Source organism: Echeneis naucrates, chromosome 10 (assembly GCF_900963305.1).
Source record: "Echeneis naucrates chromosome 10, fEcheNa1.1, whole genome shotgun sequence".
In the NCBI taxonomy this organism is placed as follows: domain Eukaryota; kingdom Metazoa; phylum Chordata; class Actinopteri; order Carangiformes; family Echeneidae; genus Echeneis; species Echeneis naucrates.
In genome coordinates, this window is record NC_042520.1 from 6,771,377 (window position 1) to 6,887,239 (window position 115,863).

Sequence of the window (115,863 nt, forward strand, 5' to 3'; positions counted from 1 at the left end):
TGAAGGAATGAATATACTTCCTGCAGTTCTTCACGTTATGTTTTAGATAATAAATAACTAATGACAATCTCACAAACTGCCAGGGGCCTTCAATTATTGGGCTTCTGGTGCATTTTATTAGAGCATGACTAGATCCCAGACTTGGTCCTAGTGTCCAGGGGGGACAGTATGTTTTAAATTAGCTGAGGACATGAAATAATCATTGGCAGTTGTTTTAATACAGACTTGAGCAGAAGCTTTTAGGCTGTCAGGCTTATGATCCCGTCAAAGGAAGCAGCGTTGGCCCAAAGCTCCTCGTAACAGGTTGCATGTGTGTGGTGGAGACCAGCTCTACCAAAAAAATGATCTTCTCCAATTTATTCATTTCTTATCAGTAACTTTTAGAAGCCTGAAAAAAGAAAAACAACCCACTAGCTCTATTCCACTGAAATAGTTCCACAGTTACGAGGTTTATAAACCCGTTTTCAGCTTCATCCTTTCTCAAATTTCTGCCACTCAAATCATTTCTGACGTCACTTCTGATGTCATCACATTTCGTGTGGATGATCTCTGAAGTTGCGCTGCGTTTTTACACAACTCTGGCATCCAGCAAAAAAAAGAAGAAAGGTAAATGAGCAGGACGTTACAATGAGGGCTTTAATCAAAAGCACAGGCTTCTATTTATTGACCATTGCACACACATGAACAGGTCAGAGTATAGTTACACAGATGTAAACAGGCAGTACCTGCAACAGGAGAAAAGAGGAAACACAACGTCTCCCCCTTTCTCACGTGCGTACATTCGCACCAACACACGCACACAATCTCTCTCTCACACACACTTTCATCTTCATCGCAAACAGGTTTGTTAATAAGGGTCTCATTTAAGCACATCAACACACAGTATCAACACACACGCACACTCTCACACACACAGAGTATAAAGATAGAGTGGACCGTCTGAAAACACAGAGCACAGCAGGCCTCTTTGGTCAGCTACTTTAGACAAGATTTCCAACGGTCAAAGCCTTTCACAGGTCAGCACTCAGGACAGACAGAGAAAAACGTACTGGCAGAGCAGTAGGCAAATACCGAAACCTATAGGAGCGTTTGCAGATTTCACATTGTTTTTATGTGTCAGCCAAAAAACAATGGCACATAAATTCTGCTTGTGTACATTTTCAAACCCGCCCACCTCACCGCACTGCAGCGCAACCCCTGAAAGAGTTCAACATCAGTCGAGGATGAATGATTCATGCTCTTTTGAGGACATGGCGAAGGCGTTTAAAGAGCAAGGTGATGCAAACATACATACTAAGTACCTGTTAAATATTGAGATGGAAACAGTATGAAAGGTCTGCCACTGCAATGTGGAAGTAAATCTTTACAAAGTAACACCAATGAATCTAATGTCTAATGACACTGATCATTTTCCCGCAACCTTACAAAACGCACACTAAATAATGACAAAGCTGCTGATAGAGAAAACAAACAAATCATCGCAATAAAAGAAAAATATTCTCAAAAGGAGGAGTGCAAGTAATTCCATTTTTTTTTTTTTTTTTTAATCACTTCATCATTGCCCTTCATCAAAATCATATGCAATAATAACACAAATGAAAAGTGTAAAATGGTGGAAAGAATAAATCATTTCCTGGATAATGTTTCGTCAAGAGGCAAGCCTGATTATATATACATATATATATATATATATATATATATATATATATATATATATATATATATATATATATATATATATATATATATATAAAAAAAAGAAGTCAACACTTTCAATAAAAAGTTCCTGCACAGCAGAAGATAACTGTGTACGGAAAAGCAATATCTTAAATTCTGCCCTTCCTTTCGCCTCAGTATCATCCCCAACACAAACACACAACTAGCTTTCCTTCCCGATTCATTTCTCTCCCTCTTTTCTTTAGCACCATCCTCTTGCATCCTTTTCTCATGTACCCACAAAACCGTTGTCGCGGAGTGTTTCCTGGATTCTGTTCACGTCAACACTGCGTTGCCACGGTGACACCCTATCAACACTTCCTGTTAGACCCCCCCCACACACACTAACAGCTGCTATACTCCACATCAGGAGGAGACCAAAACATTTCATTCTTCTTGTGCGCACACACACACACACAAGAATAGCTTTCAGTATTGAATAGACTGAAAAACAAGTTAAATGTCATAGATCCATTTTCATTGTACATATTTTTATGATGTCAACCCCCCAATCTTAAAGAAGAGTAGAAGAAAAACATTTAGCAAATAAACAACCATCGTTGTTCTAGTCAGACAATCCTCATAATGATGAACTGCCACAGTGTCAACATAATTTAAAAAAACATAAATTTCTTCACGTTTTACATCATTGCAAAACAAATACCTTTGGGTTAACATCCGTTGAGCAAAATAAACCCAAGATATTTGGGTTGGCTGTTCACTATTGTTGGACAATTATTTGCCCAAAATTCAGCTGACGGATTAAACAGTGATGACAGTAATATATTGATTGCAGCCCAAATAAATTCAGCCACGGACATAAATCTCTGGTTTGAAAACCTTATGCACACAAACATACCTATGTGCTTACCAATAACATGGTACTATGTTTCTCAAGTGTCAAATCCACGCTGAGCTCTTTTTTCAGATTCATTTCATCAGAAAATTGGATTACAAGTCTCAACAACAATGCAGCAGTTGTGATAGAAAATGTGTGCAGAAAACTAGATGAGTATGAAAACTATGTTTTAGTTACCTAAGCTCTGTTGCAAAAAAAATGAAAAAAGGAAGAATATAAAACACTTTGAGGTCATCTGCATTTAGTTTTCACAGAATGTCAAAATGCAGGACAGATATGGCACTAAGCTTTCTACATTTGGATCTCGCTTTCAGAACAACAGCCCTTCATTCAGCCGGAGCGACATCAGCATCTAAAATAAGGTGTAAAGTCCTTCTCTATGTCACAGTCAAAGGTCGTTTGGAGAGATCCACAACTTTCACTGCCAAGTCACAACGCATCTGTGGCATTAAATTTTCTCACACTATTTACAGTCGAATAACACAAACCGACAGCTCCATCGCCCACTGAGTATATTGCTACCTTATTGACGGAGGTGTCTGTTTTGTTTTGGGGGTTTTTTTGTTTTGTTTTTTTGTTTTTCTTTTCTTTTCTTTTTTTTTTTAAACAAAGGAAAACTACAACTGCATGACAGCCCAGCCTCAACCAGTTCTGTTGCCCAGAGCTTATTCAGTCTGGGTCGCCAGGCTTAAAACTACAATTCCCAGGCACTTGATTGTAACCGAATGTACAGTAAAGTCGTCCACTGGGTCAGCATGTCTCTGGTGCACAGAGAGAAGGCAGCAACATTCAAGGACAGACCCAAAATCCCATAAAGCCCTCAACCTCCCATACACAGAAAACAACAAGCATCCTCAGCATGCATATCAAAGTTATAGTACTCTTGTGATATATTCTACAAATTAGCACGTGGTCGTTACTTGCATCTATACACTAACGCATGCTGCTATACCTCTGTGTAATGCTACAGTAAGGGGACTGGCAAACAAACAAAAAGCAAACTAAGAGGAACTGACATTCAAATCAATGCCGGGAAAAAAAAAAAAAAACCCTCTGCAAATAAATAACACTATCTTACAGTTTTGGCAGATGGCAGAAAGGTGTGAAAATGAGCAGAATGAGAATGAGGTAGAGACAGTGATTTGCTTGTAGAGGAAATTGGAAAATGTTATTGTGAGAAAATGTGTGGAGACACAAAAATCAAGAGGAAATGAGGTAAGGTGCGAGAGCAAAAGAGAATTAAGTGGAGGTATGAGAGAAGGAGCGACAGGTACAGGTCTTTTGCTCGATGGCTCGGGTCAGTATGAGTTGGACGGTTGTCTGGGTCTGCACCAAAAGACTATTTTCACATCCGCAGGTTGTGGTGGGGGTCTGTGAAGGGCGGCTCTGAGTCATCCATGGGCAGCACCAGACGAGTGCCCCTCATCACCAGCTCATTATCACCATAAGTTAGCTCTCTGTCCAAGTCATCAGAGGCGGCGCCAGCAAAGGCTGAACCGCCACTGGTGTGGGCACCCGAGGCATCTGTGCTGACTGTAACATCACCATAGGTCAGGTTGATATCGCCATCTGTCAGGATGAAGTCAGAGTCGTCATCCTTCAACTGGCATTCATTCTGGGGGGAGAGGAGGAAACGGCGTGGTCATCAAAGACACCAAGCTAAAGGAGACCACTGTTACTTGTTGCCATTAAAAGGTCAAATTATTGGCTTATGGTTTTTATATTCTCCACATCTGCTTTGTTAAAAAAAAAATAATAAAAGCCTTTCGAGTTCAGCCTCTGTGCTCCATGATTCATGGATTAATACGGGATAAAAACTGGAAACAAACAAACGAAAAAAAAAAAAAAAACCCCAACTAAAATCGAACACAGTTTAGTCAGAAAATAGCTCCTGTATGAACCAGTGTCTGACCTCATATGCCTGAGGGCTGGTGAGGAAACGGGCAAGGGGGCCACAGCAGGGAGGCAATGTTGTTGTGAGAGGGGGGCCGCTGTGAGTCAGGATGGGCTTCAGGTAGCTGGAGGGGAGTTTAAGTCAAGGAGAGTTTACAGACAAAACATGGCCTGTGTGTGCTTGGACACAACAATCAAACAAAAAACACATACGATCCCCCATATGGAGTCATTCTTCAAACGTAAACAAGCTTAACAAAAAAATCTGAAGGAATTCCATTTAGAAATCATATCAATGCAAATAGACTAAACACAATGACCTTTATATTACACCACAAACTCAAGAAATAATTTGTCTTCCAGTCTGCACATATCACTCCCTCTGCTGTCTGGCTCTGTGCACTACATTAGTCACCAGCGATTTACAGATCGCAGATCTGTAAATATAAACTTATCAAAAGTGTCAAAGTGCTGACAGGAAGTCGTAGGTTTATTTCTACAATTCAATAAAGTATTACTGCATTAGCAATTTTTCATACACTCATTCAGGATAATCATTCTATTCTCTTTGTTACAGTATGTTGTACCTTAATGTTGATTTACAGTCTCTAGATTTTCTTGCTAATTAATTTTCAACTTAATTCTTTCTAATATTCTTCAAAGGCTTTTAGAGGACAGAGAAAACATGTTGCTGTCATTTGTTGCTGAAGGATACTTGTGGTCAAAGTTGTACCAAATTCTGAATAGCCATGCACTTTCCTGTTTGGTGCTCCTTCTCTCTGGTCCTTCAGTGAAGCTCATCTAAACAAAAAAAAAAAAAAAAAATTGCAGATGATGTTCTTAGCGGGGTTCTTTTGGGTCATACATAATTACAGCATTGATAATAAATCTTTAATTCACAAGTGGCACACTCACAGAGTTATCTTGATCAGAGTCCACACCCACTCTGCAAAAAATAAAGGCATCAGTCAACAGCTTGCAGAAGCAGAACCATCCTGAGAAACTTGATGACCATGTTTAACAGCTCTCAGAGCAGCATTAATCAGAGAATTCGTAATGCTGAATTGGAGTTTTGAGCTGATAGGAATGACCTAAACAGAAGCCACAAGGTATAGAATGTAAAATTTATGCAACTTTCAAATCCATTGTGATCCAGAGAAGGATCTGAACTGGCGGGGGAGGGTCGTACCGTATGCGCTGGCAGGACAGCATCTGGGTAGTGCCGCCTCCGCAAATCCAAACAGTGAAGAAGACCACGAGCAAAGTGGTGGAAAACATCATCTGACGGGCGTATGTGGCTGTGTCCCTGATGGACAGGGCAAAGGTCATCGCACCTCGCAGTCCTAAGGAGCACAGCATGAAGAATGAACTAAACAAACAAACACATCAGGTGAAGGGTTCAGGGCATGGAACCGTATTATATGTAGTCTTCTTCTAAATCACATCATGTAGATTTGACCACTAACCTGCAAACATCATCATGTGCTGAAAGTTGGATCTGATCTTATTTCGTCTCCCCAGATTAAGAAGGAATGACAGAGGGTAGATGTTAGCAGCTCTTCCCAGGAACACTGCCAGCTGGGTGGGAAAAGGGTTAAGAAAAGGACAAAGAAACTAAACAGAGAGCAGGCTAACCCTCCTCTGCCTGGGCCCAGGTTGGTAACTCACGTGAGTGAACACTGTGAACACGCTATCAGGCTGTGTGAAGACAATACAGCTTTCACTGCGAAAGATACAAAAGCTCCAACGATGAACATTGGATTAAAGACGTGGTTCTGGAAGGTGAACAGGGTCAGCCCCATGTAGGAAAAAATGAAGTTCTCTGCCAGGAAATTCAGCAGTTCAAACAGCTGCAAGGCAAACAACATCAGCTGCTTTAGAGGACAGCAGTCAGCATGGAAATATAGCAGCAAATGCCTTGCATTGCACCTTTAAATGAACTTATTCCATTTGAGAGTTATTTTGAGAAAAATATGTGAAAGAAAAAAAAATTGGATTCTCTTTTCTATTTCACTCAAACATTTTTCCATGAGGCAAACCTGACCTGTTTGGTCCTGTCTTGGGACTCGGGGGACAGGTTGTTGTAGGTGTAGTGGGCCTGAGTGATCCCACAGAACAACACTGCGACCACGCCTGCAGGAGGAACAGAAACACAAAGAGAGCAGCGTTAAAGGAGGAGGATAACAAAACATGGGCTATTAATAATAAAGCTTATTTTCTCTTCCATAAAACGTCAAGTGTTGTTGCTGGTTGACATGTAGGAGGGCCAGTCACTGAATCATATTTGCAATTAATTAGCAGTGTAAATATTTGAATACATTTGCATGTGTGTTACCTGTGAACCCACACGCCTCGGCTAAAAGGAACGTGCTCCATGACATGAGAAAGAACAGAGCCGTCTCCAACAGCTGGAAATCCCTCAGCTTGGTGAACTTAGTCACGTACAGACAGTTAAGGAGTTTAGAGAAACATTGAGACACAGCCAAAGGAATTAAAATGAAACTATACACGTTATTCAGTGATAATATCAAAGACATCCATCCATCCATCCATCTTCTACTGCTCCAGCAGTCGCGGTGGTGCTGGAGCCAATCCCAGGTCAATATCAAGGAAATATTTTTCTTAAAATAAGCTCAAAAATCATTTCATTTTGTTATAAATATACACATAGCAAAGAAAAAGTCCTAAAAATATTTCGTCTTCATTTTTTTCCACTTTTACAAATAGTTTTACAAATGACAAGGTCATGCCACTCATCGTCTGGATTGTTCAAAGTATTCTTTGCAGTGTATTATTTTAAACAAACCAGGTTCTGAAGTCTGTAATTATTTAGACCTGAGGAAACAATTTAACATTATTCGGTGACCCTGCTTTTTAAACTGCTGGATGGATTTTAATAATAAAATGCTTTGAAATCGTCAGAAGGATATGAGAGCAGTGACGACTCCAGTGGCCACTCCCAGAGCAAAAGAGCCGCTGAACACGCCAAGAAAAATGCCAAAAGACTTAAGCATTGCCATGACCTCAAAGGTGTGGCTGTTGTCTCCTTCTGGCTGGTATGCCACTATAGACCTGGCATAAAACAAAACAAAAACATTAAATGATGACTAAACAAAGTGCAAAGAAGGCACATTTATACTAGATTATTATAATTATTAATTTGGATAATAAAAAACAATGACTAATAGAACAGCCCGTTAAGATGACGTTGAAAGCTGTATGCAAATGTCATAAGAAATGCTCTGCAGCCGAGGACTACACTGTCTTTGTCCAGGATACATTTTTGAAAGCACTTCAGGTTTGCTTCTGTTGTTTATCTAGGCTTCACAGATTAAAAACTCACAAATGTAACCTGAGATGTTTGAGATAAAGAGAAAAGGAGAGCAATGGTTCAAACAAATGAGTTTCCATTTCGTTTTTATCTTCAGTGTTAGCACTCAAGTTACAACAAAGGCCCGTCTGCTGAAGTTGTGTGTGTGAAGTAGTGTTTGAAATACTGTACACATGTTACGGTTCATATTGACACACGTTCCAACAGATCCTGAGCAGGGCCGAGATAATGCACGACTAAAAACTGCAAAATGTTATGTCATAGTTTCTCCTGTGCAAGTATGTGAAGAAAGGACGTCCGTAAAGCTTTTGCTCTTTTCTTAGTCTGAATAAAGAATTTGCTTTGAAAATCATGCGAACAGAAAAATTCCAGTAACTTTTATGACAAGCCCACCGGCACAGAAGTTGTGTCACAGCGACACAGGCACAATGTATTAGGTTCTTCCTTTAAAGACGGAAAATGGCACTTAATACATCAACTTTGTGCCACCTGGTATTTATGTGTCAACAATGAACTCCCAGTGAAGTCAGACACACAAGAGCAGGACCATAGCATTCATCAAACTTGGGTCAAATAGCTTTTATAAATAATTTAGTTTCTTGGTTTTAAAATGCAGCCTGGGGTGAAAGGGATTTTAATCGCAGCAGGATAGTTCCCACCACGAGAAACCAATTACAAAATGTTTAACACTTTGCTGAGGCGGTTTTGTGACAAAGTTCATTTAAAGTGGCAAACCTAATTTCCAAATAATAATTTCATATACTACTTGAACCAAGTCTGATATAAGATTTATTCACCCTCACTGCTGTCGACCCCCGCACTCACAAAACAAATCACCAGGCATTTTGTCCATAATTTCTCGGCTTTGTGCCCTCTCCTTGACTTTTGAATATGCAGTATCTCCAAATATAATGGGACTGTGCTCTTGGCTGACTCAAAAAGTCAAAAACGGCTAACCCCCTCACTGCCCCCCCCCCCTTAAAAAGCAAAAATTAATGAATAAACAATGCCCAGCATCTCTAGTCGAATAAGCCATATTATAATAACAAATGGCCAGTGATTTGTCATGTTGCTCCCACGGCACTGCAAAGGCACACAATGTCATGCTCTATTTAGTCCACCCGTTCGATGGGCTACTCAGGGTCTCTCCGCAGGGTCGGACACCTCCACTGTGTCTGCTATTATAATTAACAATTCTGTGGAAATAATGACAGTTCCGTGCAGAACAGAAGAAAAATTAATAAATTAGGTTAGAGAACACCTTATGTTTAACATGAAGTTAATCAGAGGCTTGTATTACGTTAGTTAAAGGTCACTGATCGTTCAATATAAACGAAAGAAAAAAAAAAAAACAAAACATATATGACTCATGCTACCTCCATTTATATCAAAAAAACAGCAGCTAAGCGGCCCTGTAAACATTCAAGACATTGACGTTAAGATATCGCTGCAAGCTACAGGTTTGTGTGTGATGTCAAAAAGGCAGACAACTTACGAGGACAGAACCACAGCCACAGCATCGTTGAGAACACTCTCGCCAAACAGCAGCGCGTACAGGTCCACGTCGACCTGCAGCTCGTTGAAGATAGCCAGGACCGTCACTGGCAAACAAAAGAGACACACACCAAATTGTTCTCCATATTACAACTGACCCAAATTATGAAGTCACCAAGAAAAACTGTCATAGGCGTCAAGAACTTCAGGAGCTGTGTTCCTGGTCTCATCATTTGGTTTCATTATTTAAAGCACCTGCACCGTTTCATGTATGAAAAATGCTGAATAAATAAAGCTTATTACTAATATTAAATAAAGATATGTAAACTATTAAGAGATTAGTAGCCAAGAAATTAAAATACTTTTTTTAACCAAAAGAAAAGATTTTATAAAAAATCAGTGGTGCAATTCACATATTTTATTCCACTTGTATAAGCTGTGGACAGATTGACTTCATTTTTTTTTTTTTTTTTTAAAGCAAACACTGACAAATCTTTGGTTTTGTGATGACTTGCTTCTGTTTATGTTCTTTTTGCAAGAGCTTAAATGGATTGAAGGTATAATTAGCAAATAGGAAAAAACTTGCATATGTACCAGGGTCTGTGGCAGAGACAATGGCTCCAAAGAACAGACAGTCAGTGAAGAAGAAGTCTCCATCCAGCTGTCCCACCTGCTTCATTAGCATCACACAGCCGTACATCAGCAGCCTGATGGAGGAACAGCATCATCGAATTTATGGACATATAGACACTAAGACATACTGACATTAGTATAAAACAGGATGGAAATTCTGCTCTGGCCTGTTAAAATGTGGAGATGCTCATGTGCAATCAGGAGAGTTTGTCTTTTCTTTTTGTTAAATGAATATTCTTACCCGATAATGAAACAGGAAATAACTGTCCCCAGAAAGGCATAAGCCAGGATGGAGCCCATGTTACGGAAAAAGTGTCTCTGAAAGACAAGGTAATTAAACACATTGTCACTCATCTACGTGCTGAAGTCATTTATTTTTATGACTTCAACTTCTCGGTCTGTTTAGATTAGATTGGAATGAATAAGGGGATTTTTGCATTTAATTTCAGTAGAGCTGAACAGTTAAAAATACTCACTTTGTAATTAATGAGCAAAGATTCTTTGTAAGGCAGAAGAAGAAACTGTGTCTGAAACATAAATACAACCGTACCCTTTTTAAACTGTAGCCAGCGTGGAAGATGATAGGTGGTAGAAGAATATTGAAGAAAACTTCAGGGTCAAAGGTCACCTGAGTCACAAAGACAAAAATAAACACACATACCCCATTATTCAAAAATATCAATGAAAAAAATACTTTCACACACAGCAGACACTTCTAGGCTGCTGCATTATGGGATAAGTTAATTATTATAATGACAGATCTGGGACAGCATAAATTACTTTCCAAGACTATCAGTAAAAAGACACAATGGGACAAACAGTCATCTTAAATCGCAGATAGCGCTAAAAACATTGGAGCCACTATAATTTTTTAAGAGGTGTATCTAAAACAACACTGTGTCAAAATGTGTCTGCATGTGGTTTTGATTGACACATCTGGGATAATTTGTTCCACATTTGGTGACATCAAGCAGCCACAACATTATGACCACCTACTTAATATTTGGCGACCAAACCAGCTTTGACCAGTCAAGTCTTCAACCTTAATGGACCGCTGATGGTGAGTTGTGCCCTCTGGCACCACAACGTTACCAGGAGACCCTTTAAGTTCAGTACATTGAGAATTGGGGCCTCTCTGGATTGGACTTGTTTGCCCAGCACGACCAACAGATGCTGGACTAGATTGCGATCTGGGGAATTAGGGGGCCAGGTCTAGTCCCTATTCATTGTTAGTCTGCAAGAACATTTAAGAAGCTGGTACATAAAGTAGCTTCCACATCAATGGCAGGGGCCAAAGGATCCCAGCAGAACATTGCCAAAAACATCACACTGTCTCCATCAGCTTCAACGCTGTGTTAAAACATGTCTGTGTGCCATAGGACCTTAACACACCTTAACCTGGCCTTCTCCCATAATCTGTGATCCAGCTTTGATTCTCCAAACCAATTGTGTACTTTGAGGACTTTCTTTTCAAACTTTTTTTTTTTTTTTTTTTAGCAATTTCAGTTGCTCATCTGTTGGACATCACGGGTCAACCTTGGCTGCTCTGGCACCGGTCCATGTCCACTTTTAGTAGGTACTGACCACTGTAGTCTTCTGGCCATCACAATTTCACCCCCGCCGAAGCCTTTTCCTGCATCCAACACATCAATCCTAAGGACACAATTTGCAGCCCAATATATTCCACCCACTCTGCCATGGCTGCCAAATAATCAGTGTTCTTCACTTCGCCTGCTCGTGGTCATACATGTTGTAGCTGACTGGTGTAGAGGACTTCCTAATATTTTAATACTATACTTTAATACACTCAGTACAGCTTCCTGTGATTATATGTTAAACTTCTGCATGACAATGAAATGACCATTTGTACCTTTCGGAGCATCTCATTATCTTGCACGTTGTTCACCGCATTGGCACTGATCTCTCCTTTCAGAGTGTATTCGTAATATTTCCCACTGACGTTGACCAGCAGAGTGGCAGGACTGGCGTTAACATAGCAGTTCAGCGTGACGTTGCTGATGTCCCGAGGAACATGGATGCCGTAGCGTAAGACCACACCAACAAGTAAGCCTGGGGAAAGAGTTACACAAGAAACAAAATCAAGGACATAGACGGGCGAGTGAGTTAACGTCAGGTGATTTTGGTTGAAATACAAAAGCTCACTGTTAACAACAACACCTTAATTTCCTTGTGGATGAATGAGAAAGTCCCTTTTTCTACAGAAGTGAAAACCAATACCTTCGTGGGTAGACAATGTACTGAGGTTGAAACAACCATTGTTGGTTAGTGAAACTTGTTATTGTTGGAACAAAATATGTCATCATTACACTGCAGCTGCATGATCTGATTCTCTTCTGTTCAGAATATTATTTTTGATCATGGCTGAGAAGAATATTGGCAAATCTCCAATTTGTTCAGTTAAAGGTTGGAAGCAAAGACCGATGAAATGAAAGTGAGCTGCACTGATGGTAGAAATAATGAAAACTTTGACTGAAGCAAAAGTAAAAATATCAGTGTCAAAATTTTCAAGCGGCTGCAAGTAAGAGTCATGCAATCAAAAGCTGAAGTGAAAGTGAAAGTACTCACTATGTACAATGACACATTTATAGAATAACAAATATTACCTTATTGGAAAATAATGTCTATATCAGTGAAATTGTTAACAAGCAGTTACAAGTGTTCAATTTAAATTATCATATATATATATATATATATATATATATATATATATATATATATATATATATATATATAAATACTTCTTAGCAGCTTGTGAATTTCCCACTGGGAAAAAAAGAAGTCTTGTTTATAGCAACTATAATAGTTGTGCATTTTTTTAAATACAAATTTCCATTGCCAATAGTTCTATTGCTGTGAATATGGAAGCAAATAAACGCAGGAGAGTAAATAAAGTGCATAATTATCCCTGAACGTGCAGAGTAGCCTGAAACTACTGCAGTAATGCAATCGTTGACTATCAATCATAAACAGGACCATGTGAGTAAATGTACTTTAACCACCACCTGTGAGTGCAGTCTGTCATGTCAGGTGCAGAACAGGTTTGGGTCAGAGTGACTGCTTGACTTCATGCCTGATATCAATCACACTCATTCTTGGTTTTTTCACAGCAGATTATCGAGAAGTAACACATTTGATCTTGGCTTTTTCGTCCTGCAGCTGTTCCTCTCGGGATGTTTGTCCGCAGTGTCATTTTTAATCACACAGCAGGGTGCAGGTGATGTGTTAGTGTGGCCACATACGAACATCTCCCTGCAGCAGTCTGACGTGCAAATGCATTCAAACGTGGCACATTTTAGTCACCCGGTCGTTTCAAATCTCTTTCCTCACCGTAAATCATGGCCAGCCCGGTCTCGTGCAGAAACCTGAACCGCCGGTGTTTGAACAGCCAGATGGTGAGGATGGTGAGGGTGAGGAGCAGGATGAAGATGAGCAGGTCGGCGCTGTCCTGCCGGTGACTCTCCTCGGCCCTTTTCTCCGTAACGATGTTCTGCATGGCACTGTCCTCCTCCTTAGACGAGGATGCTCGGCACACACAGACGCCCACAGACAGGCTCACCAGCAGCGGCAGCCACAGCGTCCTCGTCGCCCTCCAGGCGCCGCCGACAGTCACTTTAAGCCTCATCTCGGCTTCTCCGCGGCCAAAACGATGCTACGCCGTCGCGGTTAAAAGCAAACTTTGGGCAAATATCATGCACCAGCTGGCTGGAGGAGCAGGCAGCAGAAAGACGACAGCAACGGAGATGTCGATTCCGCCCCGGAAGTGAAAACTGCATTTTCCAGAAAGTGCACTTTTTCATTTCAGGCAGCATAGCAGAATGATTTTAGTTGAAATCGATTATATATGAATAAAGTGAATATTAAAGCAATCTTTGTAGTTTATATTTCCCGTAAATGAACACAGATATGGATTTTATCCGTCATCTGGAATATTTTCCACCGTTAAAGAGACTAGTTTTAACGTATGGCTCTTACTTTGAAATCTCCGTTTTAAAACATCCTTAGCAGGAAGTGAGTTTAAAAAAACAACATTTATTTTTCCGTTAAATGCGCTTTTGTTCTGTTTTAAATTAAACGTCTCTTTGTGTATTGTGACTATACGAAAACGTCCAGGTTGAATTTTTATGCTCGTCAAAATAAATGACGCCCGTGTGACAAATTTCAAGATGGAAAATCTCGCGATAGAAAATGAAAGACCGGAATTAATGTGGCGTTCACGTCTAATGGAAATTATTTTTTTAAGCATGCTATATTACATATTAAATACTGTTTCACCTGAATTTGTGGGTGAAGTAGTTATGATTAATATATATTTTTAAATTAATTTATATCAAACTATTTATTCAATCCATACACAGTGTTTTCCTGAGGTGTAGTTGTTTTTTTCGAGGAGGACTTGAATGGTGCAGGAGTGAACAGTGAAAGCGCCGCTCCGTCGGGACTGTGTGTTTCCTGAACAGCTAAGCTATTTAGGCTCTATATCACAACTATAGCATTCATTCTTGCCGTTATTTTTGCCTTTTTTAATTGTTATTTAAACATATACACACATATGTGAGGTCTTGTGATCCAATCTAACGAAGATGACATCGAAGATCAAAGGTGCGTTGCCGTAATTTAACCCATCTGCTAAGCTAACGGTGGTTGGTTAGCCCTCTCGTTTGTAAACACGCCGTCACTGCCGATGCGATTGTCTCCAAATCAATCTATAATGGAAAAAATAAAAACTAATAATCAACTTCAAGTGAACCTAAGTATCTAAAACTCAACGTTTGAAGTCTGCAAAATAACGCGAAAACAGCGTTATCGTTATGGTAGCGATAACTAACTGTACATTGTGACCTCTGCATATAATTTGATACAACTTTCTGGTTTATAGCGGGAATACAGATGTTATGACTCGTAGGGAAAACATCTGGAGAAGGAATCTGTCATGCACACCAAACAAGAAGAGTCAACGCAGTTGCATGCACAACAGAAAGATTTGACGCAATACAGGAAGGACAAATTTAAAACGGGTTCAAATTCAAAATCTTAAATGTAATATTTGGAATCAAAAGTTATGGAAGTATTTATAGATAAAGTTAGATTTTGAGAAAAGTGTATTCTTTAATTTTGCTGCAGCTCAAAACGTCATTTACATGTTTTCCCTTTGGATGATTAAAAGGGGTTTCAGACATTATATGAGATTTGATCTGATTGTGAGACGATCGCTCTAAAAGACCATACCATAAAAATTACTTAAAAAAAATTATTAAGCTCATGGATGAATCAAGAGACATTGAAGAGTATAACTCAGTAGTGTTGGCCGCTTGTTTAGATTTGAGTTTTAGAAACACTGCAGTTCAGCAGCAGTCAAACCATTTGACCACTTTGTCCACACTGTTTGGTTTGTAGTGGGGAAGGTCGGCTCCAAGAGTAAGGAGGATGCTCCGTATGAGCTGGAAAGCCAGTTCATCCTGAGACTACCTTCGGTAAGACTTATTCTGAAACCAGTTACTGGTGTGGCATTCATTTTAAACATTTGCTGAACATTCAGCTTGTTTTGTTTCAGGAGTATGCGTCCACAGTAAGAAGGATTGCCCAGTCAAGCAGTATGAACATGAAAGACAGACTCACCATCGAGTTGCACCGTAAGATGAATTAATAGTTGTCATAGTGTTGACTTATTAATCAAGTTATTTTCTTAAAGACCTTTTTTTTTTTTATATGACAAACACATATTTTTTAGTATAAATTATTAGCGTCTACAGTTTGTGTCAGGGATGGAATTGCTTTTTTAGAGATTTTATTTTTATTATATGTTTTGTTGGCATATATAACTAAGCACAACTGTCAAAAATGAAAGATTTATTACATGCCCTAGTTACTACATACAAAATCATACAAATCTTGCCTAATGCATGTTTGAAAAATGTGTTTTTCACCTGTTTATTGTTTCTAATGAAACTGGCATGTGTCTGAATGGCAGTGGTTTCTGTAAGCTCATTCCCAACACCTCATTATAATCAACCATGTCTTTCATATTTTTTGTAGCTGATGGTCGTCATGGCATTGTGAGAGTAGACCGTGTTCCTTTGGCCTGCAAACTGGTGGATCTCCCCTGCATGATTGAGTCTTTGAAAACTGTGGACAAGAAGACATTTTACAAAACTGCTGATGTCTGCCAGGTAAACAAATACAGTAGCATGAAATTGGATGTCTGGCAAAGGATGTTAAATTTAATGCATAAGTAAAACATGCTGTAGCACTTTAGCATTAAGTCTAAAGTGTGATATTCAAACTAAAATTGGATTCATATTTATCATTTTTGGATGCTGATTAAAAATATTCTTAGTAAAAAATGTTCATATTATTAAACCATACACTTTTTGCATGCGTGTTTTAGATGCTGGTTTGTACACTAGATGGAGACCTCTACCCTCCTCTAGAGGAGCCAACCGGCACTGACCCTAAGAGCAAGAAAAAGGACAAAGACAAGGACAAAAAATTCATTTGGAACCATGGCAGTAAGTACACAAAACATCCACACTCACCTTTAATACATCAGCATTCAAAGCACATTGTTTGCCCTCCACAGCTTATTGAGCCAATTTGACTTCACCAACTCTTTTGTTTTGTTCTCCAGTCACCTGCCCTCTGAAGAACACACGCAAGAGAAGATTTCGGAAGACTGCAAAAAAAAAGGTTTTGGCATTTCCATTTCCCCTTCAGCCTTCCAATTTCCCTCCCTCCCCCTTCCCCATCTGTCTCTTCAGCATCTCATCTTATGATGCATCACTTACCAGAGCTTTCTTTCAACAAGACGTACACGTTTCATTGAATAGAAATTTTTAGTGAAACTGCAAACTAACATTTACATATAAATAAAGCCTTTCAATCTCAGTTTGCCCAAAGGCATGCAAAAAAGCAATTTCACTATTGCTTTGATCAACGTGAAAGCAAGTATGCTTGAGCCCTACACGTCTGCTCCATCTTTTGTCTTTTGAATAAATCTTCCTGAAGGTGCAGAACTGAGCCATATTGATTTGGCCTCTTCTGTTTGTAATCGCTAATGTACGTCCTGGCATCCAGCCAGCTGCTACCGATGTGTTTCTGTGTGCGCGCGTGTGTGTGTGTGTGTGTGTGTGTATGCCTTGCATGTTGCGAGACACAGAGGGAGGGAGCAACAGAGATGCGACTAACACCACATGTAACCCAATCATTCTCTCTCCCTCCCTCTGCCTCTCCCCCTCTCACAGTACATTGAGTCTCCTGATGTGGAAAAGGAGGTGAAGAGATTGCTGAGCACAGATGCTGATGCTGTCAGTGTCCGTATCCTCCTCGACTCCTGCAGATATTCTGCTGTGTAACCTTGTGTTTGTAAGAGAGCAAAACAATGGTGGTAAATTAATGCAAAAATACCACTGGTTCAGGAAAGGAGTGTGCATAATTTGGGCTCAGCTGGAAGTTATTTGTGAGTCTAACCATTAGCCATGAACTTTTTTCATGGAGCATCAAATAGTTCTTGCTGTGCTGCCCTTTTGGAACGAGCACGGCCTCTCTTCTATCGAAATGGGTTGATGCAAGGGCCAAGGAGGCATCCTTCCTGCCACCTGGCTCACCTCACTGGACTGTATCAAATGGTTTTGTGATAGAGATGCACTTTGCAAGGAGACACTTAGTGCTCTAATGTAACTCTAAACTTGCCTGACAGAATAAGAGCACAGCAGGGAAGCTGTGAGTGGCTGTTTGCTGTGTGATAATTGAGATGGACAGTTAATTATCATTGCTTAGTTGGTTAGAGTGAAGCTAGATTCTAATTATAGTTTGCGAGTTTGCATGCAGCATCAGACAAACATATGACCCCCTAATGAATGGTAAAGTCAGGGCTGTTCCTGTGGTGTATCATCTGTTTTTGTCCCTTCAAATCTAGCACAAACAAGAGTTTTGGAAGATGATGAGTTATTTAGTGCAGAAATCTGAAGGCAGAACGGGATCTACATATTCTCTGTTGACCTTGACCCATGATGCTCAGGGTGGGAAGTAATAGCTGAAGATGAGTCCAAGGAAGCAGACCAGAATGGCTCTCTGGCCAACCTGGACTCCTCGCCTGGCACCTCAGGACACAAGATGGGTCATGGGTCTTCTGGTAAGCGATCAATGTTTTTAATAGTAAATCAAGATAAAAAAAACAAAAAACGTGTTGTGCTGGTCACTTCACTCAGTTAAAGCAGTAAAATATGGGTGTGCGTTACCATCTCAAACGTAGCAGTAAACACACAAAGCAAATAAAGCATCTAGTATTTTTTAGGTCCATATCAATGTTGGAGGCAAAGAATTACACATCAGTCAAAATATTTACAGAAGGAGGTTTCAAATCTATCAGAAGATCTGACCTGGATATGGACTGAATGGGACATATCACCTTATTGATAATAAGATAATATTAGCTGATTTATAGATCAATAAGTTTGAAGGTCAGTTGTGGCGCAGCTGTAGTGTTGTTCTGAAAGGGATGCTTCTGTGTCCCTGTAAATTATATCATGGCATGTAACTGTTCAAAGAACCCACATTTGTGTTCTCAATTCTCACTCTTTCTATCATTCTGTCCATACTAAAAAAAAATTAAACCACTAGTCCAACGTGATGAACTGCGGGAGATCTTCAACGACATCAGCAGCTCCAGTGAGGATGAGGAGGACGAAGGAGAACGACATGAGGACGAGGACCTGAATATCATGGACACAGAGGATGATCTGGTGCAACAGCTGCAAGACAAACTCAATGAGTCTGATTCCACACAGCATGAAAGTGACAGAAACTCCCAGATAGGTGAGAGGATAACAGGACTTCTGCACAGATGTATAGAACTGTATAAAATCAGTTTTTCATTCGTGCATCTTCGTATAATTGTGGCGAATGGCAGCAGAAATGGGAAGCATTCAGAAACTCCTACAAAAATGATCTTTTGAATATCTGACCTGTGGTCAGGATGTCACAGAGCACTCGAATAGTCAGAAACACCTCAAACTTAATCAGAGCACCTTAAAGACAGATCTCCACATCTGAACAGCGAATTCAGGCTGAATCAGTTTCAGTTGTTAACTAAACTTTGTCATCATGTAGTCAAACTAATAATGTTATTGCTGTTGTTGGGGAATAGTAACAGCTGGCATTTGTTGACCACCAGGTTTCTGTTAGGATGACATCCCTGCGCACATCTGCCGTAAATGTTAGCATTTACACGCATCCAAGTCAAGCTGGTGTGTGTGTATGTGTGAACCTAGGCAGTTGAAATAAGTGCAGCAGTAGAATTAACTAATCATTCATGTTGTGCTAGCAACTTGCATATACACTTCAGTGGGAGCACAAATTCTTCCAGCTGACGTATTAAGCTTACAGTCTTTAATTTTTTAAATGTAATAGCCGTCGCCAACAAATTAGCTAGCTGATCTCAGAACAGACTTAAAGATCAGAGACAGTGATGGCATGAAGTGAAATGAAATTCTACTCAGACTTGTCAGAGCAGAGGTCAAAAATAACTTTGCAAGGTGTCCAGATGTCTAATCAGAGCTGAGTTTTCTAGGTCACACATCACATACCTTCACTTAAACACACATGCTGCGCCCCTACCCACAGAGACACACACTGATGCTCTCGGCTCTCTGTCTCAACTAGCCAGTCTGACAGGTTTGTGGCTCAGCATGCAGCTCAGACAGCTGTCCAGCCTGACAGCTCAATGCCTCCTTATCTACATACATGAAGCTGTCAGTCAGCAACTATATTGGTCTGCTTCACTGTATCAGTGCAGCAGAGCATTTTCTGGTGTGTCTGGCTGTGCAAGCGTCTGGCACCTGTGCATAGTTGGAATAAATGTCTCTTCGGGGACTCATCCCAGCCTGATTTTTGCATATTAGATGGGATGTATCACAGGGTTGAGAGCCAGATGGGGGTGAGGCAGAAGAGGTTCTAAATTAGTCCAGAAAATAGTGATGCCACAGGTTGCAGTGAGGCACTATTACTTTGGCTGGATGTAATGAAATCCCACCATGAAGCCCAGAGCAGACTGATTTAGTTGTGGTGCTTTGTAGTTTAGTGCTTTGTGCTGCTGGTTCACGTCCTTTTAAACAGATTTCTTGTTACCATTAACTGCAGTTTGTCAAACTGAAATGGTTGTATCCTTGTGGTTCAGTAAACTAATGTGCGTATTCGTCTGACTTTATGAGTGCAGCGTCACTCTGGAAGTATGCCACATCCTCCCTCTCAAGCTGTTTCTGTCTAGTCTGCACTGCACAAGAATACAGAGTCATTAATGGTGTGTTGTTTTTTTTTTTATGCCAGTAACATGTGATCATCCTGCTGTTTTCTGTAGTTATGGACTATCAGGTGCAGATCAACAGCATCAAAGCCAAACTCCAGGACATGCGTGCCCGGAAGAAACAGCAAGAGGAGCTTATCATGAAAGTAGAAAACCAGGCCCTCAAAGTAAGCCGTGAATACAAACACAGACTTTTGTTTACACTCATTCAGAAACTAGGTCTGCATGTACAGAAACATTAACAAGAACATGCAGATGAGCTTGGAGGCAGAAGTCATCATGCATTTCTCTCAACACTGATGTGAGTACAGAAAAAAAAAAGATAATTATTCACTGTGTTAGAGGCCATTATCCTGTTTTGTTTTGTTTTGTTTTGGTCATCTTAAAACATTGAAATACAATGAAAATTCATCGTGCTAAACAGTCTTTAGTAGAATCTTTTTTTAACGAGCACAATATCAGCAGACATGACCCTTTTGTGGTGCCATTTCTCTCATTGCTCTCATTGCTGGTGTTTTGGGGCCATCAAAGCCGAATCTCCAGCAGTTATTATCACAGTCACTGTAAAAAGGTCACCGTCTCTGACTGGCATTGTAAGTGGCCTTTCAGTCAGAGAGGAGAGTGACGCAAGCCACCCAGGCACACGCATATTTAGAGCCACAGTCTAATGAGGCTCAGCATGTCGACTCAAACGAATCTTGTTTGTTGCTCACAGAACCGTTTCCAGGCCTTGCTGGATGAGATTATTCAGCAGGAGGAGCGCGAGATGGAACAGGTATGAACGCTTTCATATAAGTTGAGGATGAGTGCTTGAATTTGCCTTCAATGAAAGTCAAACACTGCGTCCACCGTGCTTGTGCTTGGTGTCCCTCTTAAATTCGCCTGTGTTCTTGTCTAAGAGCAAAATTCAAATTGAATCACGTTCATTAAAATTTCTCTGCGTCTCCCAGTAGCCTGCTGTCCCTTTTGTTAGGTCTTGTCTTGTGTGTTGTTGTTTGTGTTGACAAATTAAAGCAGCAAATTGGTGTGAAAAGACCTGTTAATCATCATCCGCTTACCTTCCAATAAAACCCTGGGGCTCTCCGGCATCAATCACACCTTCTTATTTTCTGCCCCGACAGCTGGCCTCCCTGCAGGAGCAGCTGGACTCTCTGATCGAAAAGTGACCACCAGGGGGCAGCCTCACGCCATTATCTGCTACACACACACACACACTAACCATGATTGAGAGGGAGAGAGGAGACTTCATCATGAGAGGACAACTTGCTGTGTCATTTGTCTCAGTTTGTCATTTTAAACAAAATATAGGGAGATTTTTTGTGAAGAGGTTGGTTAGGCTGACAGAATCAGTTTTTACCTTATCTTGAGCAGCAGTCTTGTTTTGCGTTTCATCCTGAAGCGACTTTTACTTCACCTAAATGTATTTGTGTTCCATTGACTGTATGAATAATAAACTGCATTGATACACAAACAATACAAAAAAACTGTCATTCTTTGTTATATGTGAGCAAACGTTCACACCTGTGGGTAATTTGTACATGGTCTTTAAGGTGGGTGACACTTCATGGATCATATGATTAATAAATAAAAATAAGGCATATTAATAATTGGCTGAATTAGTTCCACTTAACACTGGAAATATTTGCTGACCTCATGTGGTTTAATCACCTAGCTGCTGCCTTATACCCCGCTCCAGGCTCCTACAGTACCCTGTGGCATCACTGCTAACCGAAGTGACGCACTCAACATATGTGCTCAAAGGTGAAACAAGCTTAAAATGTTTGACTGAGCAGCCAAGCACAGAGTGGTGTTAAATTACTCACTGAGTATCTAAATGTGACTCCAGCTGTAAGGGCTGCTTTCTGTCCACTCTGCTGCACAGACTCACAATGACCACAAAGCTGTATCACTAAATCACCATGACGTCATCAGATGACTCTCCCTCCAGAATGATCTTTACCTTGTTTGAGAGAGATCTGGGTGTTTCTCTTCCTCGGGAGTCTGGTGGTCATCCACGCCACTTCTGCTCCTTGCTGCAGGCAGCGCTGCACCAATCACAGAGGTAGGCGAGGGATTAGCCTCTCAGATTAAAGTAGCTATCTCCAAACCCTGCCTAATCCTGCCATCTGTCAGAGAGCAGCTAACCAGCCAAGACACTCACCACAGGCTAATTAGAAAACCAGAAGAATACAGACATACAGGAAAAAAATAAATTCTGCAACACACACACACACACACACACACACATTTCTGTCCGGTACTGGTAAAGAGACACAATGGAGGAGACCTACCTTCTCAACCATCCTGGGGTGAAGAAGAAGATTCTGGCTGGAGGCACAGGACCACTGCCACACTTTCCACCTGGGACAAAGGTAGTTAAAGTCATGATAAAGCTGATTACCTGAGTGGTAGCAGTCCCAAAATGAATATATAACACAATTCCTTCCATAATTGCTATTGTGATGTAATTAATGGTCCACGGCAAAATGTTTACTTTCAGGTGTGTTGCATTGCCCACTTCAATTAGATTCTGTTGAATTATTTATGAAGTGAGGAAATTTATTCTGTATCTGGCTCTTTCACACAAAGCAAACATTTTGTCAACCAAATTGCAGCATGTTTTTTGGCACGGCGTCTGGCACAGTGAGTCTGTTCATCCACTGATCTGCTTGTTGCCAACTTTTTCCCTCTCACATCCAGCCATGTGGCACCGAGCCTGCACACTGTGACAAACATTTTCTGTGACCATGCCAGCAATTTCCATTTACCTGTTTGTCTTTATTACACTCTCTGTGTTAGTGTGTGTGTGACTCCTCCAGGGAGGTGATTCCTTTAACTCACACAGTTAGCAGATCATTCAGTCCATCACACGCAGAAAGAGAAAGCACAGCATGAAATCCAGCATGTCTGTATTTTGTAAATATATTGTGATAGAATTCAGATTGAAAAAAAAATGTCTATAATAGTGAATAATGATATGGCAACAGCATAAAAGGAAAAGTTGTCAAGCTTAAAAAAAAAAAAAAATCACGAAATTGTCAACAGCATGCTGTCAAAGTTAAATATTCCCATATTCATACACCTACATATCCGATAAAACACATAAATAAATGAATAATATTACAATAAATTACCAAGGTATGTACCTGAAGAAATGATATTTGACAATGCATATTCTGCTTGTCATATAGCTGTGTTTTTGAGAAACCTCTAAAATCACGTCGGAGTTTTGTGCTTAAAAGGTTTTTCAAGTTCACTACCAGAGGAAAAAATAAAAAAAAGTACATTTGCAATAGACGGGCGTACAACAAACAGACAGACAAGCAGAATAAGTGAAAAACAAACAGCAAAGAATTCATTGAAAATTAATCAGTAGATGAAAAAAAAACAACAAAAAAGAAGCATAATACAAACAAACAGCTGAGGCTCAAAGACAGGCTGAGGGAGTTAAACTCCAGGAAGGGAATCCAAGTATCTTTACGTTTCTTGATGGAGCCACTTTCAGGTTACGGAGGACTTCTTGGACCTGGAGTCTAAGATGAGGAAACCTACTGCGATGGACAGAATTATAAGACTAAAATGCATTTCTTTTGATTAGGCTCTACAGCTAGGAGGGTGTTGGCCATGGTATGAGATTTATTTATCTACTTTTAGAAAAATCACGACTCCTGTCTCTAAATCTTTCTGTCCCAGCTGGTCTTCCACTTCCAGACTCTGTTGGACAACTTTGAGCGGACTGTCATCGATGACAGCCGACTGGCCGGAAGGCCAGCCGAGATCTTTGTGGGAAAGATGTTCAAGATGGAAGTCTGGGAGACCCTTCTGACATCCATGAGGGTCGGAGAAGTGGCTGAGTTCTGGTGTGATGCCACTGTGAGCTGAACTACAGACTACACACACACACACACTTACAGATAGGACCTTAAGAGAAGTCCTAATGCGGGTTCATGGGTGAGGAGGAGAAGCGTTATGTGCTCATTACGATGCACACAAATCAACCTTCTGCAGTCTCCTTCATGCTCAGTATTACAAATACAAACAGAAATCTTTTTGTGCAAATTTGAGTGTTTTTCCTTCTGGGGAAAATGTAATTTGCAAGTGAAATTGTGGATACTCTTGCATTTTTTCTTCTAGAACTGATTGGCACAGACTGGCAGCACCAGGGGGTTGCTGTGACTAAGTGCTTCTACGTTTTCCAGCAGACGCTTCCTTTATGTTTCTGTATTCATTTTGCAGCACACAGGTTTGTACCCGATTGTGTCCAAAGGAATGAGGCTGATTGCACAAGGGAAGGACCCTCTAGAGGGCCAGAGACACATGTGTGGCATGGGGAACCTGTTCCACTATCACTCCACTGGATTCCCAGAGCTGGATGAGCTAATGAGAACTCCTCAGCCACTGATATTTATCATGGAACTGTTGCAGGTGAGAACCGGAAGAAAATCCTTGTATGTTCAGCTTGATGGTATGAGGACAAGGCTGTTATCTGTCCCCCAGATACGAAAGACTTCTTCACCTGATTTTCTGCAATCCTATCACAAAAGTGACAAAACTCAAATTCCTCTGGTCCACTCAGCTTTGAAATGTAATATTATCCATCACAAGCATGAAGCGCAGCAAGGGGTCGTTCAGCGGGCGCAGTAAATCAACATCCTTCCCGCTTCAGATAGTCTCACAAAAGCTGACACTGCTCACTGTTGACTGTACTTTAAGTTCCCACTTAAATAAAAGTATAAAAAAATACTCAACTGAAAGTAGCTACATGAACTATATGACTCTATACAATCCTGCATAATTACATTGTGTGATTGTGTGCATCTGAGACACCTATAATAATTAAAACCTGCAACTATGCAAATGAATATTTTGTGTGGGTATTAGATGATCATAATACTTGAGAAAATGTACTAGAGTTCCTTTCCAGCCCTGTGGTTGAAGCTCCCACTTGTTCCTCTGCCTGTTTTTTTTTTTTTCCTCCTCCTAAATGATTTTTTTTTTGTTCTGTTATGCTCTCGTCTTGCGCCTGCTGCTTCCAGGTCGGCGACCCGCTGTCCTACCACAGAGAGTCCTGGATGATGGAAAAGGATGAGAAGCTGCAGATGGTGCCAGTTCTCCACATGCAGGGCAATGCGCTGGTCAAGCAGAGGCAATTCAGAGAGGCTGCGAGCAAGTACAAAGAAGCTGTCCTACTGCTGAAAACAGTCCAGTCGAGAGTGAGCAAATGATGAGGAAAGAAAGGCTGAATGGAGGGAGAAGATGACTGTTGTGCAGTCATGAATTTCGACATTTTCTCAGAATTATAAGGGTTTTTGGGCCATGCAGCTCCTACTCTTTACCAGCGGGAGAGCTCTGTTCTCCTGCTTTGCTCTGCTTCACTGTGTCCTTGATTACAGGCAAGAGAGTGGGAGGGATGGTAAAAGAAACATCCTGTCTAGGATAAGAGGGCGGTGTAAAGATGGAGGAATAGTGCAGGGAGAACAAGTCACATATACAGTTTTTGAAAAGACGCTCGATCCTTCTGTATGTGAGAGGGATTTTTGGCAGCTTTCAAAGTACTCTGAAGTTTGATGTGGAGGCTCACAGATAGCTGGCTTGTGAGTGAACAGCGAGTAATGCTCTGTTTTTGTCAGGGAGTAGTTCAACAGAAATTATGGAAATGTGTGGATCACGTTCTTGCTCTTCTCTGCTTGTGCGTGTTTAGGAGATGCCAGGAGATGTAGACTATGTTAACTTGGGTCGAATGATAATCCCACTGGAGCTGAACTACTGCCAATGCATGTTGGAGCTGGAGGAGTATTATGAGGTGATAGAGCATACCAACGACCTGCTTGACAAACACAAAGGTAAAGTCACGCTGGAGTAATATTTGGAGGCTTTTTCGGAAATCTAATCAATCATAGTTTTTTACTTCGTGTCGGAGACATTTGATCCGATTTCCCAGGAGAACAAGCGTTGCCTAGCTTCACATTCATCCAGTGGCATCACCCTGACAAACTCCTGACCTGAGCAGCTTTACATGAGCCAACGGGGGCTATCCTTTGCTCAAAGTCTTGTTCCTCAAATAAGATCTAAACCTGCAAAAATGGCAAGAGAGATGATAGTGTCCGATGGTTATAATGTGCTGAATCCATTGGTTTGCATTTGCATAAAAAGTGAAAGAGAATGCAGAAGAGTGCGGTTCCATCAAAAATGCTTCCTAACACTCGAACTTCCAAGTAAAATCAGATTCAGACCAAACATACCTGTTCAAAATTTTCATTGTACTGATTTCTATGTCACGCTGTCTACAGTATGTAAGTAAAAAGTTTCATTTGTAACTGGGTTAAAGGAAAACTTTGACATTTTTGGAAAATTCAAATTAAATTTTTTGCCAAGAGGTAGCTAACAACATTAATAGAGCTCTCGTGTGTGTCCATTAAATATTAAGCATAAGCCAGGAGATGCATACCTTAACTTGGCACGAGCACTGCAAGCAAGAGGAAATTGCAAGCACAACTCTTTTACAATATTATTTTCCCGATTTTCCAGCATCTTGAAAGCTTTACAGGGCTGGCCTGTCTTGTCGTTAAGCTGAGCTAACTTTTAAGTGCTGTTCACATGTATCATCAAGAGCGGACGCAGCGGAAAATAGTTTTACCCAAAAACACAACTTGTGATTTTCACAAATTGCTGTCTGAAATAAAGATATACTGCTTTCGCGTTAATAGAGGCAGGGATGTATCTGCTACAGAAGGACGATGCCAGGGTGAGTGTCCCCCATTTGGGTTCACACCTAATGCTAAATTAAGGTCACTGACTCCAGGCTGTAGATAGCTACTATTAAATCTGTCTGTTGAATATGGAGAGAGAAGCAGGACTCAGCTTCAGCAGAAAAACACAGCTCATATCTTTTACATAAACGAGGCCAACCATATGCTGACTTTAAAGACAGATGTAAAAGTCATAAAACTTTCAATTTTAACAGGGAAGAAAATAACAGTGCCTCCCAAAATGTTCATCCATCCATTGTGAAGAAGTACATGAAAAGCTGCTCGGTAGTGAATAAAATAAACGCCCGTACTGAGCTGCATCCGCCACTGGATGTATATATACACTGTGCCAAACAGTAATTTCAAACTGTTGTAACAGGCTGTCGTGTCAGAGTTTATTGCGGTGGCAATCCAGGCAGAGTGTGCCGAGAACTAGCTTTACTGCAGGTTTTACGGTTGGAGCAGCCCTGGGAATTGTACTGTCATACACATGGCTACTCATATAATCCTCGGGGAGCTCACATGTTGGCACAGGCTCCACTTCAGATCCCTGTGAATTATGCCCCTTACCCAGAGACAGTTCCCTCAGCCTGTATTAGCCTTTGTGTGGCAGGAGGAGGCAGTGTGTTAGTCGAGAATGTGTGCGCCTATGTGACATGTGTGGTCCAGCTTATGTGGCAGGAAAGGGGGGAAGTGTGCGAACTGTCTTGTGATTTAGTGTGAGAGTGGCATGCTATTGTGGAAATGGGCCGAAGTTTCTGAGCGCCACTGGCCAGTATGAGCTTTTGTCACTGCGGCTGCAGCTCTCTGCGGGAGCCTTTTGCCACACCAGCATCTCAAAACTGTTTCTTCTTTCAGTCAGTGTTATTGCCATATCCTTGTCCTTGATTTAGTTACATTTCCTCTCGTTTCAAACTTTTGTCTCCCTTTCCTCTCTATTTTTCTTTTATTTGTCTCCTTGTTGTTATTTCTCTTGTCATCGCCATTATGTTGTTTCAGTTCAAGTCAGGCACACTGCCACCGTTTTATCCCTTCAACCCAGTTAGAAAAGCACCCAGTGATGGCTCACTGCAGTTCTCTGCACTTGCCAGAGGCCATAAAGAAATCTGTTTAAATGTTAGATGAATACAGATTTTGCGTAGAGGGAAATTCAATGCAGAGGATTGGTGGGTATCTAAAACAAGGATACTGGCCTCTTCTGCTGAACCAGAGGCATCGCAGTGTGTGGGAGCATGTTTGATACTGTTTGCCCATCCAAGTTTAAAATAACGTTTGGTCCCCGAAACGTCAGCCGGCAGTTGTTAACTTAGCGTCGTACCAAAATTGGAAACCAGAAAACAAACACAGCCCTGTCAAAAGACATCAAAATTGACCAACCAGCATCTCTGATCACATGTTGTGTCACATTTATTTAATCTGTATCAAAACCAAAGTGTAAAAATCACAGTTACATGCTTTAAAGGGGCTTATGTGGTGGGCTGTTTCCTGGACAGGCTCAGTAATTGCCCATAAAATGTTTTGTTTTTGTTTTGGTTTAGCACTCAAACTAAAAAAAAAAAAAAAAAAAAAAAAAAAAAAAAGATGCTAAGAAGGGTAATTATTGCATTTTGAAGATGCTGTGCAAATTTTGTGTCAAGCAGAGCCAGGCTGCTTCCCTACTTCCAGCAGTTTTGCTAAGTTAAGCAGATCGGCAGCTGGCTGTAGCATCATGTGTAACAGACTGGCATGAACGTGGCATCAATCTTCTCATCTAAGAATGCATACATCTCAAAATTGATCATTTGCTTTGCAGCATGAAATTTTTCGCTGAGGCGAGAGATGTGTAGCAGTGCTTACGGGAAATACACACACCAACTGACACCTAGGTTTATTATTGGAGGTGTCTTGGTGAGAATTCTGTTGTTTTCCTGATTTTTAGCCTCATGTTTGTGTTGGTTTTGTCGCTTTGTACCTCAGACTGTGTGAAGGGCTACTACAAGAGAGCCAAGGCTCATGCTGCCGTGTGGAATGAAAAGGAGGCTCGGAGAGACTTCAACATGGTGGCCAACCTCGACATCACTCTGGCTTCTCTGGTGCACAGAGAAATAAAGGCCCTGTCGGAGCGCATGAAGGTGAAGTACTGGGAGGAGAGGGAAAAATACTGGAATGTGCTGGAGACAAAGGAGAACAGTGAAGAAAAAGAAGAAGAAGAAGATGATGAGAAGGAAGACGGGAAAAAACCAGAAGGTAGTGAAAGTGTGACCAGAGAGAGTGAAAACGAAGTTGAGAAGGAACAACGTGAGGGAGAATCTCAATCTGAAGACAAACGTGGAGCAGATAAAAAGGGCAGAGTAACGGCCAAAGCAGCAGGTAACAAAGATGAAGCAGCGTCTTCTGGGATTGGTCCAAATGCTGCTGATGAAATGGAGGGGAAGGACTGGCAGCAGATGTTACGACTGGTTATGCTGCTGCAGAACGAAGGAAACTTCCTCATTAAAGAGAAACAGTTTGAAAAGGCCTCTTTTAAGTTTGAGGAGGCCCTAGGATACGTGGACTTCCTTCAAAACAAGGTGAGTGAAATGAGTAACAAAGTGGATTTTTTTGTGAAAGCACACAATGTGTTGTATTTCCAGAAAATAGACATGTGAAAGAAAACCTGCCAAAAATTTGTCTTTCAACAGGATTTGTCGCACGTAAACTATCGTCAACTGTCATCGTTGCTTCTTCTTTTTCTTTTTTTTTTTCCAAATGGCAGCTGTTGCATTGTAGGTATGCTGGCAAAGGGAAGTGCTAAAAATAAGAGCTCTCCTCGGAGATACTACTGACAGCTCTTGCTTTTTCGCCTCCTTAAATTTTCTCTCTACTGCCACACCTCCCTGTCTAACCTCTTCATACCTTTCACACAAAACAAACTCCTTTCTGTCAACCCAACCCTCTTCCATCTTTACCTCATATTTCTCAGCCCTTACTCCCTCACTCTGTCTCCGCCATCAGTCACCGCCGCCTCACGCACATCTTGTCCTCTCTGTGGACTTGGCAGGTAGATCAACAGGGAGACGACTGGGACTCGCTGGAGAAAGTGCGTCTTCCGCTGACCCTCAACCTCAGCCAGTGCATGCTGGAGCTGGGGCAGCACCGGCAAGTGGTGGAGCTAATGAACGAGCTGCTGAAGAAGCACAGAGGTAATTTATGCAAGAATAAAACTGAATAGTTTTATCGGCCGTTCATACACTTTGACCGCTCCAGGCAGCTTTGTACAGAAATGAAGAGCGCACATTAAAAAAAGACAAAAATCACAGGAATAACAAATAACAATAATAACAGGAGGAAACCAAGCTGCAGTGACAGCGTGTGAATATAACTTGGGCAGTCATATTACACTTTGAAAATACGTTTGAGTTAGGGCAGGAAGTAATTTTATAAATGTATGGAAATATCTACATCAGTATGTAAAAACATGCTCGAGTTCAGTTTTTTTGCGTTACTCACCTCACTCAAGATCTCCTGCTGGTACAAATGCCTGGCCCTCAGCAAATGTCTGCCTTCACACTGCAACAAGCCTTGATCTCTGTGTTTACCATGGAAAGAAGAAACCAAACATTCACAACCACATTGCTCAGTCTCTTTCGTTCCCCCGGCACTCACTCACGGACATCACAGTCAAAAATGAATTCACTGTTTTCTTTTTGTTTCTGCAAAGACTGAATTATTTATAGTTGAGGCTGATGTGAAATGGTTGTTCTTATGCTTTACTTTTCATTTACTTCTCTTTTCCAAACTTTTCCATTCACTTTGTCTGTCTCCTTTCTCACCACTGGTGCTCCGAATGATCATTTCACTCCACCTCTGGCATTTTTTTTTTACTTTTCGTTTCATTGGTTTCCTGCGTTATCCTTGGGGACCTCATATTGTTTCATACAGGCTTTACATGTCAATATTTACTGTCAAACTTTCTTTCCTTGTACTGTGTAGGTAACTTTAAAGCTGTTTACCAGCGGGCCCAAGCACATGCTGCATTGTGCAATGAGGATGAAGCCAGAAGGGACTTTGCAAGTGTGGAGAAGTTGGACCCAAAGTTCAAACCCTTTGTCCGTCAGGAACTGAAAAGGCTTGGCGAGCGCCTCCGCAGCATGCATTCACATCAGAAGAAGACTTACTGGGAAATGACACAGGAGAAGTGGGGGCCTGGTGGAAGCAGCACCAAGAAAGCAACAAGAAAGACGGACGACAAAATTACACAGAAAGCCACAGAAGGTAAAGCTGAATCAGCTAAGAACACAGAAGAGCGGGTGATTGAAAACTCCGAGAAAACAGCCTCTGCTGAGACAGGGGGGGCGAACGATGCACAAACAGAGGAAAGTCCAGATGTGGGGGCAGAGTGGAGCAATAAAGAACCAGAGAGTGGGAGAGCGAGAGAAGAGGGCTTAGATAATGAAAATACAGAGAGTGTTGTGGTTCGTGAGGACAGGCAGGGTGCACCAGATAATCGAGACAAAGATAGCGATCCTGTGCCCACCAGCAAAGGCACAGATAATGTAGTGAACAAGAGATCAGGGAGCGATAAGGGCAGGAAGAAGGTCAAACGCCAATCAAGTGCTGCACTTGGCTCAAGCAAAACAAGGCAAAGGAACAAAGCCACCAGTGATAAGACGGGAAATAGTGGTACGCAATCAGAATAGACCTTTGGGTTGTATTGTGCAGAGCCAGGGGGAAGGGTGAGGGCAGAGAGATGAAAATGTGAATGGAGTAGGCGAAACTGGAGGAAATAGGAAAATTGTAAACAGCCCAGATGCAACTCTCAACAGGAAATATTGATTCTGCCACATACAAACCCGACTATAAACACAGGAAGAAATACATTCATGTTAACAGCCCATCTTTGGCACCATTCTGAGTTAAGTTTCATTATTCATTATTCGATTCTCAGAGATAACTGCAAGCACATAAAAAAAAAATAAAAGAAAGCTCAGGCAGACGGGGAGTTTGCCAAATACAAAGTTTTTATTTCTGTACACAAAGAGTAGAAAGCAGCCAGTAACCCACACGTTGTTACAGTAAAAAGCCTTCGTCAGAAAATTCTTTTATACAGATTAAAAACTCCAGAGAAAAGAGCAAGAAGTGTTTGAGTGATGGACAACAACATAAAATCAAAAACCATTATACAATAAATATTTGAATGATTAATGAGGTATATTAACGGTGACTTGAAAACGAGAACAAAAAAAGAACCTCAGTTCATCAGTCATGTATGAGTGTGTGTATACATGTATTTGTGTTAGTGTTTTTAACTCCTTGTTTGAGGTTAAGTGAGTCATTGCACTGTCACATGTGAGGTGACATACAAACACACGTGTCCTTGTTTGAAGCTCGGGTGCATGACAGCAATAACACACAGGGGGGCGTGAGACATAAGGGCATTAGAGTAATGATGTGGCTTGTAAGCTTTTTTGGCCGACTAGAAGCAGGTACAGAAGTGAGGAGAACGACACCATTGTCTTTGGGGGTGACCTTTGCCTCGGTGCAGAAACTTCTCCAGTCGCACAGCTTCAGGCTTCCCGCCTCAAGGAGCAGGGCATTTTTGTGTTAGTGTCACGTTTATTGTGTTATTGTGATTCGACCTTGGACGATCAGACAGGCTGGCTGAGATGCAGCTGGATAACCATGAAAGTCAAGTTAGGTGTCAAACAGCAAACAGAGCGAGGCATGGGGACAAAGTGTTGTAATGCAACTCACTCATTAAACCACATAGTTGTGTATTTGTTTTGTGTTTGCCGCCTCTAAAAATAAAAACATGAATGTTGACATACAGCCCTGTGGGAAAAGCTGCCTCTTCTTTTTTCACACGCTGTCAGCGTTACATCGTTTTGTGTACCACAACACAAAAGTACGGTGTTGAGAGCGAGGGTGGGTGATCATCAATGTGTAATGAGATATGTGAATACCAATACATAAGCATCTATGAGTAAACAAGAGCTTGTCTTGGTTTTATTTTTTTTTTTCCTCTTCCACAAGCTGAGCTGCTGCTCTTTGTTCTGACTCATAAGAGCTTTAAAAAAACAAATTGTTAAGCGCTGCAGGTGCGGCGATGTATTCAACGAATGACAATGATTATTTCCAGCAGCTAAACAATATCAGGCTTCAGTGGAGGTGGAAGTGATGAAGAGGAGAGTTGCATTTGGGGAACAAGATGCTCTCTCTTGAGTCCCTTAAGGCTTTTAGCATTTGTATTATGAATGGCACGCCAACTTCCCACAAGTCTATAGAACTGCATACGTGCGGACAGTTCCCTAGCAACACCATCAGAGTAATAGCTGGCAGGTGCTGAGGAGGACTTGTCAAAGTTTAGGTTTCTCTCTCTTCGAAGAAGAGCCTGTGATTGCAGCAAATATGGTATGTTAAGGTCAGAGTGTCGTTTTAAGGTTAAGCATGAATTCTGCATGACTGCTGAGAACCAACCAGCTATGAATGATGTTTTTCTTTTTTCACCTCGTCTCTCAGAACTTTAGTCCCTCCAAGCATCCCCGGCATCACAGGTTCATTCACAGAGGCCCAGTTCAACCAGTCTTAATGCATACTGTAGATGCTCACATGGTGCGATTCACATTTTTCTACACTTCCTGTTGCTAGAAATTATCCACTGGCCAGTCTAGATAATGACAGACAGTGAAGTGTAAACACACACTCCTGTCGTGACCTCCCGTCCCTGAATGCAAAAACAGCGACAACAAAATAAAGTGTAGAAGTGTAGAAACTAACCCCAGTTTTTTTATGGATTCTGTGTGTAATTAAGGCATTGCATGTGCTATGTTTAGAACAGAATTCACCCTATGACCCTGATACGATGAGGGCGAAGCCATTTCAAGCATTCGCCTCTGTAAATCTGAAAGCAATTAAGGTGGCATTAGCAAGGGAAGATGAGGCATGGACAGTCAATAGCTACTGTTCTTTGAAATCTACACGGAGAGGCGGGATTATTACAGATGGAGTCAGCATGGGATTGTGCTATGGTGGTGTGGTGCCCCCTGCAGTGTCTACAATTGGTCTCGATGAGACAAAAAGAGAGAGAGAGCGAGCGCTCCTGATGGCCCACTGCCTGGGGCGCTTCGCTTTGTCTGCACACAACAGGAGAACACTGAGATCTCAGAGCAGACAACTCCATGCTGATGTTTATCTGAAGGCATTTCCTCAACAAACCCCAATATCAGTCACAATACAAATTGGCTCAAAATGAGAGCTTGCTTGAATCCCACAAGGAGGTGTTTTATGAAGTATAGCCCACGTGGTGCATATTTTTAGAAATGGAGCACAGGACATAATATTGATCATGCAAGGAGGCAATTGTGCATGGGGGGTGCAAGTTGGGAGCATGGATGTTCCAGCACACATACGCTGCGAATGGCTGTGTATGAGAGTAAAGGGCTAACTTAGAGAAAGTGAGCAATGAGAGCGACAAGCAGTTTGAGAGGATTAGAAGAACACAGTGTGCACACACAGAGGCGCTGTGCTAGCGGGCACTTTGGCTGTCTTAAATAAATCATGGATTTAACTGATGATGTGTCATTCTTGCAACAAGCAAATAAGCTCGTTGTGGGGGCAGTCAGCTCCCTGACAATCTGCACCATGCAGCCACGAGAAACGCACTCAGCCCAGGCCTGATCTCGTTTGCAAAAGCGAGCTTTAACACACCATCTCCCTTCAAAAAACAAAAATAAAAACTGTGATAATGCCTTCAAGGTGGGATAAAACACACTTCAGATACAGTCATTCTGACAAAATAAGGGGAAATCCTTCCTTGTTCCTTTTTGAATTTTTTTTAAAATTCTTTTCTCTGAAAGTCCAATTTGTGCTGCGGACTGATATAAAGCTTCACACCTCTGGGAGACTACACATATACTGATAAGCACAGTGTCTTGGTTGGGCATAACCCCTTCATTTAAGTCCCTTCTCTGACCTGCTGCTAACATTAGTTTCCTTTGGCTCATAAACATGGTGTCAGGCTGCGCCGCTGAACTTATCAAGCGCAGGGTTGCCAATTGGACATCAGTATGAGCCTTTAGAAGTTTGCATGAAAAAGGCGTTTAGTGCACAAAGTTCCACCGGAGGGTTAGCTCTGGGTATCATAGCTGCTGCAGTGGTCACAGGGCCCGGTGTATTGTGGCCTGACCTCAGCTGTACGGAGCTACTCCCACCGCCATCAGGTGTCCTTTCAGATTTTCACATTGCTCCTTGGGGGCCCACTTGTCGTTAGATGTTTGAGGTGGTGCCTGAAATTGGGAAATAGAAAAAAAAAGGAAACAATTTCTAAAGCTTCAGCAATTTTAGGAACACATACCCAAGACAGAAAATGTTCTTGGTTTTACGAAGAAGACTATAATTATGATAATCCATTACTTTGTTCAATTTACAGGCTGCCGACTGCCCGGCAAATTGCATTTTAATGCAACAGGACAGTTTGCAAAGCGTGTGAACAGTGATGTTCCCTTTCCCTTTGTGTTGCTGTCTCTCTCTCTCTTAATCTTACTCCGCCTCTCTGCCATTTAATCTCCCCGCCCCTCCTTTGACAATCGACTCTCAGCAGTTTATGTTTGCTCTTCTCTCCATCTCTCATTCTCCTGTGGGTGATGGAGGAACAGAGAGTCTATCTGTGAAGAGTGAGCTGCCACGGTGCCAAAGGTCCACGCAGCTGAGAAAAACACTCACCCGGTTCTGAAGGGAAAACGTTTCTCAGCTGCTCGATGACCTCCTGTAGCTGCAGCACCGTGTCGTGCTCATGCTCCATGTCATCTCCTAACACACACACACACACACACACGTATGGACAAACACAAAATGTTGCACTTCATTAATGGATGAGGCCGGTGTGGCAGAGGAGGATGCATCACATTTATTCTGCTTGCATTTTGCAAGCCCGATCACTCACCTGCTGCTTCAGTGTCAGTTGTCTCTCTGCTGGCTGGCTCCCCGTGGTGACCCCCCCCAGACACAGGAGAAGACAGGGTGGATGGTTCAGATCCATTTGCTTCTGAATCCTCTTTGGGCTATTTTTTTTTTTTTTTTAATAAGGAAAGACTTATTGTTATTCAGTCCAAATAACTGCTTATGTCCATCATGTTTCAGGCTCCAGAGGCACTCAGCCTTTCACATAGTAATGAACGTGATGGTTAATGGCACTCAGCCAGCAGACCTTAAATGACATTTCTCAGCACAACTATGACAAAGAAAACCTAACATTGTGTCAAATGGATGTTTCCATCAGGTTTACCTCTGATTTGTGCTTTGAAAGAGGTTATATGCAGCCTACCGTATTAAGCATAATGTTTAGCAAGTAATCCTGTAGTAGTAGTGTAGTAATACCCAAGAGTTGAGTTCAGGAGTTCAGTAGCTGCAGCGAAACTGAGATGTCCAGAGATTAGGTGATATTCATACCCACACTGCCACAAACTATAAAGGCAGAGTTTACAGAATTTATTTTTGTAGGAGATGAACCTGTGATCTAGATCTACGGCGAAAATGATTTTTTGCCCATGTGTATACTTCCTCTTTCTCTGCACCCTTCCCCCCACTGTTCCACGCTCATTCTCAATTTCCAAGTCTTTAACCTGAAGAAGAAGGAGCAGCCTGTTTTTCCCTCTCGCTATCGCTCTGTTGTTGTCACCTTTTATTCTTTACTCAGTGGCACTGCTGCTAACAATTTACACTTTCTTATTATAGTGACACACTAACTGTGTGTCAGCTCCCTTCTATCTGTCTTTTTTCACACATTTCCCTCAGATTGCAGTAAATCTTTTATTATTATTTAAGGCTTATCTTTCTTTTCCTGTCTTACCTGTGTTACCATGTTAACATGTTCAAAGTTCAAATCTAACATTGTGCACACTGTGGTGTACACCTTTAAAAACACCTCTTTGCCCCTTATTTAGACCAGTCACAGTTACATGCTATATTATAGCTGATGCAGTTTGTCAGTCCCTCCACAGAGCATACTGTTAAAGAGGACCTGATGATCTTTAAACTCTGTACTGCTCTGCTTACATACTAATACTATGTGCTGTTAGTTAACTAATATCAATATGAAGGACTGAGAAAAATGGGTATTAAAAGTGTTGTGATGTAGTGCGATACAATGTTATATAAATTGAGGCGCAGTTTGGACCAATGGCAAAACCAGTCATAATTCTCTAATCATCAAGTGATCTATTTTAATTTATTTTATACTTTGCATCCCATGGGTTTATCTTCCCTTTCTTGTTTTTAATGTTGTCAATCTGGAACATGAGGCATTTTCCCAAAAGCACAGAGAAGTGGGAAGAGCCTGTGTGGATTTTCTCCACATTGAAAAATAGAAAATTTTCCAGTGGATTCAGCCCTGCAGCTCCTTAATGACTCCTCAGGCATGTAAGCTACGGCTGACAGGACAGTGAACAGCGAAGAAGCTGAATGCCGGATATCTCCACAGACTTTTGACATTAAAACAGCAGCTCCAATAGTCCTCCAGATGCCACTTTTGAAAAACTATCAGCTGCTCCAATAAAGCTGCAACTTCTGCTGTTGGATCATGGGAATGACTTCCCTCTTCCTGCTTTTTAGTTACTCCTTTGACCCATCACAGTTAATGGCAACTTTTCTTTGACTGTTACTTTTGTGAACATTTATTATTCTTAAACCTTCACTTTTATTTGGACATGCCATGCACAGAAGGGGCTGTGGGATGAAAGTGGATTTACTGTTCCTAAGCAAAGCTGATTGTGGGCCGAAGGAAATCAATAAGGACTAATGAAAATACTACTAATAAAAGATTTTACCAGTACTTTGTGCTTATATTGCCTAAAGCACTTGGGTGACAAGTGTTGTATCATTACCAATAATGGTTCACCATTCATTCATCAACCCACACATGGGCAGAAAGAACATGCCGGGAACCAAACCCGCGACTTTCTTGTGAGGCATCAGCACTAACCACTATGCCGCTTTGCTTCCCTGGTTCACCATTATGTTTTGTTTTAAATTTTGTAGGTGGTCATGGTGGGGTTATGTTTTACTCTTAAACAGAACACTACAGAATTATCTCAAGGAAACTTTCAGGAACATTTTTAGGATGTTCTGAAATACATCCTATTTCCTAGTACTAAGTACTTCCCAAATCCTTATAATTTAGGGGATGCTCTTTTTTGTCATAAAATATGAAACTACCAATGAACAGTTATCAAATAAATGTGGTGCAGTAAAAAGTATAATATTTCTGTTTGAGATGAGAGACAGAAATCAAGAAAAAGTACCTGCTGACTGCAAACCTGAACTCTGTCCATCACACTCCATCATGCCATCATCACAGAGGCGTACCTGTAGCAGCAGCTCCCTTAGCCTGCGCAGCTGCGATTCTAGCTGTTTGTTGTGGTCCTCCAGGATCTGCATCCGGGTCTCTAGGCGTGTCTTGTGCTGCCGGAGGACCCGAGCTTCAGCCAGGAGCTCTTCGTCCTGTTGTCCTCCTGCTGTGGGTGAGCCTGGGCCGCCCTCTCCAGCCTCAGTCAGCATGGGAACTGAGGCCGCTTCCTCGTGCTTCCACTTGAGCCGCCTGTACTCCCCTTGCAGCACCCTGAAGATCCATGTTGAAGAAAAGACGAAGGGAAAACAATCAGGCTCACAATTTGGACCACAGCATGAAAATTATACACACAACTGGTTTTTGTCCAACTCCTCCCTGACACAAACAGAAATGCATCCACATCCAAGTAATGACATGTTTTGATGAATGCATATGTGCATGAATAGCATAAGCACACATCTCCTAAACATACACATCTTGGAGCACAATCATATTCATGAATAAAAGCTACAGTGAGTCACTTTCTCCCATGTGCTACACGTGTGACATTAACACCATTGAGTGATTACACGCTTTGTATGATGCATCTCTAAAGGTGCTGTAATCTATATGAGAACTAGAAAATCCTACTGCAGAACATGCCAGTCTAGTTGAGAGGAAAATTAGCTGCGTCATTCAGATTTGTTAATATTGGCCTTATGTCTCATATTCATTTTAATATTAGCATTAGCATCAGCATGTTAAAATGAGTGGTCAAACTCCCTGTAAAATAGCTTAAAAAGAAAAAAAAAAAAAGCATCACAGGTGTAAAATCAGACACAAATTAGTTTCAAATGATTCATAGCATCTAACCAGGTTTTACAGCAAGATTACACTAAGAGCTTTATTTTATGTATTAACCTTTCAAACATGCCATCAGGTCAAATTCAGGTCCAAAAAACAATAAAAACCAAAAAGGCTATAATGAAATATGTTTGATTCTAATATTGATTTTTTGTTCAGGCATGAGTCACATTTGGGAGATCACACACTAAACTACAGCAGCTGCTGCGGTAATGAATAAGGACAACAAAGCAATCTGATAACAGGAGGCCTCCTTTGTAGAAAAAGTGAACTGGGTCAAGGTTTCAGACCCCCCCTTGGGCACGAATGTTTTTGTGTGCGTTTTTGCGCTTGTGCATGTGTGTTTAGAGAGGTCACAACTGAACTGAAGACAAATTATTCTTATGAATCATTCACGTAAAGGCTGCCTCTAGTAACAGATTAAATGGAAAGGGAAAATGAATTTGCTTCATTCATGGAGAAATATATGAGTCTCTTAGCTACAAGGACTATAAATTCCCATTCAAGCATCGTAATCTAAACCAATGTCTTTTGAAGTTACACTTCAGTCGCAGCTGTTAGTCCATAACAGACTCATTCTGTCCCTAATTTGGGGCTCCTCTGAGTTTTAAAACCAATGCAAAGGAAATTTCCCTTTCGCCTTTTTCATCCAGATGCTTGTTAGGTGTGAACACAGAAAAGTGTGTTGTGTTTTCTCAAGGCTGTTCGAAAGGATTCAGAGTGTGAAAATGTTTACTCTCTTCAGGTGGTCTGCGAATGACAGCAGAAGTAAGTAGGGTGAAATCTCTACAGTCGGACACATTATTTCAACACTATTTGTGTTTTTATGCAGCTGGGCAACTTCACAAATAAAAAAAATTATTCCTCAAATTGCTGCTGCAAGCCTCTTTCAAAACCTTAATTTCAACCAGATCCAGATACACAATAAAATCACACATTTTTCAATGCTAACCCGATAACAGACCTGTTCTCGTTCTCCAGTCGGGCCAGGGTGCGTTGGAGCTGCTCCTTGTCCTGGTGCTCCAGGTGAGCCAGCAACATGTGCTGCCCACACGGTGAGTCATGGTCCAGGGCTGGGCTGGAGTGACGCAGGAGGTACTGATCTTCATCCCTGAGTCCCCCACACAGGAGACAACACACTGAGCCACCAGCACACAGCCACCAGCAGCACAAAGCATGGGAGAGCGGACGGGCAGAAACGAGGCAAAGCAAGCGGAGCAGGGAAAGCTATTACAAGACAGAGGGAAACAGGACCAGGTGCGGTGGGATGGGACACTCTGGTGAAGACACTTTGCCAACTTCATGGTCCAAAAATGAAATGTTCTGCAATAAACCTGGCTCAACATGCCACTGAAAACCCACTTACATTTATTAAAAACAGCAGCAGACTGTTATGCTACAGGACAATAAAACTGAGCATTGAGCATTTCATTGATGATGGAACTGAAAACTTACTGTGCAGATCTATGATGTTTATGTTTTAAATAATTCTATAGGTAGCATCAAACGCTTATTTTTACTCATACTTGTGGACTGCATCGAAGGTTCAACTGTCCAATATGCAACATGAGTGAACTCAGAACAATGCATACAGGTAGAGAATGAAGGCTGCACACACAGGCGATGCAAGGTTCATAACAGAAGACAGTAATGCCAGGCAGGTAACAGCTGCAGGCACCGATAGCATAGCAAGTACAGAGCCATGCAGCAGGGAAAACAGAGGCAACAACAGAAAGACTGACTGCTTCGCAGGAATAAGAACAACAAGCTACAAGGGCACAATAGCACAAAACAACACCACGCAACATAGCAGGTAGAAGGGAAACTTCATGCATACAAAAACCTTCTATGACACAGAATAATATAAAGACATAGATGCAAAGACTATGCACCATGCGCATGCATTGATACACACACATTTCTGTGACACAGATCTTCCCAAGTATCACACATACATACATTTAAATACATGCCCATGGAAACAAAGACATCAGGAGCAGCCTTGAGAAGCACAGGTGTCAATAATAAAAACTGTTGAAGTAGTTCTGTTATCCTAGAACCAGCTTATAATGTGGTGCCAATCACAGCTATCTCTCAGGACAGACAGATAAAACATGTCTACAAAGAACCAATGAGCCAATTTCACGACACACTCTGGATGTGATAACACAGTGATTCTGGGAATAATTGGAAAACTTTAAAGTAAAACTGTCTCAGAGAAGAAGGAAATGGTTGACAAGTCACACAGGTGTCAACAAAACACAGACCAAAACACACAATTATACTCTGCCATAAAGCCCCTGATCCATTCCCTCTAATTGACCTTTCTCCAGCTTTTGACAGTGAGGACTCACCTCACTGGGTGCCTCATTCCCATCAAACATTCCTATTCCTCTCACTGCTGTAACCTTGTCACCACTTCTTCACCCTGCTTCTACAAGCACACACGTATGGCTCTCCCTCTTTAGCAGGGGCTTTGTGTATCTACCCAGAGCCAAAGACTTTAATCACAGCGGGCATGTGCATGATGAAAGGGGACTGCGTATGGCACTCGCTGTGGGTCCTTTTCCTTATGCGGCTGATTATTTATATGATTGCCCAATTTTACTCTAACATTCATGAACAAGCCTGAGCACACAGAGGAAAGGGGTTCACAAAAAAACACACACATATATAATCTTCATGAAAGGTGGTGGTTATAATGATGAGGTTTGTAGTGTGGGGGTGGCGGCATACTCACAGACTTTCATCAGGAGACAGACTATCTGTGAAGAATGAACAATTCTGGCTCTCCATTTCCGCCAATCTATACAAAATGAGCACACACGCACACACCAAGGCGAGCATGTGATACCCAAACACAAATATGAAAGACACACATACACAAAAAAGAAACACAGAGGAGGGTAAGTCAGAGCAAATTTGAAGGAAAAAAGCTAAAGTAACAAATATTAGCACTCACAGGGGAAATAGATTTCACCGAGCACAAGTTAAAAGAAACAATCAGAATGGTTTGGCCTTTAAGTAATATGGATTAGACTTCTGGCTTTCTGGTATTATGGATTGCAGCTGAACAACGAGCTGTCCAGAAACTTCTGACTGACAAGATTGCATAGTGGCAGAAATTCTGATTGCCACGAAGCACAGAGGGAACTGTAAAAATGTCCACGAGGGGAGAGAATAAAATCCTGATAAAATACTGTACAATCTCTAGCAGCGTGCAGGCAGTAAAAAATAATAAATAAAAAGCTTTAGAAATGCCATGCTGTCCAGCGCCAGAAACCAAAGCTGTAGTGTGTGCACGTGTGTGTGTGTGTGTGTGTGTGTGTACGCACGAAGAAGAAACTACTGAAGCTCTGTGTGGCTCTTCAGGACCAAGTAGAGCACCTCTAGCTCTGCATTATGTCCTGCTATGTGCTGTCAGAGAGCAGCTGCACCGTGCATGCTGCTACTAAGCTATTTCACTCTATCAGCTAAAGCGTGCTGTGCAGTGGAGACAACTTTTTAAGTATGCTTAAAAATACGAGTTGCTTATAGTGTCGTAGATAAATAAATAAAAACCCAGCTAGAACAATCACAATGTAAAAAATGTAAAGGTATGAAAATAACCAAAAGCAACAGAAACTAGACACAAAGATGGAAGTGGCAGATCATGTGCTACATAGTTTGGTCAATTAAGCTTTTAGCCATTGTAATCACTCCTCCTCTCAGTGGTAAATGTAGTGAGAGCAGGATCAAAATCTGCAGTCCTAGTTCTTTTCCAAAAAACACAAAGATGCAGAATAAGGTTCAGATGAGGCTAGAGTTGTCTAAATTAGACATATCACAGGGATAAAAACTTTTTATTTCTGCTTTGTTTTCCTGTATATTTCTTTACCAAACTAAGAGGAAAAAAGAGACAAAAACACATAATTTAGCTGACACATAGCGAAGTATATATTATCAGAATCAGGAATATATTATCTCATATATCAGCATTAGTAAACAAAAGTAGTCCAACATTCAAACTAATATTAAATTAAACTTTCCTCATTATTTAGTACAGCCTCTTAAACTGTCACAATGTGCAACTACCGTTACTGCAGCATTAGATTTGGCAGATTACCCAGTTGTTAAATCTTGGTGTGCGAGTGCAATTTTTCTTTTTTTTTTTTTGTTCTTGATGTTTCATGGAAACTATCCTTTAACTACAAACCTATCTGGGGACTGCCTGCCTTATCTTACACATTTAAAACACCAATTAGTTGTGTTTTATTCTTTCTTTATTCATGTTCACATCACCATCTTGTTAATTACTGCAGAGGCACCAATATTAACTCTAGTCTCAGCAGCCCACAATGCGGTAACAAAGCCTGTTTCAACATTTCTTTTTGATTGTGCTCTGCATCACTAAGACCTTCGCCTTGTACACCTCTGGCACCTGTTGAAAGGTCATAAAGGAAGACATGATCTTCAGTAGACGTAGGCTGAGAAAGGTTGAGTGAAAGTAGGTACTTAATTCAATTAATCCATCGTAAGCAGGCTGCTGAATATCATGTTAATGATGTATAACAGTGTTAGATGATCAAACATGGGCTTCTCCTTCAACTGAGGCAATTAAAAAGCTCAGAGAATCAACCCACTGATGGTAATTTGCTAAGAGCCTTGTAGCTGCACACATACATATACATCCACACATACACACGTGCTGCATGAAAGCAATACAGCATTCCTGACACACACAAAGATATATGAACACACCCCCATCCAGCATGATTTTTTTGCTGAGTGTCATCAGCTCACAGAGCGACAGCGTAGGTTGGAAGAGGTGTGAGTAATGTAGAGGCTGTAAGGGGACCTTCACATTACATCCCCTTTCTCCGCAGTATCCAATGAGACTGGAACACTGAGAAATTTAGGATCCGTGTCTTGTTACAGGAGCCCCACCTTGACAGTACCTGACCGTACTCATGACTCCACAACACTCAACAAATCTAGAGCTGTAGTCAGCTACAAATGAGGAAGGATAGGCCAAACAGTAATAGGAAATGGTGGTGTGTGTGTGTGTCTTGTGTATACGTGTGTGTTTGTCTTCTTGGATAATGTGAAAGGAAATGAGAAACGGTAGAAAGAGTGTCAGGTAAGAGTGCAGAAATCCTAAAAGAGCTCTGAGATGTTTTTTTTTTTATTATACTCCTTTCATCTGTCCTTTAAAAGATATTGAAGCAGTGAGGGTTTTGAAAGAAATAAACCCACCAATATTGAAGGAGGGATGTACAGAGAGAAGGGACAGAGCCTGTCTTTGTGTTTGACAGGCCTACAAATCTGGCTTTTTGAACCCCGTAACATCAAATAATTTATCTCCTTTGAGATGATTGGAGACAGTGTTATTGCTGAAGATTAACATTCATAACCCTCAGTGGCTGAAGGACACGGTGACACAAACATCTACAGACAGACTCACACCTGTCAAAGATGTCACCCACGGGGGAAGAGTTTCACTCACTGACCTGTCAGGGACTGGCAAGTCAGTGACCTCCAGTGTTTTGATTTCAGCTGTACTTTCCTTTGGTGCTTAAAGTGAGCAGTTATTTGTGATTGATTCTGGGAATGAATTCAAATAAGAAATTCAATTTCTCACTATATGTTAAGATATGTTAACTTACAGCAGAAGAAGGAATAAATTAAGGAAGGAAGAAAGAAATCATAAGAGAGAAAGAAGTTGATTCTGCATACTGCCAGAGTACAGATTAAATAGTCAACACTGCCATAATAAGCCCTGTCTACTATAAGAGGAGGGTGCTAATGCTGTTTTATTTTTTTTTTTTCCTAAATGTGCAGCTGACTCTCGTTCATTTTCCATCTGAATAATTTCTTTATAGTCACTGAGCCAACGCAATCAAAAGCCCATGAAAGTGGGACAAAATAAGAAAAACACAACGCAGTATACATGCTAAATGCACTCTGGATAAAACCACATTAACATAGCCATCATCTTTGCTCAGCCTCTTATCTTTTCACTTCTCATTCACCTGTTCGTACACACAGACAATATCAAACTATCATGTAAGACACTGGCCCGACCACCAGTAGCAGTTGGAATTCTTTGTCTAAGATACAGATGCAGAAACTGACAAGAATCAGTGAATGAAAATTTGATAACACAGTTTAACAGAGCTGTCATCGTTTCTGACCATCTTGAAACATCTGTGAATTAAATAGCAAATGTAAATTCACCAGCAACTGAAAACAGTGCTTGGAAACGCACATACTACTGATTATATGTAGATGTATATCTATAGCGTATTATAATGTGTAAGCAAAAACTAAACACAGATTCCTGATTTGCAAAAGAGATGAGAGGCTTTTAGTAAGAGTGATGAAGATACGGTGAACAAATTTTTTAAAATAATAATTCTATGAATGAATCAGATTTGACTGAACTAAACCTTCAATCCATTACCACTTTTCCATTTCTCTTGGTTTATTTTGGTGAGGGCTTTTAGAACACTGTATAATGCCTGCTAAGAATTTTCTGCGCAACCCAACAGATGATGGAAGCAAAATTACACTGTAATTGGAAACAAATAAGAAAATTGCAAGAATATGTGAAAGAAAAAGACATTAGGGGAGAGAAACTAAGAAGGAGAAATATAGCAGAAGAAAGACAAAGAGGTAAATGTGTGGGTGCGAGAGCGATGACCGATCAGAATAAAGACAAACTGAAAACAGGGGAGAGGAAAAAGGAGATAATGGGGTAAAGAGGACAAATGGGCCTGTTCTCTTGTTGGTCTGTGTTCCCTGTGTTTTGGCAGAGTAGAAAGCAGTTGTGTGTAAGAGCCTTAGGGAAGTAATACACAATGGCACACTTACCAGCACTTGCACATCATACCATGCACATTGTAGCTGTGTGGGCAGGGCTGCCAGCAGCGTGGGAGTCCAGTGCCGTGCCCTGCTTATAACCTGTCACCCAGACGCTAATCCACGCCGACAGTTCCCAGGTGACCACTGGGCTCAGTGCCCTACCAAGTGACAAGCCACTAGGCACGCTGAACCCTGCTTGCTGACCTCCCAACACACACGTGTGTGTTGCAAACTGACCAACTGCTCTGCTTGTGTGATCCAGCTTGTATTTTGGGTGGAAAATAAGACTGGGGGAAATTACTGGGGAGAAAAATCTCTAGCCTGGCTTGAGTACAGTGCACCATGCAGCCAAATCAATACTCCAATCAGTGTGTGGCAAAGACTAGAGGCTGAAGGCTGAAGACGAAGTGGGAAAGGAGGAGAAGTGAAAGAGGTAATTGAGTGTGTGTAAAGAAGGAGGAGGCTGATATGGAGAGAGGAGCAAGGACAGATTTTGAAATTATTTGATATATAGCACAGCACAGTGAGCCACATACCTGCTGGCATAATGCTCAATCCTGCTGTGTGTGTCTGCATGGGGCAGCTTGGGTGAGGAGCAGGGCCTGGGAACGACAGAGTACTATGTCAATACTCAACCAAGGCATTTTTAATACTGAAAGTGTCAGCTGTGTGGCTGCAGAGGGGTTGTTGTAATCAAGAAGAAGAAAGATGGGAAATGCTTTCACTGATTAATTCCCCCCTTTTTTGCCCTGTGACCCTTTATAGTGAAGAATTCCTCAAGAATGATGAAGGAGCTCATTTCAGAGCTGGTGGAATTGTAAATAAAGAAAGAAAGCCACATCTGTGTGAGTTGAAAAGTTGAAAAGTTTCAGTTTGAGTACACATTCAATACATATCTCAGGGCTTCATCAGTCTGATACATGAATGTACGGGCATGAGAGGAAAAAGGGAACAACATGATTTCACCTTTTCAGGCAACAAAAACATCAAACAGGCAGAGAGTCTCTCCATTTTTCTGGCATGATGACTCAAATTCAGTTCGTGTATGTGCTAATTTGGAGGGAAGCAACCCCATAAATGGTCTAATGGTCAAATTTCTGCTAATGCTGCAAAGTTCATTTCTGCCTGAATGCAACTTTTTCTGAAATTGCATAACTATCTAAAGTTAAACCTTTTTTTTTTTTTTTCCTCTGGGTGTATGCTTTTATAGTTATCTGATTGAGCGGCGGTCAAAGAAATTGTAAAAAGCCACAAAAATAAACACCACTTTGTGTTGGAAAAATTTTTTTTTATCGCTCTTTTCACCTTTTATCACAGACTATGGGCTGGTTGTTGCAGTGTATGGCCAACGGTGCAGCACAATTTCTGCTGAAATGAAATTCATAAATATATCATAATATAACAGGAGTTGTTCTTTTTGTAAGCACTTTGGAACTGGAAACCTGGAACTTCTGATGATACATATTTTGTAATCGTCTCATCTCTGCCATGTCAGGAGATGGTTGGAATGGTTGATTCACAGACTTGGGTAATGTTTTTTTAATGTTATATTATGTGGCCTTAGTGCCACAATCTGAAAAACATGGACCCATAATCATGCTTTATAGCTACTATCATCACCCTGAGCCATGCTTGTTGATGATCTCATAGATTTTTGTCTCACCGCTCAGGTTTTTCCCTTTGGGTGAGTCTTGCTCATGTGAACAGAGCATCTGACCCAGACTGAGATCACAGGAATAACATTATGTTAATTCTGAACACAGAGCTGTCCCTTTAACCCATCTCTGTGAGTCGAAGTGCCCTAAATTGTCAGAGCATGATAATTAGCCAACAACAGCAGGGTTTTGTATGTGTGTTAGTGAGAGATGGGGGACAGAACCGCGAAGACAGAGAGATGACTGTTCGAGTGTTTACGTGTCACACTCACGTCTCTGAGCTCTCCGCTTCCAGCACAGATTGCACAGGCAGGTAACCCCTCTGAGGATGCTTGGTGAAGTATTGCTTCGACCTGAACTTATTCTTCAGAGTCTTAGCAAAGTCCCTCATCTTCTCTCCCGATGTTGTCTGGTGTGTGATTTAGAAGTCAAAGGAGATAGGGAAGGTGTGGGTTTAGGATGGGTGAGATGGTGGTGGGGGAGTGGGAGATTTAAAAAAAGAAAAGAAAAAAGAAAACATGTCCTCACAATTTGTTCCCTCTGTCTCAAGGCTGATTTGTCTCACTTTCACTTTGCAAACTTCTTTCTGCATCTTGTTTCTAACTCAATTCATCTCTTTTCTCTTTCTTCTGCTCACTAGTTCCTACCCTTAGTAACTGAGTAGATATCAATGGGCACTTTTCTGCTGTGCTATTGTAAAAACCTATATATATATATATATATATATATATATATATATATATATATATATATATATATATATATATATATATATATATATATATTAATTTTTTCCGGTGAGAAAAAAAAAATATTGTACATCTGGCCCTTTGCAACATATTTACAGCTCAGAATTGACTAGAGATTAATTCTGGCACCATCTCGGTACATTTAGACTCCAGCTATAGTTCTACAGCTACTTAACTGGAATTAACTCCATTTCGGAGACTGCGTGCAGTCTGGTTTTTATTGGGGTTTAGTGCGCAATATGAGCTCTAAATAGTACTTTATGCTTGCACTATGTTGCAAAAAAGGATGTTACTACTGAGTGGTATTCAATTTCTGCATACTATAGATCTGGGTGCAGCGGTATGGCCTTATGTAACAGTATAGACTTGGATGCGATCAGTGCAGTGGTGACTAATCTACACCTGGTAGCAGGAACTGGGAGACAAGATCGTATTTTTGAGTACAGCTGATTTATCTGACTTGACTGATTCAGTTATACTTCAGAATATTTTTCTTACTGGGGTGTAGTACTCCATGATGGGGTAGTGCAGCTTCTTTCCCTTCGTAGTGCGGCCAGTTAGAAAACATGTCTGGCAGATGTCCACGTTGAACTGCTTCAGACTGCGATACCTGTCAAGATCAATATAACAGAGAGGCTGAACTGATGTTTGCAAGAGAACAGAGAGAGATATCAGAGACCCGCAGACAAGGCAGCTAGGTCTCTGTGTGTGGAATGAATTTATATGCCTACCTACACGCAGGCATAAGACTCAGTTTCAGACGGAGCTGAACTCCATCACAGCGAAATTTAGACATCACCAACAAGCATTTTTATGGTTAGCACTTATTCTTATGCAAAATGGATACAGCAAACACCAGCTGTTCCTTGATTTTTTCCCTCCTTTCTTTTACTTCAATATTATCATAAGTAGTCCATGTATCCATGTCACGAAAATGCTATTAAAGTGCAAAATACTGTAGCTTTTAAATTCACTTTCAAAAATAGATAATACAATACACATACTATTGTGTTTTTGTATACACTGATCTTTAACAATGGTCATCTTATTCTGCGTTCTTTTCTGTTAAGTCTATCTGGCGTCGCAAAATCTCCATCTGGGATTTCAAAAGAATCCTTTCATGTCCTACTAATCTGCTTTATATGTGTTTGTGCAAAGTATCTGCATGTGTTTCTGTTTACTCAGACAGGAATACCTACCTGAAGCCCTTGATGGGACACTGTTTGCATACATAGCATTTGGCTTGGTGCTTCGTGGACTCTGCAGCAGTCACACGATGCAGGACAGGCAGCCAAACCATTGACTGTGGCTCAAGAGTCATCCATTCCAGAAAGTGAGACACCTCAATGGCAGGTTTCCCTGGAGCCTGGAACAGGAAGGTGGGTGGGTGGTAAATGTAGGAGACTGTTAACAATCCAAATATAGTCCAACAGCAGGTACATATATGAGAGGAGAGGGTGTGCTTCCTTTCCAAAGGTTATCCTGCGGTGAGCTACTGTACAACAAAGGAATCAAAGAGAATACAGAAGATAAAAGGAGGAAAGACAGGGTGAAAGAAGATGCAATGCAATGTGTAAAATCATTTGCTTTTTATAAAACTACTGAAACACATCTGTGTGTATGCTGCATGTGTGCTTGTGTGTCTGTATGCAGTCAGCTTCTCCTGGAGGAACCTTGTTGAGAATTCCAGAAAGTGTGATAAAAAAAGGAAGTCAAGCTAATAAAAGAATGACTCGCAAGTGCTGAAAATCCGTGATGTGCTAAATTCTCATTAAGTCTGCATCAGAGATGCATTAAGAGGTTGATTTCCCCAGGGCTTCCTCCAGCGCTCAAGCACAGTAGCATAATAAATGTGCATATGTGTGTGTGTGCATGTGTATGTGTGTGTGTGGATCATACAGTCTGGGGTAGTGTACAGAGGTATACTGTCTCTGGGGGGGAGTGAGGGGGCGCCTCTGTGCTAGAGGGGTAGCTGGCTTCACTCCACGTGGGAGGTCAAATAGCAGCCTCTTGCATACTTCCCACCTGCATCTGCCTCTGACTAGGCTGATAATTCTGCTTCACCACAAAACAACACTGAGCAGATTGGGGTGCTTCAAAAATCATTCAAAGAGTAGAGTAGAAAACTATCCATCAAAACTCTGATAATACTCCCCATTTATTTAAAATCTGTAATATCAATATCATACTCTTCTGTATAACTATTTTTACTCTTAACAGCATATTCTGGGTCTCAAGTCAATTTACTCTTCTCTTGTGCCAGCAAAGTTACCCTGGTAATATCTCTGCGAGTTGGTAGCAAAGGCCTCAGCAACATCTCTGAAAACTGATGCCATCTGTGTCCGAGCTAACTGAATAATGTGTGAATGGGCCACCTCCGCCCCTCCAATTTACGATGTCTGGATAGTTCATCTTCAACTAAATGTCCTGACATTGAGCAAATTGAGAAAGGAATTGATTTTAATCACCCTAGCTGACACAGGAAGCATGGACCAGAATAAAGTATATATCATTAAAATCTTCTTTGAAAATGAGGGAATTAAAAAACTTGGCATAGGCAACCCTCTAGAAAAGCCATGTCTACTTCTTACCACTCTGTAATTATCTGGTGTCTTGAATTGAATGTCATGTGCTAAAGTTCCTGCAAACTGGCAAAAATTCAAGTTCAGACATATTTAGAACAAAAAAAGGGTGAAGAAAACTAATGAATGCTTTGAACATGTCTACTCATTAGCTGTTGCTCTGCATGCTGCTGGACTGTGACCTCACTTCATCATATGAATTTGGTGATTTGCTACAACACACATCATCCACCACTGACTATATTTTAAGCGCATTAAAAGCAAAGTGATGCAATATTAATATGATGTAATGATTGTAAGTCAGCTGGGACTTTCTCAGGTAGAGTTATTAGAACTTCTCCATTTCCTGAGATGGTACATTAAACTTCTATCTCTGTAGGAGAAGTTGAACTCTGCTTACGTCAGTGAAACAGAACAAACTTTGAAAAGCCGGCAGCTTCCTGGACTGGAAGCTGAATTTTTTTCCATTCTTGGCATGAGCTTGGAAGCACCTCTAAAACCAAATGTCTGATTCAACAAATCAGATCTGGATTTTTAATATTGTTTTGGCAAAGATAAGTTGTGTTCTGATGATGTCAAACTCATGTATTATTTTCCAGCAGACACATCAGTCTGTTGTAATAGCATTTATAAGTGGATTTTCATTGTCCATACTATGTGTATGCATAAGTGTACTTAATGTGCATCCTCCCTTGCCTATCTGTGGGCATGACATGCTGAAATTAAGATGACATTGCTCTCACCATGCGGAAACAACTACGGACGCTCGGCTCCACGTTGCTGCCTCCAAAAGCGGCGACTTCTCCCAACTGGCGAGGGATCTGGATGGCTTCGTGGAGCAGCAGGCTGAGGTGACGCTGGTCTGTTAAACCTCCAGGGCCAGACACTTGACGGAACAAATCTGCAAAAAGAAAAAATATGTATTAAATATGCAGTAACTCGTGATAATATGTAAGTAATTGTAAAAGCATTGATAGTGTATTATATTTATATGAAAAAACTGTTATTTGCATTTTATTATAATCACATCTGCATTGTCCCCACACATATACGTTGATTTACAGCATTTGTATGAACTGTATATGCCCTGCACTTTTCAAAATGTAAATTATGTATTTATTTATATTTTATTCAAATGAAAAACAATAGTTTTAGCATAAAATAAAAAGTGAATGCTGAGTCAATAGGGGAACAAAATATCAATGTATCAACAGGCTTAAAGTTCATTTTAAGGAATGAAATTCACTAATAGAGGTCAAGCTGTTTGGTCTTGAACACGACATATGGCATGACATAGTACAGGTATGGCAATACGGTTGAGACAAGCCATACAAAAATCATCAGCTGATATGTGGAGTGAAAAGTACAATATTTGTCCTTCAGTTGTAGTGGAGTGAAAGTAAAAGTATCCCCCAAAAATATTACATATACTCAAAAACTGTAATTAAGGCTTGTACTCAAGTAAATTTACTTTGTTACTGTCAACCCCTGCACATTTCAAAGGTTGACTGTGAAGACAGGGCAAACCTCAGAGTATTTGGCAGTTATCATGAAAGTACTTACAGTATTAATTCAATTGCTGTTGCACTGAGTTTTAGCAAGATAATCTTTAGAAATGTTTATGTCGGTTAGCGTGGAAAAAAACAAATATGTGGCAGTTTTTCTAACCATTTTAGAAAAACAACAGCCAGGAATCTAGTTTAGCTAAACAGTAAATACACAATGCTAATACTTTTACTTTTTACCATATATGCTTTCATAGTTTAGTCATCTGATCACCAATTAGCACTACAAACAAGTAGTAATGAGATTATCAGAAATGTCATACGTTTAGCAGACAATTGGTAAAAACCAAACTACTTGACAAAATGTTTGGTTATTCTGTGGTGAGGATATTTCTGTCTGGACCAAAGAGAAGACAATAATTGAGTTTGTCAAGGTTCCACAGATGAACTTAAAGTCACTTGTTTTCAGTCTGGAAAGTAATTTACTTTAGAAACTTTATTAACTGCAAATATTTTAATGAAGTGGATTTAGTCAGCTCAGCTCAAAGGATTGGACATGTCTTCAAATATTGTTTTTCCCATAGAAAAATTGAAGTGGAGGCCAGTGACAGACCAGTAGCAAACCGCTAACAAGTTAAATCAGAGACAAAGCAGTGCAGGCGAATGTTGTGCTGAGGCAAATGTTAAATAAAAGCTGGTCACTAAAGATACAGTATCACAAACATGTATTTCTATAAAATAAAAATCATTTTGAGAGTAGTAATGACAACTGATAAAACACATATTTCTTTTCTGAATTACAGCCAAACACTGGCACTGAGGGAATAAATGCCCATCTTTATCTCAACCCAGGCTGATGCAAATACTTCCAATTTATTTGCAAATACTATTCCATTGCGGTTTGGAGCAGGCAAAAACGGATCATTCAGAGACACGGAAAAGTGTTGAAGCTACCACATATTTACCTGACCCCATAAAAAAAGAGCCAACCTACCTAAGTGACCATTCAACTGAAGGAAAATCTATTATATTTCAGTCTTTAAGAGCTGGCACAGATGGTGTGCCAAACATGAATAATCCTGGCTTGGTTTTGGCACTGTTGCTAAGATCCTGTTTCAACTACAAGCTGCTCAAGGACCAAATATTGTCTGCTAATAACAGAATATCTGCAGGATGACTTGTAAACTGGAGTTAAAATACATCAGTATAAACAGATCCTAGAATGAACAGAATCAAGTGTTGCACTAATTAAATGTGACAGCATAATTCACAAAAGAGAAAGGGAAAGGGCTTAACTTCTTGTGATCTGACTTGTGCAGAAAAATTTGATTCCGGGCTATAGATGGTGTGTTCATGAATGGTGTCTTTGGCAAGCAATCCTTTTAAGGCCCCTTGTGTAATTTGCTGAAGTACAAAAAGCTTTCTCCATTATGGGAGCGCAGTCATTTCCTCCATTAAACTAAGTGGATGTCTTTATGTCATACTGGAAATCATGGCTGCTTTGTTTTGGCTCATTGTTTGCAGATAAGAAGTTGCATTAGGTACACGAGAAAGCATCAGACTCACATCTGTACTTCTCCTGGACATCTGCATTGCACAAGCTCACCAATCCCATCTTGAAGCTGAGCACTCGCATTTTGCCATTTCGAGCACTAGATTAAGAGAGGGCAGAAGGGAAGGGAGAAAAAGAAGGCGGTCACAAGGTCACTGAATGGCGAATTATTCTAAAATCACACAGTTTTGTATCATGGTAATACATTCACACGGTGGCTGACTCTTGCTGGAAGCGAGGATGTGTAGTAAAATTTCGTAGGTCAAAGCAGTACAGAATAGGACGATACAAATGTGTGAAATTGTATTAGAACACATCCAGAGGAACTCAAGGGACTTGATGGGTTACTGTGCCCATGGGTTTATGCCAAGAAGATCACATAGATACAGTTCCACTTACAAATAAATGTACGTGTGCATAAAAAAACCCCCCAAAAAACACATGGAAAATCACACACCCATATGGAGATATTTTTTGAGTTTTCTCATCTGAATAAATTGACTGATCGCTGGCCAATGGCAAGACCAACGAGATGGATGTTGTTGTGCCTTGACCTGTTCTCCAAGGAGACCCAGTAACTTTTCTATGATTGGGAAAAAAAACAAAAAAAACAAAACAAAACAAAACAGGACTTTAGAGGCAAACACACCACTGTACGTGTTAGGATTTCACAACTCCAAAACAGTCAGGAGAAATTTCAAGCTGAGCTGAACCGCAATGGCCAAAACCTTTGGTCTATGCAATTAACACTTAGATCGTTAAGTGCAAAATCAATAACATCACATTCAACGTAGGACATGAGACCAGTGAAGTATGAAATTGAATTAAAAAGAGCGAGTTAAATATCCAGAGTTAGCTGTTACTTTGAATGTGTTCAAAAGCAAATTAGTGTTTTCTTTCTTTAAATCATCCACAGGTCAAAACAAAATGAAGAGAGCCATTTCTCATGTCAGACATTTAAACATCGAGAATTTTGGAGCCACATGGAGAAACATGAAGTCATGAAAGGATTATCGTGGTTCCTCTGCTTCAATCGGGGTCCATGCCGGTTCATAGGAGCTGGAGAGCACACAGGGACGGCGCCTGTCAACACCTTTCACACACACTTACTGCGCATGCCATCTTCAATATGCACCCCTGCATTGCTCCTCAGGGGACACGTCACTCCTGCACACCCTGCTAGTGTGACATGCCTCTGGAGGAGACACACACGCATACACATGCACAAACATATATGTGTACACACCCTTGTTAATATACTATGATGTAGGCTCACTGTCATAAAGGCACACATATAAACAAATGAAAGGGGACTTATGAGCATGCACACACCTCATTCAGATTAACTGCTCCTATTTATTGGAATAAAAAAAGCAATTACTGGAATATATACAAAGGGTAAAGCCTCTGATTGTCTCTCATTAGGAGCGAGTAGTTAAGGGCTAGCAACCAAAATTACTGCACTTGTGAGGTCATTCCTGTATATTTGTGTGCTTGGCGCTTGGTTTTGAAGACGGCAGAAAATGGGTGATCGGAAAAAAAGCTGGGGAGAATTTTAGTGTGAAAGAGGATTTGTCTCTGTTGTGTCTCACAAGGGGTGATTGGCCCTGAGCCTGGACATTGTTATTGGAGCTTTAGCCATGCTGAGGTTCTTTCCATTTGTGTACAACAAACCATTGAATTGGTTACATCATCTCCAGGCAGACACTAGAGATTTTTTTTCAAAATCACTTTTATAGCAACAATTTATGGTCGCATAAGAGCACAAATATCAAGCACTGTGTGTGTGATGCTCCATTATTTTTTATACTAACGCTGTTTCTTATCACACATAATAATATAGAAGAGGACTTTTGCATTGCCAAGGCTGACTCTGCAGAATTTCTAAACCTGATACAAAGCCCTCATACAATATATCATAGATGAACTTCCATGACACACCCATTTATATCTAATGGTCCTCTTGAGAGGTTTAATGCTCATTAAGTATTAAATGAGAAAATAGGAACAGAGGAAAGGTTACAATCCACATTTACAATGTCAGTCATACCTGAGGTAATAAAAATAAGACCAACTTTGACTTACTGCAGGTTAACTCCATTAAAGTTTATGAGAAGTCTTAACTTCTTAGATTTGGAATTAGGCTGCAAGCTTAACTTTAACTTAATGATCAGTACATGACAAATATGGTGATATTAGGAGACACCAGGGACGGTTATAACACTTTGAATTTCTCAACCCACCAAGCCAGAGTGACAACACTCATTGTGCACATTACCTGTTGGATTGTCTTTTCGCTGAGAATGCAAATTTGAAACTACTAGAAAAAGTTATAGCCAAAAGTGTTTTGTTTTGTTTTGTTTTTTTTTGGTTAATGTGAAAATGTAGCTTTTCTATCAGATGTATTTCTTTTGGAAAACTGTCCTGAGATCAACTGTTGTTCACATGAGGTGAAAACTTGACTGGTCAGAAAGGGTTGGTTGTAATGCCTTGTTACAACCATCCCTGAACCAATGAGTCAGTGACTTCCATTCTAATTCTTTTGTTCATTCTTTAAATTTAAAAAAAGAGATCAACATCATCAGTATATATCATTCCGTTTTTTTGCCTTGCATTGCTTGATCACCAAATATCAGATCATAGTTTTAAGTTTTTACCCTACCAACTGCCTGAGAACATCTTCACAGGACATTTTTTCTTCTGTCAGAATGATGCAATGGATCTAGAGGTGTTTTCTTGTTTACTCCATGGATTCTTCCTCCTTGATAAAATCTAATTGCGCTCAATTCCAGTGTTGGCCCAATGCAACTGTTGATGGTCAGCCAAATAACCAAGTGTGTGTAGCAGCTGATGTGGGCCTGAGCTGGAAGCAGAAATGAGCATCTATGGAAAACTAATTTCCTTCCTCACCCTCAGAAAATTTTCATTCCCAAGCCTGAAGTCCATTTTTTACCCAAAACTTTCTTCATTGTAGATATTTGCAATTTCTGTAGTAGCATTAAAACAGCAAAACATTTAATAGCCAATTTGCACAGGCCACAGGACTCAAACTTACAGTTTGCAGCCAAGCTGAAGCTCAGTCAAGTGACATCCCATCAGACAAGTTATCTGCCTTCGCACAGCTCCCTCCGTGGCCTTTAGTATTAGTCGAGCTGTAGATTCTGCTATGTCATATTGGTACAGTTTCTCTTTTAGTAGCCAACAAGTTCACGACAAGTACTTGAATTTCTTGGTTGATGTGTTATTGGACTTATATATGACAGATGGCCAGTAAGACAACTTCATATACTCGGTTGCGCTAAGTCTGCTAGATAGACAGCCATTAGCTCCATAAGATAATGGTACAATATATGAAAACTGTGTTCAGCTTTCAGTGCAACTAGGCTTCAATAATTGCTTCACACTTTTCAAAATGGAAACATCACCCACCAAGTTACTCACCTATCATATACGTTGAGCAACCAGTTGAGACACATGTCAACACAAAGTGGTATGTTGACCAGGATAGACCTTTCCTCTTCCAGCCTCTCGTAAAGAGCTGTCAGACCATGAATCACCTCCACCACATCCATCACATGCTCTCCCTGCTGCAATTCCTGCTCCCTGAAGACCTCCACAAGGCTGCTCAGTGCTACTAAATCCACTGAAAACACACAATGATATGAGTTAAGGAACACAGACACATGAGGACAAAAATAAATCATCTATATTAACTGTGCACTTAGCTGATTTGCAATTTGAGGCTGTAATGAAGGTATTGTTTGTAAATTGCTTAAAACGTTCAGGTACTTTCTCTATAAGTTATGTGCAATATGCATGTGTGAGACTCTGATAGTTTATATTAATTTTTTTAATGACCTTAATTGAGATAAATAGTTTAATTGAGGCACATTCAAAAACATGCATGCACACATGCTTAAGTGTAAACACTCATGAACATGTGTACATGACTGCATGGCCATTTATGAAACACACAGCGGGATCATCATCCATCCTCATCTCAGGAAATGAGAGCATACATGACAGGGGTGCTTTTTCACCCTATTCGTGTACTTAAGCCCCATCAGATGTTTCACGAGCAGTGACACAAATTTGATTTCGCTCTTTTAAACTCAATTTGATGGTCCTTCCCTTGGAGTGGCGCTAAAAGGGTGTCCGTTGATGCCAGGTATAATAGGATAGCACGATAATGAGGTAGGGCAGAGAGCGGAGATAAGAGTATTCTCAGGGATGGGAGGGACTTACCAAAAAATGTATTTCTGATGGAGCTCTTATACAGCACTGTTCAATTATTCACAAAGTGTGCCGAGAGAAACAGAATTCTCCGTTTATCACGGCGGCCTGGCAATTAAATTCTGGGACAATATCAACTAGTAGACTGGAGGAGGATGAGATAAGAAAGCGGACAAGAGATAGAAAGAGGAGGAGTTGGTGAAAGAAGTTTTTCACAGCGGCCCAAGTATGCTGAGCTTTAATTTCCGAGGCCTGAGACATGGAGGGAACAGAGAGAAAATGGATCGAAGGCTGCAGGAAAAGGCAAAAAGGAAAAGGAAAGGAGGGTGGACACTCATGTGGAGTCAGAGAGTTAGAGCACTGCAGGTGATGGAAGATGGATGAGACTATAAAAGTGAAAAGACAAAGAAATAGGCAAGCAAGGGTAGGATATAGGTATTATGACCCTGGGGCAAACATACCAGCCTAAACTAAATGCATGCTCTTTTGCAATTCAAATGGACCAATTAATAGCCCTAATTACCTTGCAAACCACGGCTTGATGAAAATGAGGCAGGAAGCCGGAGGTTGAGTGCTTCTAATGTTTTTTGGGTTTCTCAACACCTCTGATTGACTCATTTCAAATCCAATTGTTATGGAGAATACAGAGAGCATTTTCAACTACATTTCCAAGAAGTGAGGATGGACACAATCAGTCCTTCAACAACTGAGTAAAGATATGCGCCACAACTAATCATTATATATTCCCCCTGAGAGCATGCCATAGCAGATTACTGAAGTTGCAGGATAACAGCTTATCATTTAACCAGCCATTCCCATGCTGGAAAACAGAAATGACCATCTATGAGAGTGCATACATACATCTCAGAGCCTTCTGAACTCGTCGCAGCTTCATGGCTGTTCTGTATGCCGAGAACTTGATGTTGTTCAAATCCGCTAATGGAGGGAAAAGGGGGTGATAGAAAGAGATTAGAGGAAATGAAAAGATGAGGGGGAAACAAACTCGTCTTGCACCGCTCCTCCCTGCCATTGAAGAGATTAGACATCACTGCCCCCCCCCCCCCACCTGTTTACCCTACTGCTGCAAAATGCATTAGTGCTCTACTGTTATGTTGCCTGTGTGTGCATATGTGCAGGTGCATGTGTCTGTCTGTGGAAGGATGTGTATACAACTGTGTTTATATCTCCTCTGAAAGCGCCCAGTGTCAGATCGGGTGAACAGTAAAACACATGATGTTGTTTAATCACAATTAATTAAAGGCTAAACGAAAAGCAATCACAGCACAAGCAAATTGGGCCGGGTAGGTTAATGACAGTAGCAATGCAGTCCCTAAGGTGTTTGAAATACAAGGTCCATTAATGAACTGTGTCAGAGCCCAATGGGTCCATCCTGCTGGTACGGCTGGAGCTCAGTGGGGGTCCTGGGCACAGGCGTCTCACTCAGAGCATACTTTAATTCTCTCCTTACTCACCGAGCGCTTGATACAATTCAGTCATCTTTGGATGGTCCCAGCATGTCGTCTGAGCTTGATGGCTGGAAGAAGGTAGAAACATGAAACAAAGGCAGAATAGGTTGTGAAGCAGGAAGGAAAGGAGGTGGAGGTTTTTAGGCCAGAAAGATCAAGGTAAAATAGGGCACAAATGAGCTGAGGGAGCAGAGACGCACAGGTGTAAAAGGACTGTGGTCAGAGGGGACTATTGGAAATGAGAGTTCAGGATAGGGCAGCCATTGTCCAAAAGATATTTCAGACCTGTAAAGAGCAGCCATACAACATGATAAAGGTGTCAGGTCCAGCCATCAGTCCAGTTACTTCTGCTACTCTGCTAGAGACATGCAGTCATAGGAGCCTCATAAAATGAAATAAGACAGTAAATGTGGAAATAAATGCAATCATTGAAATGTGTTTTAGCTTTTATCTATTCCTTTTTGCTTCATCCCTGGAACAATTAGCAAAAGGCTCTTAGCTTAAACTTGCATTCTATCTAATGACCATCAGGGGGCAGCTACACTGGGGGCAAAAAGAAGCCAGACTACATTGACATTGAAGGAAAAATGCCCAACCGAATTTAGTACTGGAGTAAATTTTTTCACAAGTTTATGGTCTAGATCACTCGTTTCATGTCTTGTTCAATGCAACCTGATAATAATATTAATGTTAAGATTTTCAAATATCCGATAGAAGAAATGTTGGGTCTCTTTAGTAACTCTGTTATGATTTGGCGCTATCTAAATAAATTTGATTTGATTTTATTTGAAAATAGACTCTAAATCTGGGTACACTTTTTGGGCATGGCTACTGTTCTGTGTGATTAAAAGATTCTTTCACATATTTATTGTTTTTATGGCAGTGCTATGACCCCATGGAGACACCCTGCTTAACTTCAAAGTCTGAGAACCCTACCTGTACATACATTAATTAAGAATCACCTTTACACAGCCTTCCTATAGCACTCCTCTATATATTATATACTCTACTGGTATATTCTGAAACTGTACCACCAATGCAAGGACCCAGGGGCCTCTTAAAACAGTACTTATTGTTTTAGCCATAAAAAGCGCTCATTGATTGGTACCCAGTGGAGTGATACTCAGGTACTACTCCCAATCCCATTGGTGCAGTATTATGACACATAAAAAACTGACTAGCAGACTAGAACAAGACCTAAGAGATTCTAGAGATGATTAAGAAAACAAATACCCACAGTGAGCAGAGCAAACTGTACTAAAGCCTTCACAGTTACAAAACCATACACATAAAGTTATAATTCTATAGGTATGAACAGAGTATACCCCTAACACTTAAACACATATATATGCCCACCATGCATTGATTAAACTCCAAGCATACTGGCGAAGTAGTATTCATGAGGTGACTGGATAAACAAAGTTTGAGTGAGTGCTGAGGCGACTGAGGGGTTCACAGTAGCTCAATAGAGTTCCTCTCTGAATCGTTTAGTATTTATCTGATCTTTGACTGTAACTTTGTACAAATGTTTGTGTGATATAAAGAGCTTTGATAGGTGAGTAAAAGTGTGCTTAGAGCAAAGAGGACAAGGTTAATTCTACTCTGCTGGATCTTCTTGCATAAATGACATATTAGTCCATTAAAAACCACGGCTTTGCAGGCAAGAAATCAGTCATATCCTGAGACAGAAAGATTTAATAGCAGGTACTGTGATTTTCACAGGTACAGAATTAATGATTGTGATATTGTTTCTGCTCCTAGAGTATGAAGCATGACTCCTCAGAATTTTACCGACTTTTTCAGGTGATGCAATGGCACCATTTGTAGCTCTTTTGAATAGTTTCCAATTAGGAAGTCGTAACTGGAAAAATAAAGTCTTCGTTGTAATATGATTTGCATAATCATACTGTATAAATTATAAAGGAAGATTACAGTATAAGAAATTTTAATTAATAGTTTTCACAGAGATACAATAATTTAGGCATTTCTCACAAAAGTCACAAAACCGTCTTTGTTTAATAAAGCCTCCTAACCTGCCAAGGACACGGACCCCGAGGCTGCACTTACTTGATGTAGTAGGGCACTTTGTTTGGTGAGATGGCACGCTCCCATGGAATCTGCACTGAACCTAAGCAAAAAAAAAAAACAGAAAAAAATAAATCACTTTCAAAATAGGCATGTCAGGCACAAAAGCCATTGTGCACCGTGTCCCTGACAGTGTGTCTATTCAAATCTTCTTATGAGAGCTGCTCCGCGGTGTAACAGGTGCGGTAAAGCCAAAGGGACAGGTCTATTGTGTTGAGTTTCCACAGAGCATTGGTTTGTTTGGCACAGCCTAATAGAATATGGGGAGGCAGAGGAGTCAGTAAGACAGGGTGAGAGCAGCGTTTTAACCACAGGAGGCTCAGCTCAGATCAAAAAGGGCAGACGGAACAGGTACGCACGTCATAGAGCTGTACTCCAACCACACATGCATATCCACACACACAGGCTATGCTGTCTTTTACTGTATAATAGGATAGTTGAGATTTCAAACTTGTTGGTGCCCAACATTAAAAATAAGAGTACATACAAAGACTGATATAATTTGGAGTGAAAAAAGTATTTGGACCCTTTCCAAAACTTGACTAAAATTACATTCTTACTGTCAGATAAAGGAACTTTAAGTATCAAAAGTAAAAGTCTTGCTGAAAACACTGTCTCTAACTGACAGACTCTGGCCTGTGACTATATATATATGTGTATATTACGTTATTGCTTTCACATAGCATGGATTTTAATACATTTGTTTTGTCAATTTGTTCCCAACATTGCAGAAAACTACTGGAAGGAAAAAGTTTGGCACGCATTTATACATTTTTTGAGTTTTCTCTAATCTTTGCTTTTTTTCCACAGAAGACATTTGCCTCCTTCAGGGCTTCAAGCAGTTATTCAAATGAATTAGCTTGAGAAGTTTAGAGGAGAAACAACTCAAAGACATCTGGAATTTGTCAAGGAAGCACAGTATCGAAAAGTACATCCTGGAGTAAAAAAATACATTTCCCTTTGAAATGAGGTAAAGCAGCATAATACAAGTTCCACCCACCTATGATCAAAAAGCACCATATGCACCATAAAACTTTACAATGTACAATATCAAGCAAAATAAGTCATTTTGGTGTTAATTAAAAAAAAAAAAAAAAACGCACAGTACGTCCAGACATTCCTGCAGGTTTCAGTGGGCTGTGTTGGCAGTGGAGTAATGTTCTATAAGCCTAATTGCCAGTGCGACAGCACTAAAACTGGATGGGGTTCGGTGAGGACATTGAAAACACACTCAACAACACTTCAGATACACTTGCACAGTGTCCTGCCACAGATGGCCTTTTTCACCAGTTTAAACCAGGCAAAGGCAGTCACATTTGTCAACCCCCCTGCTGAAGCACCCCCTGCTCTGTAGCCTTTGAAGAGCAGCAGGTAAAAGAAAAGACAGAATACACAAACGTTTGTCTCTCCTCAAATGAGAGCAATGACTGTTGTGATGAGCATCACTGGGGATGCTCAACGCAACAGTGAGCTGGAACTGATGAAGTCAGACATATTACTTGTCCCAGCTCCATCTGTAACCCAAATACAAACAAACAAACACACAGAATGCAACGTTTTACAGCCTCATAACAACAATACTGTTACTACCCCCCCCCCTACTTTAAGATGATGCATGGGAACAGCATGGCACAGATTGGTGAGGTATGAGGCAACAACTTCAAATAACAGACGAGGATTCTTACTGGAAAGGAAGTGCTGCGATCCGGGGCCAAAGTCTCTATGTGCATCCTGAAGCTGCTTCAGCCGCTCCTCGATGGATCCCTGAAGACATTAACACGCACACGCGCGCGCGCGCACACACACACACACACACACACACACACACACAAGTTAAATCAAAGAGAACCATGCTTCTCATCCCTGTCCACAACAAATCCCCATAATAGAGATGCAAAAGCATCAGACCACCTGCTTCTCTTCCATTAGTTAACAGCAGAAAATAAACAATGTCTTTTTCCTCTGCTAACCCTGTGAAGGACTTTTGAATGCCTTTGAAAATCAGCAGGTAGGAAATGAAGACACACATTGTTAAATGATAAATTTTGTTGAAACGAGGACAGCTCCTGGTTATGCTATCAGTGTGGAAAAGAGCCAGACAAAAATAAGATGACACGAGAGAGAAGGAAAAGTTACAAAGCCTCACACGTGCCACATCAATAACCACAGAGACGAAGTTGACATTATTAAGTTTTCCATTGCCTTCATAAAAGCATTTTCACGTCAGTTTTATTTCCAACCAAATGGGATTTAGTCAGTCTAATCCTGGTTTATTTGAGACGCACTGGATTTGGCACGTGAATCGTTGTCAGCTGGATGTTTGAAATGTCCTCAAACAATCGTAAGTAAATCCACTCGCTGTGAGGTAGGGAGACAGATACAGAGGGAGCGAATGAGGAAAGTGAGGAAAGTGTGAGGAGTTGGATGTATTAAGTTAACATTTCTCAGTCTACACACATCATTGCTACCCCACCAGAAAATCAAAAAATATAATCCAGAGCATGATTTGAATTGGTTAGGACTAATATAGAGTACTGTCAATGTGCTGTGGAGATGTTACTGCCAACTGTGCAGTGCTGTGCAATCTATTTGCTATAAACGCAATTTGGGGTGCCATAAGGAAGACAAATGACTAAATTAGCCATGATCAACAAACATGAGCAAGTCAAATGTGGAAATACATTTTTGCTGGCGTCAGAGTTGCCCCAACCAACATGAGACAGGAAGTTGCTGGGATTTAGCATTCATCATTTTAATTAAGGGAGAAATGGGACACAGAGAGAAGGCAAAGAAAAAGGTTTCTCCATTCTGCTCGCTTTCACACACCACACATAGCCGGTGCATCTCATTGCACTGAAATGAACTAAATGTGGACGCAAGGCAGCATGAACTCACTCATCCTCCACTCAAAAAAATTTGCAGCACCTTTCACTTCATACATCGCTTGGGCTCTACTCTTATCACAGAGACCAGTCCAAGATCTGGGAGAGAGCATCTGTTGGTGACTATGAGCACTAAAAGCCTTTTTAACAATGCTGATCATCAGGGGGGATTAGAGACTCACTTCCTTCCTGAATCAAACACCAGAAGAGACTCTGCCTACTGAAGCACACAGTGCATCAAAGATTTAGCAGAAATTATCCTGTAAAAGAACTTCTTCTTTTTCATGAGGACTCTTTTTACGTTCAATGCAGAGGGACAGCAGTGTGCGGCAAGCTGAGTCCCAATTTCTGTTCTGTCTATGTTGCTCTCTCTGAGAATGCGTAATGAATCCCAACAATCCTTTCTTAAAATACATGGGACTGCGCTGGCAATTTGTAGCTGATGTCTCCTTGATAATTCAGGCAGCATAACATCTTTTACTGGAGATTTATGAATGCTTTTAACAATCCCTTAAGCTTCCCCATGCATCATGACCCTTTTGAAAGAAATACTCTCAGACATTTTAATTGAAACAGAGAGAAGGTAGGCTACGGATCTGTATAAAAATAGGACTGACAGATGTTTCTATTTATATGGGAGCTCATTCCATCGCACAGAGAGAAATAGGCTGCATGTTATCATGGGTGCATTTTTAGGATAAAAACTGTTCTCTGCTTTTTGAGCAATAAGCAGTTGAACCTGTTGGACAACATGTATCTTTAAAACAGATAAACACAGCCACAAAAACTTTCAACAGTCTTTTAACAAGGTATGCCGCAAATGCAAATACTTATTGATTCAAAGCATCTGCAGCGCACTTATGGTCCTAGTATACTGTTTGATCAGTTAGCTAACAAACATGTCACTCTGCTGGGATGACCTGATTAGTACAATGTCCACATGGGTGGAAATCCCATGAGAAGCATTTGCTGCATGTCGTTCCCCTCTACTTTTCCCCTCCTGTTTCATTGTGACTGCCAGATAAAGGCATGGAAATGCCTCAAAACCATAACTGTAGCTGAATCATAGCAAAACACTAACTGTGATTAGCTGCAACACAGAAATCCAATAAAGAGCCTCATATTTTAAGAATTTACTCTGTTTCCTTCACCCAGAGGAGAGACAAGAAAAACCTTGGATGACATGTCAAATTCACAACCAGTTTATATCTATCGGCTCTGTTTTGCTGTATAAAATTTTCCTCAGAAACCATTTCAATCTTGACTACTTCAGAGGTCAAAATGGTTCCTGGAAACTAATTCGTAAGAATTCTTCAAGGGATGCTAAAGTCACCACAGTGATGTGAGAGCGAGGCAGAGAGGAGAAAAGGATGTAGTGACAATTAACAACAAAATGACAAGGCCACGGCTGACATGCTGAGAGGGGTTCCTGAAGGTTATCTAATGGGAACAGGGTGCTCTCTCACGGGGTGCAGTGAAGCTGAGTGGTTCTTGTTGTGCTTATAGGGTGCTACAGAGGCTGCTGATGGAGAAAGCAGCCTAAGCTTAAAAGTTGCACACTTCAAAGTTACAGTAACGCTCGCTGGATAATGTGTCCATACCTCCAGAAAAGTATCAAGGGCAGGGTAAATTCAGTTCAATAGACCTGAGGAGTTAGATTTTTTTTTAAGTTTTAAAAGGCTTTAAGTGCCTTGGTTTCACTGAAGATTTATGTAAATGTGTATGTTCAAATAGAGATTCAACCAAGTATTATTCATATACATTTACTGTGGATTTTTTTCCCCCCCACCACTTTTATTTAATGATTTCTAAAAATGCCAAGGATCTGGTCTGAGCAATGGGCTCCATCCATCAATATTCTGATCGATAGTTGCAATTTGTAACTTATGTCCACTATCTAAATGTTTTTTGGCTTTAAGTGAGTTCATGAAAAAGTATCAACCTCAAATCATCACAGGAATGAAAAACCGATAAGAAAACAACAAGCATTAGAAAACAGGTCCACACGTGGAATTGGATGTCTGAGTTTTTGCTTTGATTTCTACGATACCAATATTGCTGTGATGTTGCTGCAGCAACGAGCTGGAGACAAGTTTGTGTAGCAGGTCAGTCAGGTTTAAAGTATGGATAAAAGTCAATCTGCAGAAATATGAAGGCATTTTAACACAGTCTTAGCAGCTCAGACAAACATCTGTAATCCCCTTATCTCTGCACCCTTGACTTGTTGGCCATACTCGATATTAACAGACCATATGGTTAAACAGGGCTTACTACATAAATCACTTTTGCTTTATGTACTGTGGAAAATTGTGCCCCTTACAGGTATATGGATGAATTCTATCTACCAATCAAGGCCATCGAGGCAAACCTTTTTCATTTTAGTCGACAGTGATGTGTGTCCATGAGCACCGGCCTTTTAATTGATGTGAAATCAACTGAGATGAACAGAAATAAATAGCAGCCCTGAAACTGAGGGAAAAACTAAAAACAACACAGAAGTTTAATAAACTAAGCAAGTAATTCAAGGACACAAGGGATCTTTATTTCACTAAACCTACTATTTTTATAAACAGTGGTAAATATAGACTGAAAACGTATACTGATTTAAGGTTGAAGACAAACCACAAACAAACAATCGCAATCCTGGTTTCGTTGGCACCATTTAAGCCTCACATGAACTTAATTTACATTAGGACAAACATAACATATGAAATTGCCTTTAAAAGTTTAGTTTGAATCTTAGTGCTGGAGAAGCTGCTGCCAGTAAAGTCAAATACACAGCACAGACCTGGCAATGAACCCTACCTGAAGCACTTTCCATCTGCTGTTGAGATGCTCCAGGGCTCGGGCATTCTCCATCGACAAGTGGACGTCGGAGATTGCCAGCTGGTGGGCCAGATCATTGATGTGCTTCATGCCCTCCTTTACCTGGGTCAGCTCCTCCTTAAATAACTGCAGCAACATCAGAGACAGGGAGTGAGAGGAGCAGTGGGGCCAACAGAGGTGGATAAAAAAAAAGACAATAGTGGAATAAATGAGCAGGACAAAAGAAGACAAAACCAAAACATATCAAATTTAGAAAAACATCAGGCAGAGATGAAATGAAAGAGCAGAAACAGAAACATCCAATCTCTACTCAGATTAAATACATGACAAAATGAATAAATACATCTCTCTTTTGGAAGCTATTTGGCAGCGACCAACTTCCTAAATCAAAGTAAAAAGACTATATAATGACATTGGAAAAGCAGCAGATTCTCTTCATAGTCAATTTAATTTGCGAACTACGAGGGGAATAACAGAATTTATACAGTAAACCGCGTAACATAAAACACACCATTAGGACAATGGTAAGAGTGTGTGGGGTACCCATCTTATTTACAAAAGATTCTGCACTTTTGGGTTCATCTATCTTTTTTTTTTTTTTGTTGACTTTCACAAACTCCATATTGACACACCTTAGCTGAAATAACTCACGACATTTTGTTTTCAGGATTATTTTGAAAATTGGCATCTTTATTTGACAGACCTAAATAAATTGGATGTGAGAAGCATGATCTACTATTCATTACCTCATGAGTAATATGGCACCAAACTCAGCCCGAGGACAGCCTGAAGTCACACATCTTTTTTTTTTTCTTTTTTTTTTTGGGGTGGGGGGGTGGGGTGGTGGGGTTGCTTCCATGCATTTCTTCCTCGGGGTACTATTTGAATGACAGCAGTGTGAATTTACATAAAAATAAATAAATAAATTGGCTCTGCCACGCAATTGTGGTTCTATTTTAATTTAGGCTCCATGTTTACCACAATAGCTGATCTACAATAACTCTGTAGAAGCCTTACTTCATACTGCACAAAGCTACAATTCACCAGGCAGCTTCTTTTGATGTCGGGAGATGAATTCATGAAATTTTGAACACCAACAGAAACAATATCCGAAAGGAGGGCGGAGGGGGGGCAGTAGACATGACAAGTGGAAATGTACACATCATCTTTATCAAAGGAGCAGGTGCACACATTTGTTTGGCAATGGACAGTATATGTCACGGTATGCCGAAAGACTGTAATACTAAACCTAAACCTGCTACAATGAATTCTTCAGTTGGTTAGCAGAAACTTTATCTGGAACCATGTTTCTAATGTATTATTATTAGGGGTGGACAGCAACGAAGTAAATTTACTAGACTACAGTACTTAAGTACAGTTTTTCAGCATCTGTGTTTTACTTGAGTATTGTTTTGGGGGGATACTTTTACTTTCACTTCACTATATTTCTATTGATGCTCTCCTTGCTCACTACTTTTGTGCTAGTCTAACATTACTCGTTCATTGTTCTTACTCTGTGAGTGTTCCAGGTAAGAATATGGTCAAGATGTATAATCCTCATCCTACCTGGATTATTTCTCCATAACGATGGGCTCATTCTACATTATACATCGTGGCCTTATTATTACCTGGAACACACATTAGCTTGTATCCACAGTTTGGATGTCTTCTGTGGACATCACTTACAACACAGTCCAACTCCTCATTACTCACAGCTGAATACAGGTCTGTCTTTCTGCACAAAAAAACATTAACAACGAGTAATGTCCCGGTCCTTGTGTGTGTTGTTGTGTCTGAAGCGGTGGAGTACTTCTAAATTTGGGGTCAGTATCTTTGTGGTAAAGTGCGGAAATAACGCCAACAACAATAAATTCCTCTGCTTTACAGGCTACATGCTCTGGGTCAGCAGGTCCCGCTTCCAGCCAGCTGACAGTCTTGCCTGGATCTACCCTCCTGTGTCCCTCTCTGTTACCTGACTGCAGCTGGAGCCCACTCCTCTCTGTCTCTTCCTTTCTGATGGAGCTCCCAAACTCAGCTGTTTCTGTCAAAGATAACATTTTGTGTCGGGCTTTAATACAAGCTAGGCTAATGACGTTAGCATTAGAGCTGGTCAGTTAGCTTACTGTACAAGCTAACTGCTCTGTTTCTTACCTTGCTACATTTCTCGTCCCAACTTCACCGTCACCACCTTTTTTTAGAACATTTGTTTAGAAAAATCCTTCACCCTTTATTTTCTTATTCTCCTTTCTTTTCCTTTCTGATCACCGGACTGATGCTGACCGGACATTTTCCTACCGAACTTCGGACAGAAAACAGGCTGGCATAGCAACAGTAACCAAGTGGGGCGGGGCTTAGCGAAGGATCGGTGGCCAAACCATTTGTTTGCCCCCCCATATTGGCGGGCCTGGCCCCGCCCACTGACATTGATGGGTGAGTTCAATTAAATTAATGAAGCACTGCAACAGGATCATGAAATAATTAATTCAATAGTGAAATAATTATATATATTTTTACATTTAATGAACTCGTATTGAGGGGTGCCATCAGCGGTCTATTTTTAACCTGGTCTGTGCATGTGGCTATATTCTCTGGTCTGATCTATCTTGGTTGGAATCGAACCAGACCCTCCTTATTGCAAGGCGGAGCTAACCACTAGGCCATGGCGTTGCTCAGCTTTAAAGGGCAGTAAAATAAATAAATAAATAAATAAAAATTGGTAGATCAGCATCCTCCATCTGTATTTTTCATTTACATCCTGAACTGGGAAACTGAAATATTAGATTTTTTATTATAAATATGATATATATGATAGATATCAACTTTATTTATCCTGAGGGAAATTCATTTACGTACATCACTCACACAACAGACAAACAATAAGGCATACAGACATGTTGCCTCACCTTCACACTGCAACGTGCTTTACTTCTCAACATGACAGACACACAGCTCAGTTTTGTAGAGATTAGATGATGAAAGGTTTACAAACACAAAATGGTTTGAGAATGGTGTGAGAAGTAACTCCAGCTGTAGCCGCTGTAAGCTTTATAGTCAGTGTGATGTTTGAATAAAGCCGGTCCATGTGTTCAACTACTCCGCCTCTCCTCTTCTGTGCGTGTTAGTTACCATGGTTATCAACGTCAATGAGACTTAGCTTTGTAGCTAGCTACATTAGCATAAGCTGAGCTAGCTAAAGTGCGGAGCCGCGACTCTAACTCACTAATTCTCACCTCCATTTTTGCCGTCATCCCGAATCTATGACAAGAAGTACTATCATAAAAGGAGGCAGAGGAGGAACTAGACATGGAGCACACAGGAAGTCTATTAATCATCATCGGAGTTTGAGACTGTGTTTATTGTGTCCATATAAAATATGTTTTGTACAGACAAAGAGTAGACTCGGCCAGAGCCCGAGACCAGACCAGACCAGAGGTCTCCAAATCTGGTCCTGGATGTTTCCTGATTTTCCTGATTCAAATGAGTGACTCCTGATCAGACTTGACTTGATGACAAGGAGTATCTGTACTCTTACTCAAGTAGTGAAGTTGTGTACTCTGTCCACCTCTGATTATTATTTAAACATTTTAGTAAGTTAAAATCCAATATGTGCATGAATGTGCACAGTGTGTATATGATTTTGTCCTGTATGCATTCATGTGTCTAAACAAGTGAGGGAGGACAGATGAGGCCAAGTGACAGGAATGCCCTGAAGACTGTGCTGAACATGTGCTGGCTGTAACGGCAGTCCAAACAGTGACATAATTGTTGTGAAGTGCCCTCACTTCTAATGAACTGTGCCACACAATTACAGGGAGCAGCGGCACTCGGCACTTCATAATGACTAAACCAATGACCTGCGATTTTTTTTTAACAACATCTCTCCAACTGAGGACTGTAGCCTCTGCCATCGCACTGTATCAGTTTGAAGTGCCATGTCCTTGTCATCATCTGTCACATCACAATGACACCAACAGGGATGTGCACACGGGCAACACAAAGCAAACACAACAATGCAGCCTGATATAGATCTCTGATTAATTTGTGAGTAATGTATATCGCTGCTGTGTTTCTGTGATAGAACATCTGTGTACCTCTGTGTGTGTGTGTGTGTGTGTGAGAGAGATGAAGAAAAGGAGAATTCATGCAGTGTGCTTGTCTACCTTGGTAGCATCTATGTGGTCCTGCAGAGAGTCAATGAAGAGGTCTCCAACAGGCTCCCAGGCATCTCTCACCCCCTCTGCCTGCTCCAGGGCCACTGCCAGCTCTTCCATCGCTGCCTGGATCTGGAGCAGACGCTCTAATGTTCTCTCCATGTGTCTGACGTTTAGTGGAAAACGCAAATCATTATGGTTAACTGCCTGCACCATTACAATTAGGGGCTAATACAAGCAATAACATTCAAACCCATCATCTTTTCAAATTTGAAGTATTCATTTCATGCATGCAGAACTTTTCTCCCTGAACACACATTCTGAAAGTATGCTGACTGCCCAATGATCTAGGGGTGGATAAATGTGTTTTTGCAATTGCTTCAGTAATGGATTATATTGCCATATTTTGTAAGCAGGATAGTGTAATTGTATTATGTGTAATGTATTGTTGTATAACCTTGTTATAGATGGACGCGAACACATTCTTAGAAGTGTGTTCAGAAATCTTAGCAGTTCCAAACTCATGAAGTGGAAAACTGTATACATTATTAGCATTTTTTTGTCTCAATCAGTAACTTAAGTAGTAGCTGCCATAATATGTTCTACAGTTAGAAGGTTAGTTTACCCACAAATATAATGAATGTAAAATGTATAGAGTGCAATCCTGAGGCAAGTATTTGTTCATAATCCATCACTGCAGTAATCACACAGAGTCCAAGTAGGATAAGCACAATTTAAAAAAAAAAAAAATGCCTGACCTGTGGCGGTCAACACAGCGTGCTGTCAGTTTTTCCCACAGGTCACTGGCCACATTCGCCTGCTTCCATACAGAGCGGCTCACATTCAAAATCCTTCTGCGTGGAGACACCTCTGCAAAAGGTGAAACAACTTTAGACAAGGCCATGCAGGGTTAAGAAGATAAAAGTACCAGGGAGGAAATACCGAAATAGAGAAGACATAGAAGTAATAATGTTGAGAGGAGTGAAGAAGAGGGGTTAGAGTTCAGACAAAGAGAAGAGTAATGATTGGAAAATAATGATGTGGAAAACAGGGCCTGGGAGGTATATTGCTTTAGTGTTCCTCAAGTAAGCATCCATTCGCAAGAGAGAAGACTTTATAAATAGGACTTCTGGGCAGAGCAGCGGCCAAGCCTTCTGTATTATTGATCTAGGCAGATGTTACTGTAAAGCTGCTGAACTCGAGGTAATTGGTCCCATCCCGTACATTTCCCTAAACTCAGTGTGGCACCACAGGACCGATCACTACTAATAACTACTAATGAAAAATTCACCTGCATGGGTCCAACCAAATTAACTTTGGGGGATCAGCTGAGGGAGTTTGTGAGTAGGATAGTTTGGCTGGCTCAGAAGTTGGCACAGAGTAAGAAGGGAGCAGACCTTTTCCATCGTTTAGGGTCTCCTCTGGCTCCTGGAAGGGGTGCTGAGCCAAAAAGGCCTGGGCAGACTCCAACACTGAGTAGATGAATGGCCCACGGGACTTGACATCCTCCATGAACACCTGCGGGACACAATGAGAAGAGGGGGGAAGTGTTTTCTAGTGGAAGTGAATGAAAAAAAAAAAAACACACGCTGTTTCTAAAGGAAACTGCTGGTTCGGGAGGTTGTCGAGGACAATCATTCAAACAATGGGATCAGTAACTGCAAATTACTGGAGAATAATTGTAAATTATTGAATGTTACCCTGATGAATTCATTTATCAAGCAAAAGTACCAATGTTAAATAAAATTAACACATAAACAGTAAAAATTGCTTTCTGACTTTATATAGCAAAAGGATTAATTTGTCATTCAAAGAACAATCAACTGGGATAACGAAACCAAAAATTGGTTGTGGCCCTAGTGCACGAGAACAGTTTTGTACAAAACACACTAAAGTCTGGCTTTATCGACACAAAACAGCCCTCAGACTGCTGACAAATCATAGAACCCAACTGGAAACTGAAGCAAATCTTATCACACCCAGTGAAAGTTGTGATACTTCACTTGAGCACATGATAGAAACCTGGCAAACACTGTAGAATTTATATTCATAGTCCTATCTCCTGAGAGGAAATCCCTACACACCGACAAAAGAGGAGGGAGGGAGGATACTCAGATGCAAATAGAATCCACCACCAGCGATGTTGGGCAGTAATTTAAAACCTTATCATTTCCAAACAGTAATTAAAGTTACTTGTCCAAGTAGGTTACTACCACGTTAAGTTGTGGCAGACAGAGTGCAGCGTATTTCATGTAGTCTGCACAGGTAGATAATGTCATCGACATTTGCGTGTGCTATGGTCAACACGGGCTCGGCAGCTGCTGCTACAAACTATGGAGGGAGAAGAGAGAAACGCTTTCAACAGTTGGAGGTAGAGTAAAAATTTCAAGTTTGTCTCGGTCAAAAAGAAAATATTCTTGTCCAGTGTGATCTATATGGAGGCACCAAACACCAAACACCCAGATCACATTTAATAAATCACCTCAAAGGGCAGAACAGCGCTGTAAAAGCCTGTGTTGAAAAGCTAGTAGAGACTGGCTTTATTCTGTTATCTAACTGATTTCCTTCCCAATGAAGTGTCTTTAGGAGGCAACTGAACAGGTTGTCGCTTTTATTTTGCAGCAGTAGGGTTGTGTAAGTCAGTAACTTGCACAACATTGACTACTTGCAACTTAAATAGACCGTCAGACACACAAAAACAGGAAAGGGTAGGCAGTGTGGTCACATGACTGGTGGGAAACCAGAGTCAACTGTGATTTTCTAAAATTGTTCTAAAATTTTCGTTCTGTCAGTTTAATGCCAGCCATGTCTTTTATGCAAAGCTTTATCCAGAATTCATGTCAAATGAATGCTCCTCAAGACAGTCAGGAATTTAAAAGCTTTGAGACATTTCAAATGTATTTGTGAAGTAGAATATTATTTTGATCTCAGCCATCTTTGAACAAAATCTCAGATTGAAGCAGGAAAACCACTGCATGTACTTAGCTCGACAAGAATGTGCTTTCATCTTTAAAGATGCATGAAAGAGCAAAAAGCAATCTATGTGAGAAATCAGCTCTGATTGAATACACTGGGTTTCTACCGCAATCACTCGACACACATATACAGTAGCATTGATCTACTGGCGGGACCACATGAGAGTACACGGCTGTCTGCTCATGCTGAATGCCTAGGTCACGAGGGGAGACCAAAATCTACTGGGAGCACTGGTCAGCTGGCCTACCTCAGAGTAGAGCCAATTAGCTGGAGAGCCCGGCTCCACTGGTCCACATTCAACAGCACTCCCTATGCAAATTACAAGCTAGAGCTCAGTGATGTGAGAAGACGCACACTTGTACGCTTTTACTCCACCACTGAGCAGATATACCAAGCCTCCCCAGGGCCCAGAGGAAAGTGAGTGTGTCAACTTTCTTCATTTTTCTACTTTAATATTTGTTCTATTTGAAACATATTCCAGGTGTGTGAATTAATGCCAGGGATATTTACTTTGCTTCAAAGTAATTTATTTAGGTGAAGCCAGCGTCCTCAATCCTCTTAAAGTATGAAGAGATTACAATTTCAGCTGAAAATCTGCATTACTAGCTGGAATTAGTGGGGTTGCATGGTTGCAACAGTGACAGTGTTTCGGTCCTTGTCGGGGAAAAGAAAAAAAAAAAAAAAAAGCCCAAGACCAGAACCCGGCAGACCTGATAACACCCAGCAAGCAGAGTTGAACAGAAAGCCTCTTGTGAAAAGCCAACAAACACAAGCTGGCAATGAGCAAACATGCAAAAGTGTGTAACGGTAGGGAGCTGTGGCATGAGATAAGATTCCCAGTACACCTTCTGACTGTGGTTTCTCCTCTTCCTCCCTCACACTCTTTCACTAATCACAAACAAATTCCCTCCTCAGCCTTACATCCTCACTCCCTCTTGCTTCCCTCCTTTCCTTTTCCTTTGCCCTCTTTTCATCCGTTTCAGCTTTCTGTTCTCTCCATCCCCTGTTTAGCTGCTTTGCCGCCCAAAGAGGAGCTGAGCCATGGATTCTCTGAGCCAGCTGTCATGTTAAAACTTTAATTCCAGCTAAATTTCACACTCAGAGGCTTCATCTTTGGTTGAAGGAACATTAAGAGAGAAGCCTTCAAATCAGATCAAGATACATAATGCATGGAAAAGAGAAAGCTGGAGAGGAAATGACTTCATTGACTTCATCTAAACAAGTTGGCATTCTTTTTACTCCACCCTTTTGACCATCCTCTCTCCATTTTCTTTTGACAATGACAGAGGGGGATAAGATTTCATTTCATTTCCTTTTCTGAATGAGGCTGAGAAGAATCTGCAGCAGCGACAGATTCAGAAAATCCCACAATTTTCCAAATGCTCACTTATCCCAACTCTCAAACAGACAAAACTCAAAAAGAAAAAAAAGAAACTTCCCACCTAAAACCCCTGCAACCCTCACCCCCAAAAGCACATACGGTAAACATGGAAAAAAAGAGAAAAAGAAAAATGTATCACATAGGGAACTCACATTCCCACACACAAAAACAACATCAGAATAAATCAACTTAAGATCAATAATTCACATTTCTTAAAACGCTTTAATTCTCTATAGAAAACTGGGATGCAATTTCCCTCTCTGCTTTGTCGGAAAAGTTTTAGAGCGACCAGACGCTTGGGAAGTGAAGGCATCTCAGATTATAAAGGCGTGCTGTGCTGAAAACGGGACATTTGAAAGCGAGAGGAAAGGAGAGAAGAGGAGAGGAGGGGAGGCTACTGGAGTATAACTTAGTGCTGAGGTTTTCAAATTGTGAGAGCAGTTGAAGGACAGAAGTGAGTCAAAAATTACTTTGCAAAGTAACAGGGAAAATGAGTTCTTGTAGTCTGGCACACTGCTTTGGGCTGACACACATACTGTTAGAATTATAACTCAGGAAGGCAACATCTAAACACACAGCATTTTTGGATTCAGTTTGACTTACACTTCCCAAGGATATCATCATCTCTGATCAACAATAGCAAATAAGAGATCACAAGAAAAAGGCCCTGCAGAGCCTTGGATTTTCAAGATAGTAGTGGAAGGAGGAAACAGCAATAGAAAGGAGAGGGATAGGGACAGAAGCAAATGAAACCTGGTGAGAGGTATAAGTGTTCTTCCATTTCCTTGTTAATTGGGAGGTGCAGTTCGGAACATGATAAGTAGGTGGAGGGGCTTTAAGTGGGAGCAGAAAACCTCTCAGTGTCAATGTACATCATCCTCCAGAGATACTGCACAAACTGACAAGAAAGAAGTTGGGAAGGAGGATGGAAAAGGAAACTCTGCTGTGGCAACAACCAATTATGAATGTGTGTGTGTGTGCACGCACTTCTGTATGTCTACACCAGTTCCACATCACCCACAAGTGAAGTGATTTACCAGGAAATGAAATAAGATCCTGAAGAGCCCAGATAGCGTTTCTACAAATCCAAATCCAATCCAATCCAAAGTGCATAGTTTTTCTACACTCCAGACATCATCGAATACATTTTAATGCCTTCATTTGAAACCTTAATAGTTTTGGTGATTTACATATCATGGGAGTTCGATGCTGTTTTATTTGAAAATAATATTTATGAGCATTAGCGTCTCTGTAGTTTAGCTGCTGCATCAGATCTGAGACATGAACAGGAAAACAATCTGTATGTTGTTAATAAAAGACAAAGAGACAGTGACACACACAACCTCACACACACACACACGCGCGCGCACACACACTTGCCTGTCTGTACCAACTTTACGAGGGTCTGCTTTAACTCAGAACACACAGAGCTATATAACATGTCAATTAAATAGATTTTAGTGGCGAGACTTCCCTTTCTCAGGGACATCCTGGGATCGTTGTTATTATCCCAGCAGTGGCTGTTTTTATCACACAGAGAAAGCATTTATTTTCTTTTGATCTCTCGAACAAAACAAAAAACAATTCTCACCAACATAATTCTCTCATCTTAGTAAAGTCAGAAAGAATGAGATAAACATTCCTTCATCCATCTTCTCCCGCTTTTCCATTTCCAGGTCGCGGGGGGTGCTGGAGCCAATCTCGGCTCACACTGGGCGAGGGCGGGGTACACCCTGCACAGGCCGCCAGTCCATCACAGGGCCAACACACAGAGACAGACAGAGACCAACAACCACTCACACTCTCAGTCACCAATTTTTGTCGGTGGGAGGAAACCGGAGTGCCCGGAGGAAACCAAAGCAAGCACGGGGAGAACAAACTCCACACAGAAAGACCCCCCGGCCGGAGAACTGAACCTGTGACCTTCTTATTGTGGGGCAACGGCGCTAACCACTATGCCACTATTGAAAATTGACGGCATTCTTGGACAGTGTGCCAATATAGTAGAGTAAAGTTCTCACTTATTTTGAGGATGTAAGTAGGATCTATCTAGCTGCTGCTCAAGGGGCTTGGAGAAACAGTCATAGTTGTAATGCTGGTTGATGAAAAACTGCATTGTGAAAAAAAGATAGGAAACATGCAAACTCTTCTGGGTCACAGTAGCATCATCCCAACCTGCTTTGTCGCTTTTGTTGGAATTGGATTCAATAAAGAACGGAAATGGGCTCTCTGAATGAGCAAGTTAATTTTAAATGGTTGACATGCTTATCAGCCTGATCGCTAACATGCCAATAAGTTCATGCAGCTAATTTGGATAGACCTCCACCGTCAACTCCTGCCTTACCACAGCCCGTGATACTCAGAGAGAGGAAAGCAACATGGAAAAAGTTTCTGATAACGTTCCAGCTCATTAAAATCGAAACGTTTGCACAGATTTACTTAACCTCTGCAAGTTAATCAGTTGAATTTGCAGTTTCATTGGAATTAAGTGATTTTTAATGAGTGACACAGCTCTCCTGTTCTGGGGCATCTGTTATGGTGGGGAACCTCGTCCTTGGACAGCCTCTCATTGCAGATTCATCCATCTCAAAACAGGTTCAATCAACCAAAAATAATAAAAGAAACCACTTGTGTTGGTCCCTGCGACCTGACCCCGGATAAGCGGATGAAGGTGGATGGATGGACTTGTGTTGGTGTCGGGGCCTTAAAAGAGAAAAGGAGAACCTTGTGAGACAAAGGCACCTCATTCAAATGAGTATTTACGAAGTGGAGATGAAAAAGGAGAGAACACTGATGAGATAGGAGCCATTGTGGATTGGATTCAAATTTTGCATATGCAGTATACAGTTGTATGCAGGTGTTTCTTTTTTGTATGGCTAATAACAGTAGACTCATTAGATGTGAGTCAGGTCAGGACCAAACTCCACTGACTTCTTCTTGGTTGACGGACCTGGATTGGACTCAGTTTTGGATCTTAATAAATGAAAAGCATGTAAATAAATGTTGATGCAGTTTCTGCCACCAGCTCCTAACTACATGGGCAATAATTGTTAAATTAAATTAAATTAATCCAAAACAAAACAATTTTTTTATTTATTATTATTAATATTTTTATTATTAACTTCCCCTATTTCTTGATGTGTACGCACATCACAAGTAAAAAAAAAAAAAAAAACCCACCCACCCACCTGGAACATGAACGACACCCACCCAGAGGAGGAAAGAAAACACAACATAGGTTTATTGTTCTTGGAGCTGTAAACACCGGATCCCAGATAGGAAAGAATTTGTCTCTGGACCACAAAACTACTTTTTTTTAAATCTTATTTGTTATATCGACCCTAACTTTTGCCAATTGCTGGGTGATGATCTGCATCATTTAATCCATTTTTGCTGTTTTATTACATGCTGGCTGTGGATATGGGAACAGATTTAGAACAGCTCCCAACAGCAGCAGTTAGTCTTTGTGTTATTCACCCTAAAGAAGCTGTCTTCTCAAGGAATAGCTGCAATAGCTGCAATAATAATAATAATAATAATAATAAGCAATGCGTATACACACCTGAGTCATTCAGGAATACAAAGGAATACAAAGGAAATGAAACAGCTGTGTGTAGGTGTGTAGGTTTGAAGAGGCTTGCTGTTTATTACAGATGATATTCTACCCGTGTTGAAAAGTCGCTGAAGGGGACTTGTAATATACAACATACCTGGTGAATTGTGGTCACCCAGCCTCCTGGCTAGGTCCTGCAGAATCAGGTGATAAGCAGTAACTGAAGTCAAATTATAATTCCAGGTACTGAAGGCAGAACTGCTGCGATGCTGTGAGCGTACGGATAAATATATTCATTGAAAAGAGAAACAAGTGCTGATTTGTACAACAATCTATGAAGTCTCAGTCTCCAGGTTGTTGGGCCTGTCTGCCCTTCTATCCACTACAAGTCCTTGAAGGGATTTAAAGGCGAGTCCGAATCATTGAACCATGGAGGACTTCTCTGAAAGGGTGAAGAGGTGGCACACCCTTTGTCAGCAGTTCTAACTGATATTCTCTCAAGCTTTAATCTTTAACACTAGGCGAGGGGGCGGGGGGGCCATTTTATTTGAACCGAAAAGCTCATTTGTGGCCTTTATTCAGCAGAAGCATCAGTAATAATTGATACACACGCCAACAATCATTCACAGTTATATAAACTGAAGTGAAACAGCTCATGTTTATGTGGCTCAGTTCATCAAAATGCATATCTGCCCACTGAACACCTTCAAAATTTTGGCTGTACTGTGTGTACAGTGGGTCTGTGTACTGTGTGGTACGTGGCACCTTTTGTCCTGCTACAGCTTATTCCCCAGGCTACAGCTGTGTGGAAGTATATATTCTACATGTCCTGTTGAATAGCAAGAAAACAAATCACCAGAGGCCAAAATGCTGAACTCCAAAACACAAATCTTTGACACCCGTTCGGCCAAATCAAAACTCTCCAGTGCCTCATTGTGCCATTTACTACAGCAATTAGTTTACACATTCACACGACCGTTTTCATTCCAGCTTCGCAAATGTCAGGCCACGCCTCTTCTCTTATAATATAATAAATGGAATATTTTTGGTGTTTGAATGATGGTCCTGGAAAATAAATTAAATGGACTCCTGAAAATAGTAATGGACATTTTTCTTCTTATCGATCAAATGATTCAGGAAAAAGAAAATAACCACAGCAGCATTGCAGCATAGCGTGATTTATCTAGAAATTCTGCAAATGGAAGCATTGTACTACCCTGCCATGAAGGAGAACAGGATTTGCTACTTAACATTTTCTGCTCCTGTTTATGCCCACTTCCCTGCTTACCAAAACATGACAGGGACTACTTTGTATGTTTCACAAGCACTCCCACTCTGGCACTCCACAGTAATTCTGGAGGCAGGTGGCCGTACAGTGACTATCACGCTCGTGCCAATACCATTTGCTGCCACAGATGCCTCCACCGCTACGACCTCCTCCTCGTCTATTATTGGGTGTTAGGTAAGATTCACATTCATTATTGGGGGGGGATTAACTGAGCCGAATCCCATCTCTACATGAATTCATGCGTGGTTTCTGAGAGTGAGCTGTTGTGTTTGAAAATATGCAACTGTGTACTAGTGTGTTAATATATCTATCTATCCGTCTATATATTTAAATATATACATGAATTGAATGAATGCGTGCGTGCGTGTTTGTATAACACTGTTGGAACATACTGTTAACGCGAACAATACTGCTTCGTGATACTTGATATTGTTAAGAGCCTGCAGCAACAGCAACGTCACCCATTTGCAAACAGACTCCTAACTCACTGGCTGTCAGCCTCTCAGATCTCAATGACAGATTCATCACACACATTGCACAGACCGTAGCACATGACCCTAGGCACACCCTGTATGCTACGTTTTCTCCCACGGCTCCCACATGGCTGCCACTGAAGGACTTTAAAGTCAAAAAGGGCACTGCAAGAACTTCTGCCTCAAATCTGTTTATGTATTTTTATCGATGTCTCTGTCTACATAGCCAATCTATCTGTGCAGGCTTGATGTAAGGCTTGACTTCTAGTAAGCGTGCACACACATCCTGTAAGTATTTTTTTTGTGTATGTCTTGGTCGTGCATTAGTCGATGTGCTGTGGAAATTAATTTCCCCTTGAACGGTATAAAGACTCATTCTCATCATATTATTATTTGCACGGGCTGTGTTATATTTGCACTGCAGAGGTTTTATCATCCACTTTACCTGGTGGAACTCCCTTTGGTGCTGGACTGCTCCCACATCACCTCCTATGGGCAGCTGCTCGGAAAGCTCCTCGTCTTTGGCTGTCAGCCATTCTATGATCTCCTGTAAGGAGAGCTGCAGCTTCCCACTGTTGTCGGAGAATGCCTCTAGACGCACCCTGTCACCACACAAACACACACACACACACACACACAAGTTCATGGAATTAGTTCACCGAACTAACATTCTTCAAAATACAGACCAAAAAAATATCAATTTTTTATTCAATTTTAGCTTCACGCCCAGAACCTATAACTTTCTTAAAATATGTCAAATCTTGCTATGAATGTTGGAGAGCAGTTTGTGTGTCCATCCATGAAACAGCAAAGTCTAAGAAGCAGCTAGGTGCGTGATGTGTTGAAGGTACCCATTTCTTAATGAGATTTTTAAAACGAGTTCTGCCGTTCCTTGTTTCACTTCCATCTCTTTTTCCCCTTTTGCATAAACTGTGTGGCATACGGTGCTTAGGGGTTCACTATAGTGGAACACAATGCATGCTTTAGTGTAGGTCTAATTTGTTGTAGCTTTTATTAAAATAATCAAATATGCCAACAAATGTAACACGGCACAGTTTGTAGTGCATGGAGACAGCAAAGCTCTGTGTGCAGTACCTAATCTCTGGAAAAGTCAGGTAATTATTCTTAAGCAGTATGGAAAGAAATGAAAAAGAGAAACCAGACAGCTGTGTAAAAGGAGCCGCTATGGTTCTGTTTAAATAGCTGTAATTTAACCACAGATGTCATAAACTGTCAATAAACCCAGAGGTTGAGTAGTTCTTTGCGTTTCACTTTAGCTTTATATTCTACCTTTGAACACAAGAAAATAAGCGCTGAGTTTAATTTGCTCACTGATCTGAGTCAGATTTTAATTTCCCAATAAAAGTCCAGTCCACTGTTTAATGAGAAGAAGTTAAAATAAAACATCTTTTTAAACAGAAAAAAAACAGTTTAATATAAGTTATGGTCCATTTCTTTTGCGACCGTGTTCTTTAGTTTTTTAGAATTTGAGCAGCCACTTTATATGAACATGCAGGTCTGCTGAAGATCTGCTGAAGGATTCTTCTCTGAGGGCGCCAGCGGTTTCCTGACGGCCATGACTGTGTTTGGAGTCATGTTGTAGTAAAATAAGGTTAAAACATGACATCACTCTGGACAATGTCACAGCTGAATGCTTGTTATGCTGCAGTGGTACTTCATATTTAATGTATTAATTGTATTAACACTGTAGCACTGACTGTTCACAGACACTGTGTAGGGGGAAGCTACAGGTATAATCTGCTTTTCAGCGTGACCAGAAAAGTTTACACTTCAGCAACCTTCCCCTCATTCGCAATTTGACACGAGCAGTAAAAGTTCTCTGTGGATTTTTTTCAGAGCAGTTGCGCTGTTTGTCCAAATGCGTGGATCCTTGTTCAATTTCTCTTCTGTGCATGTTCATTCCTGCTGAGGATTTAGTGTGTTCCTTGTGTGTGGTGTTGTGTCTGAAGCGGTCTAAATTTGCGTGCAATATCTTTGTGTGGAAATAAAGCCAACAACTTAAATAAATTCCTCTGCCTCTATTCTTTCTGCCCTGCTAAATTGAGACAATCTACCACATTGTTGTGTTTATAATACTTAACATTCATTATTGATCATTTAGATATGATATTGGGGGGGTTGTTGTGGGTGGTTTGGATTATTGAGTGGGTTGTAGCCTATGATTGAACTGACCAATACCCATCAAGATATCCAGCACCAGTAACATGTTTGTGAAAAACAGAAAAGAACGGAATGGCTGTTTTGGGCACAACAAGCCTCTACATTTTGAACTTAATGTTAGCCAAACACATTCATTTTTCTTTATTCTAAAAAAAAAAAAAAAAAACTCGCTACACATCTAAACAGAAATGTACAAAAATTTAACTAGACGATAATCTCTTTGAATGCTTAATAATCACATTTGCTAAGATTAACTACATTCATGCTACAGTACATTTTATGTTTTTATTTCTTATTTCTACATGACTCATCTACCATCAACCTTGTGCTAGGTTGTAATTTTAAAATTAGTCAATGAAAGATATGATTTTTGAATGAGTCGTGAACCTGAAAATTCAGCTGGCAGACTAGAAATGAGAAATAGTTTTTGTCTACCGCAGTTTGACATCAGAGACATAATCTTCCCCTGCTATCTCTATGGGCTGAACAAAAAAAATAAATAAAATAATAATAATTTCTGCTAATGTCGTGCAGGACTGAATCCGCAAAAGTATAAATTTATTAATATGGCCATCACTGCACAGTGTACCTGCACTGTATTATGTCACACATGTCACATTGCTGCCAAAAGAAACAGTTGGTGCATGTGTAGTAGCACATGCAAGACAATATGACAGACGGAGTCACAGGCTGCCGCTGCAGGTAAACCAGGCACAAGAAAAAAAGGAAATCTATCCACTTCCCACCTCCCATCAGCCTGAGAGATGGCTGAGGGAACCACCGCGCTTATATCTTTGGCACAGCTGGCACTAAAAAGGCGGGGAGGATGGGGGTGGGGATGCGCAAAAGCATCCCACTGTTTCAATTATAGAGGAGAAACCAGTACTAATATATCATTATTCCTGCACATCAAAATTTGCCAGTGCTGTCACATCAGAGATGATGAGTGGGAGCAAGAGCAAGAGTCAGACAGAGTGACTGTGCTCTCAACTGTAAATGAGGGGGAACGCTGGTAAAATATAATTAGAGTGATATTCAGAAGAAAGCGTGAGTGGAGCCAGAGGAACACTTTAAGACTAAGATCTGAATGTAGTCAGACACAAGGCAGGAGGTGTGGAATATGTGCACCTTATATGATGGGGAGTCCAAGTAAACGCTCACCCAGTATGTCGCTGCCATCAGCAGACCACCATCAGCAATGTCAGATTAGCTGCTGTGAAATAACTGTGAGGCAATATAAATTTGGCACCGAGGAGTTCTGATACATAAGGGATTTGGTTTCGCTCCAGGGATGCTAGTCACAGACGTACATCGGGGAAAAGTTTTGACACTCTCAGGATAAAAAGACAGACAGGGGAAATCGAGCTTATGAGTGCGCATTCGGAATTGATGGGGCCCTTTTGCTCAAGTCTGGGTCAGAAAACCTGTGTGAAGCAGACCATGCTGTCCCCTCGCCTCTCGATGCCCCTCCAGCTGTGCTTGCTCCGGTAATTGAATAAGAGAGGGAATGTTTTTGCCGTGGCCCCTGCAGAAAAAGAATTCAGTTCATAACAGGATTGACTATACACATACACACGACGACACAGACAGTGTGAATGGAGTGAGGTTCCTGACTCAAATCAGAGCAAAGCCAGGACTTGGACTAGCGAGGTCATCCATCAGAGGATGAGTCAACCCCAGACACTTCTGTAAAGAAGCTTCAAAACACTTCACACCGCACAGCAGAGGTTTGATTCATACACTCATGCAGAAACATTCACCACGAAAAACACGCACACAGCTCCCACCCACTAAGCCATCTCTGCCACTGTCATTACAAACACAGAGAGCTCGACAAACAGAGCTCTGCCTGTTCTGCAATGAAATGGTCGTCACATGGTGGGTGCTTCCAAGAACAACGCCTGTCCTGCTATGCTGAGAGGATGCCGGGCTAAAGGTGTGCCATGACAGCTGGCTGGTTGAAGCGCTTTTATCTCCAAACCAAGATATTTATTTAAGAGGTGTGCTGCACTGAAAGAAGCCTCACCAGGGATTTCGGAAGAAAAGCAGAATAACTCTGAAGAAAGGATCAAAACAGGAAACAGGAAACGCAGACATGCTCTGTGTTTGGTAAAACTTATTTGACATTAATCTACATTAAAGGAATTCTTATTCACTTTGGGGCGGGGTTATGCTTTAGTCTGACCTCCCTTCTTCCCTTTGCTGGTGTTCTCTTTTTTCGTTATCATCAACAAATCATAGGTAACCCAAGTGACTCAGCCAGCCAAACACTTTTCTGCATGGCTGTCCCCTTCTTTGTCTCTCTACACTTTCCTTTCACACAATAAAATCATAAAATGACAATTAAAAAAAAAAGAAAAAGAAAAAATTGCACAAAACCAACACAAATTGTGCGCTAGTTTCTTAATCAGTCATTGTTCAGAGTCAGCCATGTCTGAATACAATGACAACACATGCTATAGCAATCAAGGCATGAGTGGTTTTGATGTTTACATGGTATTTGTGGAAATTAGGAAAAAGAAATCACCAGACTCATCATTTCAGACTGAGGTGAGAGGCTAGGAAGTATAATAAATCAATGAGGGAAGAAGTCACTTAACATAAAGTCACATAACACACTCTCACACCCAAAGTATATCGGGGGGGGGGGGAGGGGGGGGGGGGGTCAGATATCTACCTGCAGCAACAAGTCAAAATCACCAGAAACAATAATGTTTCCACGTTGTATTTCTTCTGTGTTTGCATGTGTTGGTCCTTATTAATAACACCCTTTACTGTAGACTTGAAAACAACATGAGTGATATTCAATACAAATGGGACAATGTGATCCTGAGTGACATGCAGACTGCTTCCTGTGTTTGTCCTGAACACAAGACGAGCTTTTTACACACGGAGTCGTCTGTTCGGCTTCACAGACAACAGTTTCAAAATTGAAAAACAGCCAATCTCACCGGGGAACACATGATGAGATAGTCCGCACCCAGACTGGTTGTAAAATGGAGAGGTATTGTCATAGTAGCGAGTTTAGACCTTTTTCATTTCCTGTATTAGTGCCGTGCAGATGATTGAGAAGCGATAACATATGCAGCCCAACACTTGAGAGACCAACCTTTGTTCTGAAAGTAGATACAAAGACATTGCAACAGCTGAGGTAACAATCGGCATTGATGCGTCCTTGAAAAAGACTGCTATCAGCTCATCACTGTTAGTAGCTGTGAAAATGAATCCTAATCACAATGTTTTAGGTGTAAATGGAGAATTGAGTAGCTGTTTGGAAAACCTTGACTTTTGTATTCAGCATAACTCAACCAAAATTCTCTTGAAAGATAATTACTCCTCTATCCCCACATTTCTTGACTGTAAACACGCAAAGTAAATAACATTGTCAAACAGAAATTCAACTCCCCAATCAGACAGAGAGATTAGGGGAGAAGCTTAGTGCCTGGTTGAAATGATTAATTAATGCAGAGGAGATAGGAGCAGTGTTTCAGTCGAGAGCAGCTAGCTAGTAAGTTGCCTCGGGGCCTAGAGAAGCTTTGAGCGGAGCTCTGTTTCTAAATCCCCCTCCCCCTCTCTTTCTCTTGTAATTGCAGAGATGGTGCGAGAGTGGGCAAAAAGAGTTAGGGTGTGTGATGGGCCACAATGAAACGGCAGCTCTGCACTCAGAAAATATGTAAAGGTGTGGACGTGGAGATATTTTTTTCTAAATCTCTGCCTTGAATCAGGTAGATGATGCTTCACGTTTACTGTCGCGTTGTCACTCTCGTTGTAAAAATCTGGCTCAGGTTTGGACAAATCGCAGAAATTGTGACATACGTAGTTTGGCAACAAGTTGAAAGAGGAGAAAGAAGAACTAGCCTTGCCTGTGTGGAAATGCATTCCTTTCAGTTGTGTTGTGTATTCCTTGTGTTGCATTGTGTCACCGTAGCGAGGCACAACACAAAGATTCTGACACTACTCTGGCCTTGACAGTTTGATGCAATGCAACTTCAAGAAACGAATGCAAATAGACATAACACAAATAATTTATTCATCATGTTGGAGCACATCCACAGCGAACACTGACAACACAACTAAATACACACATTCACTGCAAATTCAGAGAAGGAACCGTCTAGTCGAGCCCTCGTTAAACAGTTTTCCTCCATTTGTGTTCTTTTTACGAACATCTGCAAGTCTATCTGCCAACAAAATAATGCAATCAATCATGTGTCTGAAATAGAAAAATAATAACATAATTTATATTTAAACAAAAGAAAAATTCCACATTAATTATGTCAGAGAAAAATCTATTATTTGTCACTAAAATAGAACATTTTAGTGAAAAAGAAAACTAGGAATTACATTTTGCCATACTGCGGGATTTAAAAGAGGATGTCTGGATTAAAATCGATTTTGATTGACATTTCCATTTTAAAAGTAAGTATTATAATTTTTTTTGTAATTGTTATTGTTTATTATTGACTAAAATCTGAAAAATTCCCCATGTTGCCTGAAGAGACTTGTCCAAGTATTCCCTAACTTGTGCTGCAAATATCACATTAGATCAGATACAAAACCAGCCTTAGACATTTTACGAACTTCAAAGTGGCAGCGTACTTCTAAAATCTTCACTCCGTCACATATAGAAAATAGCCAGAGTGTTTGATAAAGAAATATTTCCTCTGGCTCCGTGCTACTCCATCCAGCAAACCAAGAGGGCTGTGTATTTGTATGGTTGCACTGATTCTGAGTTTTGTTTCAGACCTTTGCTCCTCTGCTGCTGCCTTACGATGTTGGCATTTTAATGCAAGCCAAACGCTCCCCACTGCTTCACATTTTAAGCTTTTCACCGGCAACCCACTGGAGAGCTTTTATTGTGTAGCAACTACAGAGAGCACAGACTTAGTTCATGTTCACATCTCACATATCTGTGTGTCTGTACACCCACCCTCCAGTCCGACGCAGTGTGTGTGTGTGTGTGGAGGCTTGTCAAGAAGAAAGTTGAGTGTTTTGAAGGAAGCGTCAAAGATGGAAAACAATGTTCAGGCAAGTAAAGATGGATGATCGCTGACCAAGAAGAAGAAATGTGAGGTAACAAGCTGATCTTCACTATTTAACATTAGTGCAACATGAACAATCAATCTTAATATATTCACTTTATTTATTTATTTTTTGCCAGAACAGTAACAACATTATCTTTGAACTTACTCTATACTTATCTGATTTTGAGGCAGCTACAAACGGTGGTTTCCATGATGTATGTATCACACACACAGATTACACAGATCTCAGCATAACGGAAAGTTGACAACAGACCCTGCACACCTGATCACTGTCACTTGGAGCATCTGCCAGCTCTCAGTTGGACTGAGCACGCTGTGTGCACAGAATGAACGCAGCCCACATACAGTATATGTCCTGGTGGTCTGAAATCACAGCAAATTTTCAACTTTGCTATCAATAAATAATGTCGCCTGATTGCTACAAATTGCAAAGAGCGTGTGTATGTTTGTCAGTCTTTTGTGGCTTTCTGTCTCTTTCAGCTTCCCTTTTTGATTTTCTGCACTGTAGTGGGATAGCGCGTCGTGCATGATGCATTCAGGGACTGGTGGAAGAGTTTTACTGAAGCCTTGCCTAAAGCGTTTGTTCTAACAGCTGTCTCGCTGAGATTTGTGGGAAACACAGTCGATGAGTGACAACAGCAGGCCGGTGACTAGAACTGCTTCCCCCAACTGGAAATACTGGCCATGTTTTAAGATTTACAGCAGCTCGCTCCCATGGAGCATAGACTCCTCCAATAAATTTGTCCTACAGCTACAAAGGGCAGGCTTTCATGCTTATGCACCAAATAGTGAAACAAGGTTACATATCAGAATCAAAATAAACGAAAAAGTTACAAAAATTATAAAATAACACGAGAAAATCAGTAACATCAAATTGTGAGTGTAAAATCAGTAAACTGTTTGCTGGTCTTAAAATAACTTCACATTGCAGGCACAGGCTAATGAAGTTATACAAGCTAATCTAGCTGCCTTTTGATTGTGAGTTTGTGCACTGATTTATTGCCAGCTTTCAATTAAGCTGTTTCATAGATTTTCCTTCACTGCCGTCTGATTATGATGCTGTAATTTGAAAAAGAAAATGTTTGAAGTCTAAATTCAAAGCATCCTTATGTGTTGATTCCACCTTCAAATATCACAATCAAAATGATTTTGTACAGTACACTGATTTGTAACAGGGAGAATGAAACCTCTTAAGTGTACCCCAAATACTTCTGCTTGAACAATGCAACTTGGGTTGAGTCGGTGTGAACTCCTGTTAGAATTGTGTAATGCTTTAGAGTACTAAGCACAGGCTTTATCTAAGAAGAAGCTATTTTGGAGGTCACTATTGCAGAGGAGAAGGGGGGAGAAGAGACGAGCATTGATCGAAACAGCAACAACCACTGCGGGTTCAGATTTCTTCAGTCAATCAGATTAGCAGCATAAGTGGACAGTATGATGGCTGGTTTGTACTGAGATGAAAATTGTGTGCTTCCTGTGACTAGAAAGCTTTTGTTTTCTGCGCATGAGATGAGATGTTTGGGCCCAGCAGTCCTTTTAACTCTCTCTACACGCACACACAAAAATTACTCAGCGAGTGTTTGGTAATTGCAGTTTCTGCTGTTGCTCACAAAACGGGCTCAGTGCTGAAGTCTCCACATTCGTGTTTGTTCTGAATCATGGACTCTTTCACATGAAATGGATAGTCAACATATGCATGAAATAAGAACTGGCCTCAGCATTCACATTAAACATTAAGTGATTCATGAATTATAGGGAAAGCTCATTCATTGACACGAGACACCCATTAAACTATAACATACATTTTTTCACTATAAAAGTGATGTGAGTGGTTTAAAAAGTTTTATCACACTGAAACACTAACATTGTTCTTCCGTTACACTTGATAATAATAAAAGAAGCAGAGGGAGAAGCATGAGAGATCACCACTAAAATAGCCATTGATGCTGCTGCTCCACTTTAAAAGTGGAGTGCTGCATTGCCAGTATGAACTCAGCTGCATTTATTTGCAGTACAGTGAACAGGGGTGCTGCGGTTCTCATGTCTTTGCATAGCATATATAGGCTTTTGTATGCAAACGAAACATCATAGACAGCACTGCTCTCTGCTCTGCTGTCAGATTCTGTTCTATTTAGACAGCTCAACACAAAAGTCTGTGTGTTTTGTTTCGTCGTTTTTACATTGATCAGAATAATTCCAGCTAAAAAAAAAAAATTGGGAGTTCAAAGTGAGCATAAATGATGCCTCAGGCTGCAGGTGTCTGTTTTGTAATTGAAAACATTATGCTCGCTCACAGGTGGCAGAGGAACTGTTTAATAGGGCCTACAATGGATAATCTACCTTTTCGAAAGGCGAGTTTGCAAAATAAACTCAAGCGGGAGACGCACACGAGACTGAGCATCAGTGTTGTGAAAGTGTCATTATCATCCATCTGTATGTGCAGGTGTAGCGGCAAATTTAGAGATAACATTTATTCAAATCAAAACACATCACTAGGGCTTCCTTTCACAGTAAGCATCTTTATTAAGAGCAGGCAACGGGGCCTTTAATAGCGCTAATACAGGTCTGCTAACTGAATGCACAAGACTTGCCCTTCTTTGACTTTCATACAGGTCATACAGGTTTGAAATTTCCTCGAGTAAACAGGACTAATGTGCAAAGCGTGTCTGCAATCCTCAAGCGCTCATTGTTCTTGCAGCTGCTCCAGCACAGTGTTTCCACTCCTTTGAGGATTTGATTTGTACTATATTAACCATCCAGCATGTCTGGGTACAATATGTGCAAAAAGTGTGTTTTTCTTTCCCTTTAAGCCAAACAGACACTGCAGCAGTCCAAAAAGTCCAACATTGTCTCTAAGCTGCGCAACACCACCTCTGATTTGTTCTGCACCAGATGACGAGTGAGAAAGCACAGCTCGGCGCTCTCCTCGCAGCTTCACTCGAATTCAAATTCATCACATGGCTCTTAATTCCCCGACGGTTTGTTTCATCGTTAAAGTGTGTCAAAGTTTGTTGTCTTCAGCTGTGCCAGTAGATATGGCATCTGTCCCAAAAGACTCGAGGCTGTGATGCAGTCTTTAATAAATCCTCATTCCCTGCTTTACCGGCCTGTGCCCAGTGTAATGCACATGACGTCAGTGGCATATCAAGGAAAAGAGAATGGGGCTTTTTTTTTGTGAGGGCTGCATTAATTACTACAAGGCCGATACAACTGTTCAAGGCATCAAATACGTCACAAGCTTACAAATGGGAGATGAGGTTAAATCAAAAATCTGAAAATGTAGGTCCCACTAATGTTATTTGAGACTCGAGCCACATCCTGCAGTATTATGGAGCCAATCTGTCGGCAAGCATGCGTGGATGGGGAGGACAAAAAAGAGGAACAGCACAGCAGAGACTGAGGCAAAAGAGAGACTGAACAGAAAAGTGAATAGGAATGAAATCGACCTTGGATCAGAATGATACCAATAGGTAGCTTTACTTGTGAATAGACAGGGCAGATGGAATAATGGCAGATGCAGACAGAGAAACAGACTCGGAGGTCTCCCCTTGCCCTCAGACAGACACTGAGAGTGGGTAGTTTGCTCTCCGGAGTTATCTGAGTCATGCAGCGAATAAATTCATAGCATGCCACTGAGCTGCCCACGCCGACCCCAGTGGGCATTCCCTGCAGTGCACAGCAGTGGGGGTCTCACTATGTGGCCAAGCCTGAATCTCAACAATGGCCGATATTGTTATCAGCGTGATCGACGGTGTAATCCCCCGTTGTAACATGGAACCAGTTCATACCTGTTTATAACAAACGAAAAACAATATGATTGATTGATTGATTTTAGTTTGTAAGCACAAATGGTGAGATTCAGTCCAGATGGTTCTACATTAATATACAATTTCCACTGATCACAGCAGGACTAAGGCATGGCAGAATCAAGAGCATAGCTAGTTTATGAAATGCATTGTCTGATTTTGGTGGGAAACACAGGAGTTGTTCCAGTTGGTCACATTCAGAGGCTAAGCGAAGAGCCAGACATTGTAGAGAAAGGAGGTGCAATATCTTTAAAGTTTGCTAATGATGGCACAAGCTTTCACGCACTCTAACCTGCAAAGGCATTCATAGTGTTGCACATAGTTGCAGCAAATAATGCCACAAAACATAGTGGATACACCTTCCTAAGTTATAGAATTTGTGCATTTGTCCTTCACAGGACAAAGAAAAAAATCTGGCCAAACTCCTGCAGAGACAGGTTGTTTTTCTTCTGTCTTCTTCAACTGCTTAAATGTTAATATGACTCATGAGCTCATACAACCGCTGAATCCATCCGTCCATCTTCTACAGCTTTTCCATTTCCAGGTCGTGGGGGACGCCGGAGCCAATCTCAACTCACGCTGGGCGAGGGCGGGGTACACCCTGGACAGGTCGCCAGTCCATCACAGGGCCGACACACAGAGACAGACAGAGACCAACAACCACTCACACTCACTCAGACCTACGGACCATTTAGAGTCAGCAGTTAACCCAAACATGATGTCTTTGGACGGTGGGAGGAAACCTGAGTACCCGGAGGAAACCAACGCACCAACCAACGGGGGAGAACATACAACTGAACCAAGCCCCCAACCTTCTTAACATGCTGCAAAAGCATTAACCACTACGTCGCTCTGCCCAACCACTGAATCATTTGAGGCAAATTTATTCCTACCACACAGACACAAACAAACAAACAAACACACACACACACACACCTATCCTCTGGTAATATACACAAACGGGCAGGCTGTTAACATGCCCGTTTGTGTAAGCCAATTGCTCGTAAGCCATTAGGGCATGACTTTTAAATTGACATTTGCATTATTGTTTGTTTGCTTACTATTCTCAAAGTAATGTTGCCCACCTATAAATTTACTAGCGAAGATAGTGACATGAACAAAGGGCCTTATTAAAGATATTGCATTCCCAATCCCTGCAGTGCTGCTTAGGGCTAAGTTAGCCTGTTGCCGTGCTTGTGAATGTTCTTTGCACACAACAGTATTGGTATTGGAAAAATTTTGAGCTGTTTATCCGGCATAGTCGAATCTATGTGAACAGATAGCTGTGAAAAATACTGGTCAGTCTTTTTAGCAGTTATCTTAAACCCTGAACTCTGTTTTGTTTGTCCTGAAAAGTAACCGTGTTGGCCTTCAGGAGAGCTGTATCTGTGTTCTATCAAATCGCTTATGTAGGCAATGATTCCTGCTTTTAGTTGTTTATATTAAACCTGACAATTGAGAATGCAGCTGCCACTATAGGATGAATTGGTTCTTTAAAAAAAAAAAAAAAAAGTCCAGCAGCATGACCACCTTATCTGCTGTAAAGAATTTTAAAATTACTCTGACTCGCCTTCTCAGGTTTGTTGGTATCGTACACCTTACCATGACAGTCTGAGGGCTCTCCTTTAACAAATGTTGGAATAATAATGAATAATGCTGCAGCAAATGTCGGGGGATTTCAAAAGTCATTATGATACAGAGGCCTGAATGTCTGTACAAAATTGTCTCGTCTCAAATCACAAAATTGTACGCACAAGTCACTTTGTCTCATTTGTGCCACTGAAACACTATCACCCAACTGAAATAGTTGCAGAAAGAAGGATTTGTTGGATTAAAAAGGGAATTTCTTCCATACCTTCATCTCCAGCACAGCTGTGCCGGAATTTCAGTCATGGGTGGAGGAAGTTGTCTTTTTCAAATGTTTTAAAAGCACGTTCAATCAAGGCGAATGAACACAAATGAAGAGGAGTGGATGTCTGTTGAATGAATGACACAACAGAATTTTCTAAAACACAGTCTCTACTGAGCTACAGAAATTCACTTAAAACCTCCCACACTCTTACTGTATACTGTCTTTCCTTAAACAATAGTTACAGATGGCTGAATGGCCTCAACAATATGCTTGCGGTCATAAATGTCTCTTTTATATATTCACTCAGTGGTGATTACGATAGACACCATACAATTCACTGCTGTGGTCCACTTGTTTGGGGCTATTATCTCAACACTGTATAATACATTAAGTCACAACTTGATATAATGCAGAGCACGCAGCAATAAGAAAGGCACGTCCACATTTTCTGCCAGTGGCATCAGATTACTGTTTTGTCATCAATAACATGTTTGCAGCGTAGCTGGTAAGTGTGTGTGTCTGTGTTGTGACTCACAGTGTTGTGATTTCGTTTGGTTCAAATACAAGATGCCAAGTTAAGTCATCAAATGTGAAACCTTCTGTTATGAGAGCCAAGTCCTTACAGATGTGCGACACTGTGCTTTAATTGATTGTCTGCGTCGCTGCCATCTGTCAACAATTACAGATCCCATAATTGGATGCATGAATGGATTACCGTGAATCTGACACATTCATGCCCCCCTCAGAATAAACTGTCGTCACTTAAGATTTTTCCTGATGTTTCATCAAATATGTTCGGAGCTAATGACGTTACCATCAGCCTCGATCACTAAGAGGAGTAAACTTGTTTTGCACCGTTCGTGCTTAACGTCGGTAAGTTAGAATTGTCACAGTGAGTTTGTTAACAGTATCTCAGTGGCTCAATCCCTTCTGCAGCCAGTGAACAGAAATGTAGACCAAAAACTTAAATTTTCCGAAGCGTTAAATCTTTTTCCGGAGATTTATTGCGGATACTATCGTGGATGCAAGGTTCATATGAATGCACTGCTAGATATTAATGAACGTATAAACCTTGATATTATTGTGGATACACGGTTGATAGGAATCTGATATTGCTCCTTTGTGAAGCAGGCCATTATATATCATCTGTAGATTCCATCAATTACGTCTGCAGCCTCATGGTGAAGAACAGAAAATAGATTTATAAACACAGTTTCATGTTCAACTGAAATGACTTCTCTACTGATTCCCAATGATGAGTCTTTGTCCTGTTCATAACTGAATTTAATTCCAGTCAAGATAACGTATTATATAGGGAATAATGCACAAAGGACTTTACGCCACGGAAGGAATCAGCCCTGACTTATATTGAAGCAGAGTCTCAACCACCTGTCAGTCAATGCCAGATAGGCTATTACAGAGCCAGTTGTCTGGTGTTGTCCAGCCACCGGCATTAAATGCAGCCAGACGTTTCCTCTGGGCAGGACTCACCCTCAAGGTTAGACAGCTTTTCAGGGAAGCTCTTATTCATTCATGCTTATATTCTTTCCCGCTGCCCCGCCCATTTCTCTGCATCCCATCACTCTTCTTTTATGATTTCATACCAGCTGTCTGTTCTCTCACCCCCTTTCTCTCTCCCTTTATCTCTCTATCAACTTCAGCCTGCTGTCCTGCCCCCACCCCCACTTCCTCTTTCAGCCCGATGAAGTCAGAGTGCAGCTCGGGTATAAACAGCCACTGCAGGCCATCCATAGTGATCTCATTACACAGGACTGCAGGGGAAACTGTCTTAACCAATTTCACAACCGCCCTTCCTTAACTTCCCCCTCCCTCCTCACAGATACATCGAGGTCAAGTAAGCAATTAAGAGGCCAATTGTCTAAGCGGGATGCCAGTTGAATTGAAGAAGCAGAAATGATGCAGCGAGCCTGGACAGCTTCCAATTAAGCATCAAGGAACAACATGAATGCCATTTAATTATTTTGAACTGACAAACTTCTTGATTATAACTGGAGCAGTGGCAGAATTAACCCATATGATATCCGTGATTAAGAAGCTAACTGCAAGGAGCACTAAAATATCAATTATTGTTAGTTATTAGATCATTTTTACTGCCTAAAAATGGTCCATTAATGGCAACAAGAAGAATCATTATGAGGAAATGAAATACAGCAAAGAGCTGTTGGCCCATAATAAGAAGGTTGTGGGTTCGGTTTCCCGGCCTGGGGCGTGTGTGGATTCCCTCCGGGTACTCCGGTTTCCTCCCACCGTCCTAAGACATCATGTTTGGGTGAATTTGTGACTCTAAATGGTCCGTAGGTCTGAGCGTGAGTGTGAGCGGTTGGATGGACTGGTAACCTGTCCAGGGTGACCCCGCCCTCACCCAGTGTGAACTGGGATTGGCTCCAACACCCTCAGCGACCCAGAAACAGATAAGCGGTTGAAGATGAATGAATGAAAAACAGAGAAAGATATATTTACATATATGAGTGTGTTTCAGAATATTTAGCTGTCACACTTAAATATGCTCTACTCCCCTGTATGACTGACTCATCAAAAACTCATATTAGCATAATGTTCCCTAATAGATCAAATACAAGAGAGTGACTGCCATGGAAATTAAAAGTGAAATATCCACTTCTCACTCAGTTGGCAAAAGTTCAGATTTGCCAGCAGTTAATAGTCGCTATAAAATGTCGAAGCCATAAAACCTACTAAAAGGGCTTCTCTTAGTTCAACTGGGTCTCTGCTGACAATGACCAACTTACAGAAAGCAGCTTACAAAGTCGGTTTTTTTCAGAGGCGGACTGAAAGAACAATTCAGGATGGGACTCCATCCAAGTCCAGCTGCTAGTCAACTTGATCGGGCCTGAAAAGTCCTGGTGGTCCTGATGGACCCTCTGCTGCACGGATTATTCATTCATTCATTCATTCTTCCTTTTTTTTGGTGGATGGGAGGGTTATCTCTGCCAACTGTTTTGACATATTCAGTAAACTCAGTAAATCTAAATAAATAAAGACAGATGTTCCGAGCAACATGGTGACAGCAAACCAGAAGTTTGTACAAAACAGAGTTTGATACAGAGACTGCAGTCGACAGAGGCAGCTTCAGGTGTAGCCGTTCTTTTCTCTGAAAGCATCCAGCCCTGTCGTCACAGACACCTGTGGCTTCTGAGCAAATGCATGTTATGGGACTTACCGAATGTTATGGGACTTGCGTTTGATCTCATTCCAGCAGAGGTTCATGTCTCCTGTTTGGTGTGCGCCGCCTCCTCTTAGTCTCCGGCACTCGGTACCTTCCTCCTGCCCCTCACCGTCCACCGTGGACTGGCACGGCACACAATGGCATCCCGGCCACGAGGGCCGCCCCGCAGCTAAACAAACAGCAGAAAGAAGGGATGGTATGGTTTACATTATAGTAAACTATGGAGAATTGATACAAACTGAATCAGCTTAGCATAAAAAAAAACAAAACAAAAACAAACAAACTGAAAAGTCTTTTGCTACATTTTTCACACAACCTAAATCCAGCTAAAGGACATGAAATGGTACGATTTCCCTGAATGTTCAGATTGCATCAATTACAAATTTATTTCAAGATCCCTTCATCGAACATAACATGAGAGGAGCTAACAATCGGAAGGTTTCGCAAAAAAGCTGCCACCATTAGACACAACATCAGCATTGTGTCTAATGTCAATGTCAGCGTCAATGTCCAATAAATCAAGCATGTTTGTGCAGATTTATAGCATATTAGCTCTTTCCTAATAGTTTTTTTCCTTCTGATTACCGTGACAAATAGATAAAGATGACAGCACCATGGGGATAAATTTCAAAAACTACTGCTGCGTGCTACACTTTGGTGTCTGACCAGCCTTTAAACTCACGGATCAATTATTTAAACCTATTATCTCAATAGCGCCTGTAGCAACACCGTACCCACCGGCAAAATCCCCGGAGGTTGGATTTTATTTGTTGTTATTCTGCTTTTGTCATCACGGGGCTGCTGTTAGACTTACAACGGCGGAGAGCAACTTGCACAGACATCTTACATAATATATATATACATATATGGCGTATACAGTCCACGTTGAATAAGTTTGTGTAAGATAGAGAACCAGAATCATAAAACACAGGCAGGTTTATTCCGTTCCATTAAACTCAGGAAAACAAATGCAGGCAGAGAGCTTGTTTTTCACAGACTTTTAGAGCGAGAGGGCGTGTGAGGCTACCCTTGAAGAGGTGCAAACCCCTTGATGGAGCCCACAGGGGAAAAGGCAGACACACAACCACTGTCACAAACACAGACGCAGACACACACAGACAAATACACTAAAGCTATAATAAGTGGCACTGTGGGCAGGAGAAGCTCGGCCAGGTTCACGGGTCATAATAAATCTGGTGTTTGGTCAGTGGACTGTCTGGGGGGGGCTTCCTGTTTTTTCTGTTCATTTCACAACCTTTACCTTCGGAGCAGCTGGACTTCTTGGCTAACACCGTCAGTCTTATAACACACACACACACACACACACACACACACAATATGACCAGGCGCCTCCCTTGTGTTTAACCAGAGGGCTCTTATCACATCATTTTTTAAACTAGTCGATACAACTCTTCCCTGCAGTGGAACATAATCTCTAACTTTCGCAGCAGCAGTCACCCATTCTAATTCATGTGATGAAACATGCACACGTGTAAATTACACTCAAATGTTAATGTTTATTAATTGCTGCATTGCTATATTTTTTCCCATGAATTACAAAATCACTTTAATGAATTACAGTCACTAATGTCACATTACTCCTGCCACAAGGATTTATATACAGTAGACTGGATTTTAGTCAAGTCAGAGCTACACTCTTAAAAAAAAAAAAAAAAAAAAAAAAAAGGGGGGGTCCATCACCTTTAAAACAATCAATACCTCACAAATGATCTCTGTGATGATTTCAGAATGAGAATGAACCGCAGGTTTTCTTGTTTTTAACAGATAAAGTGCTGCCATAAAGAACATTTTAGTTTGTTCTGCATTAAATAATTAATTAGTGAATCATCAGAACCTTCGTTTTCAACCATTTTGACCATGAGTTCATCATTTCGATCTCCAGCTTCTCCAATATAAAGATTTTCTGCTCTTTTTGCACATCTGCTCATCTTTGGGATTTGGACCAATTGGAAACGCTAAATCAGGTGTTTCAAAATGTTGCGTTGGAAATATTAAGAAAGGTTTAAGTTTACACATATTGTATTCCCTTCTACACATTATTTTATCCTTCTCAAACTTAAAACCTCATTTCATATTAATGGAGAAAAAATTGTTCAGATGGTGAAACAAAAATTGAAAGGAATCCATTTGTTCAGAACTTTGGGTAGAGGCTCATAATCAAAACATTGTGCTGTCCATTGTTTGTTGTTAGTGCTCAAAGAAGCTAAGAAACCAAGGAGACGACTCTTTCTGTTTATTGCTCTGCGTATTGAAGGGTTGTGTTGGGCTTTCCGTGTTATTGTGTCTCACCTTTTCCTCACAGATACTTCTCTGTCAGGCTCAAGTGGTTCCCCTAAAACAAACTGACCCAAAATGGAAGAAGGAACTTTTTCCGCGGTGTCAACATCTGAATGAACGGCTCCTCTGTGAGATGGAGGGAGAGACTTCCCTGCAGCCCACTTATCCTCTCTCTTTATTCATTCTACTCTCTACCTCTCTAGTTTGTTCTGCAGACCACATCAACTCAGATTGGCCGGATGGGTTTTTTTTTTTGTTTGTTTGTTTGTTTGTTTTTTTTCCACATGAATCATTACCATTTCGTTCCTACTCCTGTCTCCTGTTATCTCTCCACTTCCTTCTCTGCCTTTTCCTGCTCGGACAGCTCCTGTTAGTGTAGGAGAATCTTGTATGAATCACCAATCCCCTGCACATCTCTCTCCCACTCTCTTTTCCTTCGCTGGTAATCAGAGGTCATATGTGACTCTGCATGCCGCTGACTTGAATAATTCTAAATTTTAAATGGCATAAAGTAAACCTTTGCGCTCTATGTATAGATTTGATTCATGTCAGCTGTTCTGGGTTTGTGAGTGAAACGTGGATGTGAATGCAAATAAGGCAGCAGAAGTCATACATGAAACAACGTTTAAGTGCAGAATGGCACCACGGTGGTTTGTTTGTGTTGGAAAGCTGTCTATCCAAGCTGTGAAATGAAGTTAAACAATGACAACATTAACCTCACCACTACTTACACCAACACAATACCCCCACGGGTGAAAGATCGCTCTGAGATGTTTGTTGCTGCAGGCAAGAGTGAATTGTGTGACAGACATCCCTGTGACCTCAAAACTTCTCTTCTTCCTCAACTATTTCTCAGATAGCAACCTCACACAAAAGCTCAAACTATGAAATAATATATTAAATATTATTCAGAATTCATAAATATTCAGAAAAATCAGCCCTCATTTTTATGCAAGGCACATAGAAACCAACACAAAAGGGAAATGATGTCTCCCATGTCAAGCAGATGTCTCTATTATCTGTGCCTTGTATTCTCCTTTTTATTTTATTTTTTTTTTTTTTTATTCGCATCTGCCTCATGCAGCCGTGCATCAGTCCACAGTGCCAGACATTAGGTACGTCTGTCTCCCACCTAAACTTTAGACGCATGAGTCAAGCTTTAAACATGCATTATTTACGGCCCTAATTGGATGTGGCATTGTTCAGTCAAGCATACAGTATGTGCCGCGTGTTTTCCAGAGATGCTGGAAAAACCAGCAGAGATTTCACTGACATGCCACAAAGTGACACAGACAATATTCATCTTGCTGCTATGGCTACAGCTCTCCGCTCCATGTGCTCACGACTGTTTCCTACAGAAATAATAACTTAACAAGAAAAAATGACCAATTATGTGAACTGTACAGACAGAATATCTGCCTCTTGTCTGCATTTTGCTCTTCTTTTTTTCTTTTTTTCTTTTTTCTGACCACTCCAAGCCAACCTGAAAGGACTTTTTTTTTTTTTTCTTTGCGAATTTTAAATCAAACGAGTTAGAGGCGATAAAAGATAGCACACAAAGCCTTTCTGAATTTCATAGCAAAAGAGAAAAGACAGTTCAACTGTGCAGATAAAGCATCTCAGGATCAAAGCCGCTGCGCCGTTCCACTAGGTCTACACGTTGATATTAATCTGAAGAAATCTGTAGCTCACATATCCCTGAGAAGCAATAAGATAGCAAAGATTTACTCTCATTACTGGAGTTCTGCGGACAAATGCAATTTCTCCACAACGTGTAGTGCCTACCTTACTGGTACAGACTTCCTGTGTCGTTATTACTCCAGCCTCAGACCCATGTTGTTAAACCTGTCACTGAGGTTGGCTGGCTTAGCAGAGAATGCTGAGATAAGTTGGACATGCAGGGAAGGATAAAAGAGAAGAAACGAGGAGAGATGAAGGCAGGGAGAGTGAGGAGGGGAAGACAGCCATGGACAAGGAAAGATGGGTGACCTAATAAGGAAAGACTTCACTCTTGGTCAAAGAAGTCTCTGTCGCTGTACATTCCTGCTCACACCTACACCTCAACACCCCCCGACCCCAAACACACACACACACACGCAGACACACAACCAGCAGGAAGAAAAGGCCATCTGCCTGATGTCCTCCGACCCACATGCATACTCTGATCAGCGCACTCAAAAGCTACACTGCATTAGCGGATGTTGGAACAGTCGCTAGTCAGAGAAATCAAAAAGTAAAGCCGCCTGCAGTCCTACAGTGGGCTCCCACACAACACAGAACTAATAATGAGTAGTACAACAGTCAAAGTCAGCACAGCAAAAGAAACCAAGAAGTAACAGGGCAGGAAAATTAATGGTAGGAAATCTTAAACTTTAAAAATTATGATTTATTTTTAATCTTGTTTTACAAGATTCAATGGTATTTTGTATTAGACTTTGGTTTCAAGGCTCAAGGGCGAGTCAGTATACCACTTTGTTCCAGATTGAGGTAACTCAAGAAATACTGCACGTTTCATTGGCCATTCATCAGAAACAGGACTTTCCTCACTGTGAGCATCTTAGCATAATGATATTAGCATTTATCAAAGCCTCACACAACCACCAGTTTCGTAGTAGGTCTAACTAGGACTAAACAATATAAAGAATGTTGAAACTGCAGGACGTAAAAGTGGAATATTTAAAATGTACAATAAATTGAAATGTGTTTTAACTTAAAACAGCCCAAATGAAGCACTGTGTTCCCACAGATTTTATTTGATGAATTACTGAAATGCTAAAGGAATAATTCCAACTGTACAACTGTTTACTGTACAACAAGTTTGGTTTGTCAGAAAAGTTGCTCGCAAAAGTTGGTCATAAATCTTAAGTTCTCAACCAAACTGGCTTTCTGCTTGGGTTCTGTTTTATTTTAATCTCCACTTCCCCAGTTTCCATCTGAGTCATAAAGATGTTTATAGAGAGCACTTCACTAAACGTTTAACCAATTAATAATGTGTCAACGATAAATTACAGACTTGGCGAAGTTTGAACAACTAAATATTCAAACCGAAATATCATGAATACTCCAGACTGTAAACCCTTTTTTTTTTTTACCTCTTTTACAGGAGAGCCTTTTATGATTATATTGTATAGTTACCACTTATGTGAAAAAGAAAAAAAATCAATTATGTCACAGTTTATATATAATATATCTCACCAAGACCCAAGAACCATGAGAGAGCTCTTGACTAAAGCGACTTTATCCTTCAGGAAAAATGTTTGGTATTTGGCCTTTAAATGCCTGTTATGAAGATGGTGTTTCAAACAGGTTCACCTTGAAGATGCTGTGCAGAATAGGAATGCGGCTTTGCCACAAACCAGCGTGCAAAAAATAAAGAAAAAGTCTTGGCTCTGCATACAACCCATTCTCTTTGTGAAATTTTCAAAGAACCAGGAGTTGGAAGAAACCAACCACATTTAAGCTTCAGTGTATGTCTTTGTTATGGTCTCCCATTAGCTGTGAGGAATTTGTTCATTTATTTCCTCTTGTGTTGTAAACATTGCTTTATTTTTGATTCAGTATTTGTCTGCATCCTGAGACCATTTGAGGGAGTTCAACCTCCGAATTGAAGAATGTTCCCCTCTGAAATTTAAAAAGATATACTTGGGTTCACATATATCATATAAGACTATAAATCAGATGTGACAGATGGAGTGACGTTGCTGAAATGGAACTAATTCAGTGCTGTAATTGTGAACACATCCTTCTGTCAGCAGGCTAAAGCCAACAACGATTTGTAATGCTTTTACACCCACAATTACAGCACTCTGCAGAAGTGATAAAGCAATTATGTACTGTCCAAAAGAACTGGCATGTGCTGATATGAACACCCAGAACTCAGAGGCTGGGCTTCACTGAATGTGCCAAGCACTGATTTAACTTCAGCAAATAAATGCCAAGCCAAAAATGAGTATCAGTGGCCGGGAGGCTGGCTGCTGGTAACTGAATACCAGCCTATACTACTCAACTTGTGCATTTATGTGAATGTTTGTGTGATGCATGCTAGTGTGTGTGTGTGTGTGTGTGCGTGTGTGTGTTGGTCCTGGCTTTATCGCTGATGGGGGTTAGTAGACATTGGAGCAGTACGTCCTTGCTGCTTCGTGTCTTTGTCAGTCAACAGCCACCATGTCGACAATAGACAACCTCGCACTTAAATACACACACACGCACGCACGCACACACACACGCACACGCACACACTACTGCTCTTAATTCCTCCCTGCTGCTGATGCAGGAATAACAAGCCGAGCTTCCCATCTCAGCTGCAACAGTCACATGCTTCTCACATAGACCAGAGGAACTCCAGTGACACAGCATACTCACGGAGGCGGTCTTCAATACCGTGTATGAAATAGTAGACATACACAGAAACAGATTCATGTATGCACTGAAAGAAACAGAAACACACAGACCCACTTTTAGCTACATCAGCTCTTGCTGCACCCCTGGCTGTCAAACTGCTTCCACCCCACACCCGTAACATTGTTGTACTCTTTCCAAGCTTGACGTCTCTTGCCTGCAGACATTTGACGCAGTGATTTGGCATACGAAGCACCCAAATGAACAGCAGGAGCAAGGAAAGATTTACTTCTTCTCCTCCTGCGATCTTACTCCCATACTCCCATCACACCAGCACATTGTCGTACTTTATTATCTTTTCAATGACAAAGTCATTTCTTGCTGGAGAAAACGTGTCACCCATGCACTTATTTATATTTACAAGGCTCCATTGGTTGCTTTTTTTTTTTTATTAAGAAGATTGGTTTGAAGCAAGAGCGCCAAGAGTTCAGCTGACACTCACGTCATTATTGTTGGAGGTGGAATTTGAACTCTTTGTAGGACTCGTGCCGTGTTGATTCCAGCATCAGGTGAATAATGATGATGCATTTCATTCAGCTGTTTGATGAGTGAAGTGCTTCTGGAGCTGCACAGAAGCATCAGATGACGGTCTGAAAATATTATTCTGTGGTAATTTGATTTAATTTGTGTGTACGCGAGTGCGATGCCGCTCTGTGTGTTTTCCTCACTGCGTCGTTTGTCTCTGTTTAGAAGTCATACTGTGTAACTGAGTGAGCCCGGCAGTATTGACGGAGTTCCTATGAACATCTGCCTTGGAAAAGTCCCATTTTCTTTGAATTTATCATCTATTTGTTCATTTTAACACTTGACTTTATCACATTAACTCCTGTAGCACCCAGATGCCTGCAAGAGAATTTAGCTGTTTGATTGGATCTGTTTTGTTTGTTTGTTTTTTTGAACCAGACTGCTCACAATTGGTCTTAATTATTTTCATTTTATGATATTTTATTGGTCACTTGAGCAGCAAAACAATCTATAAGTAACATAGACAAATGTGTTGACTAAGAATTGCTTATTTACTCATTCAGCAGACATAGTGCAAGTAATTTTGGGTGTATTTTTGGTCTCCAACAAATCCTGAAGTTGAACTATGGTCAGCAGACAGTCGCCAACAGGTCTTTGATAAATGCTGTGCTTCCTATTCAAAGCACCAGAGCTCTCTGCCGAAAGGTTAAACAATGAGCCGTGAAAGTGAATCAAACAGTTGTTTGGAGCTGGGCGATAAGAATTCTTTCAGTTGGACACTGCAAGGAAAACTTTTTATTTTACAAGTAGATAGTCAATCCACTGGAAATTTAAATTCATCCATTATGGTGGCTTGAAGTTTCTCTGTGAACAGACTCACTCGACTGACTTTTTTTGAAAGCTGAAAACATTATCGAGTGTATGTTACTGGTAATTTCACCTGATGAGTTTGAAGTGCTCGAGATGCTAGTAACCTAAAATATGCAAGAAATCAACATGGCTTTGACTTCAAAAACCCAACGCACTTCCTTCACATCACAACTTTAATCCCTTTTTCTTTCAAGATGCTGCCATCCGTTTAAAAGAAACTTGATGAGTTCTTTTGCAAACAAGCTGTAATGTAATGCCTGTAATACATTGGCAGCTTTTAACTCACTTGTTTGATACTTTAAGAATTTTGAGGCTTAATAGCAAATGAAAAAATGGTGGCGTTGTCTTGCAGTGTGCCCAGATTGGTGTCTGCATGAAACAGCTCTTCCGACAAAGGGGAGATCGCAGAGAAATGTTCACTTTACTTAACTGTTTTGCCATAGACGGCATCCTAATGAGTGTATTGTGAACACTTTTCATTTTTATCTCATATAGTCAATTCCTGCCCCTGCTGTCTTTCCAAAGATAATTGAATTTACAGCTGTGCAACTTTAATGAAAAGTGAAAAGCCTAATGCAACTTCACATATGGATTATTTAACCATAATGCATTGCATGTATTGCAGTGTGTGGGTGTGTGTGTGTGGGTGTGCAAATATCCCACCTTGAGACTCACATGTCATCTGGTCAATTATATTTAGAACTAATGAACAGAGCTTAATAGAGTTCAGATTTAAGGAGCCTTTTCTAGTCTTGAATCTATTTTAGGGAAGCAGATGACAGTTGAGATATTTCCTCTTTTATCACATGAAAAATAATGTGGAAAAAAAAAAAACAGCTACTTCGCTATAAAGCAGCTTCTGAAACTGACAAGCTGATATGAATCAACCTTACAAATTAAAAACAGAAGACCACGGGGTTTAAAATGTCGAGCAAAGGGATCCAAAAATTTACTTGTTAAAGCTCTTTGGTCATGCAGGAGCAAAAATTAACCCAACAGATGGAAATACCTTTCTCTAGTGAACAACTTTAAGTGCACCTTTGGCAAATTGGAGGAAGTAGACTCAGAAACAGAGCCCATGCACTGAGAATGCAGAGGGACAGCTTTTGTTCGCAGCAGCCAGATTAAAAAGAAATCCACGTCTGCTATGGGTTGTAAATTTGATAAAACTCGTAATATCTAGACCACTATAACCACGTGAAGTGGCATAAATGTCGCCTTCATAATATACTGATAATAGAAAGTCTTCAGTGATCTAATGTTAGGCACAGGATGTATGCAAACTTTTTAGTCTACATCGGCGGGAAACATGAAGTGTGTTACAAGGCAACTGGCAAAAAACCAAAGCACAACAGCATAAAATAGCGCCACTTTATAAAAAGTTAAAATGAGTCTATTATTATTCCTTCATGACTATATCAGGAGACATTTTAGGAAAAGGCCAAGACAAAAACATAAAAAACCTATTTTAATAAATCTTGAAAGAGTTCATATTGTGGCCTGGGCTGATTGTTTGATGCAACTTTAAAGAAAAAAGAAAAAAAAAAAAAAACCTTCATGCTCATGCTCTGTTTAAATTTAATTACCAAAAATTAACACAAATGCACGTACTGCACTACAATTACTGTGCGAGCACCGCTGATTAAAAGTCAACCACTGTCATTGCTTCCACACATGCAGTGATGTGTGGAGAGGGAACGTCTGGTTCAGAAAAGAGGTAATGTAGCAAAACCCAGTCAAAATCCTGGCTAATTAAGATGGGCTTATGCCAGAGCAACGACTATGAATTGAAATATTTTGCTGGGAAGGAACAGACAGAGTCAGCTTGGGTTTAAAATATAAAGACGTTTCTTTTATCTTCCTCAGTCTTCCCACATATTCGTCGTGCTTGATTCAGTATATCATGACTGAATGTATTCAAACTCTTCAGGTGCTACTTTTTTATGGTAATGGATCACTACTAAGTATTGCAGCTAATAAAAATTATAATTATCACTTCATACTTGCACGGCAGCACGGGCCAGTCGTTAGTGCTGTTGCCTCACAATAAGAAGGTCACAGGTTCAGTTCCCGGCCTGGAGCCTTTCTGTGCAGAGTTTGCATGTTCTCTCCGTGCTTGGATGGCTTTCCTCCATTTTCCTCCCACCGTCCAAAGACATCATGTTTGGGTTAACTGCTGACTCTAAATGGTCCGTAGGTCTGAGTGTGAGTGTGAGTGGTTGTTGGTCTCTGTCTCTCTGTGTGTTGGCCCTGTGATGGACTGGTGACCTGTCCAGGGTGACCCCGCCCTCACCCAGTTTGAGCTGGGATTGGCTCCAGAACCTCCGTGACCCAGAAAGGGATAAGTGGTAGAAGATGAATGAATGAACTTCAGGTCTCTACTTCACTGAAGCTTGAGCGATGTCCCTCACATGGAGGTCTCTTTGGCATCTGCCAACTGAGTGAACTGGGATTGTTAATTATTCGTTCAATACAGCTAAAGAATTATGCGCCATCAGTTCTGTGTTCCCTCAGCGAGGTGCATTCAGCAAAATAAACCTGACACCATGACCGATGGGCTGAAGACATCAGGATTATGCCACTGATCCTCAAATATGAGTCAGAAGACCTTGCAAGTCTATTGTGACCTGAACATTTAATGCCTATAGCCAGTCAATCGATCCAGCCACACAAAACTGATGCAAATTAAAAGCGATGGGTTTAGCGCAGCACCTGTGCATCATTTGGGATTAATAGTGTATGTTAAAAAAAGATGACATTGTTGTGAATGGAAGTGGCCAAACTGAGCGGTTTCTAATCAATGTTCTAGATGATTAAAACAGCAATCGGAGCGTAAAAGCTTAAAAAGTAATGCTAAAATGTGTATTTTAATGAATTTTCCAGACTAGGTCCTGCTGACCTTATCTGGCCCGACTACATATATTTACACATATTTAACTTTGGCCCCAAGTTAATGCATTTGGATTGCTTTGAACTATTTAAACTAGAACGCCCTGTAACCATTTTCTCATTACATCCAGTTAGAGCTGAGAAGGTCTGCATCTTGAAATCATTAGTATTATTACTCCAATCCGCTATCTGCGTTTCCTCGGCACTATATTGATTTACCTAATGTAGAAACTTCTATTTTTATCTGAATCATAGATTGAGCTGATCACATCAAGTTAAACCACACATGCTATTTAACGGCGCATGCTAATCTAATTTCTCAACTCATCATTTAGAGTTTATCAGTCAGGTGAGTACTGGAGTCAATTCCAGCTTGTACACCGCGCAGAGTGCACCCTGGCCCCGGTCAGAGACATAACAAGACAAATATAATTGAACATGTTTTTGGACTGTGTGAGGAACCCGGAGGGAACCCTTGCAGGCACAGAGAGAACATGCAACCTCTACACAGAAAGGCTCCGGGCTCAGGTACCAAACCTTCTGAACTGACCATCATACCACCGTGCTGCTCAGTAATCTCATTTGTTTTTTGTCTAAAAAGAAATTATTTTGTGTTTTTATTTATTCCATCATTCATCATTTCAAATCATGGCATTTAACCTACTCCGAGCGCTGCAACCTCCTGGACCAGAATGTCAGAACGCAAAATAACGAATGAGCCAATATGGACTTCAATGAAACACACCTGGAAGAATCTACTGTTAAAGAGGTGGATTGTTATACAGAAGCGGTTTACAATGGGTGCTTTGCTAACCATGCCAAATTAAGATTTATTTCACTTATGTGTTCTTCTTTCACTGCTGATCTTTTCGTTTTTGTTTTTTGTTTTTTTTGTTTTTCCAAAACTAAAACTATTAAGAAGCGATTCAGTCTTGGCAAGTAATTTTTACATTTCCTGAAACAAATATTGTTGTTACTGGACTAATTGACTTTGACAATGTAATTAAATTTTTTATTTATTTATTTCTTATTTTATGACAATAATAATAATTATTATTATTATGAAATTCTGGCCAGTATTTTGTGACTGTTGTACGAGTGCTTTGAACAGAAAACTGTGCTGGAAGTTTTCTGCATAGCCGGGCACATACAGAGAGTCATGAGGGCATGAAGACTGAAAGATCATCAAAGTGGTTGGTATAAACACATGACATGTTGGAAAACATCTCATTTAAAGTCAAGGCAGTGAATTTATAAATTGCTGGTGTATATATAGAATACATATGGGTGTATAGAGTGCCAATATGTGTTAATGATAAAGAGTGGCTGTAACAACGGCAGCAGAAAGCACAAATCAACAGGAAAGTGCCTTAATGGATTCAACACTCCTCTAAGGCTCATATAAAAACAGGAATCTCATTATGATAGCAAGAAAAAGGTTTTTGACAGGGAATGGTGTGACATTTGGCTCAACTTCCCACACTCACTGACCTGTCAACCTTGTCACTTTCTGTTTCTTGAGGGAGCTGTCCAGATTCCAGTGGATGGGAATCTGGTTGACAGCTTGGTGACCATTACAGAGGTGACAATGAACCCCACAGAATATCTGCGGCCAACAGTGTGAGCAGCAGCTTCGGTGTAAATTTGAGTTTCAGTGAGAAAGAGCAGCAGTGAGCAGCTTTTCACTTTGCCAGGCACAGGGGGAGACGCAAAACACGCAGGAGACATACAAATTTAACAAACATTGCAACAGAAATAGGAAAATGCTGCATTGACGCTCTGCCTGTGTCGCAAAACACTGGAACCTCAACTCTGTGGCTGACTATCAACGTAATTGGGCCAGGCATAAATCCAGTGTGAAAGCATTTGTTTCCGCAAACAGGGTCATGTCTGTTTTCCTCTCGCTGAACACAAATAACTTCCTAAAAAAAAATATGTTTCGAGAATCCTTTACATGCAGCAAAACAGGACGGTAGAGACTGAAAACACTGGGATGAAATTGGGAGAAAGAATGAACAGCAGAGGAAGAGCTTGACTTAGATGAGAAAATTAATGTCTCGGTTCTTACAACCTAAGTAACCTAAATACCAAATCAGACGTGAGGAAAATCAATACCTATGTTGCTGATTAGTAGACTGGCCGTAGGGTAAAAGAAAAGGAGAGGGGAGAGAATAATTTGTTTCCATTAGACAACTCTACGTGCATTTCACTAGTGAAGAACTAATGATAAATATTCAGGTAGCACTCATCTTCTCTAAAATGCCCAGACTGGCACTAACAAAGTAACTTCTTGTCACCCCTTCTTTATCTCAATTGAAGGTTTATTCGCATGGCCTCCTCTGATTATTTCTGAAAATCCACCCGAAGGAGAGTAAATCCTGCTTTAGTCTCACATAACATTTGCCATATATCATTACACGTGGGACAGAATTGCGAACCGGGTTGGAAAAGAAAATGCTGAGTGGGCCATCCCAACACATTCCCAAACAAACTGTCCTTTCAGTGACGGACAGTAGGCAGCGAGCTGGACTGGAAAGAATTGACCTGACATTTAAGGCTACTGAATATACCGTCGCATACAAAGAGAACTCTGAATGAAACATTTCTCATGAGTTTGGAATAAATTTTAACCTGACGCACCAGATGGTTTGTTTCAAGGAGCCATCTGGGAAGGCTTTTTTCAGAAACAATTTGGGAGACAACAAGCGCTTTCAAATAAGAGAAATACTTGGCAGGTGATTGGATGAACCATCTGTCTGTCATATGACACAGAGAGAGGCAGCCAAGGAGGAAATGCAACAAGCTGCAGTTTGAGGGAAATGAAAGCTATTTAATATGTTGGTGGATAACTCGTGCCATCTTGGCGATGAAGAAATTGCTCATAAAAGGAAAACTTACAGATAGCATAACAGCTTCTTAGTTGTCTGTAGTCCCACCTCAAAGGAAGCTGATTGGACTAGACAACGTAGGTTTGGCTACAAGCAAACAGCTTGGTGTCTCAAATGCTCCAGTAAAACCGCAATAACAGCGATTAAAGCAAATTAAAATAAATCGTTCCATTAAATTCTCAGCTTTCCTTCAGGACTTTCATATTTGTTTCATATTTTAGTTTGAATCTTAGGAAAACACCCACCGATCAACTGCACCCAAAGAGCTCCACTGACATCGCAGTCAAAATAAATAAATAAATAAATAAAAAAAAGTTCTACTTTACTTTCTACCCGTTTTGATGCACAATACAGTTGTGTGAACTTGGAAGTCGATAAAGTCACTATCAGGCTCACTGTATGTCGAAACAGCCCACGCGGCTCAAGCAGCACACGGGTGCCATCTTTAATCTGTACGTCCCGACAATCTGTCCCACAAAGGTGACAGGGACACGTTAGATCTGCGGTCTGACAGAGAGAAACCAATCATTTGTCAAAATGTCTGTATACATTTGCTGCTCTTCTCTGAGCAACACACTTTGCCCTCTTAGTGCCAACTCATGGTGGAGTCAGAACACACACAGAGCACATTGGGGTTGACACTGACAAGCTCTCATGAAATAATTATTGTCCGATTCCCAGTCAAACAAAGACAGAGAACTCATCCGGGACACGGCATCCACCCAGGTACTTTCTTATTTATCCACTCAGGCTTCTTATGTAATATCCAACACTGCAAAAAGATTCGGTTAGGAGCCCTGCTGTGGAAGGTTTTTCAAAAATTTCAATATGAGCGTGCAAGTTCCGTTTGATTCCTGGTGTCAGAGTTTGAATCTACAAATGGTCTCCACAGTTTTTTATGCAAGTGTGGCAGAAGAAGGGGGCATGAGAGGTTAATGACTAGTGGCTCTTAAGAGCTCGAAGGCCAGGCGCAGCACAGCATAGACATAATTTAAACACTAAGCTATAGCTGACTGTCACTGTCAGAAAGGATCTATAATCAATTAACAAATACATGTGTTTTTTTCACTTGTCAGCTCCTATTGTTAAATCCTGTGTTTTCTGACCTATTCATCTTGATTTAAGATTTATAAATATTCAAAGTGCCAAATATACTGCACCACCAAATGATGGAAGACGGACTTAAATCTCACTGTGTCTTTTTGTGCTCCGGTGAGGATGGAGCCCTAGTGGAAAGCAGGCAGTTAATCAAGTGCATAAGCAGACTCATAAAGCATCCTGAAAGGCCTCCCTGAGGCACCTCACTGGATAAACAATACCATCACTCTGTCATGATCCTGAATTAAGATATTACCACATGCATGTAATTAACATTTATATTCAGGGCCTGGACAATATTTCATGTTGATTAAATAAATATCGAGCTGCACCTACGAGAGAAATGCTTCGTCTTTTTCTTTTTCTGCAGTTAGCAGTAGCCAGATTAAATGGATGGGAAGTGGTGAACAGAACATGGGGAGGCATTTGTGGAGCACAAAAAAAAAAAAAAAAAAAAAAGCAAACCCCATCACAGAGAGTTGGTTCCCTTCTCTCTGAAAAATGGAGGCAGATGTGAGCGTTGTCCACGGTGGCACATCAAGCTTTTTATGGGGCCAGCCATTGACAAGGAGCCATTGACAAGTGGAGAGAGCCATTTCAATGTGACATGTCTCAATTTCTAAAAAGGACTGCGTCGTGGCAGACAGGTATGAGCCAGAAATGAGAGGGAAATATCCTGCGACTACGATGAATATTAATCTTAACAGAAAATGTGTCACCTTAATGTATTTGTAATTCAAAAAAAAAAAAAAAAAAAAATACATTCAAAAATAAAGATTTTTGTGAGGGTGTAAGGCTATGATGAAAGGAAGTGTGGAGTTACAACAGCACTGTGCCTGCAGCCAGCCAACCCTCTCAAGGGAGTAGAGGAGCGAGCAAAGGAGCGAGAGGAGAAAGGCTTTAGGGATTACACTCCTGCCGTATAGATCCCCATCAAAAGCCCAGAGAAAAGACGCTCACTCCGTATTTTCTTCCCCCTCGTTACCTTCTGATATTTTACTCAACCAGAGAAGATTAGAGATGTTAAGGAGAGTGATGGTGTTTTCCCCCGTCTCTTTCCCATCCTTCTGATTCCCATTAGCCTTGGTTTGTCAAGCTACCTGCCACCGCTATGACTACGTGCCGCACAGAGACAGTGAGTGACAGGAGAAGTGCAGTGGTGAGGGACACAGGGAGAGTCGTCGAGGAGAGGAGAGAGTAACACAACAGAGGAAAAAGTCAATGAGAGACGAGAAAGTGAACAGGGAAGGAGTTTAGCAGTAATGAACGAGGGCAAGACCCAATGGAGGTTGCACATTGTCAAAAGAAACAAATCAAGACTTCCAGGAAAATGACTCACTGAGAGAAAGGATCGTGGGTAAAGGAAGAGGAGTAGCAGGAGGAGCGAGAGGCTGAAAAAGATGGTGGAAGAAACACAGAAAGAAAATAAGTAAATAAGGCAAACGCAGCATTTTATTGCTAACATCACTCTTGAAACGTCAGTGCTGCAGAGGAGCTACGAGCTATTTCTGAACTCAGCACAAAGCATGCGCTGGTGACACACACACTCCTGCCGTCAGGTTTCAAACTGACGTTCAACTTCATACCGTTGTTCCGGGACATATCAGTCACAGTAATTAAACACGCTGCCGTCACAGAGAGGCTTCTCTCCACTGAGCCTCAAATTTTCTCTCTCTGTACTTCATACTCTCCCCATCTTCTATTCACCTCTTTCAGCCCCTTCACATGTGGCACTGAGGTGCTGTCACATTTCCCTTCAGTCCAGGGAAATAAGCCTTTCTTCCACAACAGAGACTTTGACAGTTGCAACAAATACTATTCATTATGGCTCTGTTCCTTTTAAGTGTCCAAGTGAGCCATGTCAGTAAGCCGGCATATTCAACACCGCAGCCATTAAAGTGCAACGCTCAGGTGAGAGGAGCTGTCACTTGCCTGTGCAATTACACCTGAGCTTTTTCTTTGGAATAGAAATGTCCCATATCAGGTTAGGTTCTAAAAATATTATAGGCTTTAAAATCTCTATAGGCCATTTAAAGCTAAATTCCATGTCGTGACTTCAGGTGTATTTTTTTAACTGCAGAGCAAAATATGAAATGTTTGAAACAGCTGAATGGTTACAAATGCTGCGGGTGCCAGTTTTCTTGTCAGCTACCATTAGTGTCACAGAAGAAGAAGAAATCATAATAAAAAGAGTGTCAGTCAAATTTAAAAAGATGAAAAATTTATCAGAAAAACATGATCGCAATTCAACATTTATGCTTTTGTTTCAAACTAACTAAAACAACAAAGCTGTCTCCTTTCTCCACACAGAACTAATGTTTTAATACGCTGTTATTTGCTCTCCGGCGTGCAAGCCTGAGTGTGATCACTTTTGCAACTTTTCAAAGGCAACAATTCAGCAAGCTTTCCTGCATTTTATGCAACAGTTTGTCAGGTGTGCTGAGGTGAGAAAGTATCTCTGTTTTTTCTTTAATTCCAAAACAATTTCTGTCCCTTTTTCAGGGAAACACTAAATGCCTGTGAGCAGTGGCTGCCTCACTCTCGTCCCCATTTGTACCATTCATCACATCATGCCTTCTTTAACTGCAGGCTTTTCACTCTACCTCCAGCCTGACTGTCCAGAACAGCTATAGGCACCCACCTTGCCTTTGAATATGGTGAGACTGCACGTTGTATGAAACACTTTCATTTCCAACATTTTCTATCGCAGCCTTTTATCCCCGTTTTTGTGTTTAGTTGTTTGGGTAGTGCTTGCTGTAGCGGTTTATGTTGAATGCTTGTATAAGCTCCTATAAGCTTGGATAACTCCCATCACTGATGTTGTGGTTTTCGACTTTTATCCATAACATTTGTTTAGCTGCACTAACAGTTCTGTTTTGGGAATAGATGCAACAATCCCTGGATCGATCTTCTATACCTGGGCTGTGAGTGAGAACGATGCAGCCACGGAAGCTTCATTGGGGCTCTGAGGTGTGCTTCCCTCAGTTTTCAGCCCTTCTATGCTGCTGGTGTTACTCTGAGGCCCAGGAGGTATCTCGCCTCTTCACCCACAGTGGGTTATGACGGTCTGGCGTTGGGCTTGGCCCCAGATCCCAAAGTCCTTCAGTAGCCTAGGCTGACTTGCCCACGAAGCCTCTGCATCAGACTTCCACAGGGCAAATCTTGGCTTTCCAACCACGCTGATCAGCATCAGCCGCTTGCTCCCTGTACTTAATGCTCTTGCATTCGGAGGCGCTTCTTCACACCTGCCTCCTATGATGTAAGTGAGAAGGACCAGAGCATGAGATCTGGTCTGAGGTTTGTCATGGCTACCTCAGGTGGGAAGGAGAGCCTGTGATTAAGATCCGCCACCAACTTACAGGCATGTGCCCCTCCGAGCTGGCCGACGTCCGGTGAGGCAGAGACTATGGCTGGCTTTGCAGGATGGAAGGATGGAGGAGGCAGGGCATCGATCTTTGACTGCTGGGTCTCCAGAGCAGCAGCTAGGGACTTAAAGACTTGGTTGTGCCACCAGGTGTAACGGCCCTGTG

The 115,863-nt window shown here is 40.9% G+C and overlaps 3 protein-coding genes across 8 annotated transcripts; 1 reads left to right on the forward strand and 2 right to left on the reverse strand.

Moving 5' to 3' along the window:
* Positions 1–3,106: 3,106 nt before the first annotated feature.
* slc9a6a (solute carrier family 9 member A6a) lies at positions 3,107–21,035 on the reverse strand. Of its 6 annotated transcripts, XM_029512163.1 has the most exons (17): positions 20,995–21,035; positions 13,275–13,516; positions 11,797–11,996; positions 10,477–10,554; positions 10,168–10,244; positions 9,888–10,000; positions 9,295–9,400; positions 7,399–7,540; positions 6,804–6,909; positions 6,513–6,601; positions 6,205–6,318; positions 5,935–6,046; positions 5,658–5,811; positions 5,376–5,414; positions 5,184–5,264; positions 4,488–4,593; positions 3,107–4,190 (listed from the first exon to the last, which is right to left on the reverse strand). In XM_029512163.1, exons 1-17 carry the CDS (start codon positions 21,033–21,035, stop codon positions 3,921–3,923), a joined length of 2,070 nt encoding a protein of 689 aa, XP_029368023.1. In that variant the 3' UTR covers positions 3,107–3,920. The 6 variants fall into 6 exon arrangements, with proteins under 6 accessions (XP_029368023.1, XP_029368024.1, XP_029368022.1 ...); XM_029512164.1 differs by lacking the exon at positions 20,995–21,035 and having other exon boundaries at positions 5,184–5,253; positions 5,380–5,414; positions 11,893–11,996; positions 13,275–13,688; XM_029512162.1 differs by lacking the exon at positions 20,995–21,035 and having other exon boundaries at positions 5,184–5,253; positions 5,380–5,414; positions 13,275–13,688.
* Positions 14,363–21,712, forward strand: taf7 (TAF7 RNA polymerase II, TATA box binding protein (TBP)-associated factor). The gene is made up of 12 exons (XM_029512165.1): positions 14,363–14,546; positions 15,342–15,418; positions 15,499–15,577; positions 15,981–16,114; positions 16,333–16,453; positions 16,573–16,631; positions 17,186–17,258; positions 17,962–18,075; positions 18,564–18,758; positions 20,299–20,411; positions 20,960–21,019; positions 21,366–21,712. Exons 1-12 carry the CDS (start codon positions 14,528–14,530, stop codon positions 21,408–21,410), a joined length of 1,089 nt encoding a protein of 362 aa, XP_029368025.1. The 5' UTR covers positions 14,363–14,527; the 3' UTR covers positions 21,411–21,712.
* A 10,247-nt stretch (positions 21,713–31,959) lies between these two features.
* Positions 31,960–101,624, reverse strand: drp2 (dystrophin related protein 2). Its single transcript, XM_029512157.1, has 24 exons — positions 101,511–101,624; positions 97,422–97,596; positions 81,784–81,940; positions 73,065–73,185; positions 72,426–72,537; positions 71,677–71,833; positions 67,496–67,642; positions 63,494–63,572; positions 61,791–61,851; positions 59,730–59,791; positions 59,119–59,193; positions 57,466–57,667; positions 54,039–54,124; positions 51,711–51,868; positions 49,585–49,751; positions 48,884–48,995; positions 47,909–48,045; positions 46,518–46,583; positions 41,879–41,944; positions 40,103–40,249; positions 38,313–38,565; positions 35,893–36,010; positions 35,673–35,759; positions 31,960–35,236 (listed from the first exon to the last, which is right to left on the reverse strand). Exons 2-24 carry the CDS (start codon positions 97,466–97,468, stop codon positions 35,217–35,219), a joined length of 2,637 nt encoding a protein of 878 aa, XP_029368017.1. The 5' UTR covers positions 97,469–97,596; positions 101,511–101,624; the 3' UTR covers positions 31,960–35,216.
* Positions 101,625–115,863: the final 14,239 nt, after the last annotated feature.

Coding starts and splice junctions, on each gene's coding strand:
- drp2 (XM_029512157.1), bottom strand. CDS start 97,468: ATGAACCTCTGCTGGAATGAGATCAAACGCAAGTCCCATAACATTCG. Junction 41,945..46,517: donor ATTGAGCATTATGCCAGCAG/GTATGTGGCTCA, acceptor CATTTTGTATAG/ATTGGCGGAAATGGAGAGCC. Junction 35,760..35,892: donor AACTGACACTGAAGCAGCAG/GTGAGTGATCGG, acceptor TGTGTGTGTTAG/GAGATGACATGGAGCATGAG.
- taf7 (XM_029512165.1), top strand. Junction 16,454..16,572: donor ATTCATTTGGAACCATGGCA/GTAAGTACACAA, acceptor TTTGTTCTCCAG/TCACCTGCCCTCTGAAGAAC. Junction 21,020..21,365: donor AGGAGCGCGAGATGGAACAG/GTATGAACGCTT, acceptor CTGCCCCGACAG/CTGGCCTCCCTGCAGGAGCA.
- slc9a6a (XM_029512160.1), bottom strand. CDS start 13,569: ATGAGGCTTAAAGTGACTGTCGGCGGCGCCTGGAGGGCGACGAGGACG. Junction 5,415..5,657: donor CTGTCCTGCCAGCGCATACG/GTACGACCCTCC, acceptor TATTTTTTGCAG/AGTGGGTGTGGACTCTGATC. Junction 4,191..4,487: donor CCAGCCCTCAGGCATATGAG/GTCAGACACTGG, acceptor CTCTCCCCCCAG/AATGAATGCCAGTTGAAGGA.